Raw genomic sequence first — 126,350 nt, 5'->3', positions numbered from 1 at the left:
ACATCTCCCTTGATGCTGTTCTACGGTTTTGTTCAGCGAAGAAGCAGGGATTAGACTAAGGCTACCAGACATCCCCGTTTCTCGGGGACAGTCCCCGGATTTACAAATCAGTCCCCATACAAAATCCATTGAAGTTGAAAAGTGTCCCCGGATTCATTGGGGGAAAAATCTGGTAACCTTAGATTAGACTTGCTGACAGAACTTATTTTTAGATTGTACCCTTGTGCCTGTTTTAATTTGCCATTGTTAAGGGGCATGAGAAAGCCATAGCAGCTCAACCCCAGACATTCTTACATATTAGCCGCCTTCAGGCATTGCTCACATAAAGAGGGCAAGTGCGGCGAAAAGGGTCGTGTGGGGTCATGCACTTAGCTTAGTTCTTAAGTGCAGCGTTTATATTGTCATGCACTCTTCATGAGGCTGCCCTTGGAGACTGTTTGGAAGCTGCAATTGATACAGGATGTGAAAGCCAGGGTGCGGATGGGCACTATTGACTGGATCCTTAAACCTGCACTGTTTGCCAGCATGCTTCTTAGCCCAATTCAATTCTTAGACTAGTCTTTAAACCTGCACTGGTTGCCAGCATACTTCTTAGCCCAATTCAAGGTTCTTCTGTTTTGAAATCACTGACTTGACTCCCAGATGTCTAAAACACCTCCTTCCACAAACGCCTGGTGTTGATATCTGTCACTATACGTTCTAGAGGTAGATCAATGTACCTTCTAATACAGGCCTCCTTGAGGGGTAGAGCATATTACAAAGTTGGATTGTATTGAGCTGTATGCAACAGGTCCTGGGACTGCATGGTGAAAGGTGTGCTGTAAATGTCTCTAAATAAAACAACAAATGAGTTTTGAAGTGAGGAGCCTGCTCTATTCATGGAGGCTCCTGGCACGATTTAGAACCTTGGGCAGTTACAAAAAGGCACAGCAAGAACTAAGAATTACAATGTTATGCTCTTAAAAGCCAGTGCGGTGTAGTGATTGGAGCACTGGACTAGGAGCTGGAAAACCAAGATTCGAATCCCTGCTTAGCCATGAAACTCTAGGTGGTGACCTTGGGCCAGTCACTGCCTGTCAGCCCAACCTACCTCACAGGGTTATGGAGATTAAATGAGGAGGGGGAGAACTGTATGCTGCTGTGAGCTCCTTGGAGGAAAATGTGGCATGTAAACACAAATAAATCAATACTCCTTGCTTTTTCCTGTTCCGAAAGAATAAAAGTTGACACCTGCATCAACTAAGACTTATGGCAATGTTATTAGTCACACAAAGCAAGTTTGCTGTATGGCACATCGTGATTACTGCTGTAAGGAAAAATAATTCATTTCTCTCCGTTTCTAATTGGTACCTCCGGAGGGCGCGAGGGGTCAGTGCGCAGCCTTTGTGTTGTGGAGACATTCCTGCTGTGGGTGGAGAAGTAATTAGAGAACTTATCTCGTTAAAAATAAGAACCGTGGACACTTAATCTTGGAAACTGTCTAGAGATGAAAAACACCTTCCTAGGAAGTCTTAAAAGGTTACCCTCTTGGCTGTTGACCAGAAATGGAGAATGCACAAGTTTTGGGGTGGGGAATCAAATGGAGCCGTTCTGAATCTGTTTGGAGATGGTGCACCTCTTGAATCAGGGAGAGATGTAGCTGTGCATCCCTGTTGGTTTCTTTTTTCAAAAAAATAAAAATTGGTTTTTCAAATTAAATTTTCAAATTAAAATTTTACAGAGCTTTATCAAATCATAAAAACAAGATTAAAAATCATAAAAACAAGTTTCCAAGGAATCTCTTGGACTTCCACCCCCCGTTATAAATAATTTCCTCTCACATCTTTTATGATGATTAAAATCTTTTACATCTCCATTGTGTCCAGAATTCACCCTTAAACTATAAGTGATATTCCAATCCTAATGATTTTAAGTGTTTACAGTGGTCTAAGATATGTTATAAATTTTCCCCATTCCTTATTAAAATTTTGGTCTTCCTGATTTCTGATGCTTCCTGTCATTTCAGCCATTTCAGCATAGTCCATCTGCCACTTCATCTGCCATTCTTCTCTAGTAGGAACTTTTTCTTCTTACCATCTCTGGGCCAATAACATCCGTGCAGCCGTGGTCGCATACATAAATGGACTTTTCTGCTCCCAAGGTACCTAGAAGCATCTTTTGGTTGGTCACGTTCTGGAATCTGATGCTGAGCCAGCTGGATCCTTGATCTGACCCAGCAGGGCTCTCCTGGTCATTGTGCTCTTGCTGCATGTGCATGGCTCTACGTACAGTGCGGAGGTGGTTGCATTTGTGCTCATGCATGCGCAGTGGAAGCTAATGGTGCATGGGAGGTGAAAGTCAAGCCCACAGACATTGTGCTGCTTGTCATGTGGCACTTTGCTCCTTTATTGAGAGGATCCCAGAGATCATAGCTGTCAACTTACAGATTTGAAAATAAGGGACCAGCAGCCTTGAAAATAAGGGACCTGCAGCCTCACCTGTTCCAGGCACTCCAGTCTCCCTGTCCTCCTACAGACTGGTCAAACACATGCTGGTAGCTTCGAGAACACTGTCCAACCAACTTTGTAACCAGAGGTTCAACTGAATAGAATCTGAATCACATGCACCACAAGGCCTATGCAGCCTCAACTTAAGATGGCTCCCCGGCCTGGCTTTGCACTGCAAAGTTTGCAGCAGCACGTGCAACAAAATGGCGTCCAGCATTCAAAAACCTCCTCAGCTTGCATTAACTAGCCACACACAAGGCATGCAAGCTCCACCCCCCAGTCGTTTAAGAACTTCTTATTGGGTGAGCAACACAGCCAAGCAACACAGTTGGAGCCTCCCTCCTCCCTGGCCGGCAGGGAGGGAGGGAGAGGAGATGCTTCCTTTGAAATTTAAGGGACATCATTTAAGGGACATTTATCAATAAGGGACAGCAGCGGGACATGGTGCTGGAATAAGGGACTGTCCCTTCAAATAAGGGACACTTGACAGCTATGCCAGAGATCCTTGGAGCTCTTCTTTTGCAGGGTACATTTGGCAGAAGCACACCAGAGTTGCCAACTGCCTAGAAAGAGGGAGTGCAGCTGGATGTGAAGCAGCTAGGAGTCAAGCTGCTTCTCACAGCACTTAGTGTATCAGCATGGGTGAGCACAAGTTTCAAGTGGTAGATGGTTTTATTTATGAAATCATAGGATCGTGCAGTTGGCAGGGACACCAAGGGTCATCTTGCAATGCACGAATAATAATAATAATGAAATTATAATAATTTATTATTTATACCCCACCCATCTGGCTGGGTTTCCCCAGCCACTCTGGGCCACTTTCAACAGAGCATTAAAAACAGAATAAAACTTCAAACATGAAAAACTTCCTTAACAGGGCTGCCTTCAGATGTCTTCTAAAAGTGAGATGGCTGTTTATTTTTTTGACATCTGATGGGAGGGTGTTCCACAGGGCGGGTGCCACTACTGAGAAGGCCCTCTGCCTGGTTCCCTGTAACTTGGCTTCTTGCAGTAAGAGAACCGCCAGAAGGACCTCGGTGCTGGACCTCAGTGTCCAGGCAGAAAGATGGAGGTGGAGATACTCCTTCAGCTATACGCGGCTGAGGCCGTTTAGGGCATGGGTAAGCAAACTAAGGCCCAGGGGTCGGATCCGGCCCAATCGCCTTTTAAATCCAGCCCGTGGACGGTCTGGGAATCAGCATGCTTTTACATGAGTAGAATGTGTCCTGTTATTTAAAATGCATCTCTGGGTTATTTGTGGGGCATAGGAATTTGTTCATTTCCCCCAAAAAATTACAGTCCAGCCCCCCCCCCACAAGGTCTGAGGGACAGTGGAACGGCCCCCTGCTGAAAAAGTTTGCTGACCCCTGATTTAGGGCTTTAAAGGTCAGCACCAGCGCTTTGAATTGTGCCCCGAAACGAACTAGGAGCCAATGTAGGTCTTTCAGGAGTGGTGTTACGCGGTCTCACCGTCCACTCCCAAGTCACCAGTCTAGCTGTCGCATACTGGATTAGTTGCAGTTCCCGGGTCACCATCAAAGATAGCCCCATGTAGAGCACATTGCAATAGTCCAAGCGGGAGAGAACCAGAGCATGTACCACTGTGGCGAGACAGTCTGCGGGCAGGTAGGGTCTCAGTGTTAATGGAGAAATCTGAGGGCTCCCTTGGACAAAACAAAGACACCAACCAGGATAACTTGGAGCAAAACAGCAGCCTGTAGGCTTGGCCTTTATTGCATACTGTTGTGACAGGACTTCCACCCGCAACAAGATGAAGCAAAATGGAAGTCCAGAACAAAAGAAGACCCCAACTTTTATTAGTTACTAATCCCCCAAACTACACCCCTAAGACTACATCACAACTACATCACAACTAGTTGTGGAGGTAACCTGAGTATCTTGTCACCTGGCTGGTTCCTCCTTTCCCCCCTCCCCACGAGTACTTTCCAGGTGACAAAGAGGAGTTTGCAGTTTCCTGCCCCCAGAGGGAAGAGCTGATCATTGTCCTTTGTTCCAGTCCGTGCTGAATCCACTCCTATATGCAAGTTCTTTGTGACCTTGATGGTCTTCTGTCTAGGACCATCAGGGTTGGTATAGCAACTGGGCAGGACTCCTGTGTATATGCTGGTATGCTCAAGGGATTACGGCTGCCTTGTATCAAACCTTCCCCATTTTGTAGTCCTTCCTTCATGGAGTAAAATAAAAGTGGAACGGTGCAGATCCGACGTATGGTTGATTTTCTATGAATTTATAACAGAAGCGTATAGTAAAGGTCCGTATAGTAAAAGCTATGGTTTTCCCAGTAGTGATGTATGGAAGTGAGAGCTGGACCATAAAGAAGGCTGATCGCCGAAGAATGTATGCTTTTGAATTATGATGCTGGAGGAGACTCTTAAGAGTCCCATGGACTGCAAGAAGATCAAACCTCTCCATTCTTAAGGAAATCAGCCCTGAGTGCTCACTGGAAGGACAGATTGTGAAGCTGAGGCTCCAATACTTTGGCCACCTCATGAGAAGAGAAGACTCCCTGGAAAAGACCCTGATGTTGGGAAAGATGGAGGGCACAAGGAGAAGGGGATGACAGAGGACGAGATGGTTGGATAGTGTTCTCGAAGCTACCAGCATGAGTTTGCCCAAACTGCGGGAGGCAGTGGAAGACAGGAGTGCCTGGCGTGCTCTGGTCCATGGGGTCGTACACGACTAAACAACTAAACAACAACAACATAACAGAAGCGTAGCGTATGTAGTGTGTGTGTCAAGTTTGTACAAACTGAATGATTGGGGGGGGGGTTCCTGCGACATCAGCCTGCGTACTAGATGGAGATGGTAGACAGCCGCCCTGGACACAGAATCTCAGCTAAACCAGCTAAACCTAGGAAGGAGAGTCCGCAACCTCACAGGCGCCCATGGCCTGGCCAGCAGCAGCTGATAATGGCACATTCTCGCCTTAGGCGCAGCATAAGCAGAGCGGGGAAGCCTGCAGCCAGCTCGCCTCTTTCCCCTGCCATCAATCAGCGTGCGGGGGATTGATTAGTCAGCCTGGGAGCGCGTTGAGGCGCCCCCCCCCCCCGCTCGCTCCCAGGCTCGAAGGTTGCAACAAAGCAAAGACCTTGGCGTCGCTTGCAGGTAGCGGGGGAGGCGCCTGATCAGCGGCAGCAGTTGCAGCAGGGGAGTCGCTGAGCCCGCAGGAGCATCTCTCTGCAGGAGCTGCTGTGGTGTGAGTATCCCTCGGTCCTTGTACTAGCCCGGCCGTGGGAGGGAATAAAACAGCAATATTCCCTGCTGCAGATCAAGGGAAATCCACGCTCGGTTGTCCCTTGAAAAAAAAACCGCAGACAGGCAGGGAATAATAACAATATTCCCAGCAGCCAAAAAAATAAAAAGAGGGAAATCCACTCTCGGTTGACCCTTGAAAAAAAACGCAGGCAGGGCGGGAATAAGAACAATATTCCCTGAAGCCAAAAGAAAGGGGGAAATCTACGCTTGGTTGTCGCTGGAAAAAGCGCAGCCAGAGAAGAAATAATACTCCATGTCGGGGGGCGGGCGGGATCCACTCTGCGGTGTCCCTTGGAAAAGCCTAGCCAGGGCTGCCTGGAAGCCGAGTGGCTTGTCGGTGGAGGGTTTTCTCCCATCTGGCTGAATGAAGCCGCTGGGAGTGCTCCAGAGTAGGGGAGAGGATGCAGGAAATTTACCAAGAAAGGATCGCCTCTTTTAAAGGCACAACTTTTCTCTCTCTTTTTAAATCATTTATAATTGCCTCCGCCCCCCCATCTCGTTGCAGTGTAATTATATGTTAATCTAGTTAGATATAATCTTGTTAAGTGCCCCAATTTGGAAGTTCTGCAGAAATTATTATCAAATGATTGATGATCCTTCATCCTTAACCCAGAGCGGCTTACAGTAGTAAAGCACTATATTAAAAGCAACTTACAACCATAAAAATGAAAAGGTAGGGTCCTAAAAAAATGACACTTTGCTTATGGTGCAGCAGTAAAGCTGCTAGCATATTTGCAAAGCTAAGCGGGGTTCAGTATGGTTTCAAATTGGACGGGGGACTCTGTGTTGAAATTCCTGCATTGCAGGGGGTTGGACTAGATGACCATTGGGTGCCTCCCAACTTTGCGATTCTGTATTTCTAACTGCAAAGTAAGAGGAGCAGTATTTACCATATTGGCTCTAGGAAGTTGTACTAGAATCAACAGACTTTATAGAGCTGGAAGGGGGCAGATAGACCCTCTGATCCTTGCCAGTCTGGGAATCTTGCAACTAAAAGCTTCCCCTAAAACATGACCATCCAGCCATCACTTAAAGATCTCCAGCAAAGCACCCTGATGAACTCTGTTCCACTTCTGAACCTAAAGAAGCTTCTCCAAATGTTTAGGTGAAATCTTGCAGTGGTATTGACTCTTGAGAAAATGAATGTCATGGCTTTCAGATATATTTTTTAAAAAAACATATTCTGAAAGATTATTACTGTCTGTGAAGTCTGAGGAGGCGTTGGTTAGTGTTATAGGTAATTTCTGCACTGGATAGCCTAGAATGTATAAATAGTTTAGGGTTTTTTGTTTGTTTGTTTGTTTTGCAGTTTTATTTGTCATTTGAATATTCCTCAATGAATGTAAATAAATATGTTCCTTATGAGGAGTTAAGTAGAGTTTATCCAAATATTCCATTTTATCGGACTTGTGGCTTGGATTTCAGGCACCATTTCAACCTTTGATTTGTGAGGTTCAATAAAGAAGCAGCCTATTTTAAGAAGGTTGCCAGCTGACCAGAAAATACCTAGCCTGGCTTACTCTCCTGTCTTTCAAAGCAGTTTGATGTACATAAATTGTCAGGTGTCTTCCCCCCACTTCAAAGATAAACATTAGCACACTGATGCCTGCACATTAAGGCAGTATTAAAACTGTTACAGTGGTGGATCGAAAGGTTGGCAGCCCTATTTAAAAGGCAGATATTGCAGCTGAAATGATTAGATAGCTGTGTTGATTTACTCTTGCCTCCCTAGTTTTAAACACACGTTCGCTTGAGTTGGTATGTATTTTGCTTTGAACGTAAGGAGAACAGAGCTGGGAATCGAGTAAATCTTTTGTGACCTGAATCCTGTGGGGAGGCCGTGCAAACCCATTGCGTAACAGATGGCGTATTTAGAAATAACCCTTTACATTAATCAAACACTTGTGCTTTGTTTTGAAATAATCCTCACTTTAAAGTGAGTATTAACTTCGTATCTTGTACATCAAGAACAGCATATTTGGGCTCCTTCCATTTACCTGGGATTAAGACCTGCCAGCATAGCTGAAAGCTTCTGGAAACTGGTTTGCTATTTGTGTAATATTTTTCCTCAGAACAAAATCCACAGGATTGAGGGCATATATATATGTTTAGGGAAGTTTTTAATGTGTGACATTTTAATGTATTTTTAATCTTTGTTGGAAGCCGCCCAGAATGGTTGGGGAAACCCAGCCAGATGGGTGGCGTACGAATAATAAATTATTATATTATTATCATAATATATGCCCGCAGTAAGTGCTGGGCTTTGCTCAGGAAGTCAAATGTGTGGGGGGAACATCCCACAACTGCAGTTTTGAAAGTTTCAGTCTGCCATCTTGATTTAACATGGCAAATTTTCAAAAGTAGGGGGTCCATGGCTTGGTTTTTGAAAAATGAGGTCCACAGTACTTCACTAGTGAGGTTTGTGGGAGGGGGTTATTGGTTTTTGGTTTTGTTCTTATTATGATAGGTATTTTGTGCTTTCATTTGGTAGCGTTATGCTGCAAACTGCCCCGTGATCTTTGGATGAAGGATGGTATTTATTATTATTATTATTATTATTATTATTAAGCACTAGAGGTCTCTCCCATGGCCCTGCTCACCTGTTAAACATGGTCCATGGTTTGTGAGGCAGAGGAGATGAGCATCCAAGCCACAGGTCAGATCAAATATCGCCCCCCCCCCCTTATACTGAGTCACATTACAGATTCATATACAGCCATACCTCGGGTTACAGACACTTCAGGTTGCGCATTTTCGGGTTGCGCACCGCACCAAACCTGGAAGTACCGGAACGGGTTACTTCCGGGTTTCGGTGCTTGCGCATGCGCAGAAGCGCTAAATCGTGCTTTGCGCAGAAGCACCGAATCGCGACCCACGCGTGCGCAGACGCGGCGCTGCGGGTTGCAAACGTGCCTCCCACACGGATCACATTCACAACCCGAGCGTCCACTGTATTCAGTGATGCTGCCTGGCATCTGCTCTTCAAGACCCCAGGTAAAGTCTTTCCCAATCCAGCTGCCTTGCTTCCTCTAATGAGAGACCTGAGGCCTTCTGTATGTTCTGCCCCTCCTTATAGCTCCAGGTTGATTTGCAAACCAGGCAGGGCTTCACTTTATAAGCTATAAATATAACATTTAAATGCCACTGCATTGGTGGGGCTCCCGAAGTGGATTGTTTTGCTGCCAAATGGTGAGTGTGCACAAAAGTGCCTTTGGATTTGCCCTTTGATCGTCAGGGGTTTGCCAGATCTGCTCCTGGCTTTGCAGTTCATAGACGTTGCTGCAGGGAGTGTGGGGGCAACAGACTCTGAGCTGAATGGAGTGGCATATGCCTTTGAATGTATAGCGATCGGGACTGACTCATCCAAGAGAAATGAGATATTAATGATTAAAAGAGCTGCTTAATTGTTCTGGGCAAGGCTGATCAAAGGCAAAAGGAGTGAAAGAGCTTACATCTGCATTCTCTCTTCCTGAGTAATCCACATCTGTTGGGTGCAGTGAATGGTCTGGGAACACCCACCCCTCTACCCTTGTTGGCATCTGTCTTGTCTGAAGAGTCAAAAGAGTGCGCCTCCGGGAGTTAAGTCAAACCGCTTCATTAGGAACATGGAATCGACCTCCCTGGGCGCAAGCCTAGGCAGCATGTATGGAGTTCCTAGGCTGCCCAGATGACAAGACCCCCCTCTTGGCCTCACAGATGTGGTCCAAAGGAAAGCAGAGGAATACGTTTGGCACCAGCTTGGTTGCAGGAGTTGACAGAAGGAGGCGTACAAAGTGGTATCCAACTGTCTTAGGGACTTCACTCCAGATTTATGTAGGGAAGGGGTGTCCAAACGTTTTTCAAAGAGGGCCAGATTTGATGAAGTGAAGGGCCGGCCAAAGTTGTTGACCTTTTTTTTTTTGGATTGAAGTTGTTGAGCTTCTTTTAGGATTGAAGTTGTTGAGGGTTTGTTTGTTTTTTAGGATTTTACCCCAGGAAATAAACTGCCACAGGGGCTGGATTAAACCAACCGGCGGGCCCCCGAAATGGACTTTGGACATGCCTGATGTAGGGTTTACTCCTTAGCCTTTTCTTCTCCCAAAGGTGTCCCGCAAGGGTGTGGAGGTTTAGGATCAGAGTTTTCCTTCTCCTAGATAGGCTACCTTCCCAGGTGGACGAGTCCCATCTGCCCCTCACTTCCCTCCACAGCATGTGCAGAAATGGTCTCATCCATTCAATCCGCCAGAGGCTGTCTCTGCATGCAGAGGAAGTCCCTAACTCCCTGAGGGTTTGAGACCCACCGACCACCCTCCCCTCATTTTGCCAGCCAGTCGAAGCCGTTCCCAGGGTGTGGCCACTGCTGCATGCAGACAGCTTCTAGGGGCCACAGGTGAGAATTGGATGTAGGATGTGGACCAAGGTAGACAAACTACTGCAGAAGGAGTGTGACGTGTCCCTCACCAGAGGTAATACCCCCTTCTCTAACATCCCATACACCCCACCACTGTACCACTGTGGAAGCAAAAGAGGTACAGATCTGGTTAGTGACTGGTTGGGGCTACCATAAGCTCCAAGAGAGCAATCTGTGAAAGCAGTTTGTCTCCCAAGGAGTTCAGAGATTATCACATCACACTCTTCCAGCAACCTTGGGGAGCGGTTTAGCAAAAGAGTGTGGGTGATACTGAGGGGCCCATTGTGATTTTCCCCCTGCCTTGATGTGCATCGCTTTACACTTGTTTACATTGAATTCCATCTGCCATTTTTACTGCCCACTCACCCAGATTGGACAGAACGTTTTGGAGCTCTTGGAAACCCTTTTTGTTTTAACAATTGTTATGTACTGAGTTGAATAGGATCCAAAATGCAGCAGTCCGATTGGTCCTAGAACAATGCAGCAGTATGATTGGTCTGCAGGAGCCACCCAATCCAGCTCCAGATGGAAATGAATCCACAACCTGATTGGCCTACTGGAGAATTCCGGAATTAGCCAATCACGTGCAGCCCATTGTGTAAATAATGTACATAAAGCAGATACTTTGGGGGAACTTTCATTCCTCCTCACCACTATGAGCTGGATAAAGAGCATGAAATCCACTCTCGACTCTGAGTATATTTCAACAATATAACATCCTCAGCAAACTTGGCTACCCCACTGTTCATCCCTAAAACTAAGTAACTCATACACAAGTTAAAAAGTCCAAATACTGATCCTCAAAGGACTCCATTTTCTGCACACCTCTAATGGGAGAATGAGGCATTAATTCCTAGTCTTCCCTTCCTGTTTCTTAACCATTTCCTGATCCACAAGACTACTCCTCTTATCCTATGGCTATTACACTTAGGAGTGTTTAATGAATACCTTTGTCAAAAGGTTTTGGCCTCTTCTGACATCATCTTGCTGACTTGTGCCTGGTGGTGGGGAGAGAAACCAGATCTACCCCCCCTTCTTCCATCCCATGTTTTGTTTGGAAACTTTGGGGGAAACGGGAGAAGGGGGATCGCCTATGAAATACTTGCTTTGTTAGAATGAGTTAAATCCTTTTTAGTACAGGGTTTTACACACCCAGATTGTGTAGTATGCAGATTGTCTTTCATATAAAACTCTATAGGACTTATGAATAGTGTGGACACCCAAATGTAAGATGCATTTCTGCATCTGGGGTTCTATCATTGTCGTGAGAGAAGCATGCTTGTGAATTGCTGCTTCTGCCTTCCTCTGGTTGATGGTGCTTTCCTTTTCAACTCTTACATTTTGCCATCTGAGAAACAGGAAGAAACAAGATAGCATGCCCTTTGGTAGCATGGAGTGCAGTAGTTTGAGGATCTTTCTCTAGCACTGGGTATATTCACAATTTTGCTTGAACAGAACTAAGGCATGAATACATTTGAAACTGCATGCATTTATCTGGGAGCAAAGTCCACTAAACCAAGTACGTCTTGCTTGTGAGTAAAACATGCATGGAATTGCTCTGTCAAATTTCATAAAAATGCAACATAGTACCATTCTGTATGTTAATAATGATGCCTTATATGTTGTAAAAACAGTGAAATAAGTTTAGGTTTGATAAGAAAGTATTGCATATATTTTTATTTTCCTCTCCTGGAAACCCTGGGGGAGGGGAAGTCACCCCACCCCTAGCTTCCAAATTTATGGACATTTTACATCTCTAGCCATGTAAAGGTAAAGGGACCCCTGACCATTAGGTCCAGTCGTGGCCGACTCTGGGGTTGTGGTGCTCATCTCACTTTACTGGCCGAGGGAGCCAGCGTACAGCTTCTGGGTCATGTGGCCAGCATGACTAAGCCGCTTCTGGCGAAAGCAGAGCAGTGCACGGAAACACCATTTACCTTCCCGCTGGAGCGATGCCTATTTATCTACTTGCACTTTGACATGCTTTCGAACTGCTAAGTTGGCAGGAGCTGGGACCGAGCAACTGACCCCGTCGTGGGGATTTGAACCGTCGACCTTCTGATCAGCAAGCCCTAGGCTCAGTGGTTTAGACCACAGCACCACCCGCGTCCGATAGGGCTTTTAAGATAGGCCCTCCTCACTTGTGATGGCAGTCCAAACATCCCTAAAACTGAGACACAGTTGTTTTTATTAAGCAAACAGATGCTATCTGAGTTGAGTACAGAAACAGAAACCTAGGTATTTAATGCATGCAAATGAGTGGTGACCACATTGTCATGCACTATAAAGGGATTGCATAATTACTGCAATATCCCTGGCCTTCAGCTCAGTTGAAACTACCATTAATCAACTCTAGATCAGCATTGCACACCTAGAAAATGTGGGCATTGGAAGTTCCCACAGGTATCTGGTTGGCTACTGCAAGAACAGGATACTGGACTAAGATGGGCCATTGGCCGTTTCCTGAATTCCTTCACCATGTAACCACTGTATAGATTTCAGAATTGTGGGGTGGGTTTGCCTATATTCTTCTGTGCCTGTGCCCATGCACATATCCCCCCCCCCCCCATGTGCTGACATAAACACTGCCAGAGGCAACAGGGTTCTGGTAATTGTTTAGAACGGAGAACTTCAGCAGGAAAGTTTGTGTTGTGCGACAGTGTTAAAAAGATGTGCCCGATAAAATTCCCGCCCCTATGCCACAGCTAAAGCTGTTGCTTTAAATGCTGTGTTCATGCTTGAAATTTAAGGACCTTGCTTAGACAGGTTAAACTTGCTATGGCTTTTTCTTGCCGGATCACATTTTCTGGAGACACAGACACTGCAGGAACTTCGAACGAGGAAAGCAAGTTGCAGCTGAGGAGAGAGCGTTCTATTTTTGCCTCTGTTCTTTATCTCAGCGAAACCTGTCACGATCACTTGCCACATCCCACAGTGGAGAGCTGGACTACACATTCAGATATGTTGTGTGGGGCAGCATTTGCTGGATCCGAGCATTTCATGGGGAAATAGCTTAAGGAGAAGGCTAGTTTTTCCCAGCTGGGAGTGATGACAGGGAGGGGCTACTTAACGTCCGCCCCCCCCGCTATACTTTCTCTCTCTCTCTCTCTCTCTCCTTAAAGGGAAGGGTTGTCGCTCGGTGGTAGAACATCTGCTTTGAGTGCAGAAGGTCCCAGGTTCGATTTCTGCCTGAAATCTTAGAGAACTACTGCTGGTCAACATAGTAGGTAATACTATGCCACCCCAATCTCCACCAAGTAGTGCGCTAGACTCATGCACTCACCCAGGTTCTGTGTTTCCTTTTGGGAATGGGACACAGTGGAGACCGGGGCATCTTTATGATAGATTGTGTGTGTGTGTTTGTGTAGCTCAAGTTGTGTGTTTTTTATATATATATTTATAAACTTGGGAAGTGATGCTCATATCTATGTGTGTGTATGCATACACAGAGAGAGAGAGAGAGAGGGAGGAATCTTGGTTCTCAAATGCTTTGGTACTTGAACATTTCGGCTCCCAAACACCAAAAATCAGGAAGTAAGTGTTCCGGTTTTCGAACGTTTTTTGGAAGCCGAGCATCCGATGCAACTGTCGGCTATTGTTTCCGGGGCGTCTGCCCCAATTGGAAAACCGTGCCTTGGGTTTTGAATGTTTCGGAAGTCGAACGGACTTCTGGAATGGACTACGTTCGAGAACCAAGGTACCACTGTGTGTGTCTGTGTGTGTGTGTGTGTGTGTGTGTGTGTGTGTGTCTAGATGGGGAAGGGTATAAATACTATTGTTGTTGTTGTTGGTAATGGTGGTAGTAGTAGTAGCAGCAGTAGCGGCAGCGGCACCAGGTTCTTCCAAACGTAGCATCATCCTTGTTTTGCAGCTTGCCTTTCCCCAGAAATGGTAAAACCCCTCTTTTTCTACCCATGCTAATCTAAGCCTTGGTCTTTTGTAACACAGAAAGAGGAGCCCCACTCATCTGCATTTTTACACATTGTTTTTTGATGCTCCGATCCACACCCAGGGTATTATTACCTCTGAGGAAATAGCTTTTTACACCTGCCTGCCTAGGATTAAAGGGAGTGTCTGAGATACAATTTAGGATACCTAGGTTCGTTAACACCTCACACATGCTGATTACAGAGGATTCTTTAATACACATGGGATCTTGCATCCCAACCTTAGTTAAATTCTAACACTACTTGAGTCCAGGGTGTCTTTCACTTGCAGATTCATAACAATACTTAATAAGATAGGTCAGCGGTCTGACACTATAAGGTAGGCAGCTTCCTGCTAAAAATCACTCCCCATAGCTGTTTCCCTTGAAGGAAAAGATTTGGATAGCCTGCATTTCCCCACACAGGGAGAAACACAGCTTATGAAAGGTGGGAGGGAAGGGTAAGCAGCCCACCTCTGCTCTTCTTCTGATTAATCTTCCAAGTCTGCATTGTTTTGTTTTGTTTTTAAATGGGCGCCAGGGTAGGAGGGGAGAGACTCTCCCATCGAGTGTGGCTCTTAAGAGGGCTATCCCACAATATATTTCAGAACTCTCAGCTCACAGGAGAGAAGGTAGAAGGAAGTGTGCTCAGTAAGCAAGCTGATTTGAGATAGTGATCGATCAGATATGGACAAAATGCTTTTGTCAGCCAGCGTAAACATTTCCAAGGTGGCGATACTGACCTGGTATCTCTTCAGTGGGTGTCGTTGCACAAGGTTGATCTCAGTATTTCAGAAATACTGTTTTGGCAGAATACCCGATGAGCAGGCAGGGACGGGAAAAGTGTGGACTGCACTGTTGCTCCTATCAGGTCCAGCCCGTACGGCCAGTGGGTCCGTGATGGTGGGAGTTGTGTGAAGTATTTGAAAACAGGGAAGCAAGTAGCTTCATAAGGCTTTTTAGTGCTCTGCGGATACGCACTGAGTGCTATGGCATAGCTCTTTACCCCTCACCACAATTGTGTCAGGGACTGATAGGTCTCTGATGTGTGTGCACCGAGGGGAAAGGTTGGCTGGAGTCTGACTCGGGAGAGGGGAGCAGTGGTAGGGACCTCCATCAGCCAAGAGGCAAGAATCAGAAGCAGGGGAAGATCCACCTCTCAACAACACGCAACCAGGAGAGCATCTCTATGCCCCGCAACAGCAGAGCTCCCTGGAATTGAACCCTGCTTATTACCAGCAAGCTGCTTTTTGTGGAACTGGGCTTTATGAGACTTCTCAGGCGAGCAACTGCCCAGTTCCATATTACGGTGCGGAGATGGTGAGGCAGCCTCCACCATCAGCTGGGAACTTCTTCATGGCATCAAGCAGTTACACTCCCTGGTCTGCAACGGGGAATTATTCAGCTACAAATCCTGTACAAATGCAGAATGTTGATGGAAGTGCTGCGGACTCTCAGATTTTCTCTTTAAGTCAGGTTTCGGAACAAAAGAGCCAGACTGCCAAGGAGAATTGGTTTCAGGGCAAAGATTTACGATGAGAACCTGTAGCATTAAAGTAGCAACCAAACAAGCTGCCCAGGAGTCTTACTCCATCCTATGGTGTAAGATGTTTGCAAATGCTGCTTGAAAAATACCAAAAATAGACATGAAAGAAATCCTTTTCCAGATTAGCATCCCAACTCCTTCCTTGCTATCCTGTACATATTTTACAAGCTCCGTCTTTTAATGCATTTTAATGTATTACTTTGATGTTTTGAATAAAGTTTGTTTTTTAAAAAAAAGAAAGAAGAAGAAGCAGGGGAAGATTCAGAGCTGGAGGGTGGGTTGGAAGAAGGGGACTAAGAGGCAGGTCAGGCAAGTGAAGGGTCAGGTGCTTACCAAACCTCTCCTGCACAACTGTCTCCAAAACCAAGAAGGGATTGAAAAGAGAGGGGCAGAGGCAGTTTCCACACATAGGCATAGTCTCTGGCTACTGGGGGAAGGTGCATCAACTGGTGGAGGGGGAGTGGTCCCTTGTTGCTGCAACTGCTCCATAAAGCGCAGAGATGGGAATAGCTGCTTAGCCGCTAGATTGCTGCGCGTAGCTACCCAGAGCTGTAGAAGCAAACCGTGAGTGTTATTTTTTTGACAATAAATACTTAACTATCTGCTGTATGCATTCCTTCGGCTGGGAAGCACCTTGACAGATGGGCATTACGATGAGCAAAATAAGAAGTACCTTGCTGAAATTCAGCAATAAGAGTTGCCAACTTCTGCCAGCATTTCCTGCAACAGGCACAAGTTCTCTTATGACGTATCTGTGAACTGTTTGTACAATACACTGGTAACTGGTGTGGGAGAGGAGAAAAGGGACTTTTTGGCACCGGCTGTAATGACTGAGGTACCTTTCCGAGGGAAATTCACTTCTCTTCCCTCTCAAAGTGTCCATATATTAATTTTTAGGTAATTCAACTGATATTTAAGGATCTGTTGGCTGACTGGTTCCTGGGAGTTGTCTCAGTTGGTAGAGCAAGATTCTTAATCTCAGGGTCATGGGTTCGTGCCCCATGTTGGGTAAAAGATCCCTGCATTACAGGGGGTTGGACTAGATGACCCTTGTGGTCCCTTCCAACTCTACAATTCTATGATCTCAATACTCTGGGCTCATCTACACTTCTGCTTGTCCTGGGCCTAGAAAGCTGAGTCATTTTCCGCATGTCCCATGCTTTCTAAGCACGGGTTCAAGCAGTTTTGCCCCACCGCTTCCCTCTGGAAAATCCAATTGCCGTTTGTTCCAATTCAGAGCTAAAGATTGGGTTTTCTTGGGGGAAAGGGCAGGCCAAACAGAGGCCTGGATAAGCCCTGACTTGGATCCGTTTCATGGATCTTATTAATATGACTGTGTTAGATTTTGTACTTAAATTTTTCACAAGGCTTGGGATGACCCTGCACCTTTAGCCGGCTTGAGCTCACTTGCCCCAATTTGCCGAACAAAACCTGCAAATCAGTAAATAAGGTTTGTTCTTAGGTTGCCTAAGAATCAGTTCTGGGCAGTGAGGCAGAGAAGCTCCGCGAAAGCGCCTTCTTAATTCTCCTTTCAAGCCACAAACATCTAAAAGAACTGCATGCGGTCAGGCCGGGCTAGTAGTGGTTTCCACTGCCAAGTAATTTCTGTGGGCTTATTGTAATTTGTGTGGCATTTTTCTTTGCCACACCAGGATCACACGATCGAGACCACTTCTTCCAAACAACTTGCAAGGAATCGTATCCCTGGCACAATACTTTGTCATGAGCCAGCCCTAGATTTCGACATGATCTGTCTTGTGTAATGGCTTCTGGAGTGATGTGCTCAGGCTGACGCCAAGGTTTCTCAGGCTGGCAGCGCGCCTAGTCCTGCCCACACTACTGAGGAGGGTGAGTCAAAAGCATCTTGCCCGCAGGAGCCTTTTCACATCATATCTGCCCTTCTGCCAGCCTAGATGGCTCTTGGCTTCCTTTCGCCCGGGTGTCAAGTCTGTGCGTACCTGCCGGCTTACTAACTGTTGCGGGCACTGGTAAGTGCGTTCATTTCTTAACCCTTGCACATTTTCAGAGTCCAAACAGATATAATATCTGCATTCAGATCTGCATTGCTTCATGCTTTGTGCATTCTCTGCAAGGAGGAGTAGATGGTTCTGTTGTGTTTCAAAACTCTCACATCCACTTGTTGTGGGTGCAGATATTATATATGTTTTGTTCCAGGCTTAGTAGGGCATTGGTTTCAGTCACGCTATAATGAATGTGGTGGCCAGGCAAGATGAAAAATTGTGTATCTGTGGTATGAGGAGCCCAAATGGCACCAACATGATAAAAAACACAATATGATTGTATATATTGCAGGGGCCAGTGGTGCTGGGAGTCGTAGTTTAGCAGCGTCCTGAGGGCACTTGGATTATAGGTTTATGGTTGTGTGGTATTTGTGTGGTTGTTCGAGCTGCTCGTGCCCTTTTGTTTACTTCACTCATACCTTATTCATGAGAAGTTTTTAAAAAGAAATAAAATCAATTAGGAGAGCGTGAGACTTTTAACCTGAGGGTTGTGGGTTCAATTCAGGGGGTTAGAGTAGATGAGCCTTCCAAAGCTACAATTCTGTGATTTCTTATCCATCTTTCACCCTGAGGTGAGTTACAACAGTGTAAAAATACAATTGTGAAACAGCTAAAATGGATTAAAAGAAAGGGAATAGGGCGAACACAAAAGCTGCTTTATGTTGATGTAGCAGTTCAGATCTGGAGGTCCCTAACCCTATTTTCATGTTTGAAGTTCTATGACTACCTGCATGCTATGCCCCACAAGCTTGAGGGGCGAGGGTTGGATAAGAGAAATGGCATTGGGAAGGCTTAATCCCCATACCCCAAGGCAACATATTCAAGCGGACTCTGAATCAGGGCATTTCCATGGTTGCATTTGCTTTTTAAAAGTTTTAAAGTGGGAGATGCAATTACAGGACTTCCGCCATCTTGTCTAGTTTGGCCCTTAAAAGTGGGACAAGTTTAAAAGTAGACTCCAGTTGAAGCAAATGTGAATGCAATTGCACTAAAATTTGGGAACATGATGGGAAAGACAGATTTTTAAACAATAATAATGCTATCTTATTTTCAGTATTTGTGTGGCACCCAATCACAGATTTACTGTGTGGCTGCCATATTATACAGGGTCAGACGGTTTATTCAACTGACTGCTCTGACTAAACTCTGCATCAGCGGACATAGTTGTTGTTGGACTACAACTCCCATCATCCCTAACCAGTGTTAGAAACTGAGATAGGAAAGCTAGGAGCTAAATGGCAACTTAAACCTAGGTTATGGGCGCAACAACGGAATGTCTAGGCCCCCTTTTTTATAAGAAGAATACAAAGCTGAAAATGAATGAACCGCAGCTAAAATACTATGTTCATTTTTCACATGGTCTGGTCCTTTCCCTGCCCGCCCCCCTAATATTCTTAACAGGGTCTCTTCTCCAGTCTTCAGAGAGCAGCTAGAAGCGGGGAGGCAGAAAAAGACCCTCCTTTCCTCCCACTCTGCAGTTTCAATCTGAAATCTTAGGCGCAGCACTGTGCCCTGAGCTCAGAAACTGCTCGTTCTAATGAAATTCCCTGCCGCAAAATGCGCCCAGAACAGTGGGAGTTTCGAACACTGTCCCTAACCATTGGTCATGCTGGTTGGGATTTGCAGGAGTTGTACTCCACAACAGCAGGAGGGCACTGCCATCTACTCCTTGGCTAGGGGTTTTTCTTCATAGCCACCTGGCTGAGGTCTGTCTCAGCTCTGCTTCCCAACATCCTTTTAACAGGTTTCCAGGAACTGGCTCCAGGCACAAGCTCTTAAATCCTACATTGCAAAATGTTTTCCAAGTACCAATCCGAGCTACAGATTTTACAGCGGTTAAGCCACTTAAATCCTCCTCCTTTGTCCACAGCATTGGCTGGTGGTGTTTAATAATAGCAGTTAAGTTAGAATCAATACTACTGTCAGAACAGTAGTAAATACGCAGATATACGACATCTGGGTATTGGTCTCCTACCCTCTCACCCCATCGCCACCGCTGATACTCACTGATGTGGGATGAATAGATTACTATGATTTATTTATTTTTTTAGGGAAGAAAACAAAAAACAACCGGTTAACTTGAAATGCTGTTGGGAATATCTGTTCTGGTTGCTAGGATTAAAGTCTTCAGAGAAAACTCTGGGATTGAACAGCGATTTGTATAATCCAAGACAATGCTCTTTAAATATGTTGAACCCCACAGAAACCCCATTATCTGCTCTCCTTTTTTTTTCTCTCTACCATCCTGGTGGGGCAGAGGTACAGGTACAGAGGGAAATGGTGGGCCGTGGGACAAACCTCTTCTCTACCACCATCATCCCACCCACAGGTGTCTTGCCAGCAAAGTACCACTTTTTCTTCTATCTCCATCTCTGGTTCGGTTAGTAAGGGGCCAACTGGAAAGTCTTAAATGGCCTGTTTTGATTCAGAGGTTGTCAGTTGCTGACCCATGTTTCACATCTTGACCTGCCTTGATGTCCACCAATGTCCCAATCACTGTGTTATTGTATGAGTTTTAATTTGCTTTAGTCTATTCCATTGTGGTTCTAACCTTCTGAATGTTTTAAATAACAGTGATAATTTTTTTAGTGATAATTTTATTGTTTTATCTTCTTTCTAAACCTAAACTGCTTCGAGGGTCCGTCCCCCCCTTTACAATCAAGTGGTGTGTACATTTTATGAAATAAAATAAATATTGTTTGATCGCCCTGGGAACCAATGTGGTCAACTTGGTATTTTATTTTTTTATTTTTTTGCTTTCCTTACAGTTCTTTCCTTGGGGGACTTCAGGTCCATGCCACACAAATTAAAACACTAGAATTGGCACATCCCATCGCTCTTGTTCTGTTCCAGAGTGCTGCAGTCCTATATGATGGGAATGGATTTGCTTATATCGTATATCAAATGTCCCCTTAAAAATATATGGCAGTGGTCTCTCCTTTCCATCTGCCATTCCGACTTATGAATGAGCCCTACCACCTTGCCCCTTTTCATTTTTTAACCAAAATCGTAGCATCTCCAGCCATATGCCGGCAGAGCTAACAGATTCGGAGTTCACAGTGGCTAAGTCCAAGTAGAATCCCTGCTTCAAAACATGCCTTTTGCCATATGCTGCGATGGCTTGTTTGGAATATTGTACAAATAAGATCTCCGCAGCCTCCAAGGTCGGATGTGGGGGAGATTCTGACTCAGTTCTGTCTCTTTGAAACTGTGTTCTAGGTTAGAGGGAACGTAGATTGGCACATTCCTGGTTGTATGCAATGTGTGAGTAATGAATCAGTATTTATTGCACAAATGTTTTCCCAAGATGGCACTAATGATATCACTGTGACTGAGGAAAGATCAGTGTGCAGCTAGCCTTTTTATTATGCACATGGTTCGCTCTTCCATGATGCAATGCGCTTGTGTGAACTAAGCAAATAAAACATTTTTGTTTAGGCAAGCCTATCCCAGATATATAGATGTTGACATATTTTAATCTCTTTTTAGATTACCTCTGCTTTTACTTGTTTTTGAAAAGTTTTCACTACAGTATTTGCTTTTAAAAACTGTTTTGATTGGTAATTTTAAAAAAGTCTTGTAAACTGCTTTAGAGGTTTTGTTACAATCAAGTGGTATATAATTTTTTGTAGAACAAAGAAAAAGCCTGTAGATCCTGTGCGGTTTTTTTGTTTTTTGTTTTAAATGTGCCTTTGATTGTGCCATGAGCAAAGTAACCCAGAAATATTTTAAATAAGAAAATAAAATGTTGCCGGGGAAATAGATAGCTTAGTTGGTTAGAGAGTGGTGCTTATAATGCCAGGGTTGCAGGTTTGATTCCCATATGGGACAGCTGTGTGTTGGACTAGATGATCCTCAAGGTCCCTTCCAAGTCTCTGATTCTATAACTGAGAATCTTCCATTTCCCCCAACTGCTCCCTCTGAGTCCCTTGAGAATCCCTCTTCTTTGGAGAAACCCTGCAAAAACCCTGGAAAAGGGAATGTATCTATCTGCTCCCTTTTAGAGCACATCCCTCACAAGGAGTTATATAGCTAAAGGAGATCCACTTAAATGGTATGGAATCTAAAAATCCAGAATGCAGGGGTGAATGTATGCCCTTATATTTGGTTTTTTAAAAAGGGGGGGCACTTAAGTTGGTGTCCAGGCAGTCCAAATTAAGGGCCTATAGCATGACAGGTTGCAAAAGCTAGCTTATCACAGACAGTGGCGAGCATGAGCTATGTAAGGCACGCCGTCAATTAGTGGATATCTTCTTCTGCCTCCCTTCCGAGATTCCAGCGGACATTGCCCACACCCTTTGAAGTATCCTTGGAGCCCGTAAGGATTGGAATTTTACTCTTTGAAAGTGGCAACCACTGCCTACTGAAAAGCAAGATTGCTTGCTGACTCCCCTGTTTCGGTAGAAAAAACAGTTTGCAATTTACACTTGGGGGTTCTTGGCTTATCGATGGACAAACCAGACCGCCCCCCGCAACCTTCTCCTACCGACGTGCCGTTCAATTCTGTGTCTCGCAATTCTGTATCTCTCAGTGATGGTTTCATGGAGAATTCATAATGGTCCAAGTTGGGAACTCTTTGAACATCAAGCCAGTACCTTGTAAACAAAAGAATCCCATCGGGTCTCTAGGTGAAATTGGTTTTGTAGGATTGTTTTGCCTTGAAACCTTGTCAGCTAGTGGAGTAATGGATACCTTTTTCTTCTTTTGTTTGTTTGTTTTGTTTTTCAGACATGTGTTCGGAGCTTGACCTGGGCTTTTTCTCTATGGCGATGTGGACCATTGGCCTCGGAGCCATTGGGGCTGCTGTGACAGGGATAATCCTTGCCAATACAGATTTGTTTCTGACTAAAGCGGAAAAGGCTTCCTTGGATTTTCTCGGGTCGGCAGATCTGAAGACTCTGGGAGGAGGTAAGGCTTATGTGTGGTAGGGTCCTCTGTGGGCTAAGAACCCAACGTTCTGAAAAAGCAGTCGGTTATACTTTGGAAAGCCTGTTGCGGGAAGGAACCTGGATTTCCAGGCATGGGAAAAAGACCCATGAGCGGTATTTTTGTCTTTGTGGAATCTGATCTGCAGCTTTCTCATCTGTGGCATAGAGTTTAACACAATTCCCTTTGTTTCGAGCAGGCACTGAACTGCTTATATCAGAGGTTTTCAACCTTTCTGAGTCTATGGCTCCCTTAACCAACTACATTCTTTCTGTGGCACTCCTGTAAGGCTCAGGAGCCCAGTTGTGTCACCCCGTGCTTGCAGAGCTGGCAACCTCTCACCCATTTTCAAACACCCTCCCTTGTGGAGTGTTCCCTCAGCCCCCTCTCCTCTCCCCTCTCCTTGGGAATCCTCTGGGCAGCAGCTGCTGCCACCCCTGGACAACATTTCCCTATGGAGCTTATAGCCAGGGCTGCTGCAATAAATAGCTGTGCTAGCCTTTGGGAAACAGAACTGAGAGGGCATCAGAGGAGGGAGGGAAGGAAAGAGGGACAGAAGCCAGTGTTGCCTGCAGCACCCCTGACCATCATTCAAGGCACCCCAGGGTGCCACGGCACACTGGTTCGAAACCACTGGTTTATATGATTAAAATGGCACCACATGTGCACAAGTGGGACATAATCAATGGGCTTGTTTGCAGAAGTACAAAAAATATTTTTTTTTGAGCGGGAAGCCCTCTGGGAACTGCAGAAACAACCCAGGGAGGGCTGAATACGATCAGTGCACACAGAATGCTGACTGTCTTGCGGAAATGAGTGTCAGGAGTGTGGGATAGAATATTTGGAATCTTGAACAGAAGCGCTTCACTCTGCAACACTTGGTTACAGATCCCACTTGCTCCCCTGTTTCTGAAAGAAAATGTGTTCACTGAAAGGCCCCAGCCCAACTCAGTGAGGCTGTACTTGCCACGCACAGTTTGTGAGCCTGTGGCATGGTGGCTTCGATTATATCATTCAGTGAAACACTTGAAATTCAAGTGGTCTCCAAAAGCCCCATAAATAATATCGAACAAAGCTGAGAAGATAGTCCATCTCACACGGCTGCCGAAGTGAACAAGAGGCAACAAGGACCATAATGACATGTGCTATTGTTTGTCCCTCAGCAGAGCCAAGAGCATTCAAAGCAGAGGAACTGTGGAGGAAGCATGGTGCCGTCATCATGGCTGTGCGGCGGCCTGGGTGATTCTTGTGCAGAGAGGTAGCGTGTTTTCCTTGTGGTTTCTTTCCAAAGAGCAAATGATGGGGTTTAACCTTGCTATTTCAAGACGCTTGTGGGCTGCACGGATACAGAGATAAGGGTCTAGTATATTTTCCATGTTGCCAATTTTTGGGTACTACGTTAAAGAGTTTCACAGAATCATAGGGACCACGAGGGACATCTAGTCCAACCCCCTGCAATGCAGGAATCTCGTGCCCAAGTGGGGCTTGAACTCACAACCCGGAGATTAAGAGTCTCATGCTGTACCAACTGAGTTATCATATTTGCTTCTTGGGGTTTTTTTTTTTGTCAATCTCCTTTTCCAGATCTTCCATTCGGATGAGCTGCAGTAGGAATATTACAGGTCCAGTCCTGTTTGCATTTTCTTTTTCATACTCAAGTCCTCTTCCTATGTCTACCTTCCTCCTATTGTTCTGTGTTGGACGCCTGGCAGTGTGGAGATGCGGTGGAGAGATCCTTCAGCGGCTAAACTTACCATTAATTTTGAGCTTAGGTTTCCTTAGGTTACAACATGTGTTTTGACCTTTGCGTCTTGCTTGGCTTTAGATTTACACAAGGAAAGCCTGATTTTCCTCCCAGTTATGTTAATTAGATTATTACAATAATAAGATGATTACAATAATAAAGCATATACACAGAGAGAGACAACAATTTAAAACAAGGTATTAATTAAAATGTTCTTTTAATTAATCCTGCAATCCTAACCCTAGGAAGAAGCCCCTTTGAATTCACCAGTACATGGTTAGGATTGCACTGTTACTTATTTTAAATATTTTTAGGTTGCCTACCCGGACTGTGTCCAGCCAGCTAAACCGCAAAACCACAAGAAATTGAAAGAAGGCGACAGTCCTAAAATCTGCAACAAATGATGGAATTAAAATGTGAAAAGCGGTAGCAGAGCACAGTTGAAAGTGTTCTAGCTGTCTAAAGATGGAAAAGAAAGAATCCAGTGGCGTTCCGCTAGGAGGTCCACAGTTGCAACGCCACCATGCAGCAGGCTCTGCCTATTTCTTAGATAGGCCACAGAGCATTAGCACTTCTAAAATCCCCTCCCAATGTGATGCCATCTTAACATACATTCCCACAGGCTTCATTTCAGGGCATGTTTGATAAGAGCAGTATGAGGGTTGTCGCTATATAGGGATGGTTGTAGGCTGCAGCCACATAACTTATCTCTTCTCTCGTTCGTAAGGAAGCTGCTCAGCTGTCCTCTCTGAAGCCCCGGCTTGACCAGCTGGGCGTTCCCCTGTATGCTGTTGTGAAGGAGAACATTGGGACCGAGGTGGAGCAATTTCAGCCGTATTTCAAGGGGGAGATATTTCTGGATGCACAGGTAGATCCAATTGGTGACTTGTACTTGGGTTGTTCATCTGTCTCATAGATTATGTTAGAAGTTTTGAGCCACTCTGTCTGAATGTGTTTTCAGGTGCGAGGCTTAAGGCTATTCTTGCTTAAACTGGTTTGTGAAGCAGTCATTGAAGTTTGCACTGGCCAAAAAGCTTATACAGTGGTACCTCGGGTTACATATGCTTTAGGTTACATACGCTTCAGGTTACAGACTCTGCTAACCCAGAAATATTACCTCGGGTTAAGAACTTTGCTTCAGGATGTGAACAGTAATCGTGCTCCGGTGGTGCAGCAGCAGCAGGAGGCCCCATTAGCTAAAGTGGTTCTTCAGGTTAAGCACAGTTTCAGGTTAAGAACGGACCTCCGGAACGAATTAAGTACTTAACCTGAGATACCACTGTACGGTCCTTTACTGGCAAAAGGTTCACAGGTGGCTCAAAGATATGTGTGGGAAAACTCCACAATTTACCATTGAGCCCCTCCTGTGCTGCTTGGCTGAAGGTGTGATCATTTGCAAATGTGAAACACAAGACTTTTTGTAATGCACATTTGCATTCTGAATACCATTTGCATTGCATAGTGATTTGGGTTTTTTTAAAAAAAATGCCCATAGCTTGGGTAATGGCTCCCCAATGACCTACAAAGGCATGCCTCTCTTGCTGTCTTCTTTGCAGGGGCACACAGTGAGAATACACTCCCACATAAGTTTTTGACCACCTTCAGAAATGAAAGCTGCTCATGTTGGGCCATGATCCCACTTACTAAAATTTCAGAGCACACAGATCCCTCCAGCAGAGCCACTGTGAAAAGAGATGTGGCTATGCCTCTTCTGTTGCAACTAGGGGGTCTGGAGGGAAGTCGGTGACATGAAGATTATCTTAGCAAAGCTGCTACTTAAGAGGCTAATTGGCTTTTGCTTTTCTATTTATATATCATAAATAGACATAGGCAGAAAACAGGTTAGCTCTGAAGCACTGGCCTGTCTTTGCATGATTTCCCCATTAGCATGCATAGATAAATGGAAAGATTAGGATATTTATTTATTTCCCACATAATTGGGCTGTGTGTCTTATTAGGCACCCCATGTTTTAGCAGGTGCCAAAAATAAAAATAAAGTTGGTAACAAATCAGTTGTGTGTGGTTCACCCGTAAGAACAGATACTGTGATGTCATTTCACTATGTTTACTAATGGTAAACCAAGGGGGGAGTAAGCTGTTTTGAAAATGTTCGGGGCAGAATAAAAGCAGATCCTTTTTTAACGGTGAGGCTGCGCTGCAAACAGCGTATGGATCGGTATGCAGATGAGGGGCGAAGGGGGGAGGCAGGCAAGAAAGAAATGAATGAAAAGGTAGAGGGGGGAGCAACTCTTGACTCAGGAGGGGGTGCTAAAAACATTACAATTCCGCAGCTAGGAAATCCAAATTCTATGTCAACCAAGAGAACCTGGTTTCAGCAACTTACCTAAATCATTCAATGCCCTCGCCCCAGGTCTGGCCGACCCATGAGACGAGGTGCAGCAGGATCCACAGAGGGAGCTGATCCTGCCTCCAAGGAATGCATTGCCTGTTGCTTTTGCAGTGGCAGCTCCTCGGAGGCTGGATTTGCCACTTCCTCAGCAGCCACACCCCAATGCTGTCTCTACAATGGCCTCTTGGCCAGTAGGAGGCGCTGCTGGTCTCCTCTCACCCTTGTCCCTGATGTACAGCTTTATTCCCATCTTGTTCCTGATGTAGATCTCCGCTCACCCATTCTCCCATGGTGGTGGGGAGGCGCCATTTTGTGGCTTGCCTCAGGCACCAAAATGTCTTGGGTCAGTCCTGCTCCCCACAGCCATTAGAGACCTTACACAATGACTCTTCCAGCCCCTGAAATTGCAGCAGCCATCACCTAAGTACTTTCAAAGAATCATAGATTTGGAAGGGGCACAAGGGTCATCTAGTCCAACCCTCTGCAACGCAGGAATCTCAGCTAAAGCATTTCAAGCATATATTTGTAGCTAAAGGGCTAGAAGCTTATTTTGGCGTGAAAGCCAAGATTCTGAAGAAGCTTAGTTTTTGCACCCAGTACCACGCTCTGTAGGGACACAGGTGGCTCTGTGGTGTAAACCACTGAGCCTTGGGCTTGCTGGTCGGAAGGTTGGCAGTTCGAATCCCCACGACAGCGTGAGCTCCCGTTGCTCGGTCCCTGCTCCTGCCAACCTAGCAGTTTGAAAGCACGTCAAAGTGCAAGTAGATAAATAAGTACTGCTCCGGCGGGAAGGTAAACAGCGTTTCCGTGCGCTGCTCTAGTTTCGCCAGAAGCGGCTTAGTCATGCTGGCCACATGACCCAGAAAAACTGTCTGCAGACAAACGTCGGCTCCCTCTGCCAGTAAAGCGAGATGAGCGCTGCAACCCCAGAGACGTTCATGACTGGACTTAACTGTCAGGGGTCCTTCGTGACCGACACTTCGTGACCCCATGGACCAGAGCATGCCAGGCACTTTACCTTTACCTTTTTACCACGCTCTGTGGCTATGCACACACCATACATATAAAGTACCTTGCCCCCAAAGAATGCTGGGAACTGTAGTTTACCCCTCAGAGGTACAATCTCCAGCACCCTTAAACTACAGCTCCCAGGTTTCTTTGTAGGGAACAATGTGCTTTAAATGTATATAGCATGCAAGCAGCCTACTTTCCCTGCACTCCTGCAGAATGAGAATGTACACAAAATCCTATCGGTGGTAGTCTGAACCTTGTTTACCTTTTGTTTTGCTCCGGATCAGGAAGCGTTGTGTTTCTCTAGGAAGAACACACTCTCTCTGTTTTGACTCAAGTGTTTCTAATCCCTTTCTATAGAGACGTTTCTATGGGCCTAAGAAAAGAAAGATGACCTTTTTGGGCATGTTTCGCTGCAGCGTCTGGAGGCATTTCTTCAACGCTTGGAAGCATGGCTACACTGGGAACTTGGAAGGAGAAGGCTTTGTCCTGGGAGGAGTTTTCGTTATTGGTCCTGGGGAGCAGGTATCTGTGTGTCTGTGTGTGTGTGTGTGTGTGTGTGTGTGTGTAAATGAGCGAGTGCAAAGCTGTTTCCATCCATCCTGTAGTTCCATGTTCTGCAGTTTTCAACCTCCAGAAGGGTCTTAAAGACCACTGCTCTCTCTTGTCTGGTCTCCTGCATTGAGGGAGAACTATGGCTCCATTGAACATTCAGCATCCTTCCCAGAGGCCCCACTTTTTTGTTTTCATGATCTGGGAAAGATGCAAAGAGGTATTCATCTTGCTGAAAGCCCAGGCCTTGATTCTGGCAGCTGACTCCATTCCCAAAAGGCCAGGGAGCAAAAAAGTTAGTCTTACAAAGGTAACGAAATGCAGAATACTGAAATCCTAACCGGGGGGATCAGGTGTGGTATTGCTTTCTTTTTTTTAAGGACATGGCAGGATTAAGTAAGTAAGGGATGTGGTAAATGAGGCATGGGCGTCGCCAGGATTTATTGGGGAAGTGGGGCAGGACACCACCACCACCACCACCCTGGTCCTGTTCCAGAAGTGGATCTACTCAATTAGGGATTTTCTCAATTTTGCACCCGTGTGGAGGAAGCGCCTGTGCTGCCTAAATCCAGCGCTACTTCACGTGCACAGAAATAGGGAGCTTAGAGGAGTTGCTGAAGTTTAAGAGTCTCAAACATAGTTTTGTACAAAGGAAGTGCGTACCTGACCCACATTTTCCCTTTTATTTTAGGGCATTCTCCTGGAGCATCGTGAGAAGGAATTTGGAGACAAAGTGAGCCTTGATTCTGTCCTTGAAGCCGTTGAGAAGATCCAACCACAACCTTCAGAGCATAAATAGAGATATATATGGCCCTTTCTTACTTGCAAAAAAAGCTACAAAGTCTGGGTGCAAACTCTTAACCATATCTCTAACTTGTTCCTAGAGAGCAAACACAGTGTTCCATTATAGCGGCTGTTTAGTACTACTGTTGGCTCCAGATATTCCTTCTGTGTTTCTCTTACTGGATTAATGACGGGCTTGGTCTGAAATCCAAAGATCTAGCCAAGACAGTTTCCAGTTAGAACAAAACTGCTAGGTGTATCTGGATATCTGAATGCAGGAATGATGACAGAAAGCTAATAAAAACTACATTTGAAACAATTACGGAAGTCCCAATTGGTTTTTGTTTTGTAGCTTTTAAAAGTCACCTTGCTAACCAGCCCTTATTTCATTATGGCTCCCAGTCCTGTAGAACTTTTCCCTCGCTGTGCCAAGTGTCATACTACCTGTGATCTTTGAGATCTGTCATCAGGCTTTCTTGAATGTTTCTTTTTTTGAAAAAATGATTTTAATTAAAGATTTCATTGGAGGTTTTAAAAAAAAATTAATTGCAACCTTGTGGGAGGGAATTGTGTTGGGATAGCCGAGCTGGGAAGGAGGCATTAAAATTCCTAATGTGCTGTTTTTTATTAGTTTTTCTGTGTTACAAAACAAAGATAGAGGGGAAGGTCCACCTAGTACTTTTCACAGTTCATTTACATTTAGTGAGAGGCACTTTTGTTATATAATAAAACAGTCGGTATCCCTGGCTGCTACTACAGCTTTGAAAAAAAACATTTAAAAAACATGCAAAACCCCAGCACCTTCTGAAAATGGATCTCCTGACTCACATCTCGATTAGCCCTCTGGGCAAAGGGCGTTTTCCACAAGAGTAACTTATTTTTAGTTTTCATTATAATAAAGCGTAGAGGGGTGAAGCATTTGCAATGCCCAAATGAGCATGCTGGCAAAGGCAGGCTTTGTAATTGCATATCTCTTTACAAACCTGCTTGAAGCAAGAACTGCTTTTGAAGTCTCAGGGCTCTTCTAGAGAAGTGTGCTCTTGCAGCGTTGTTCTTAAACATGTCATTGGTGCAATAATATCACGATAGTGGTAGATTTACACCACCGTCCATGTATAATTCTGCTTCATTGTTCCGTGATGCTTCCCCCGTGTTGCTGCTTTTATTGCCTTCAGGAGGGCAACCCTTGCAACAAAACCAGGATGCCAACCACACAACCCCCAAATGTTATTTGTGGCATGAACAGTTACTGGATTTTAGCAGGAAGGGAAAAGATACGCACCAATTGGGAACGAAGCAGTACGCACATTCTTGGGCACAAACAGCGTAGAAACGGGTTGTGTATAACTGTGCCGATCGCACCATAAATAGATAATAAAAAGAACATGTCTTGTTTCTTCGCTCCTCATGATCCCAACTGGTTTCCTGTGCAACTCCTTTGGGGCAAAAAGGACTCGTGTGGATTTGGCACATGAGGGCAAGTGTATAAAATTGTGCTGAAATTCTATTTATTTTTTACTCTACACACACAAACGAGTGTCATCCCTCCACCTCCCCCATGTCGGTCCTCATTTGTGTTTACCCTGCCACAGCGCGTAGGTCACTTTCCCCATTGTTATTTTGCAGCGGTCTCAATAACCAGTTGGGAAGTGCATCTTATCCCAAAGATAATTAAATACACTGCCTTCCAACCACAACAAATACAGATTCCAGGGAGAACTTACATTCTCTTTTTGTCAACTGAGGAAAGATGTGTTTGGTTTTTTTGGGGGGGGAGGGGGCACGGCTGTTGCAAGCAGTAACGGGAGAGGCGCATGCTCACAGCATTCTTTCCACATGGGAACAGGCTTCTGGTCCATTTATTTAATGCATATATGTGCAATGGGACTCCAATGGTAGCGGTTTTTTGAAGGTGCAAGCAGTCTTAGGATGGGATGAATTGAACTGCAGAACTGGCAAGGTGGTTGTTAAACGTTCAGAAAAAGTCAGAAGCCCAAGGCAGTATAAGTTCCTCAACTACGTTTATTCAACATTGTCAGTGACAATGGCTCACTCATAGGAAAACCAAACCCGAACTCACAGGACTACTCAATAAAAGCCCCAACATGAACTGTTGACAGTTGAAAGTGCATGCGCTTACTTGCCATTAGAACGTTCGTCTACAAACGCTTATACGATTGGTTAGAACGCGCCTTGTAACATAAAAAGTGTTAAACCCAATACATAACAGTGGTGTTCAACTTCTTACATTCTTGCTGTTCCCTTGGAACTGGGGTTTCTGAAAATTTGATAGCCTCGGGGCCCACGTGAGACGGCTGAAAATTAGTGAGGCCCGCCTGCCACAAAATGGTGGTGCAGGGGCAGAGCTAGTCACAAAATGGCTGCCAATGTAAGACTTCAGCATAATCAGCTGGCAAGCCACAGGCATCCTTTTCTACTGAGCATGCAAGAAGTCCTGTAGCCTTATGAGGCTTTGCCCTCGGGTGGGAAAAATATTGCACCCGGGAAAGGAAGATGGGAGTCAACAGACACTCAAGGAATAGTTTCAGAGAAAAAGCTTTATTTCTACCATCCATGAACTGGTAGAAGGAGCAAGTGTGATAGTTCACAAACAAGCACGGGTTCACAGTCATTTGCACAGAGTATATATTCCCCTTCCAGTTCCCTCCCCTTTCTCCTCCTCCTCCAGAGTCCTGCCTCGAGTTCCTCTGAGCATGAACAGAAAGCTCCTGTGTTTCGACTCTTTTGGGACTCTTGGAGCCCTTCCCAGGAAAGGGGAATGAGCGGTTCAGCATGTCCAAAGATGTTGCAACTGAGTGAGATAAAAGTCAGTTCTCAGGCTTGAGTATTCTTGGCAATGACAGAGCCTATTCATTAGCCTTTTGAAGCCTTCTTGTACTGATAAAGGAATAACATTTTTCCTATGCATCTTGTGAGGAAAGCAGAGAAAAGCTGTTTTGGATTTTTAGAAGACAAAAGGAATTTTGGACAGTTTTGAGGCCTGGTTGGGGGGGGGGTGTGTGACTTCGGGCTTAGGTGGGGTCACCTGTCCTCACCTCCTTCAGTCCCATCTCCAATTCCTGGCATTTCCAGCTAGGGCTTGGGGGTGGGGGGACCCTGCCTAAAATGCTGGAGTGCTGTTGCCAGTCAGTGTAGATATCATCAAGCTGACCTGAGTATAACTTCCTATGTTCCACAACTCAGATTTGCTCAAGCTAAGTAGACAATTTGCCCTGGAAGTGACATGGTTCAGCCTCTACTTTTTGGGCAGAGGTCGCTGATCCAATTGGAAAAGGCCTTGGGGGGAGAGGCTTGAGTTACGCATATGCCCTCCATGAATTTCATGCCCCCTCACTGTTCATCTCCAGGCAGGAAATTGTGGAAAGCAGTGGTGTAGCATGGGGGAGGGGGAGACGACACACAAGGGCATTTGCCCCCGGTGCAAAAGTGTTAGGGGGCTCAAAACGTGAACACCTGGTGCTGCCTCAGTACAGTTTCACGCTTCTGTTGATGGGCTCCATTGAAAACTGCTTCTCCATGCGAACCAGGAAGAGACCTCTCCAGACAACAGAACCACTCTTCTTATCTCTGCGGCAGCAATCTCCTGGGTGACACAGATGCCATTAGATAGTTTAATGTGCGTGTTCCTCCGCAGCCCGCTTCAAGCGGCCCCGGGCACTGGCAACCCACGGTATGCCACTGGAGGAAAGAGAGAGGTGGAGATCGCTAGATTTAGAAAAACTAGACAGCTTCTCAATTCGAATGTGCTACAAGTATGCGGTGCTTACGTTCAACATCACAGGAGCATCCCCACCCCCACTCCAAGCCATGTTGAGATCCTACACCTCTGTTGTAAGTACTCGAGTACCAGAACCCCACACAGGATGTGTTATTGGGAGCAACATAGTTTTAACAGTGTTCAGTTAGGAACCGTATCCCCTGAACAGCCTATTATGCAGCCAGAGACTGCAAACCTCCTTGGCTGTTAGAGACTGTGCATATCAATGCTTGTTCTGGACTTTTCTGGGGGGAAAGGGGGGGATTATAGATTGTCTGGTTTAAGTGATGAACAGAGATTATGCGTTTGGCCACAAAAGCAGAATCCTTAGGATGATTGATACTGCCAGAAGCAGAAGTGAATGGTGGGACGGGAAGGGAAGTTTCCTTCCCTGTCTATAAGGAACCAGTGGCAAAGCTGCATGCTCCGGGGGCGGAGAGCAGGTAGGGGCGTGGCATGCGTGTGTCTCAGGGGGTGTGGCATGCCGCCCGCAGGAGTGTGGCGCATGTCCCGCAGGGGCGTGGCACCCGGTGCGGTGGTGGGGTGCGTGGCGCGTGTCCAGAGCCCCTCCCCGATGGTGCCGGGGGCAATGCGCTCCCCCCCGCCCTCCCTTTCCTTCACTAGTATAAGGAACAACATTGAATGTTGGAGACTTTTGGAAGGAAATAACAGAAGGAAGAAAGCTTAGGAGGAAATGGTACTAAGGCTGCAAGATCACTGCATTCTCAAATGCTGCAATCAGACATCAAGGGAGTCTCTCTTCAAGTTGACCCAGCAGTTGCTATGACATAGTTGGTCCCTACTATAATAGGAAGCACTTACCTGAGGCGCAGACTCCAGATGGGCCATCATCTTCCTATTAGCGTGCTATTTAAAAAAAGAAAAGAGAGAGAAAAAAAGCTCCCATTACAGGTGTATAATTCCCCTTTCCTGCTTCCCTTCTGGTGCAAAAATACCTGTGAAGAGTGTTAAACAGTTTCTGATTCTTATATTGCAAGAATGTGGATTAGCAAGAAGGCAAAATCTGATAAACATTTTTTTCCCCTTGGATAAACACAGTTAAGGGAACATCTTAGCTGTATTGCAGGTTGGAATTTTGGAATATGGTGATTCATAGTGTAATCCTGTGCCTGTTGCTTGGAGGTAAATCCAGGCAACTGCCATAGGAGTGCAGTCTTAGGCTGCAATCCTAACCCTGCTTACCTGGGAGTAAGCCCCGCTTCTCAGTAGTCCTGGTTAGGGCTGTGCTGTGAATCATCTATAGCTGTACTAAGGAAACCAGAAAAAAGGACTGAAAGTCATGAAAGTGGTGACGGGAAATATTAAGCTGAAGAGCATATTTTACCTGAATCATTTATTGGAAGAGTCAAAATATCGATCTGATTAGTAAAATTGTGAAAAGCCCCATTTGGATTTTTTTGTTTCTTCTTTGAACTAATATAACCAACCAGCAACCTAATATTTTATAGTAATAGCAGTTATGTTACAACAGCGACCTCTGCTGGCTACCTACACATGTTTTTATCTGCAATCTTCTGCTACTGCAGGATGAAATTAATGCTGGCTGTTGACATTTTGATTTTGTAGGGCTGCAATTTGTAACTTTGCTGTACAACACTTAATTAAGAAAGTGTGCCATTCCACACGTGCAGAGTGCCAGCGTCTCCTTACTAAAAGACATCAATTATCATGTGCACATTGATGGGCAGGAAAGAGCTTTCATGTAAGAGGGTCCAAAAATGCTTTTCAGACAAGACTGACTCTATTTCTTTTTAGAAATTAAGTCATGCCTCATGACATACATTTCTGAATTCATATACTGTTTATACATAAACAATTGCCAAAAACACACACCCTTAAACACAATCAAGCTCTTAAAATGTGAGGAACACTTGCTTTTAGTTGCATGCGGTTTTCCTCCCCCGAAACACCAATCTAACTTTTCATTATCCAAAAACACCTTCCCCTTCTCAATTAAAAGCACAAAGTATTCCAACCAATAGACAAAAAATGAGGATATATCAGAGCCTAGTAGAACACGCTTGCAATTCAGGGCTCAGTCCTGAAAACGTGATCGTCACTGTTCATGTGTACAGTACATCGTGCCAGTGAATTATCAAAATCGGCCTATGTTATGCCTGGATTTAAGGATTGTATCTTCCAGGCCAGGCTTGGGGAAGGATGGGGAGTCAAATCAGTGTGATATCCAGAGAGGCCTAGATCAAAAACTTTTAGCCTGCAAGATGTACATCTTGTGATGTTCAAACTCCAGAAAGGATGGTTGCATATAGATTTTTCACTCAAAAAATTCAGATACATATTCTCTCTCTCTCTCTCTACTTGGAGATGCCAAGGATTGACTCTGCGTGCAGGACAATGCTCTTTTACTGAGCTACAGCCCTTCCCTCGGAGCACAGCCATGTTTTATCCTTTCCACCCAGCCTTCCCCTGCTGTTTTAACCTCTCAGCGTGGCTTGTGGCATTTGTCTATGCTACAGTACCTGGGTGTATGGGGAGAGCAAAGAGTAAGGTTACTGTAACTTCCGTCATAAAGCTTCAGTATGCTGATGACAACGTAGTGTGTGCACGCTCAGAGGATGACCTCCAAACCATCCTAAATATCTTCATAGAAGCTCATGAAAAGCTTGGCCTATCGCTCAACATCCAAAAAACCAAATTGATGCACCAACAAGTACAAAATAACCCCTCTGCAGCGCCACAAATCCAATTTAATGGTGTAACATTGGAGAATGTTGATCACTTCTCCTACCTGGGCAGTTATCTTTCCACAAGGGTTGACATTGATGCCGAAATCCAGCACCGCTGGAGCTCTGCGAGTGTGGCTTTCTCCCAAATGAAGTACAGAATGTTTGAGGACCGGGACATTCGCAGGGAAAACAAATTGCTTTTTTTACAAAGCTATTGTACTGCCAACCTTACTGTATGCTTGTGAAACATGGACTACTTATAAACGCCATCTCCAACTCCTCGAAAGATTCCATCAACGGTGTCTCCAATAATTTTTACACCTTCTTTCATATGATGGAAGACGCTCACTTGGGAAGACAGGCGAACTAATACCAGTGTACCGGAAGAAGCAAAGATCACCACTGTTGAAGCAATGATTCTTCAACATCAACTTTGTTGGACTGGTCATGTTGTGCCGATGCCTGATTATCGTCTTCCAAAGCAACTACTCTATTCCGAAGGTGTCATGGGCTTTGAAGACACTCGAGGAAGGCACGCTTGGCAAATCCACACCGTGATCAACTCCCGCCTGGAAACCAATGTCCCCACTGTGGAAGGATGTGTGGATCTAGAATTGGCCCCCACAGTAACTTACGGACTCATTGTTAAAACCGTGTTTATGGAAGACAATCTTACTCGGCAACGAGTGATCACCAAAGAAGAAGTATGGGGAGAAGCGAGGAAATAAAGGCACGGACCCCACCCTGCAGCCACAAGCTCTCTGTCACCAGGTCAGCGCAAGGTTCGTGCCCTTGCGCTTCCAGTCTGTGGTCAATGAAATAAGAACCGGGGCAGCACCAGCTGTGTGGGAGCCAAGTGATAAGCAGAAAAGGGTGCAGCAGACAGGAAAAGATTGCCTCATTCTAGTCCAGACATGCCTGCCTCTCTCGTCAGGACCAGCTGCAAGTCACGAAGACAGGAAGGGCCCTGCTGAGTCAGATCGAAGGTACCCACATTCTGCCAGCAACAGCAGCCAGCTATAAATGACTCCAGAAAGCTTTCAAAGACAGGCCAGTGAGATGCCTCAAATTCCAATGGGGCCTCGAATCTAGACTCTTGTTAATTTTTTGGCATTTGATAAGCCTCACAACTTCTTTTTAGGCTTATTCAGATGTAGGGCAGTGCGAATGACTCCCACCCCCCACCCCCGGTGCTGAGCTGAGGGGGAACAAAATAACAGCAGCAACAACAACATTAATAATACAACACCTATATGTCTACAGGTGCCTTCTGATAAAAAAGCAACTGTACCAAAATGAATTATTGCGAAAATAAGAAGTATTTGGGGTGCGGCACCAAAGGTTGTCCTCGCTCAGGGCGCCATATTACCCAAGTCCCCACCTGGGTTATCAGAGCAAAATGTGACATACTCTCAGCTTAGAGCACAAGTTAAAGCAAATGAGGAACTGATTTGGTAAAAGCAGTGCTTTTTTTCTAAAAAAAATATTTAGGGGTACTCTCATTTTGACTCAAGAAAATCACCATTTTACAGTTCAAATCGGGGAAAATAAATACAGTAAATGGACAAAAGTACAAAGATTCACAAAATGTTTAGGGGTATGCAGACGCCAGGAAAAAAGCACTGGGTAAAAGACATGGTTTTTGTTAACCAGTATAGATTTTGTCATATCAGACTTAAAAACTTTAATAATAACTAGAGGCTGCCACCCCTGCTTGTGTTGCTCACTAATCCACCACTTGCCAACCCCCACCCCTCCCCCCACCCCAACCCCTATCCACTCACAGCCCCTTCAAGCTCCCCATATTCTCACACTCTTCTGTGTCCCACCCCCCTGGTTTATCCAAACCCCTGCTCTTGTTTAAAACCACCATTTTGAAACTTGCCTTCTCTTTTGCTTCTCTTGCCCATGCTGACTTCATGAAAACCCAAGATTGCGCTGAGACAAATCTTCCAATGGAGGACTGGATGGTGACAGCCTTAACTTTTTATGTATATAGGAGGAAATATAGCTATTAGACCATGGTGAAGATATGCTCTCAGATCAGCTGATTTTATCATAAACAAACCACTCGCTCTCTTTTCGGCACCTTATTTTGTTTCAGTGTTCTGTCATTTTTAAATTTAAATCATGGCTGGGCATGCAAAAGCTGGAAGTGGCCCCGGCTCTTCTGGACCCTTCAGAAGGGCAAACAGGGAATTAATGTGCCAGCTTTCTCCCCTGTTCTCTGCCCTCAACAGCAGGTATTCAGTGATATGCTGCCTCTGGGCTTGTGAGTTCCCACGGCTCATAGTTATGGATTGAGTTATTCTATAGGAATGTCTTTAATTGCATCCATATGCAATACCCACTTGACATTCCCAGCCTCACCTAAAGTTGCTGGGGATTGAAACTGGGACCTTCCGCATGCAAACCTACCTCGCTGGGTTGTTGTGAGGATAAAAAGAAGGGGAGAATGGTGAGTGGCATCCTGAGCTCTTTGAGGGTGGGACAGAAATGCATTAAGGCAGAGTCCACCACCTTCAAAGGGAGTCTGTTCCACTGCTGAACAGCTCTTACAGTCAGAAAGTTATTCCTGAAGCTCGACTTCCGGGTTGGCGCCATCGCCGAATGGCGGACTCCCTCCGAGCTCCGGAGGGAGTCTGCTCGGCAGGGGCTGGGTCCTACCGCACCGGCGATGCGGGGACCCTTAAAAACCACGGCCACGAGGGTCGTGGACATGGAGACTCGGCTGGCACCGCTAGCGCCCTCCCGACTCGTGAAGGAGCCTTTTTAAAGGCTAAGGATCGGGTGCCGGGGAGAAGCGTGGTGCTTTGAGTCCTCTGCTATCCCTGCCGAGCGCAGCCGCATGCCATCCGGCGGAGAGCGCTGACTTCTTCTATTGAAAATTCGGACTTTTAGACAACAACCCGTGAGTAATTTGGAAACTGGGTTTAAAAGGAGGAAAAAAAGAATTTCTTTTTGAATTGGATACGAGCGGGGGGGGATCCAAAAAGGAAGTCAGTCCCCCCCCCTATTGTAAATCTTTCAAGACAAGGACGGGGCAACCAAGGTCCAAAAAGATTTGTATTGCTGATAAAAACTAAGAATTTCACGATGGGGAATTATAAGAACTGTGCTGGAGGATGAACTGAGGGAGAAGAAACGTAACCCCCCCCCCCCTGGGAACCGGGGTGATTGAAGAGAGAGCCTGGTGAAAAGAGTCGGAGATTTTGACAGCTGTCAAAGTAGCTGTCAAAATCGGAAAGCAGAGAGGATTTTATTATGAGAACTTTGCTGGCTAAATTTGTTACAATTTGCTACAATTTGTTAAAACTTGGATACAAAATGGCGAAAATATGGATAACAATCGGACTTTTGGACTAGAGAAGACAAAGTTATAACAATCCCCCTAGAGGAGTTTCGGGATATTACAAAGATGGTCGTAAGTGAAAAAAACACCATTGGAATTTTACAGGACTGGTTATCTTCTGGGAAAGCTGCGAAACGGAAACAATATTTTGTCTACAGGGTGTTCAGCTAAAGGAGACAATAGAATTTTCTATTGAAGAAAGGAAGGGACTGAACGCAAGTTTTTGTTCCTGAATAATAATAATCCCTGCAGACTTGCTAAGCTTCTGAATTAGAACGTTTCAGCAGCGGAACAAGAGGAAACTGGACTACGATTTGGAAAGAACAATGGGGGGAGTTTTATTATAGATCTGAAGTTAAGTGTTCTAAAAATGTTTATGAAAGGGAAAAAAAAAAAAGAGAAAAGAAAAAACCAGCAAGGAGTTGGGGGAAATAGGTGATTTATGGATTGTAAGAATCCCAGGCGGATAACATGGTTTGGTGGTCAGGGGGAAATTAAACCGGGGACAGGGGGGGAGAACTATAATCCAAAGGCTTGTTAACTTCTTTTTTTTTGAACTAGCTTTGTCTTATCTATTATACTCTTTATTTCTTATTTCTGATACTTTTATTATGTGGGGAGTTTTTATTATTAAAAAAAGGGAAATTGTGGAATGAAAATGGGGTGGGCCTTGGGAAAGAAATTTTTTGTGTTTTATTAAGGGTATTGATGTGGAGTGCAGAAATTTTAAATTCGAATAATGGTTTAACAAATTAAGTTTTTAATTAGAACTGAGAGCTTGTGGAGCCAACAATATGAAAAAGGAATATGGTAGGGGTGGGGGAAGGGGGGAGTCCCAGAAAGCGGATATATGAAAATAAGGATATATGAAAATATGTAAATTCTTGCTTTCTGTATTTTCTTTTTTTTTTGAAAATTTTAATAAATATTATTTAAAAAAAAAAAAAAGAAAGTTATTCCTGAAGCTTAGTCAGAATCTCCTTTCTCGTAACTTGGATCCATTGGTTTGGGTGCTACTCTTCAGAGCAGAAAACAAGGTTGCGCCATCTTCCATGTGACAGGCCTTTAGATATTTGAAGATAGCTGTCATACCTCCACTCAGCCACTCTTTTCCAGGCAAGACTTACCCAGCTCCTTCAACCATTCCTCATGAGGCTTTGTTTCCAGATCCTTGATCATCTTGGTCGCTCCCCTCTGCACACATCCCAACTAGTCAATTTGTTGTTGTTGTTTAGTCGTGTCCGACTCTTCGTGACCCCATGGACCAGAGCACGCCAGGCACTCCTGTCTTCCACTGCCTCCTGCAGTTTGATCAAACTCATGCTGGTAGCTTCGAGAACACTGTCCAACCATCTCGTCCTCTGTCGTCCCCTTCTGCTTGTGCCCTCCATCTTTCCCAACATCAGGGTCTTTTCCAGGGAGTCTTCTCTTCTCATGAGGTGGCCAAAGTATTGGAGCCTCAGCTTCAGGATCTGTCCTTCCAGTGAGCACTCAGGGCTGATTTCCTTAAGAATGGAGAGGTTTGTTCTTCTTGCAGTCCATGGGACTCTCCAGCACCATAATTCAAAAGCATCAGTTCTTCGGCGATCAGCCCAATATCCTTATTAAATTGTGCCACCAGGAACTGAGCACAGAGAGGACTTAGAAATCTCTGACTCTGCCAGGTGGTGATACTCTTAGCTCAACCTTTGTCAACCTTGGCTCCCCAGATGTTATGGGACTACAACTCTCATCAACCCTAGCAAGCAGGGGGACCAGTGGTCAGGAATGAAGGGACTTGTAGTTGAAGGGACAAAACCTGGCCCCCCAAGGTTGAGCTAATAATGCCTGGCCATGCATTTTTATACACCCCCACCATAGAAACTAACTCTTAGGGGTCGAGTGGTCTTTGCCCTCCCATAAAATATTTAACGGGGTTGCCCCCTCCCCAGTTGACGAACACTGCCAATCAAATAGTGTGAATACACAGCATCATGTGATCGATTATGCTGGGCGGGGCTTACCTGCCCCCTCAATATTTTATTCAAATTGCCACCCCTGACCCCCCCCCCCCCGCAAAAAGAGGGACGCGCGACGCCTTGCTCTCAGGGGACTTCTCCGCGCAAGGCTGCGACCAGGCTCCCCAAAACGCAGCGCGGCTCGACGGATGTTATGCCGCGCGCAGGAAGGGAGAGGAAGCTCGCTGTCCCCGGCCTCGCACTTCGGGAGGGAAAGAGAGAGAGAAAGAAAGGAAAGAAACGTCGGTGGGGGAGGGCGCGCCGGGTTGTAAAACAGGCGTGGCCAGGCGAGATTTCCTGGTCCTGCCCAAGAACAGGCAGCGCACAACGAGGGCAGTCCCGACGCCCACCTCGCTCCTCTCCAAGCTTGCTTTCCTTGGGCGGCGTTCAGGCGGACTCATGGAACGCTTAAAGCACGAAAGGAGCTGAATTTGTCTCTTCCTCGAAGGCACTTCGGGGTTCTCCCCCCACAACTTGGTGGAAACTTGCCAGGCTCCCTGCTACTTGGTAAGTTTGGTTTCCTGTGCGCTCCTGAGCTTCGCGCTCGCCTCTGCTGCCCGACCCGGTTGTTGTTGCTAGAACTTTAACTGCTGGTTTTCTCTCTCGACCCTGTTGTCTTTCGCTTTGTTGTTCTCCGCTCCAAGGCTCCTCTTGCGCGAGCCTTGCCCACTGGGATCGAGTTGCTCGCAGAACGTGGACAAATATATATATTTACATATATCCCCCCCCCCTTGGTGAGCTGCAGGGCCTTTCAGGAAACGGGGAGGGCTTTCAGAAGGCCCATAGGCAAATTCAGCTTGGGCAGAGAGTTTTCCGCTTTCGAGTTCCGAAAGCAACCAAAACCAGAATTTTGTGTATTGTTGTATCGGTTTTGGGAGCTGGGTCGTTTCTCTTCCCCACCTTTATTTAACTCGATTTCGGGTGAAAGCATCTAAAAACAATCGGCCCCTTAGTTTCACATGGCTGCTTGGCTGCTCCTGTTTTTAAAAACAAGACTGAAACTCAAGGGTTGATGAACTTAAAGTGCTTTTCCTGTTGAACGTACACATCTTTTCCCTGACATATTAATAAACTATCCTATTTATCAGAGGTTTGTTTCTTTCATTCTCCATTGGGGAAGGCAGATGAGTGTGTGTGTTTTTTAAAGTTTCCCTCCTTTGAAATATTTAAATCGGCAGACTTGGGGAAGAGGAGCTTTAACTTGTATTGAGAGGTATTCCCCCCTCCTCCCATGAAAACTGAATTCAGTTCTGCTGAACATTTTCCTGAGAGCAATTTCCTGGCTTCCCATTGAGTGTTTGCGTAGCTCATTTGACAGGAAAATTATGACTTATTTGCCACACCCTGTCTCATCCCTTTGGCTTTCTGAACTACTTAGTTGCTTGTTTTCAGGTGAAAAGTTTAGATAAGTGACGCTATATTTTTTCCTGATAAAATAGTAGTAAACTAACAGTATACTAGTGGTGAGACATTTTGCATCCGATAAATGGGGGTTCATAGAATCATATAATTGTAGACTTAGAAAGGGACATTTAGTCTAACCCCCTGAAAAGCAGGAATCTCAAAATGTGGTCCTCCACTCAATTTGAAACCGTACTGCTTAGCTTTGCAAATGTGCTAACATTTTTGTTGTCGTTCATAGGATGATGGCAAGTTAGTAGGCTCAAAACTAAACCATCCAGCTGAATAACTCCTACTGCTGAATTTATTATCTGTCTTCAGCTAACTGCATGCCGGCCCTACTGTTAGGCAGGGTGGAGTACATTGGCAGGATGGAAAGAAAAGGTGTGCGTTTCATGTGGCCTGCCCTCCTGTGCAGCAGAGGATGCTGCCCTGTTGTCCGTGGTGAAGAAAGAATTGGCTACTAGGCTGGTTAGCTTCTTGGGCCCTGTCTGAACTTTACATTTAAAGCAGGATCATATCACTTTAACAGACATGGGTTCACCCAAAGAATTGGGGGGGGGGGGAGTGTAGTTTGTTAAAGGTGCTGAGAGTTGCCCCATTCCCTTTAAAGAGCTACAATTTGCAGAGTTCCCTGGGAAGAGGGATTTAGTGTTAAACCACTCTTCGAGTTGGAACTCTTTTGAGGGGATTAGGGACTTACAAAGGGAAACTTGCAGACTTACAGAGAATAACTTCTTGCATGTAGAAAGCTATCTTCTTCCACATTGTGCTCACTCAGTTCGGTTGTTCCTGTGGATACGCTGGGTCCTTGGAAAAGGTACCCTTGCTGGGCAGGGTATCCTTGGGAGGCCGGAAAATGGGACTGTGGGTAACCTGAATTTCTTGGGTGCTCTGTGCAAAGTGAGAAAGGTGGCACTGGCCAGAAAAGTTTTGCCTGGACACAAAATGATAAAACCTTGCAACTCTTGGGAGTGGCCCTGCCTGTGGATTTGCTAGGCAAGGCAAAGTCTCATCTGGTACTGATATGCTGATGCTTCAGACACAACCACTCCCTGCCTTGTACTTCCCATTGAGTCACCAAGCATTCCAGTTACTTCACAGTTAGCAGCTCTGATTTTAAATTCCTCTTGTTAGTTGGCAGACTAAATTTATTTCTGAATAAAAACAGAGCCTGTTTCCTTGAACAGGGGTGAAACATTGTAGGTGTGGAGTGGTACTATCAGAGCCATAGAATCACAGAGTTGGACGAGAGCCTGAGGATCATCTCGTCCAACCTGAATATGCAGCTGTCCCATACAGGGATCACACCTGCAATCTGTGGTGGCTGTTGTAGTTCTAGACCTGGAAGCTAGCCAAGGGCCAAATCCTGTGTTGGTGTAATGACAGGAGCACCACTGAAGATGGGTTCCCTGCCGCAATCCTCATTTTCCTCGCTTACACTGTGAATCTTTACATCCATGCGCCAAGCTCTTAGCAGTTGATGTGGAGAGGACACTGAGACCTGAAGTCAAGCGAATGACTGCACATTTGTGGGGTCCCAGTGCCATAGGATGGTCACACAGTGAACACTGCTTTTTGTTCAGTAACGAATTCCTCACAGATAGTGCCATAGGAGAGAGCCAGAGAGTGGTTTCCATAATGTGTCACTGTTCCGCAAACGGTGGCTTTCAGTTGGGTGACAAAAGTTCAAGGCTATGCCTCTTAGCTCTGTTTCCACAGCACGATGGGATTGTGTGGAAAGTACTTGTAAATTTTGCTATCATGCACAATTTTTAGCCTGCTGGCTATTATGTTTATGGTCTATGTGGTCTGGAACCTGCATACCTTTGGGATTTTCTTATCTCTCGTACGTCTTTCTGCTTCTAAGACAATCAGAGGAGGCCTTGTTGAGAGTGTGTCACATGGAGAACACCCAAGGGGGGGGGCTATTGTGATGAAACGAAATCTAGGAATTCTTAGATTAACCATTGTTTGTTGTTACATCCCAACCAGGAAACTGTGGTTACTAGGATCACAACAAGTCAGGATCTTAAACAAACTCCAAATAGTTAGAGGGTTAGTCAGCCAAGATATGTGCACCTGAACCAAGCTAATGAGTATTGGCTTCCTCTTATTGAGAGTGTGCTTCTTGATGACTTTGGGATCAAAATGTGTGGGTCATTCAAATGTGTGAGACAGAGTGAGCACTTGATACACGGTCTCATTGAAGGGTCAAGAATGTTTCTGCCCCCAGCTTTTGTTTTGTGTTTCTCAGCGCTGCAGAAATGACTGCAGGCAAGTACTTGGTGTCTTGAGCAGGGCTGTAGCTAAGGCGTGGTGAGGTGGGCCCCCACCAGGGGTGCAGGCGATGGGGGTCCCTCCACAAAATCGGCTTAAAAATATGTCCATAAATATAAATGTTGATTATTGCCTCATAAGAAACGGTTTTAAATAGAGGGTGAATCGAATGGATGGGGGTTGGGGTTGGAGGAGAGGTGGAAAGAAGAGCTAATTTGTCCGTGGCTAGGGGGTGCAATCTGGATGGTTCTGCCAGGGGTGCGAGATCACCTAGCTATGGTTCTGGCGTTGATAAAAAGAAGCTACTGGCATTACTGAAGGATATTTTTCTGATAGGCAGTGTATAGCGGGGAAGAGTATGATCTAAAGGCCTGGTACAGAAGCTGCTACCTTGAAAGCATATGATATTAAAATCATAATGATAATTCTTCAGAACTTTTACATATGATCCCACTTAAGATCTCTTAGTGAACTGTTTGCTCATGATTCCTCTCCAAATCCTCACCTTCTCCACCAGTGACTTTTAAATGTGGCTTAGCATTGGATCTGCAATGACACTAACTATGGTTCATGCTAAGCTGAGTTTGCAAACCCAGACGTAACACCAAGCGTTTAAATGGGTTAAGAGGCTAATGCTAACCAATATTCCCCCTGGTTAGTGCAGATGCAGAGTAACACTAAACAGTGGCTTATAGTGGACAAAAAGAGGGAGATCTGTGCCTTGAAAAAGAGGCAAAAAGCGGTGTCTGCTCCCTATTTCATAACCAGTGTTAAGAGGTTGGTAACACCAATTCTTTTCCTGGCCATAGAGATGGTGACCAGTTCTAGTAAGATGCAAAAAAGTTGTCTAAATGGAAACCACCTTTACAAATTGTTTTGTTTCTTCAGGGGAATGAGCAGTAGGCAGTGCAAACTATTGATCAGTTTGCATATGTTTACATTTGCCCACTACCTAGCCTTTGAGGTTCAGTTTCAAACAAATATGGCGGGTTGGGTGGGAGAAGCCTTTTTAAAACCACACCACCACCACCAAAGTTGTTGAATGTCTGCAAGAAGTGTTAACATCTTGATCTCCTGGTGGAGCTTTGCCATTGCTTCCAGAGGAAACAAAAAGGCTAACGGCTTCCTTAAAAGACTGGCACATTTATTACAGCACGAGTTACTTCTGGAAATTGGACTGAAGATGGTGACCCAGAACTGCTCTGTCTCTGTCACGGCAACGTTCTTGTGAAACAGCTTCCTGAAGGGAGTCTGCCAAACATTGTCTTTGGGGATGCTTATGAAAACAACCAGGGTGGGTTTTGTTTTGTTTTGTTATAGTTGTGCATGCAAAACACTTCTTGAAATTCTTTAGCCTTTTTATTGCGGCCAGAGAATTTGGGACGCTGTTACACTGAATTTCATCAGGGAGAAGCAGTTGAATCCAACAGTTCCTCAGCAGTATCAATAGTACAGCTCCTTTTTTCCTTTTTTGGGGGGTGGGTGGGGAGCTGCTGCAGCAGCAAGTTTGGGCAATGGGACCTCCATTTTGCATTCTTCAGCAGTAGCAATGCACGGCATCGTAGAGGAAAAATAGGGGCTGTCACCAAAAATGGTGGAGAATATTCAGCCAAAAAATCTGCAAAGTGGACTTTTTCTGGAGTGAGTGGGATCTCTCTTGTCTTCTGAGAAATTTTTGGCTTGGATCTAGTTCTTTGTAATGGACTGACTCCCCCCCCCCCCGCCCAACTGTTTCATGGATATTTTATTTGATTATACAATGGCTGTTTTTGAGAGCTCTTGTTTGAACAATCTCCCGTATATATATTTTTTCCTTTTTCTTCAGGGTTTTAAGGATCAATAATGAATTTGCAAGCTTAGTTTAAAGAAGGTGGCCAGATGGTCGCCTTATTTATTGGGAGATGCTAGCAAAGGAAGGGACAGAGGAAGCTGGATATACTTCTGCCGGCTATAATGAAAAGATACAAGAATGAGGAAATAGGAGAATAGCTTCCACAAAGAATGTCCTCCTCTTTCCCTCAGCAACCTCAAAAAACTGTGTTTATACTTCATTTCTTTCTGCTATTTATAAGCTTTCCTTTTCTGTCGAGCCTTCAGAGCGTCTGTCACATTTGTATCCTGTCCTTTGCACTGGACAATAGAAAAGGTACTAAAAAGACACAAACAACTAAAATCCTCAAGTAAAATCCCACACAAAGACACTGCTAAATAGAAATGTGGGTTTTCTGGAAGAGTTTGGATCGCTTAATGAATCTGGAAGAATTCTCAGTGCCCTAAATCACTAGAAATCTGATTTAGCGCATTCAAGTGACATCACATTTAATAAATAAAATGTTTTTTAATTAAAAATTTGTATAAATTTCTGAAATGATTTTCAAGAAGACAAAAGTAGCTGAAATGAATTCTATGATTGCAGGGGAGGAAAGTCAATAAAGTGCATACAGGCAGTGTTAGAAATTAGCCAGGCGCATTTTGCAACTAATGTGGGTCCAGTTGCGACCACATGGAGATCTCTGGATGCCAGGTTAGCGCCTGGGGAAAACAAAATGAGAAGGATAGGACATATTTTCCTGAAGCTTGCTTCTGTTTTATTCTGGATTGGCTTGCTTGATGTTTTGATATGTTGTAAACCACTTTGAGATTTGTACTTTAAAATATAAAGCAGTATGTAAATGAAAATAATGATGATGATGATGATGATGGTGATAATAAACTCAATTACGAAAAAAGGCCACACAAACGGCACCTAGACATCCCATTGTGGCGATCACAACCTAGGTTTAAGGTGCCATTTAGCAATTATATTATATACAGTGGTACCTCAGGTTATATATGCTTCAGATTACATACGCCTCAGGTTATGGACTCCACTAACCCAGAAATAGTGCTTCAGGTTAAGAACTTTGCTTCAGTTTGAGAACAGAAATCGTGCTCCAGCGGCAGCAGGAGGCCCCATTAGCTAAAGTGGTCTTCAGGTTAAGAACAGTTTCTGGTTAAGAATGGACCTCCGGAACGAATTAAGTACTTAACCTGAGATACCACTGTATATGAGTTTCTAACTCTGGCTGCAGTCCTAAAGCTGGCTTAAGGGCAGGTGGAAAGCCATAGAATGCAGGTATAGGGACCACCAGGCAGGAAAGTCCATCAGTCAGAGAGCACTTACGCCACCAGAGGCCACCTGAAAACTCAGTTGGCATAGGTAGGCTGCCACCAGTACATTTTGCCAGTAGCATGTGGGGTGGGGAGGCAGCCAAGGATCTACAGGACCTTAAAGGTAAAGGGACCCCTGACCATTAGGTCCAGTTGTGGCTGACTCTGGGGTTGCGGCGCTCATCTCGCTCTATAGGCCGAGGGAGCCGGCGTACAGCTTCCGGGTCATGTGGCCAGCATGACTAAGCTGCTTCTGGCGAACCAGAGCAGCACACGGAAACACCGTTTACCTTCCCGCCAGAGCGGTACCTATTTATCTATTTGCACTTCGATGTGCTTTCGAATTGCTAGGTTGGCAGGAGCTGGGACCGAGCAACGGGAGCTCACCCCGTCGCAGGGATTCGAACCGCTGACCTTCTGATCAGCAAGTCCTAGGCTCTGTGGTTTAACCCACAGCGCCACACAGGACCTTAACTCGCTCCATTTCCCCAGACATCCCCAAAAGGAGTCCTCAAGCTACACCACCCCCAGAGGTGATATAGTGGATCTCCTGTTTGCTGCAGTGGAAGGAGAAAGAAATGCGGAAGGCAGAAAGAGAGGAGCATCCAGCCTCCACTGTGGTTGCAGTGAGTGGGAAGGACATTGATAGCTCGGCCATGGCTTTCACCTCCCCACCCACCAAACAACAAAAAAGAATTGCTGTGGCTGTGGTGTTTAAATCCTTAAACACATTCAAACTTTACTTGAAAATATTTTTATTGGAATACTTGTAAATATTTCAAATGACATATAATAGTAATAGTAGTAGTAGTAGTAGTACAGTAATAATAATAATAGTAATAATAATAAAAAATTGTAGTAGTAGTAGCATTACCCCACCCTTTTCTTTAACATGACTTTTTATATAATTTACATATAAAGTAGAGAATTGCTAAAAACACAGTAACACACATTTCTCTTACATTGTTTAGATTTTAAGACAAAAGAAGAAGAAAAGCTCTTAAAGCTATCAGTGTATTCATTTTCACATGCATGAAGAACTGTACATGTAAATATCTATCTGCTTCCTGGGGATGGTTAAGTACAGCTTGGCTTTCAGCTTTGACTAGTCACCATTCCAGTTGCCCAGTTTATTTGTACTGTGTTCATCCACCATGTTACTAATTAATTTTATGAAACAACGCATTTCTAAAAGTGGAAAAATTAACACCAGCCGCCGCTGGTTGCAAGCAGCACTTTCCAGATTTCTGGCAGAAGAAATGTGCTTTTACTGGTTTCTGTAACTATAGTGCCATTGTCCACCTCTCTTTAGCTCACAAAAGGACCACTTGTGCTCATTTTTTGCATCAGGACAGACAAGAGGCCGAAGATGGTTGGTAGCAGACTTGGAGTCAGCTGCTGTTCAGGTTTCTGTGTCTGGAGCATGAGACTGGAATCTTCTCCCCTTCCTTGAGTAGAGCCCGTTGCCTGACTCTTCCTTGCTTTTCTGTAAAATCAGCCCTCCACCCTTCCTTTGCTCCCAGTTGATCGTGAGCAGAAATGTTGCGCCTGTCAAGTCAGAACTAGAATGAGAAAATTTCTTCTGTCGTCATCGGCTGCATCAAGTTTAACTAAAGTAAAGTCCTTTGGCTCTAACGAACTGCTTAAGGTTGCTTCGTGGTGGAACTGGTCCTGTCTTCCCATCTGCCATTTGAAAAACGCCTTAGCTGGGCAAACGTAAATAAGAAAGCGTCTTGGTTTATGTGCTTGGTGCTAGGGGATCCTGAACTTTAGCCTTCTCTGTGGTAGCATCAATGACTGATTGCCTTGCCGCAACAATGCTCCTAGCTATAATCCCAAGCATTCTCTGGGCATTCTACTCAGTACAATAGAGTTCAGACAGGTCACGGCTGAGACATAGGCGAATGAAAGGAACCTCTGGAGGGAAAATGCACAATGGGAAAAAAGGTTCCCAGCTAGCCTGACTTTCAACTGCTGCGCCTGCTGGTCACATGATGGACAACCTGATGTAATGGGTGGAGGGTTGGATTTGGAACAGGCAGACCTGGGTTCAAGCCGTTGTTTTGACCTTGAAGCTCTCTGGGAGGTCCAGGGGCAATTCACTATTCTTCAGCCTAATCTCTCTCACAGGTAATTGTGAGAAAAAAATAGCACAGTCTGCAACCTCCTTGGAGAAAGTATGTAAAAGTGATGGATAATTTAGAGTACAGTGGTACCTCGAGTTAAGTACTTAATTCGTTCCAGAGGTCCGTTCTTAACCTGAAACTGTTCTTAACCTGAAGCACCACTTTAGCTAATGGGACCTCCTGCTGCTGCCGCGCCACCGGAACATGATTTCTGTTCTCATCCTGAAGCAAAGTTCTTAACCTGAAGCACTATTTCTGGGTTAGCAGAGTCTGTAACCTGAAGCGTATGTAACCTGAAGCATACGGTATGTAACCTGAGGTAGCACTGTAGTAGTGTGTGCATCTGTTTTTGGTTTTCATTACTGGAAACTGCCCCCAGGGTATAGGTTTTTTAAATGAAGAATTTCAGAATTGGAAGGGACTCTGAGGGTCATCTAGCCAACCCTCTGCAATGCAGGAATCTTGACACATGGTCCCCCGTCCAATTTGAAACCATCCCAGACCCTGCTTAGCTTTGCAAACGTGACAGCAGCTTTTGAGTGCTGCACCACTAGAAGCCATTCAGGATCAGAAACACACAGACTGTTTGTTGTAGTGGAATCTCTTATGGGTTGCTGTTGCATGAGCATAGAATTGTAGAGTTGGAAGGGAACCTAAGGGTCATCTAGTCCAACCCCCTGTTGGGGAAGACTGGTTTAAGAGTCAGGACTGGGCTGACTATGCAGAAAGCTGAACTGCTTCAGGCAGCAGATTTGGGGCATCTTTCAGAACTGGAAGATTATTTTTTTACTCGTACAAAAACCAAACGAAAGTGAGCTTGCTGATGCCCCACCACAGTATCGCAGCTGTTCTGCTTCGTTCCTCTTTTTCTTCTTCCTTCTCTCTAACTCAAAACTAAATATGAGGTGTGGACTTCTCTGGACTGTCTCTCCTTCCACTTCAGTTGGAGGGGACCCAAGGTGTGCGCTCGTGGCTATTGGGCATGGAAGGGTGATGGTGCAGGATGTCTCACCTGCAAGACTGTGTGGCTGATGAGGAACAGCTGTCATAGCAACAACACAAGGAGGAGGTAGGGCTCAGGGGACCAATTCTGGTTTTGCAAGGTAGGGGTGGGGACACAGGAAAAAAGTGTGTGTTGTGGGGATATGTGGTGTGGTTATATGCAGAAAGTAAGTACCACTGAGTTCAGCAGGACTTACTAGCAGGTAAGCATGCATAGGACTGTGGCTTTATGAAGTAGAAGGAAGGAAGGGTTAGATGAAGATGCAAATATGTGTTTTGGTCTTTCCAGTGTGTGGGGTGTGTGTGTGTGTGTGTGTGTGTGTGTGCTTTTGAGCAGCAAAATGTCTTGCCACAGCCACAGCATTAAACCCTATGATATGTTACGGTGTGAAGTGGGTGCTAAAACTCATAATGAGATTTTTGCAGGTCTGCATAGTAACATCTAGGCCCTTAGCAAAGTAGGCAGTATCATTCTAGGCCACTGAAACGTGTCAGAATCAAACCTCCTTTTCCGCCACATCTGTTATCCCAGGCTTAGTTTCGCTTCCTCTCTCAACAGGTGTGGCATCTCCTGGTTAAGCCAGAGGCTGCTTTATTTATGCCTCAGATGAGTGGCTGCATCTTTGAAGTTTTGAAGGTTTTTTTTTTTTTGTTTTGTTTTGTTCTGAGCACATTCTTGCCGTGTCATTTCGGGGGTAACTTTTGTAAGGTCTTTCAAAGGGCTCCCAAGAGCTGCCAAACAATTCATTATTATTTTTTAGATGAGGCCTGCGACATAAAAGCGTTTTGAGAGAAGTTGTCTACATTCTCAGTGAAGGAGTCATCTCACAATGGGTGAAACTTTCTCATGACCCCCATCCTAGTTGAGAGAAAAAGAGAGAGAGAGAGTGTGTGTTTGTTGGAAAGCCTTTTTTTTCTAAATAACACAGTGAAGAACAGTAACTTTTCATACATCTTGAATTCTTTTCTGCATTTTTGGCCGAAAATTGCAGTATGCACGTCGTCACTGCTCTTCAGTTCCGATGTAGGTTCCTACACACTATTGAAGTTTCTCTAAAGTGTGTCTTGTTTTCTGAGACTAGCTCAGATGTAAGTTGGAATAAAGGCATCTAGAAACCCTAAGCTGCCTCGCTGGCCAGTAAATTACTTCCAATCTTTGTCAGTCATATGCAAAGCAGGGTCTTTTCATAGGCATTTTTATTATTATTAATGAAGCTTTAGAGGTGGCTGGGGAGTGAATTCTTGAGAAACATAGTGTGATCCATCCAGAGGGGAAGGGAGAAACTGCCACACTGAAAAAATATGGGCTTGGTAAGAAAGAAGTGTCCCTTTTATGAATGTCACCCACCCACGCAACTAGACCAGCGTGCGAGTTGGAATTGGCATTTGGAATGTACATTCATGGAACAAATAGACGAAACAAATGGTTGCTTTTGAAACGCTACTAAACGCCACCAGCATGCATGGTAATATGCAAACAATAATGAGTTATGTGCATGCAAAGTAAGTCTTTATTTGAAAGGACGCTGAGTAGTCTGTTGGTTTCTGGAAATCTGGAATGTAGCTGGGGAAGCACGACACAAACAAGCTAAAGGTTGGAGGGTGATTACAGATCTCCCCCCTTTTTTCTTTTTTACCAAATTGCCAAACTTCAGTGTGCATTCCACCACATGGTAAGTTGTTCACCCGCATTACCCTGCCAAGTGGTGATGGTGGTTGTTTTTAAAAAAACAGTGAGATGCTAATGTCCTGACAATCGGGAAGATTTGCTCTTTTCCTGCCTAAATGAATACGGTTCATCCACTCCCCAGCCCCTAGCCAAAATGCTTAGAACAAATTTCCAACAACTTATTTTTCTTTTTTGGGGGTAAACTCTAGCTTATGGGTAGGCAAACTAAGGCCCGGGGGCCGGATCCGGCCCATTTGCCTGCTAAATCCAGCCCACGGACAGTCCGGGAATCAGCATGTTTTTACATGAGTAGAATGTGTGCTTTTATTTAAAATGTATCTCTGGGTTATTTGTGGGGCATAGGAATTCATTCATCCCCCCCCATTAATAGTCCGCCCCCCCAAGGTCTGAGGGACAGTGGACCGGCCCCCTGCTGAAAAAGTTTGCTGACCCCTGCAAGTCAAGCTGCTTTTGAAAAGGGGCGAATGTGAACAGAGAAGTGGTTTAGAGGGGTTGCTTAAGCATTTCCTGGCAAGCTTAGTTTTCAACTTCAAATGGTGCCCCACCCCTCCAACTATTTGTCCTCCTTCCAGGATCTAAACTCTTGTAGTCTCCCAAACATGTGTCTGAAGCCTCTTGGGCTGTGTTAGGAATCAGCTTGGGGAGCAAAATTTGGGTAGGCCAAACAGCAACCAGGAAATGGATTTTAAGCACACACACCCCATCACTTCTCCCCTCAAATCTGCCATGTCCAAAACTGCTTTTGTTTGCAAAAAGTTGTAGGTAGTGCTTTGTAAGTTAGCACATGTGTGTGCAATTTTTTGTGCAAACAAATATATCTCTTAGTTCAGGAAGGCAGGAGTGGGGGATGGTGAGAAACAACACTGATTTCCGAAGTCCTCCTGTTAGGAATACAGATTCACCCTAGTGTAAATGTTTTAACTGTTTGGGATCCAACAAGGAAGTTTGGGTCGGTTCAGGATATGAAAACCCCTAAGGGGGTGTGTCAGGAAAAAGGCCATACCAGGCAAGCAAGACAAAGCTTATTAAAAGGGTCTGATAGTAGGAAGAAGACACATCAAGTAGAATAAGAAAGTTAACAGGCATACACAAGGTAAGGCTAAGCTAGAGTGGCCTGGACGTTAGCTGCTATAACCTACTAAGCAGCCTCTTCCATATACTGGGGCCTCACAAGAATACTCAAATAATCACAGCTCCACTTGCTTTTCAATGCATTGAAACGGGGCAAAGGAGCCTAAATGGCTCGCCAACTCCCAGAAAAGCTTATCTTAACTCAGTAATCCTTTGGAGCAGGGTTCATGGCATCCATGAAAGCTTTGCAGCAAGGCCAGTGGGCAGATGCCCCAGACTCTGAGATTTCAGTTGTGGTTTTTTGTTTTGTTTTTAAAGTAAGTTTCTGGCCCTCCTAGGGGAAAAAAAAACACTATGGGGCAAAATGTGCTGTTAACTTCTAATCTAAACAAATTATGTGAAATGAGGGTGGTGTGGCTGCCTTGTACATTTTTACTGGTAATAAGAATTGTTCCTTGTTACTAGACAGTAACAGCACCAGTGTCTGTCTGTGTGAAATCTCCATAACTAGGACCAGCAAGACCCAACTGATTTCCCATGGTAATCATAAGGTCGTCGGGGGTGGTTGTCTCTCTAATGTTGTGTTATGCCACTCTCCCCATGGCAGCCATTTTGGTTATGCCACATACCCTGAACTCAGCCAGCTTGGGACTGACGCTTCCGACACTCCCTAAATATTAAAATTGTGCCCACTGGTCCAAAAAAGGTTGGCAACCCCTGCCTTGGAGTGCACTTTCCACACTTGGCATCTGATTCCTTCTGACGTTGTGCTTTTGTAAAGCAGTTCCTCAGTAGGGGAGGCACTGTAGTGTCTGAGTTACAGGAAGACCGTATTCTTCAACTGTGTCCTGCAAATCTCTCGGAAAAAGGAACTGCCTTGGGGCAAGAAGAGTTGCACTTTACATTTTACACAAGCCTACATAGGGTATAGATTTGGATTCTTTTAAAAGCAGGATTTAGAGCCCATAATTATTGTTGTTATTGTTTTGGCTGACATGCAGCTTGCCCAGTTTCCCTGTTTTTAATGTTAGCTTCCTTTTCTGCCTTTGTGGGTTGGGTGCTGGGTGGAGAATGTTGGAACACGACATAGGTCCTGTTTGAAATATGGGTTTGGTAAACATAGTGTACGTGTCGGGTACAGCGGACAAGTCATGTGTCACATTTTCAGCAATTTTGCTAAAGTGTGCATTTTTTGTTCTTCAGAATAAATCCATTAAACCGTTCAAGATACCAAAAAAAGAAATGGGGGGGGGGGACGGGACATAAATTATGTCCCTGTAAAGCCCTAGCAGCTGAACATTATGATGTGATGTTCCTCAGATCTAGTTCTTGTCCCACCTTCTCCAATTCTTTTTCCTCCTTTCACACACCCACATCTTACCTTCCAAAGGTCTGTCAACACATCTCCTACCTTAGAGATTGTGAAAAAGTAGCCCATTCATGGCCAGATAGCTAATCTGCTAGAAGAATCCTTCACTGCTTTTACTCCGTAACTTTTGAATTCCCTTCTATAGGATGGGAATTAAGACGGAAAGAAAAGGATTTGTCCAAGGCTAGATATTGAGTCTATGGCTGACCAGTGCTATGTCCAGAAGGACTCTTGTGCCATAGATAGTTGTGTGGAAGGGAGCGTTTTGGCAGGTGCCAAACAGTATGAAAGGCAGTATTGCTTAAGGGTTCTGCTTTTAAAATATGAATACAGTGGTACCTCAGGTTAAGTACTTAATTTGTTCCGGAGGTCCGTTCTTAGCATGAAACTGTTCTTAACCTGAAGCACCACTTTAGCTAATGGGGCCTCCTGCTGCCGCTGCGCCGCCCAAGCACAATTTGAGGCGAGTGGCTGATAGCACAGATGCCTTCAGAGAACATAGCAATCCATCACTCGAGTGTTGTTTCCACTTGGCAGCCAAGGGCATTTCTAGAATATGTAAAAGGTTTGTTCTGATTTTGGCCTGGCTTTTGTTGCTTCAGCAGTTGAGAAACTAAGGGCAGGGGATAATTTCTGTTTATTAACCCCGGTGCAGAAATTCTTGGTCACCTAATGAGCTAGGATTCATTCCATTTACATTTAAACTAGGCTGATGGAGAAAACTTTGTTTATGGTCCTCCAGTGTCCATCACTGGACACAAGACACTGGAAAAGAACACAGGAGTAGGAGAAATTGCAGTTGTTTGAATTTATTGCAGAAACCAAATTTCTTGCAGAAACCTTTGTTGGCGGAACGGTTGCTGACAATGTGAATGGGTCAGCAGGGAAACTTGGTAGCACCTGATGGATAAGTAGAAAGGGGCTGTGTGTGTGTCCTCTGAATGGAAGATGGATTCTAGAAGGAATGGGAGGAATTAATTGATGTGGATCTGATAGAAAGAAAGCACATAAAGCCTGAATTTTTGAAGATGAGAGCTAGTGTGAAACCATAACACTAGAGTCGGACAAGGACTAGGGTTGAAGCCCCACTTAGATGAAAAGCTCACTGGGTGAAGGGACAATTCATTATCTCTTGGCCCAACCTACCTTGCTGTGAGGATAAAATGCAGGAGCGGAGGAACCACATATGCCACCTTTGGTGGTAACTTTTAAAATGCTGGTAGAATACCAGGTTCCACACCAAGGATGTCGATCAATTCAGGGCTGTTCAAATGATTAGTTTCGTGCTGATGTTCAGAGAATCTGTAATGAGCAGAGAATATCGGAACAGATTTTCGCACTGTCTTAATACTATTCCTCTTGTCTTTTGCCATTATCCTTCTCAGCTGTGGCTGAAAGTGTCAACTCTGCCTACCTCATTCAGGGCAGAGGAAAGGAAGACTTCTGTCTCTGGTTTTGAGGCTCTCACTGCTGATCTGTTCAGCGTTACAGTTGCAGTAGTGTAAACAAATCTGAGTCTGGAGTGGGTTGGAGAGGCTGTGCTAGCCGTTTGTCTTTTTACATGATGAAAGTACTATGAGGCAATTGGCTGACTAATCTGCAAACTTTGAAGAGAGTTGAAAGTCTTTTCCTTGACTATTTTTACAGCCTGGAAGCTACAGCATTTTGAGTTTAGTGAAAAAAGTAAGTTAAGCTGTGTTATTTGAGACAGAGCCAAGGCCATGCAGGATACCGTATTTTTTGCTCCATAACACTCACTTTTTTCCTCCTAGAAAGTAAGGGGAAATGTCTGTGCGTGTTACGGAGCGAATGCCTACGGATGGTGGGGGGATCTGCTGCAGTCGTGAGCAGTGGATCCATGGTTCCCCTTCCTTCCCTCCTCTGTGGCTCGCTTTGCTCGCTTTGAAACAGTGGGGAGAAGAGAGGGACAGAGAGCCTGGTTACAAAGCACGGATCCACATGGATCCTCAGGATTTTTGCACTGGGTCACCCCAAATTCACCATCAGATCACATAGCATGTCCATGGCTACAGCTTGCACCAAAAAAATCACGCACCCACTGTTGCCTGGGGCCACAGTGGTGCAAAAACATGGTTACAAAGCATGGATCCACATGGATGCTCAGGAGTTTTGCATTGGGCTACCCCAAACTCACCGTCAGATCACATGTCTGTGGCCACAGCATGAACCACAAAAATCATACATCTACTGTTTCATTTAGAATATTTTTTGTTTTGTTTTCCTCCTCTAAAAACTATGTGCGTGTTATGGTCGGGTGCGTGTTATAGAGCGAAAAATACGGTAGTTATTCGCAGGCGTGGAAAGGAGAACATGATTCTCAGGGCTGGTTCACAAATGCATGCTCATCATTTGTTGAATACAGTATTGGGTTGTTTTTACATGTCTTTGTCTATAGGTGTATTGTGATACTTGTTTATACCTGAATAAAACCTTTTGGGGATCATTGCGCTGAAGTCAAGGTTCATTGCAGTATTTTTATTTTTTATTTTTTTGCAGAGATGGGAAATAAGCAGTGAGACAGAAAGCCAGAGCTGAAAGCAGTAGTGAAGGAATCTCTGATCTATGGGCTTACTTAGCCCCACTCCCAGTCCATATTGTGATATTGGTTTCATAATTTTTGACCTGGCAATATATCACGAATCATGGTGTGTGTGTGTGTGTGTGTGTGTGCGCGCGCGCCATGCAAAAATCACAATATGGGGGAAACCGTGAAGCCAGCCAATACTCTCTTGATTCCTGCAGCCCCTGTTCATTCTGCTGGCTCAGCTCTCTCCTGCTTCATGCAGGGGGCAGTGAATCACAAGAGCAGGTGCCGACAAAAACCACGCAGTGCCTCTACATCGTTCCATCCTTATTCCACACATGGTTATATATCAGCATATCACAATGTTTAGCTGGTGATATATCACAATGTTGAAAACCAGATATCACCCAGCATGGGAGGTTGATAGGTACTAGGCGGACTTACAGAGAACTGATCGTAGATAGTGTTGAGTCAGTGGTCGTGGTGCATGTTGGCACCAGTAATAAGGGGAAATGTAGTTGTGAGGTCCTGGAAGCCAAATTTTGGTTGCTTGGCAAGATGCTGAAAGCCAGGAACTCAAAGGTAGTGTTCTCTGAAAAGCTACCAGTTGCACTTTCAGGGGTGGCTAGGCAGCCTCATCTTTGTGGTCTCAGTGCATGGATGAGATGTTGGTTTGGATTTGTTGAAAAGAAACAACGTACTAAAATGTTGCCACAGTCAATTTCTTTTGGGCTTTACAACTTATCGCATGGACTTCCTGCTGAACTGAAATTTGTGAATGCACAATAAAGTGTTATGTAAACATAATTGTTGCTTTGGAAGCCTTTATTTGTGTATGCCAATGAACTGCTATGTTGCTCACACATACTTTGCAGCAAACTTTCCCCCCAGTTTCTAATAAACGTTAGCTCAGGTTTGGCACTTGCCTGTAAAACATTAGCTGCTTATGCGTATTATTACAGATGGGGGAGTAGAATTGTCCAAGTTGCAGATAAATTCTTGAGGTTGACAAACTGTTATGTTGGCCACACCTTTTAAAACACAATTAAAAGGAAGCATATAAACTATCTGTGGCCTACTTCTTGATTATTTATGTAGGGAAGATCCCAAATAACACCCAAATTAAAAAAAAGGTAAAGGACCCCTGACATTTAAGTCCAGTTGCAGACAACTTTGGGGTTGCGGCACTCATCTTGCTTTACAGGCCGAGGGAGCCGGCGTTTGTCCACAGTTTTTCCGGGTCATGTAGCCAGCAGGACTAAGCCGCTTCTGGGAAAACCAGAGCAGCGCACGGAAATGCCAGTTACCTTCCTGCCGGAGCAGTACCTTTTAATCTACTTGCACTTTTTGACGTGCTTTCGAACTGCTAGGTGGGCAGGAGCTGGGACCGAACAACGGGAGCTCACCCTGTCGTGGGGATTCGAACTGCCGACCTTCTGATCAGCAAGCCCAAGAGGCTCAGTGGTTATACTAGCTAACAAAAAAAGATTACATGCCCAAATGCCATGTGAGTCAATATGGAACTACGCTACTTAACCAATGATTATGGACTATTGGCGTGGCTTGGGTATGTTGAATGCCACTGCGTTTCTCCTTCTTACTGATCTTTCTTTTCTTTTTTTCTGGTTCTACGTAGTCACAGCTCTATAAAAGATGCACTATTACCGGTATTCTTCTGCTGAAGTCAGCTGTTGGTACAAATACCTGCTTTTCAGCTACAACATAATCTTCTGGGTAAGTATCCAGTCTTCTTTCTTTTCTATTTTTGTAGAGAAGGGTCATCTTGCCAAATCTGCCATGTTTTGAATGCTCAGGTGCTGTGTACCTCAGATTGGATAGATTTCATGTTGACATCAAATGCATTAACCATGGGATGGAGCAAGGTATGACAAACTGAGAAATAGCATATGGGTGACTTCAGCTGTCTTCTCCCTACAAGCCTTAGTTTTTTGGATTTTTAGAACCTGATAGCTGGTGTTGCAACTTTGTTGAAGTCTTACAAATCCAAACGAGGTTTTCCCCACCATTTAATCTCCAGATTTGGAAACATTTCACTTGCTTGGTTTTTATATTGAGCTGTTGTTTTCAAAACACAGGGGAAGAGACAAAACAGCAGCAAAATAGCAACCTGGAGTAACCAGAAAGAGAGACCCCCTCTTGCTCACACATGCTGTATAGAGCAGCACTGTGATGCCATTTGAACAGTGCCTCTCTTAACAATGTATACATGTGGGTAACTTGGAATCTTTCAGTTTCTTGGTTCCTCCTTCGAAAAAGGTCACCCCGTAAACCTTCATTCGTTATGAACATCTTGCTGTCTGCCAGGAACATCATCTTGTCTGCACTGATATATTTCTGTTCCCTTGAAGCTTGAACCCTAACAGAGTTTGGTTGGGAGCTTCTAACCCACTTGGTAGACGTTGACCAGCTACTAACACATTGCCTAGACAGATTCTGGCATGTTGATCCTAAAGAAATGAGGGCTGGAAGCTCCTATCCAGCCTCTGGGCACAAGGAAATGTTGTTTGAAAGCTTCTCAATGCAGTTAAGGTGATTCTACCACAACAACATAACCACTGTCTTCCTAGAGGTTGGCATGATGTGGTTAAATTGGCCTCCAAACTTACCTTTTGGAGTGGCACGGTCTTCTTTTTCTCCCTCCCTCCACCACCAAAGGGATTTGATTTAATTTTTTATTTCATTTCACTTACGAAATGCTCCCCAATGAAAGTGGGTAACTATAAAAGCAGCAGCAATTCAAACACAGTTTTTAGCCATGTACGGGGCTTGCCATGAGCTTGAAAACCGCTCTGATTTTGCAGTCCCAAACAGGCAGCAAAGCCAGGGAATTTTAGCAACTAATGGCCAGTCACAAGCTGCACAGATCTGACTTAAGAAGTCCAGCTTTCTACTCTCTGCAAATATCACTTTGAGCAAAGCCCAGCCAAGTACAACTTCGTGAACGTATTCTGGGGTTTTTTTACCATTTCATTTTCTGAGCACAGCAAGACTTGGTCCTGTGGACATTAACTTGATTCCCATAACAGTTCAACTATTTATGGCATTGTAACCAGTTCTTTGATCCATTAAAGGATATCTTTTCTGTTGCCCTTTAACCGTACAATAATGGAATCCGGAAGCCCAGCTTCCTAGTAACTACCTTTTGCTTACCAACAGAAACAAGTAACACTGCAACAAATCTTCTGAACAAAGGCTGTTTAAGCCTCTGCAAGTATGTGCGTGTAATATAAATGTGGAAAAGTCCACTGCCGAGAGTAGAGTTTTTATTCTGTTTGAGGGATTTGTGGCGAGGTGGGTTGAAGGAGGGGGGTTGGGGTGGAGATTCCAATTTGGGGGGAAAGATGCAGTTTTCTCGCCCCCAACCCTCTTTCAGTTTCAGAGTGAACAATGCACCTGTTCATATGATACTTCAAGGGCCCAATCCTGCTCTTTAAATGAAGCCTGATGCTGCCTCCACCATCCATGCAGTTGTATCTATGCCTGTACAGCCCCTATATGTAGCCAAAATCACATGGTTGATTCCCAGATTTTGATATGGGGAATTAGCCCCATAATGTCGGCCTCCATGGTATGGTTCCATGTACGTAGGCCACATTGGGACATATCCATTTGCCTGGGTGGTGGAGGTGAGGCTGGCAAACCAACTCCACACTTGGATAGTAGTAGTAGTAATACTAATAATTAATTAATTAATTAATTATACCCCACCTATCTGGCTGGGTTTCTCCAGCCACTCTGGGCGACTTCCAACAAAATATTAAAAACACAATAAAACATCAAACATTAAAAACTTCAAACCTCTGGAGTATTGACCAAACCAGTGCTGATTAGTGTTATTATTAACCTGACAACTGTATACACCCTGGGGTGTATATGCTAGAGTGTCGCCACCCACAGTCTCTCTCACACACACACCCATACATGTGTTTATACACAAACTTCCCTCACTGCCCAGCTCTGTGTCTATGGTCCCCCTCCCATTTTTCTGCCACCATCAAAATTGGAGAAGATTTACAGAGGGAGAGGGGGGCAGAAGAATGGCTTGATGGGCTGGATCAGGCGGCTGGGGTTTAGCCACTACTGTTTGAGAAATAAGAATGAGAACAAAAAGCTTCTGTGAATTGCACACCCACACCAAAAGCTCGGCCCTCTGGCTAGTCTTTTTATATCAGATTTGAAAATCTGTGAGCTGAGCTGTTTGTGTGAGTTAAAAGAGTTTCCTCTCTGTGTGAGTTCCCCTCACCTTCTTTTGCTACTTACTCATCAGCCTTTGTGAAGTTCTAATGCATGCATTCACCAAGAGATGGGGTCTCCTGGCTTAATGCAAACAGATGTGTTTTGTGTTTACTTTTCCCTTTTCCCTTTCATCCTTATCAAAGATACCACACTTGTCAGCCATTTCCTGCTGTGCTTCTGGTTTTTAGCTTGCGATAAAGCAAGGTAGCATTGTATGCAGAGACCATGGATATAGTTCTGGCTTTCAGAAAGGTTTAGGACACAGTTGTGTCAATTGTCCTTTGTAAAAAATAATAATAATCAAAGATCTGGAAAGGAAAATACAAAATCCTAAAGCATGCTAGGAAATTAACTTCTGCTTTAAAAAGTTCATGTCACAATGCATGTGGTGTTTTTTTGAGGTGTTGAATTTTCCAGCTTTCAGATTCCCAAAATGAGGAGTGCTAAAAGGGGTTGTAACATAACTTGGAAATTGAAGATATATTTGGGTTAAATCAATATAATTTAGTATTGCCTGGGAAGTAAAATGTTTGTAAACTTGCGTAGAAAAAATGATTTTCAAGTACTTGTGTTTATATTTTATAGTATTACTAATTTTATTTAGCATTACCTGACATTTTCAGAAGGTAAAAATAAAAATTCCCCGAAAGCAGTTTATGCGCTTCTTCATTAAAAACAGACTTAGCAAGCTAAATGTTGTCCAGTCACAAAAGTAATAGCAGATTTGAATTACATGCCAAAATTAAAGACCCCCTCATTGAAAAAATTGAGTCCAGGGGTCAGCAAACTTTTTCAGCAGGGGGCCGTTCCACTGTCCCTCAGACCTTGGGGGGGGGGCGACGAACTATGTTTTTTTGGGGGGGGGGAATGAAAGAATTCCTATGCCCCACAAATAACCCAGAGATGCATTTTAAATAAACTCACATATTCTACTCAAGTAAAAACACCAGGCAGGCCCCACAAATAACCCAGAGATGCATTTTAAATAAAAGGACACATTCTACTCATGTAAAAACACACTGATTCCCGGATCGTCCGCGGGCCGGATTTAGAAAGCGATTGGGCCGGATCCGGCCCCCGGGCCTTAGTTTGCCTACCCATGGTTTAACCCCTAAAATGACACGCCCCACAGGATAGTTGGCTGGTTTAATCTAAAGAGAACTGACAGAATACCCCTGGAAAATGTAACTAGATTGGATACAGAGGCTTGCATATACTCTTTGTCAAGCTTGGAAGGTTGAAGGGGTTGGTGTTCAGCTGAACTCTCACAAAAGGCCTGTTGGTTATCTGTGGACAGAGGAGATCTGAAGATGCTGCAATGGTGGGGTCTGGGGGCTGCACTCCTTTTTTTTGGTGTGTGTTTTGGGTGTGCATATTGTGCTTGGTGCAGGATCCGTATCAGCGAGGGCCAGGCAGTGTTAGAAGTTTGCCACAAAATTATAGAAAAGTAATCAGCTTTTAGAAGTTTTGGGTAGCTGTTTGGGCTTCCTCCTTGCAACACCAAGCCATTGGATTCCAACATGAACGTGGAACCAACCCCGGGTGATGTTCTAAGAAGGTGGAGGGTGCAGAGAGAATTCTCAAGAATTCAGAAGCTGCAACAGGAATCCCTGAGAATTCTCTCTGCTTGTTTGTCAGTGCTCACCTTGGCTTCCAGGGTCAGTTTTAAAATCCAGCAGCGGGTCTGTATTCCCATAGAGAGCGGAAGTTGAAACAGCTGTCTAAATCTTAGTAAGCTTCCCTCTGTTTTTACAGGTGCTGTTGAAGCTAGATCGTAGATGCACATTCTGCTGTGTAAATGGAGATGACTGTTGTGCTTCTGCCCATGAGAAATATTTTTTCATAATAAAAAGTACCCGCATCAGTTTTGTAGCTATTTTTCACCCTTTTTCTGGCCTTGAGGTCTTGCGAAGTGTACTGGGGTGAGGTTAAGGCCTGCAATCTCCACGCATCAATGTGGTGATGGTTTATGGCAGCAGAGAGGACAATGTGTCCATGGCTCGTAGTTCTAATGCAGTAGTTCTCTCTTTTTTCCCTCCAGGCCACACTTTCAGAATAAAAATCTGCTCACGTCACACCATTTTTTTTAATTAATAAGAAATACATTGGGGGAAAACAAGCAAACAAACAAACAAACCACCTCACCGTGCTTGATTTATAAAATGGAGCACAAATACTTTATATTATGATCACGGGACACCCAGAAAGTATAAAACAAGGCAGCTACATAGGAATGTGAATCGTTCCCAAAATAGAATTATAAACTAGCCGCTTACATATGTACTGATATAAGTAAAAAAACCTGCCCCTTTTCCCTTTTGGGGTATCCAAGAGCCCATATAGATTCCTTTTGTAGGTTCTCTATTGGTAGGGGAAAATAAGAGACCAATCAGAGAATATTGAGAAGCAAAGCAGCTAGTAAGCTTTATTAACTGTTGCAACAGGGTGCTCACCCCTCCCCCGCCACGCAGGAGGGAGGAGGAACCCAGAAGAATGGTGTGCAAGCCCTTATATAGACTTTTGAACTTGCCACCCTATAGCTCAAGACCACCCCCCAATACATCATACATACATCAAACAAGGGATGTAGCCCAAGACCACCCCACAGATAACATCATACCTACATCACAGAAAAGGTGGTCTACAACAGAAATCTGAGTGCCTTGTTTTTACCCTGTCTGCCAGGTTACCTGTTAATGGTCACTTGACTGGATTACCTGGGGAGCCTGGCCATTCTTTTGTAATGATAATACTTAATTCCTGAGCCAGGTCACAGGCTCACCCTATTCACACCTTAAATGTGCCCTTAAGGCAGGATTTGTGAGGACAGAGACAATGGGGAGGTTTCTGCATTTCCTTCGACCTTGTGGAGAAATATTTGAGGTAACTGAGAGACAAAATGGCTTTAGGACTTTTCCTGTGGGTTTTGGATGTGGTTTATATATTTATATATGTGTTTGCTTGGTACATTTATGAAGATTTTTTTTATATATATAAGACCTAAAAATTCTTCTAACAGTACCTTACGTATGTATATAACCTCAATGAGAGGTGTGAGCTTGCTTTGGCTGGGTAATCTCATTTATATGGTGAGATTGTCCTCAGTATCTAATTTTGAAAAGGTATCTATCCATATTCAGCAAACAAAAAAATTGGACTTGTTACTATAGTATACTGTCTAATACGACAGCAAAGTGTTCAAATGCTCAGTTGCCCTTGAATCTTCCCACCACCCTTGCCATCCGCTCCTGCCACACCAGTATGGTGCGCCACAACCTTTGAGAACCACTGCTCTAATGGGTGAGCTCCATGCATTCGTGCATGGGTTTCTTTAAGGGTGTCGTAATAATAATAATAATAATAATAATAGTAATAATAAATAATAATAAAAAATGTATTTATACCCCGCCCTTCCCGGTTCCAAAACCGGGTTCAGAGCAGCTAACAACAAATTTAAAACACTTAATTATAAAAGCAGCATAAAATACAGTATAAAAACATGAATAACAATAAAATTCAAAATTCAAAAATCAATTTAGGGGAAATAAGCATTAGATAATCCCCAGGGCTAGCTGGCTAAATTGGTCCTACTTGGGCCAGCGAGGAGGCCAGGGGAGAATTAGCTGTGGGGTCTCAGAGCGGGTGATCTTCATAAAAGGGGAGGGGGAGGGAAGAGAAGGGAAGGGAAATAAAAGATCAGGCTGAATTCAAATTTAAGGCCAGGCGGAATAGCTCTGTCTTACAGGCCCGATGGAAGGAGGTTCAATCCTGAAGGGCCCTAGTCTCATGGGACAGAGCATTCCACCAGGTAGGAGCCATTACTGAAAATGCCCTGGCCCTGGTGTGGGATAGTCTGACTTCCTTAGGGCCCGGGACCTCTAAACTATGGTTATTCATGGACCTTAAGGTCCTCCGTGGGGCATACCAGGAGAGGCGGTCCCGTAGATACGAGGGCCCTAAGCCACAAAGGGCTTTAAAGGTCAAGACCAGCACCTTGAAGCTGACCCTATACTCCAACGGGAGCCAGTGCAACTGGTAAAGCACTGGGTGAATATGCTCCCAGGGCAGGGATCCCGTGAGGAGCCTCGCTGCAGCATTCTGCACCTGCTGGAGTTTGTGAGACAGTTTCAAGTATCTTCTGTGACCCGAATAATGTTACAGTGGACCATCCGGATACGAATTTAATTCGTTCCGGGTGTCCGTCCGCGACCCGAAAAGGCCTCAACAAGAGGTGCCGCTTCTGCACATGCACGTGGGGCGAAACCCAGAAGTATACAGAGCCAGTGTGGTGTAGTGGTTAAAAGCAATAGCCACGTAATCTGGGGAACCGGGTTCGCGTCTCCGCTCCTCCACATGCAGCTGCTGGGTGACCTTGGGCCAGTCACACTTCTTTGAAGTCTCTCAGCCCCACTCACCTCACAGAGTGTTTGTTGTGGGGGAGGAAGGGAAAGGAGAATGTTAGCCGCTTTGAGACTCCTGAAGGGGAGTAAAAGGCAGGATATCAAATCCAAACTCCTCCTCCTCCTCCTCCTCCTCCTCCTCCTCCTCCTCTTCTTCTTCTTCTTCTTCTTCTTCTTCTTCTTCTTCTTCTTCTTCTTCTTCTTCTGCGTTCACAACCCAAAAGTTACGTTACCCGAAGGTAGCGTAACCCAAGGTAGCACTGTACTTCAGAATGAAAGAAGAGCCCTGCAGGATCAGACCAAAGGACCATCTATTCTGGCATCCTGTTTCCCACCAGATTGTCTATTAATGGGAAGAGCACAAGCAGGACATGAAGACAATAGCCCTCTCCTCCTGTTATTCCCCAGAGGCTGGTATTCAGAGACATGCAGACTGTGATCCTGGAGGTAGCTTTTAACTTTCCTGACTAGTAGCCATTGACAGCCTTGTTTTCTTATGGCCCAGTCTTGGGGCCCAGTCATACATTTCAGTTCCACAATGGGACTTCAGTTGCACTGGAATATTGCACCCTGTTTTCTACCTCGAGCTTTTGAGATCACTAGAGCATTTTTTCCTCTGAAAAAACGTTTGAATGGCTCTCACTTTGGCCTCATGCTGTGCAGCAGTAAATAAGCTGAACTGGCACCCAGCTGGTTTGCTTGTTGGGAGCTCAAAAATAAACAACCTTTGCTTGGGGGCAGGGGGGTAAAACGCATACTTGTGTGGCGGAAATTGCGATGAAATCTATAGCTGCTTTTGCCGGAGGGGAAGCAAAACTGATCAGACCTAGCACACTGTGTAAACGAGTTCGGAAATTCATTACAAAGATAACAGTTGCCTCTCGCTCACTCATGACTTCCTTCCTGTTTCATCACCTTCTCAGCTTCATCTTCTCTGTAGAAATGCTCCTGTTTAGGCTGTTGACCGATTCGGCATATCGGTTCCAGAGACCACTCTCTTGTGTGTTGCGGTTTTAATATCACTACAGATGGGTGATTTATTTCCCCCCTACCTTCTCTAGACTGGAAAGTGGGGCAGGGCAATTAGCACAATTCCATCTTTGTGCATCTGGAGATTCAGCGTATCATATATGTGTAGGGGGGAAACTGGGCTCAGATTATGCTAATTCCCTCCTCTATGGGGGTCTTTCTGTTCAGGCTTACAGCCTCTGCTATGTTGTCAGCTGACATACAGAGTCCTCGTTCCACATGGATTTTGAGTTTGTTTGGTAGTGGTAGTTTTTAAAGCCACAGTTTCCCCCTCATAATCTCATTACGTGGTAATTTTGGCTCTGTCTGGCTTCCTCATTTTTCCACCCCCCAGGCAGGGGACTCATTTTGAAAAGAGGGAGACTGCTAACATCAACACTGGTCAGGAATGAAGGTGCTGTAGCCCCTCTGATAATTTTCATAGTTTTCCTCTCTTTTTTGGCACCTTCTATTTTGGGGGAGACTCAATGCAAAACATATGCCACATTCAGCTGTACCATAGATTTATATCAACTGTCTACCTCACCATGTCTTCCCCAGATAGTCGCAGCCAATTCAGACCTCATTATGTGGTTAGGGTTCCTTGGGCAATATCCCAGACTCTACGCTTGCCTTGAGGCTTTCCACACCTGAAAAACAGCAGCAGTTATAAAACTCACCCGAAGTGAAATTTCAACGCACCTGTGTGGCAGATGTCCTGTACCTGGTGTTTCATGATGTTGTCCCTTACTCCATCCCATTGGGGGGGAAATGTGATGTACATATTACCTCATAATGATTGTTTCTAGTTGGGAGTGCGTGACCAAACAGTGCTTTCCAGCATATAATAAGCATGTTGTTTTTTCCTCCCTAGCTAGCCGGAGTTGCCTTTCTTGGGGCTGGTCTTTGGGCCTGGAGCGAAAAGGTAAGAAAAATGTGACTCTTTGCTATAGAGAATTGAGCCGCTTCTCATTGAGGAGGTGCAAGGGGTCTCACACAGCACATACACTCATCCTTTACTCGTTGCCCTTTCTGTTGAAGGACAGAAATCCCAACTAGCACTGCTTTTCTGCCTCCAGGCTTATTTTCATGAGTGTTCTGCAAAATCAGCTACTTATCTGGGGGGATGCAAAGAGCCTTGCAGCAGAATCCTGCATATATCTACTCAGAAAGTCCAACAGGGTTCCCTGGGGCTTGGTTCTAGGGAAGAAGCCTTAGGTTGGAACCTTCTATGCAATTCCTGGGAGCAAGTTCATTTTGGCTTACTTCTGAATACGCTGTCAGCTAGGCTTTTAAGTGGGGAAGCCATGGCATCTCATCACTTCCACACCCAACCTGGGCTGCTGATTTTGGTGGAGGTAATATCTATCTCCTGCCTCCCTCTTGGGTGACTTTGGCCATATGGCTGTTACTGGGGCAGATCTCCCGTGTTGCTTTGAATCAAAGCTTGGGAGGGTAGATACCTAGCTTCCTAAATTTATTGTTAGCTGGCATGTCTTGCCTAATTCTGCACCGGTTTCTCTTCCACCCCACCCCACCTGTATGCGACGAGGTGCTGCAGAAGAGATTTTGACACCAGGAAGTCTGATACGGCAAAATTAAGCAGCAAGGTTGGAAATGTAATCTTGTGTCTGAATACCAGCTGAATACCTTCAGCTTCTAGGGCAGTGGTTCTCAACCTTTTTTTCTCTCTCTGAGCCACACTTTCAGAAAAAGAGCTGCTCGTGTCACACTGAATTTTTTTATTGATAAGAAATTCATTGGGAAGCAAAAAGAAAGAACTCCTAGCTGTGCTTGATTTGTAAAATGGAACACAACTACTTTATAATATGATCATGGGACGTCCAGAAAGTATAAAACAATGCAGCTACATAAGAACATGAATCATTAAAAAACCCCAACACTAATTATAAAAGAGCCTCTAACATATGTATACCTTAAGTATGTTTGAGAGGTGTGAACTTTCTTTTGCCGGGTAATCTCATTTATATTAGGCCTAATTTGAAGCAAACACACAGAAGCCTTTCTCTTTTCTGCTCTTTCATATTTGTCAGGGTTGTAAATCCCTGCTCACAACAGTATGTCGTGGACAACTGTATAAGAGTAGCCCATGCTCTTGCAGAGAGGCGTGGATACTGTTTCTGGTTGTATATCCGAGAAAAAATTATTTGGATTCTACACTGTCCTATAGTACATTGTTATGTTTCTTTGTTTGTCCTTGAATTTTCCTGCCACACTTGCCATCCTCGCCTGCTGCAACCTTTGAGCACCACTGCTTTAGTCCAGTGGCGGAGCTTCATGCTCTGGCACCGGGGGGGGTAGAGAGCAGGCGGGGGTGTGGTGCACCGCCTGTAGGGGCGGGGCGTGTATCCTGGGGGTGTAGCGTGCCACCTGTAGGGGCGTGCTGCCCAGCATGGGCAGGCTGGGCAGCCGCGATGGCACCCCACCGGGATCACGCTGCCGGGGGCGGTGCGCTCCCCCACACTCCTCTTCCTCTGCCAGTGCTTTAGTCTATATGAAAATTTAGTTTCAGCAAGGGAAAACCACAAGTTCTGTGTCTGAATGAAAAAGCAGAGATTCCTGCTCCCCCTTCTGCACTCCTGCTGCCTCTGTGGGGCTTGGTTTGACGATGATAAAGCACAGCCCTTTTGCCCAACATCCTTTCTGAATTCCTTGTGCTAAGGTAACCCCTTTTAAAATGGGGCCCTCTTTTACATGATTGTAGGTTCTGAATTTGTTAGACATGCTGGCTGTTCTGCAGTTTACCATAGGGTGATGATGAGATTTGCAGGTCAGGGGGGGAAAGAAGGAGGCAAGGGGATATTTGGCGCATTTACATTTAACTTCTAAATGATAGGCTATTTCTGAAGCTTCACACAAAATGGGCAGAGTTCCAGAAAAAAAATAGTTGCTATGGTACCCTTTCTCCTCCAAGGACTGACTTAACACACACACACACACACACACACACACACACACACAAACACACACAAGTTCTGTAGGAGGGAAGCATCATATGGCTATTACTCACACCAAAAATCAGCAGCCCAGATTTGGCCATTTTAATTGGGCAGGCTGTTGATCTTCAGGGCCCTGGAACCTGAAATTGTTTTCTTCCGCTTAGTAATGACAATGTTTTATCGCATTTAATGAGAGTGTTAATGTTTTGGGCTTTGAGTTTTCTGGTTTTGCTATTTGTATTCAGCTGCTGAGTTTTATTAGTTAGCCTGCTTTATGCTACCCCTCCCAACCCCTCACCCACAAACTGTTCCCAGGTAAATAGTCTCATGGAGAAAATACAACCCGTGAACTGCTGATCTTTGGATACTTTGCTGCGATTTGTTGCCACTCCAAAGGCACCTTCTGAACCATTGCAACCATAGAAATTCCAGTGGAGTATATTCAGGCAGTGGGTTTATCAGTGTATCATTAGGAGAGTGAGGCAGGGATGAAGACAGGAAGAGAAGCAATTCTGAATGAGAAAAGGGGGTGTTCCATATCCAAACTGTGGGCATTTTTACCTGTGATATTGTGATAGGTAGTATTCAATGATTCTTCAACACCAACTTCATTGGACTGGTTGTGTTGTGCGGATGCCTGATTATCGTCTTCCAATTCAGCTACTCTATTCCGAACTTAAAAATGGAAAGCGTAATACTGGTGGTCATCGAAAGAGGTTTAAAGACTGTCTCAAGGCAAATTTTAAAAATGTAATATAAACACCGACAACTGGGAAACACTTGCCTGCGAGCGCTCCAATTGGAGAACAGCCTTTACCAAAGGTGGGCTTTGAAGACACTCGAACTCAGGACGCAAGGGAGAAACATGCTAAGAGGAAGGCACGCTTGGCAAATCAACACTGTGATCAACTCCCGCCCGGAAACCAGTGTCCCCACTGTGGAAGGACATGCGGATCCGGAATTGGCCTCCACAGTCACATATGGACTCATTGTTAAAACCGCTGCCAGCCCTCTGATCCAACAGGGCTCTCCGTATGCTCTCATTCATTCCAAAGAACTCTGTGGGCTGGATCAAAAAGTGCCTTTCCGCTTGGGGGTGGTCCCTTTTGCTCACCGAAGGACTCCTGGATATTGCAAAGAGTTCTGCGTGGTAAAGGCGAACCCCAACCCAAGGTTGCTTTTCCACTTGTGCAAGGAGAAGAATCACAAAAACCGCTATGGAGCAGCCACCCTGGTAGTAAAGGTTGCGCAAGGCTTTCCAGGGTGTTTTTTTTTTATTGCCACTTCCTGTTATTTGGATCTCTGTGTGTGTTTTAAAAAACCAAAGCTCTTCGTGCCGCACAAAGGAAACATTTGTCCTGTCTGCCCACCCAATCTATTCGATGGTACCAGCTTCACCTTGCAACTGCCCCCCTTCTAATGTTTTGGTAGCTGGTGACGTTGGTTTTAAAAGGAAACGCAATGCTAATTCCAACGGGAATTCCTGCGAAGCAGCTCTTATTTGAATGATGCTACGAATCACTGTTTGAGAAAACTATCTGCTCACATTTCTTCTTAAATTATTTCTGAAACTCCTAGTCATTGTGATGTGTCGTCCCCCTCAAAGTTTCAAATTTTTTTACTGAGGGCATGTATCTGATGGGAACACCTCAAACGCCTATAAATAAAGGCTTATTTGAAATACAAATATCCAGATGTCAGAAAGAGGATAATAATAATTAATAATAATAATTAATACCCCAGTGTTGCAGTAAACAGTTATTACTTTGATAGTTATTTAATCCATCCAGAAATGATGCAGTTTTGTCTCTGGTGCAGCGAAATGACTGCATGGGGGTCTTAGGCTGGCAGCTGTGTCCAAATCAGAAAGAAAAATCATTTTGCAACTCGTCATTCTATTAGTGCCACCTAGTGGAAGCCTGCTTGGCTGCAAGGTCCTTAGATTGGTTGGCAGAACCTGATATTTAGGGACGTTTCCTGATGACAAAGTGGGACGTGGGTGGCGCTGTGGGTAAAACCTCAGCGCCTAGGACTTGCTGATCGCATGGTCAGCGGTTCGAATCCCCGCAGCGGGGTGAGCTCCCGTCGTTCGGTCCCAGCTCCTGCCCACCTAGCAGTTCATAAGCACTCTTAAGTGCAAGTAGATAAACAGGGACCGCTTACCAGTGGGAAGGTAAACAGCGTTCCGTGTGCTGCGCTGGCTCGCCAGATGCAGCTTGTCACGCTGGCCACGTGACCCGGAAGTGTCTGCGGACAGTGCTGGCTCCCGGCCTATAGAGTGAGATGAGCGCACAACCCTAGAGTCTGGCAAGACTGGCCCGTACGGGCAGGGGTACCTTTACCTTTACCTTTACCTGATGACAAATTCTGGAGTGTGTACCTGACAAAAGAGCTGAGGCCAGCCCAGGCTCCCTTCATGCACATAGCCATTTGAAGCTATTTAAAACATAGTAATTAAAATGATAGTAATTGAAATATAGTAGGTAATTAAAAATATAGTAAGTGAAATGACCTTAAGTCTTATTCAAATATTTTTCCTCGCGGTATGCGGGGTTACTGCAATTAAATACCCTGTGAGGAGATTGACGTAACCCCCACCCCTAACATTTAATGGAAATTAAATTGCACTGAGCCTTTTATGCATGCAATGCATATCCTTCTATGATGCAGGCCTGCTTTTGAATTGTGTTTTGAGGTATATGGTATCCTTGCAGTACAATGTTAGGAAGCTTTAATTCATTAACGTCGTAACTGATTAGTACAAGGAGCAGGTTCTCACTCTCGTTTTTGCTCTGTTTTAGGGGGTGCTCTCTGACATATCCAAAATGACCCGCCTCCATGGCTTTGACCCCGTGGTCCTTATCCTGTTTGTTGGCGGAGTAATGTTCATTCTGGGATTTGCTGGCTGTGTAGGAGCCCTGCGGGAGAACATCTGCCTCCTGAAATTCGTAAGTAACTGGATTGTTGGGTGTGTGTTTTGCTAGCCAGGAAGTGTCCCCATCAGTCAGGGTTTGGGGTTCGTTTATTTCTCTGTGCAATTCTGGTAGAACTAGGTTAAGTGAAAGCATCCTAATTACAGCCAGTAGGTTAATCAACACATTTTAGAGAATTTGTCAGTGAAGGACAGCATTACTTGGTGGGCGGTGAATTAAGGGATGTTTTGTTTTGGTGGGGGTTTTTTTGCTTCTGGGGTCTTAGTGTAGCGTAGTGAAAAACATTTCCTAACATTGAGTGTTAGAAGTCTTTAAAAGGCTGTCTCCTATAATCTCAAGGATTGTATAAGATTAGATACAATCATATTGTAATAAACAAAAATCTGCCCTTATTCCCTTATGGGGGACACAAGAGCCCTTATAGAGTCCTTTGTAGGTTCTCCATCGGTCAGAGAAAATAACAGAGGCCAACCAGAGAATATTGAGAAGCAAAGTAGCTTGTAAGCCTGATCTTTATTGAACTGTTGCAACAGGGTGCTCCCGTCACACGCAGGAAAGGAGGAGAACCCATAACAAAGGCGTGCCTGCCCTTATATAGAAATTTTAAATTCCCTGCCCTGGAGCTCAAGACCATTCCCCACAAACATCATACCTACATCACAGAAAAGGCGGTCTACAACAGAAATTTGAATGTTGTTTTTCCTGTCTGCCAGGTTATCTGATAATGCCTTATCTGATAGCCTTTCCTGGTAGTCTGCCCATTCCTTTGAGATGGTGATTACCCACTTTCTGAGACAACGGGGAGGCTCCCCCCACCCCCTCCCTCCTTGCAGAGAAAACATTTGGTCAGTTTGGGAGTCAAAATGGTTTCAGGGTGGTCTTGCTGTGCTGCTCCAGACATGTGGTCCACATATCCATGTATGCGCCTGGCCGGCACATTGATGAACATTTATTATATATATAAAACCTTAAATTTTTAATTTCAGTATTTTTTAAAAAAACACATTGAACCACCATTTGTTTATTTTATTTACACCCCATCCTTGCTCCTGGATGATCCCAGAGTGGCAGACACAGCAGTCATAAAACTTTTTAAAAAGAACCTTAAAAACATTGTCAGCAGGTGATCTCAGGGTTGCTAGGAACACTGTCTTTTAGCCATCAAATGCCTGGGCAAACAGGATTGTTTCTCTTGAAAGTTAGCAACGAGGGAGACAGACTCTAATTCTGTCAGACTTGCCAGTATTTGTTATTGAGGTGTTAGCAAAAAGAAAGAAAAAGAAAAAGAGAACTTCTGGGTGTATTTGCTGGGATACATTAACACTGCATGACCTCAAACCTAGAGGAGAGTACTAGCATCTCTTAGCTTCCGTGAATGAGCATTCCATTCTCAAAATTCTGTAACTGTCACTTTCAGCATCATTTTTATCAGAGCAGCTTAAGAAGCCAGTAAGTTTTTGCTGTAAGAGTTTAAAATTTCTGCTTTGCTAGCCACTGTTACCTATATTCAGATTCTCTGCTAGCTCATATAAGCCCGGTATATGGGTTATCAAAAAGGGTTACCTCTATTTTCAAATGCATCTATTTTGGACAGTCCAGTTTTCCCTGTCTTGTTTTTTCCTTATTTCTTTGTCAAGTATTGTGAATTGCATCACAGTGTTATATGATTGTGTGTGTGTGTGTGTGTGTGTGTATATATATACTAAATCGTGTGTGTGTTTATATAAATTTATATGATTTAGATGATGATGATGATGATGATGATTATATCTATACCACTTTATATTTTAAGGGGGGAAATCCCAAAGCAGTTTACAATACATTAAAACATCAAATAAAACAACCCAGAGCAAAACATTATTGAAGAAAATCAAATATAATGTATGTAATACATTCAAAGCCACACAATAACCAGGAAACTAAAATATTACCGTATTTTTCGCCCTATAGGACGCACCGGCCCATAGGACGCACCTAGTTTTCAGGGGGGGAAATCAAGGAAAAAATATGATCCCCCCCCCCCGGCAGCTCTGGGAGCAGTGGACAGGCTGCACACAGCCTGTGCGCTACTCCAAGACCTTCTCCCTGCTTTTGCGGGAGGTGGCGGAATTCCCCCACCTCCCGCAAAAGCCCACAGGAGCCGTGGGGAAAAGCCCCCAAGAGCGACACGCTCTTTAAAGGCTGCGCGGCTCTTGTGGGCTTTTCTATGAGGTGGGGGAATTCCCTCACCTCATAGAAAAGCCTGCAGAAGCCACACACCCTTTAAAGAGCGTGCGGCTCCTGCGGGCTTTTCGACCCAGCTTGTGGGGCTGGAGATGGGGGGAAGCATTGCTTTCCCCCACCGCCAGCCTCAAAGACAGGTCGGAGAGTAGCGGGAAGGCGTCGCGCGCTTGGGGGGAGCTGGCGATGGGGGGAGCGCTGCTTTCCCCCACCGCCAGCCTCAAAGAGCAGACTCTCCTGGCTTCAGCGAAAGCAACGCGAAGCCTCCGGAGCGCAGGCTTCGGAGGCTTCACGTTGCTATCGCTGAAGCCAAGGAGCCTGCATTCGCTCCATAGGACGCACACACATTTCCCCTTCATTTTTGGAGGGGAAAAAGTGCGTCCTATAGGGCAAAAAATACGGTACCTTAAAAGATTTCAAAATAAAAGAAGTTGTAGATAAATTGTCATTTTAAAACAGCATAATTAACAAAAGAATAAAATACTGCCATAAGCATATAATATGTCTTCTGCGGTTGCTGCCCCTGGCAGTTCATGGCAGATGATGACTGTGGAAGCTCAGGCTCAGTGTCCTGGGTCTGCACTAAGAGACATCCAAGATGGTTTCTGGCCACTTCAGCAGCCTTGACTTTTGTAGCTGCAGTCAGTCAGAGCCCCACCCTCTCAGGCCAGGTGGGAAATGGCCTGCAAGGTAGGGAGCAGGTCTTCCAGGACTCAGCCAATATGGTCTTGCGAGCAGATTTTTCAATACATTAGATTAAGGCTGTCTAAATGTTGAAAACAACCCCACCCCAAGTCCTGTGTATTAGAGAGGAAGATCAGTAGTGGTCTTTTGGTCATGATCACCGATTGACTTCTTGAGGGATTTCAAGGTCCCCTGGAACATTGTTGGAGAACTACTGGCTTGCTTCTGTTTTGAGCAGAAACTCATTCTCTCTCCAACCCCCCTTCTTTGTTTTGCAGTTCTGTGGCACGATTGTGCTAATATTTGTTCTGGAGTTGGCAGCAGCTGTCCTGGCTTTCTTGTTCCAAGACTGGGTGAGGGACCGGGTGGAGACGTTTTTCAAGAACAACATTAAGTCTTACCGAGATGACATTGACCTGCAGAACCTCATTGATTCGTTGCAGAAAATGGTAAGTTGCTTTGAGAAATCTGCTTGGACTTTTACTTGGGAAAACAGTAGTGAGTTAGGGTCTTTAAAAAGTTCTTGAGAAAGAAAATGAACTGCTTGTTGACCTGAACCATGTACAGTGGTACCTTGGGTTACAGACGCTTCAGGTTACAGACTCCGCTAACTCAGAAATATTACCTCGGGTTAAGAACTTTGCTTCAGGATGAGAACAGAAATCGTGCAGCGGCGGCAGCAGGAGGCCCCATTAGCTAAAGTGGTGCTTCAGGTTAAGAACAGTTTCAGGTTAAGAACAGACCTTCCAGAACGAATTAAGTTCTTAACCCGAGGTACCACTGTATTGGATTCCCTAAAGAATTTTACCATGAAGGGTGAATGGAAGTTGTGATCTTCTAGAACAGGCTTCCTCAACCTCGGCCCTCCAGATGTTTTTGGCCTACAACTCCCATGGTTCCTAGCTAGCAGGACCAGTGGTCAGGGATGGTGGGAATTGTAGTCTCAAAACATCTGGAAGGCCGAGGTTGAGGAAGCCTGTTTTAGAAGATTTGCCCTAATGTGTTGAATATGCAGGAACCAGTTTACATGGAAGGGGTATTCAGATATCTGACCACTTCTCTCTGCAGTCTTGAATTCAGCAACACATATCTCACGTGAACATACTGATTGTACGCTTTATCTCTTGACGTAAGACCTCTCTGTCCAGCAGCTGCGCCAGCCCAATCAAATAAACAGAAACATAAAATGTGCTCATAGTTTAGTGACAATGGGAATCCTACATAATCCCCCCCCCCAAAAAAAATGCTTCTGTGTATGTTGTTCATAAAACAGGTGTGATAGTTGGGTTTGCCACCCTAGGGAGTGGCTGTACTAAATCTTTCAGAAAAACAAAAAACAGTCTTTTTGATTTCCAGGATATAAAAATTACAAAAGAGAGAGAAAAGAATACCAAAAACAAAGTCCCAAACTGCCCCCCTCTGGGACGGATCGATCTAGTTAAGTTTGCCAAAGTCCAATCCGTGATTTCGGTAGTTGCCGTTCTTCATGATTATCAGTAAATTATTTTATAACAGGATGCCCTGTTTCAACAAAATCATCTACATCACCCATATGATTCAATGCATGCAATCTCTTTGTTGATTTTTCTGATACAGGTACTAAATCCTTTGGTACATCCCTAGTCTAACAGAGTGATTTATCTATTGCAGAATAACTGTTGTGGTGCTCAGGAGCCAAACGACTGGAACCTTAACATATACTTCAACTGCAGTAGCACAAGCAAGAGCCGTGAGAGATGTGGCGTTCCTTTTTCCTGCTGCATCCAAGATCCTGCTGTGAGATATTTCCTGCCGTCTTAGTTCTGTATTAATACTGGCGCTCGGAAAAAGGAAGTGTTTCCTGAACTGAGCGCGTAAAATGTCCTCTAAAGTCTCGTATGTGTGCTGCTTCGCAAAGGCCCCTTCATACTGATTTAAAATAAGAAATTCATCCAAATATTTGCATGGTTGATAAGCTATATTGACACCCCTATTTTTCCTCTCTCTTCAGCAAAAGGTTGTGAACACACAGTGTGGCTATGATGTAAGAAATCTGGTGAGTATTTTTGATGTTACTGTTTGTCTCATATATCACCGCCCTACCTCCCACCCCCAGTTTTGCTTTCCCACAAGGGATTAGGAGCTAGGGCCACTGTGAAAGGAAGCATCAGGCAATTAAACTTGGTAAATTCTTGATGCAAGAAAGTAGAATAGCAGGCAAGAAGGGTCATGCCATATCAGTAGCCTTTTCAGAAGTATGTTGGAAACGATAGTTGGCCAAGGCTAGTGTTTTCCCAATACAGTCATACCTTGGTTCTCAAACGGAATCTGTTCCGGAAGTCGGTTCGACTTCCAAAAACCAAGGCACGGCTTTCTATTGGCTGCAGGAGCTTCCTGCACTCAACTGGAAGCTGTGGAAGCCGCGTCGGATGTTTGACTTCCAAAAAAATGTTCGCAAACCAGAACACTCACTTCTGGGTTTGCGACGTTTGAGTCGCAAGGCGCTCGAGAACCAAGTTACGACTGTATTTCTTTGTTATATGCCCTTGGCATGTACTTGCAATTTGGAGGAGTTTCTGGTCTCCCAAGTCTCCATCCCAGTGTGCTGTTAGCAAACTGGAAATGACAATAAAATAACAGAACATGGGTTTTTTTGGTGCACTAAGATGTTCAGTTCTTTCTTGCAATGTATGAGAGAGCAGGGGCTGTCTGCTTCTCCAAATTCCTTTCACTCCTATTAGGACTGGACAATAGAACCATATGTCATCCAAAACCAGTTTAAAGTCCATATCGTGATACTGGTTTTATAGTTTTTGACCTGGCAATATATCGTGAATCGTGTGTGTGTGTGTGTGTGTGTGTGCACGCGCTTTGTAGAAACTGCAATGTGGAAAAAACTGAAGCCAGCTTATGCCTCTACAAAGCTCCATCCTTATTTCAGACATTGTGGTGTATCTGTATATCACAGTGTTTGGGAGCTATACAAAGTAGCCTTGGACAAATTACACCCTTACCTGTAAGATATCAGGTCAAATCAGCCTGGTGAGTCAAGATTGGCCCACAGGCCAGAGGTTGCTCACCCCTGGTCTAGAGATGAAGGTTTCTTCTCTTGCCTCAGCGAACAGCACGACCCTGTCAAAGGTTGAAGGGGGTCTGGAAGTGTAAGTGGATTTTTAGTGTAATTTACAACGGACACTACAAACACAGGGAATCATTTCCCAGTGGAAAATGTGATTATCCTGTAAAAAAAGAAGTGCAGAAGCAGAAACAACTATTGAAGTACTGGTGTCTGTTGGAAATTTTGTTATGGTTGAGTTTGAATAGCAAATTGATTAGCCAGACAATACAGTATGATCTTTATTAGTATGAAATCCTTTTATTAAAAAGTGTGTGTGTCGGGGGGGATGGGACTTATTTGACGTTTGTCTTCCCTGCAAATGATGATAAATGTTGTGTTGAAAAGAAACAATTAGGATGTTGCCACAGCTAAGTGTAAATTTCTGTGGGCATTACAACTTTCCTCACAGACTTGAAGTGGGCTGCAACTTATGAATGCATAGTCAACTGTCATATGCACAAGGTCTTGTTTGGAGGCATTTATTTGTGGGTGTCTTAGCAATTAATTTTCACATGTTACATTGGTCACGTTACATTAGTCACAGGTCATATGTCAGAAAACATTTTTTCCACAGTTCCCAATAAACATTACCAAAAGTTTGACACATCCCCATATTAGCTCTTTATGAATATTGTAGCAGGTGGATTATATTCATTGATACTTTTAGAGAAACCAGTTCTCCAAGTTACAGACAAATTCCTGAGGTTACATCAGTCATATCTTTTAAAACACAATCAAAAGAAAGCCTTTTTAAACTACCTGTGACATACTTCTTTATTCTTTCTGTAGCCACAAAGCTAAAGAGGTGGCAGAATAAGGTTTTCATTGGTTATCTTTCACTGTTACAGTGAAGACAGCAAGAGAGCAAAAATAGCAGAATAGATTACGCAAAGTAAGAGATTTTGCCATTTGTTACCGGTTGTAGAACCTAGCTTTTCTAGGTGCAAAATTTTAATTGGTTTTAGTTCAGCCCTGCCCATAGCAAGGAGATTCTAGTTTTGTTGTCCTTGCTTTTCTTAAAAATGGAGGTAGTAACAAAAAGAAAATACACGTGAAATTCTCTCTCTCTCTCTCTCCCTCTCCTGACTCTTTTCTATTTTCTCTTTCTAGCCTGTATCCGCTTGGGGAGAACGAATTTACACCAGGGGCTGCATCCCTGCTCTGGAAGCTTGGTTGCCCCGGAATATTTACATCGTGGCAGGAATTTTTGTGGCAATTTCATTATTGCAGGTGAGCTCCTGTTGGCCTGTTGAAGCAGCAAATAATATTTCTTACCCAGTGATTAGATCTGTCTACTATTACAGTGTTTGGGTGATGAAGAATTGTTAGAGACAAATATTTGTGCAAAAGATACCATTTGGTGATCTCATGAATAGAGTTGCTAGCTTCAGATTTTAAAAATAGCAGCTCAAGGAGTGGAACCTGAGTAGAATTTGGCAAGTCGGGGACCAGACCATAGCAGCACCTAGATTTTCATTGGCTTTCCAGATGCCTGATTGTTGCCACCCTAACAGAAAAAGTTTTACTGGTTGGACCAGTAAAATCCAGACTAGTTAGTAGCCTGAGTGTGTTATTCTGTTCCTCACCCCCACCTGCCCGCCCCCTTAGATCAAGAAAATTGCTGTATGTTTTGGTTTGAGTGTTGTTCTGTTCCCAACCCCATATCCTTGTGCAGCTGATAATGGTCTTCTAAAGGAAAATAGAGGAATGAACGTGTTGTGTTGACTGAGCAGTTATGCTCACAAATCTCAGTCTTGCAAAGCAATTGTAATAGTTTTCCACCTTGAAATGTGGGCAGTGCTTTTCAATGGAAGAAAGCAGCACAAACCTCATTGGTTCCAAACCAGTTAAAGGCCTAACCTATTTTTCCAGGGCTAAATAGTTCTGGAGTATCCCAGCACTATTGACGAGGACTTGTTATTTCCAGGCTAGTTTGAAACAGGCTAGCAAAAGAGCCTGAATTTGCACTGTTTTGTTATTTTCATAAAGAGCAGCAGACCGCTAAAACATTTTCTTTCTTATAAATAGTGCTTGTTTTGTCTGTCTTTTCTTCTTTGTTAGATATTTGGGATTTTCCTGGCCAGGACACTGATTTGTGACATTGAAGCTGTGAAGGCAGGTTACCATTTCTGAAGACAAGAGAAGAGATCATCTGTAAAGACAAATCAGTTCTCTCCCCACCCCCTGCTATTGCTGTGAGCACAAGGAGAAAAAAACAAAACCGGAGATCTAGAAAAGTCTTGATACAACTAGAGCGCAAAGCCATAATATATCACTTAAAAAACAACAACAAAAAACATAGTTGGATGCTATCCTACTTCAGGCTGGAGCTGAAGAACCGGCTCCTCTTCTCACCTGGCTAATGAATAGTTTTACAATGCTGATCTCTCGGAAAGAAGATTTATCTTCATCCTTCTGTACACAGATGTGAAATTGCAGCAGGCACCAGTGGACTGTTCTAGATGCTCCTACCCGAAAGCTGCTACTGTCTAAGGACTGTTGCCTTAGTTTTCCTTTTACAGTAGTTCCTTAGAGGTTAGAATTGTTACATTCCAAAAGTTGGTCAGTGCCTAGAATAAAGCCCCATGATGCCAAATGATCACATTTTTGGGTGGGGTTGGGGAAGATACATGAAATGCCTTTAAATATGGAAAACTTGTTCAGGGAATGTTGTGCCTGTCAAGATATTGAAGCATGCACTGTGTGAGTGTTTTAAATGAGAGCCATGTTTGTACAGTGTTGCCTGGTTGTTGTATTTTTTAAAAAGGGGGCGTGTCGCGTGCCGGGATCAACTGTACAGAAGGGAGGGATTTCCTCTTATTCAGGCCAGATCGAATGTGTCCTTTTTTGATGCTAGAGATCTGAAGAGAACACTGGAGATACTTCAAAAGGACTTGCCTTACCTACCAGGATTTGTAAAGTAAAAGTTGTACGTTCAACAGCATCGGACCACGGGCCTCCTTTGGAAAGGTCAAGGCTGACTTCTCGCGACACATCTCCTTCTTAATATGGCGTTATTTATAGACATTTGAACAAGGAAATGTGTCCACATACAGTTTTGCTAACGTTACTTCATATAGTAGTAGTTCGTAAAGCCATTTATCCATTGGACCTAAGTTTCTCGTTTTGTTAGATACCTGGAGCCATACCTCTTTGGACCACATTTCTATCTTTTTTTGTGGCAGTGAAAAATGCATATGCTAAAGTCTCCTAGGTATGTGTAAATAATTGGATGTATTGGATGTTCAGGGGTATTTGAATCATGCAAAGCTCTTTAAAAGTGTGCACTGGTCATTTCCACTTTTTGTATGGCAAATAGATGTTCTTACGCTTGTCAGGTTGCGGCCCGTATCAGAGCAAGGTCCCACGGCCAGCCTGCACACAGCTTGTGACTCACCAAACTGAAAAGAGCCCACCAGCCAGATAGGGATGCTGACCTGATAACACAATGCTTTGATTTAAACAGGTGAGTTGCTAGAGAAGCTGCTGTAAGTTGCTTTATACAGCTGGTGGGCTGCATTCTGCTTGGTGGAGCATAAGCCAGCTAAACCTACCCTAGAGCCTGCCATAAAGAGGTGGTTTGTCACCGAGAATGAAAAAGTGTTAATTTCTCTTTTCAGGATTTTGGCCTCATGGGCTTTCTTTTATGCAAGCTGTTTTAATATGACCCTCGTTGAAATGGATGGCATATGCCTTTAGAGTTTTCAACCATCCTTCACAGCCATTCCACATAAATGCCTGTGTAGAACGCAGTTCCGAACAGTGAAGTCAGCGATGTGTTTTTTGGGGATGCCCTAGAAAACTCTTCTTTGGATTCTTCCTGACAAAGGACTGAACTTTGGCTGAACTGCTTCTGAGGTTGCCTGATTATTTTTCTTCAGGGACTGCAGACTTGTCTACACTGCCTAACACACTTTTATAAAGTCTGTATTTGTGTAATTTTTGTAAGATTCTCTTTTTTTACTGCATGTAGAATAAGCAGCAGCAACAAAAAGCAAACTGTGTGTGTGTGTCTCCTTCATTTAAAGTGGAACATTCCTCTGGCAGAAACATCAGGCGGCACCTGGTTTGTGCAGGGGTTGCGTTCTGGATCATCTTTTACAATGGTGGAGCCTGCCCTACCCCCTTTGCACCCCGTTATACCTGCTATTCCTGCTACTTCTGGGTTTACAACAATGCTCATGTGCATAATTGCACACAAAGTGGTCGTGGCCTGTATTTTTTTTTTAAAAAAGACCTGAATTTTAAACAACCATTATCTTGAAAATATATGAGCCCATTTTCATGGACTAACCAAGCTAATGTGCAGAGATCTAAAACTGCCCTTAGTACCGTGGTACTTGGTTCTCAAACTTAATCCATTCTGGCACTCCGTTCCAAAACCAAAGCATTCCAAAACCAAGGTGCTTTTTCCCATAGAAAGTAATGCAAAACGGATTAATCTGTTCCAGACTTTTAAAAACAACCCCTGAAACAGCACTTTAACATGAATTTTACTATCTAACGAGACCATTGATCCATAAAATAAAAGCAATAATCAATGTACTGTACTATAAAATAAACAAGACAGTATTGTAGATGATAAAAATTAAAATGATTTTTTTTTTTCTTAGCTGCACTGATGGTATTCACTGTTTGGATGAGGGCTTTTATCCATTTCCGCAGTCACACAATCAATCAATCAGTAGCTGAGCTGGGTTCCACACAGTCACAAAAACAAATTAACCGAAAAAGGCTCAAAAACAAAAATGCAAAATAAATAGCAAAAACAAAAGCACTAAATTTAATCCGTCCCAGAAGCCCGTTTGACTTCCAAAATGTTCAAAAACCAAGGCGCAGCTTCTGATTGATGCAGGTGCCCCGGAAACAATAGCCGGCAGCCGCATCGGACGTTCGGCTTCCGAAAATCGTTTGAAAACCGGAACACACACTTCTGCGTTTTCGGCGTTTGAGAACCAAGGTACCACTGTAACTTGCTAACACGGAGAAAAGCTGTTTTTACAAGATGATGGGATGCAAAACCATCTTACAAGTTGTGCTTCCTGGATATTTTTGGTTCTCCCAAAGAGAGATGGTGACTGGAGGTGTTTCTACCTTTGTGATCCAGTAGTAGGACCTCCTCAGGCATGTGTAAAGTCTTTTCTGTGACAGCTCAGATAACAAACTCCTTCCAGAGAGTGCCGATGAGCCTCTCTGCTTTATGTTTACTATACTCTCTTCCTGTAGTTGGGAAAAATGACTACGTGCTGATTTTGTTTTTAGGAAACAGTAGGATCCCTGCTTTCTGATTTATGTTCTTATGCTGGACTCTTTTTCAGTTTGCCCCAGGTAATAAACTCATACCGGCGAACTCTGCATAACTTAAACCCCCACAGCAATCCATTTGGTGGCATGAAGTTTGAACAAAGGATGCAGGAGATTTGCAAATGATAATGCTTATAAGTCATATAGAGGAAAACTTCCATGTCTCCAGCTAGCAAAGAAGCAGCCATAATAGCCTGTGAGAGTTAAAGAGCCAGCAGGCAAATTCCTTGACTGATGAATATCAAGTAGCGCTGTGGATTTAGCAGCCAAAAAGACCTCCCCCTGGCACGTTTTTTGCTTGCTGGAAGGCATATCGGGACACAATCCCTAGGAAGCTTTTCCTGAACAAATTGCATTGTGCTGAATGAGAGTTGCACAGGAAAGATATTTAATGGGTTGTGCGTGTGCACACAAATGGCCCGCTTTCTCTCTTCAAGCTTGTCATCTCAAAGGTGCAATAGTAGTGATTATACAAATTTCTGATTAGGAGAACACCTCCCCCCAGTTTAGAGGCAAACCTCAAAAAAAAGGAATGTTTTTAAAAGTATCCTGCAGTTACATCTGCTCAGAGAAGCCAAGTATAGTGGTACCTTGGTTCTCAAATTTAATCCATTTGACTCACGAAACGTTCAAAAACCAAGGCGCACGGCTTCTGATTGGCTGCAGGGGCTTCCTGCACTCAAATCGGAAGCCACGGTGGATGTTCGGCTTCTGAAAAACGTTTGCAAACCTGAACACTCACTTCCGGTGTTCGGGAGCTAAGCCATTCAACTGCCAAGGTACCACTGTACTCTTCCAGAGTCATTTGTCTGCACATACCCCCTGGTGGGAAGACGATGGGGTGGCCATGTGCCCTACTTTATGAAGGACCCTTCTCTAGCTGAAGTCTAGTTTAAAGTTGAAGAATCACGAGATGGGAGATCGGGGCATTGATGTTGCCCATCAGCATCATGTAGAATAAGCAGCAACAACAAAATGCAAACACTGTGTGTGCGTGTGTGACTCATTCATTTAAAGTGGAATATTCCTCTGGCAGAAACATCTGGCAACCCCCAATGTGTCCAGGGGTGGCATTCTGGGTCATCTTGCACGACGGCAGAGTGCATATACACCTGCCTGCCCTTCCCCCTTTGAACCCTGTTATTTTCTGCCACTTCTGGGTTTACAGCAATGCTCATGTGCATGATTGTGCACAAAGTGGCTCTTCCTAGGTCTTATCAAACATAGTTCTGCCCCTGCCCATAAGGCTATTAGTTTTGACAAAGTTAGCAACCCTAGACAGCTTACAGGAAGGAAAACAGAATCTGATCAAATGCTGTAGGGAGATGATAGGGCTGATACATTATGATAGCTAACTGTTTGTTTTCATCATATTTTTCGGCTTTATTTTACTGATGAAGGCAAGGTTTGCATGTTTGCTTCCTAAACACGCACAAAACCGGAATGGCTTATATGTTACAAATTAGCATGTCTGGGAAAAGAGTAGGCAGGAACCAAACTTCCAAATGCTCAAAGATGCAATTCCTCCATTAATATATTCTGAAGTTCTGTAGTTTTTGCCAGGGGTCTGTACATGTGCTTCCCCCATGATGGATGGATATTGTATTCGCACATGATGAGAGGGCAATCTGTGATAACCATTCCACAGTTAAACAAGTAAGTTTAATGGAGTCATTTCTGCTGGAATGCAAGGGAGAATAGGATTTAATCAGGATTTAGTGTTTTGGGGTGATGATGTTGTGGACTTGGAAAGAGGCTTGTGTGAATATCATTTGCCTTAACATCCTATTCGAAAAACCCCATCACCCAAAGCCCTTCAATATAATTTTTTTAAAAACAACAACACACCAGCTCTAGCAATATTTTGCTTGGATGCTTGGACACAACAGATCAAACCTGATGTACTGCTTGTTAGCCAAGGCAGTACTTAAACCGCAGTAGCTCGTTTTGTGCACTAAGTAGATATCCTCATTTATGGTTCAAAGAGGCGGTGCTCCTCATTCAGTATCTGAACAGCCATTAGCGCCTGTTTGGCTACATTACCATTGATGTGGCCACAGAGCTTCTCAAGGGTTTCTTTCATCTTGTCCTCTTCAGCCTCTTTCCGAAGGTCACCTGAAGGAGATCAAACATTTTAGCGGAATAGCTTGCAAAAGTAAAGGCTGAGCGAGCAAGCAAGCAGTGTAGTATATAATAGCTTCACCTTGCAATTTGGCTTCCTTGATTATGAAACAACAGCGACTCTAATGCACTGGATGCAATCTTGACAGTGGCTCACCCCCCCCCCCCGTGTTTCTTTGTGTGGGGTGAGGCAATATTTAAAGTAATATTTTGAGAGAATGTAGGTAACTGCTTCTAGTGGGGAACAACCAATTTTTGCCAGTTCTTTGTTTTTCCTTTATTTTGGGAGGGAGTTTCAGGCATACCTACATTATTGCATGGCTAGTGTAAAGCATTCCCCCAACTAAGACTTTGTCTCAGTTGTCTGTTAGTTTTAAACGGAGGTGAGGGGAATTACTCTGTCTTTCCAACATAGTCCTACTTTAGCTCCCCCCCTCCTTTCTTCATTTCAGATCACGGGCAGTTTCCATTTTTGCTTGTTAATATCAATGTTACTCCAACGTCCTTTCCCCACTTGTAAGTATAATTTTATCTTATATTCCGGAAAGGGTTGCCGAATCATAAACAAACCCTGGGCTTCTCTCTCCCCAACCGACTCTCACGCCGAAGAAAATCTTATCTCAATTCAAAACTTTGATTCATGTAGCTGGTATATTCCAAAGTATGTTGTTGCAACCCTTTTCCACCACACGCCGGTACTTTAAAGCCAATTAAAGATCCAAGTAAACGGAGAACCTCTGCTTCTTAATGGCGACGTAGGAGGGTTTCCAGCAGGGGAAGTGCTGTTGCACTCACGCCTCCCTGCCTCCCACATGCCATGCTGGAGCAAGAGCCAGGTACCGAGACAAACTGCAAGTGAAGCCCATTGCCCCGTCCCTGGGGGGAATTTGCAAGGATGATTTACCCTCTGTCATCTTTATTTGCCAATAATAATAATAATAATAATAATAATAATAATAATAATAATTTATTATTTATACCCTGCCCATCTGGCTGGGCTTTCCCAGCCACTCTGGCAAGCTTCCAACCAAATATTAAAATACAGTAATACATCAAACATTACTAGCTTCCCTAAACAGGGCTGCCTTCAGATGTCTTCTAAAAGTTTGGCAGTTGTTGTTCTCTTTGACATCTGGTGGGAGGGCGTTCCACAGGGCAGGCGCCACTACCGAGAAGGAACTCTGCTTGGTTCCCTGTAATTTGGCTTCTCGCAGTGAGGGAACCGCCAGAAGGCCCTCGGCGCTGGACCTCAGTGTCCGGGTAGAACGATGGGGGTGGAGACACTCCTTCAGATATACTGGACCCAGGCCATTTAGGGCTTTAAAGGTCAGCACCAACACTTTGAATTGTGTTCGGAAACGTACTGGGAGCCAATGTAGGTCTTTCAAGACCGGTGTTATGCGGTCTCGGCGGCCGCTCCCAGGCACCAGTCTAGCTGCCGCATTCTGGATTAGTTGTAGTTTCCGGGTCACCTTCAAAGGTAGCCCCCACGTAGAGCGCATTGCAGTAGTCCAAGCGGGAGATAACTAGAGCATGCAGTACTCTGGCGAGGCCGTCTGCGGGCAGATAGGGTCTCAGCCTGTGTACCAGATGGAGCTGGTAAACAGCTGCCTGGGACACAGAATTTACCTGCGCCTCCATGGACAGCTGTGAGTCCAAAATGACTCCCAGGCTGCACACCTGGTCCTTCAGGGGCACAGTTACCCCATCCAGAACCAGGGAGTCCTCCACACCCACCCACCTCCTGCCGATGATCCCCCGCTGTCATGGGGGCTGCCTCCATTAAGGCAGGTGAGACCGGAAGCCATATTTAGCTGAATCATTACACATTTTACGATCTTAATTTACTTTGTGTTGATTTTGAGCATATTGAAAACCAACTGGGCGCAGAGAGATAATTGTTACCCCACACATCCATGCTGTGCTGTGGCTGCAAATTTCCCAGTATAAAATGCTCTTGCGTCATGCAGTGACAAATTCTGATTCATACTTATTGGGCTGAAATTACCTGAATTCAGGAGGCTACACAACAGACCTATTGAATTATATTTCACCTCTGGGCCTGTGCTTTCATCTTGGAGAAGTTTATGTATGTTCTGAACAAGCTTGGCCTCTTTAAATGTGTCTTTGATGATTTCTGCAAAGGAGATAAATGTTTAACTTAATAATTGAAATTATTTCCCCCCTCAAACAATTGCTACAAATAAAGATCCCTAGCTGCTTTTAGACATGATTCCCTCACCCCCCCCCCCAAAAAAAACCCCTAATATACAAATAGGCTAGTCTTGAATTTCCTGTATTTGTTAAAACAGACTGCTCCTTTTCAAAGTTTTCACATCAGAAACATCCATGGGTGTTTATGACTAATGCTTGTTGGAGCTTTGTTCCTCGAGCCCTGGGAAACCAAGAATCACTTGAGCTCCACAGGGACCAGCTCCCTTTTCTATAGGATTCATTTCTGCATTTCTCTGTCGTCATATAAATTTCCTCTTCCTCCCATTACACCTTGACGATGAAGCTAAGCACATCCTGTAAACAGCTCAGGCCACAGTAAATAGCTCACCTCACTAACTTGAATCTTGCTCAGCCTTTCTCTGCTCTTTGGCCTCGCTTGCCAGATCAGCTTCCTAGTGTCCTCTGCTTGCTCGGATTTCCACCCAGAAATTCTGGGCGGCACCAGCTCCTCTGAGAAGTGTCAAAAGGAAGTGGATAAAGTATCCAACAGCTTTATCTATTAATGCCTGGGTAAGTGAATCAGGCTCTTTTGAATGGCCCACGTTTTGTTGAATGAATGCCCACTTAAAGAACAACATCTAGGAAATAAATGCTTGAATACCTAAATTGACCGCAGAAGCTATCGCCAAGGCAATCAGGGCTTCATTCTGCATTATGGCATGTTCACTGGTTGCCATAGAAACCAGGTGCTTCATTGCCTGGGCCTCTTGAATGGCTTTGACAACTTCCTGCTTACAAAACAACAAGAGATTGCTGAAGTCTGTGGTGATCCAGGATTTTGTTTTGGGGGAGGCGGGTAATTAGGAACAGAAGTGGTTATGGATAACACTTGAATAATAGACTCCATGGCAGCTCGCAAATTGATGAGAATTTTGTCTTTGTACATGAAAGAAGCTCAGAGTTGCCCCTCCCCACCAAATGTTTGGAGATGAAAGTCTCTTCTGAAGTAGCTATATTCAACTGAACATCATGTAAGTTCACTTGCCGTGACTGGAGAGCACTGTTCTGATTTCTTCTTAAGAACTGCTGTGATTCCTGTGTAGAATATATAAATCTATTTCATTGCCTGAGAACAGTGGGTGTGAAAATAGCATTGGCCAGTGGTTCCCAATTAGCTAATTATTGAGGACACCCTTTTTTTCAAAAGCCAAGCTACGTACCCCCTACTTTTGAAGATTTTGATAACTCTATGGTAGTTAACTCTGCAAAGCAATTTTTTAATTTGTCTTCTTATAAAATAGGGGGGGGGGGAGTGTCAAAAGCAGTTATTCCAGATGAGTTTCTGGGGGGCACTGCCAATTGTTGAGAATATGTTGTGTGAACATGCTCCCAGAACCTGTTTCATCAAAGGCAGCATAGAACCTGTGCTGCAACTCTCACTTTCAAAGCGGGACACAAAACACAAATTGATGAGACTTGAAAATGGATCAAACCCAACGCCTTTTGTACCTGAGAACAACTGTGACGCAAAAGTGATGCAAGCAGTCGGTTTGCTTCTCCGCAGACTCCAGCGTGGTCGTTTGAATCGCACCATTGCACCAGTCTGTTGAGCAGCACCGGATCCTGGCCCAGTTCCTCTGCTGCATCAGCTGAAAGACAAAGATTGGAGCAATATTGTGCGAAGTCTACAGTGAAGCAGCCAGCAATTCTCCCCTCTGTCCCTTTTACTTTAATTGTCAGCTGCAGGTGGAGTACGCCTGGGTGAATAAAGCCTTTATTTGTTTCTGAGTTATACGTATTTACCACTTGGTGCCAGCATCATCAAATGTGATAGTTTTGAGTTTGTGGATGGGCCATCACAGTTCAAGCACAACAGGCAGAACTTGCATATAATCTCAAATAAAACATTTTTTAATGGGGGAAATGTGCATTCAGGAAAGGAAGATGTGGCAGGTGGCATAGCATTTTTTGTTAGGACTCTAACAAGCCAATCACAGTTATACAACAGAGGTTAATTTGATCACTTGAATTGTCTCTTGTCTTTCTCAAGGTATTGTGCTGGAGTTTGACAAAGATCTATCTCTGGACTGTGATATTCACAAATGGAAATAAATTGTTTGACATTGCAGTCATTAAGGGATAAACTTACACGCGTGACCCAAACCCTGAAGACTCAGCTGAATGCAGGAACAATAATACTCTACTGGATAAAGTATTCTGTGTGAGACAAAATGCAACTTCTGTCTGTGGAATTGTATCTGACAGCCCATTCGCATCCCCCCAACCTAATAAATCTGCATGCGTAAATTGGCACTAGTTTTAGGAAATATACGGTAACAATTGTCTCAAAAGAAATTTCATGTGCACATGTAATGGGTGGCTCAATTGTGGAGAGGTGCGGATATGAGAACTGCTGTTGGTAAACAACCCCTTTTCTGTGTTGGTGCTGCTGAAAAACGATTAACACTGAGGGTTCAGATATCTATAATTAAAAATGGGAACCTGCCATTCTAAATTCTGCAGGCATCAACACACCCGGTGATTGTCACGGTAATGAATTTACACTAGATAATGCAATCAACTAATTTAGCAGGGACTGGTTAGAAGACACATGTTCAAGGTAGTGTATTGTGCTGAGTTAATTAAGGTCAATGTTGGCTCATGGGTAAATAGAACAGACGGCAATTAAGGTGGGAGGCTTCTGAGCTCACTGCCATGGAAGGGTACATCTTAGCAGGAAGTTGGGGTTTTCTTGTATTTGCTAGGTACAGTAACGTATGAGCTTGAGGGTCTGTGTGCCAAAATTCTCTCATCCCAGGAGCCAGCAAGTGTTAAAAGCTAATCAAGCCACCTAATTCTAATAGCCAAGATAGCTTCCTGGTGAGGTGATGGGGGATTAAGGGGCTCAGTGAAGACAGCAAATGGGTGGGGGCCCTTCCTCAACAGAAAGCCAGAGAGCAAATTGGCAGTGATGTGACCTGGAAGTAAAGCAGCAAGCCGGGGAGTCAGAGCAATGTTTGAGTTCAGTTTGAATCCAAGGAAGAAACAAGACCCTTTTGGGGTGTTAGTGCTGGGAACCCCTCCTTCATAGGCTCAGGTTGTGTTGCAATGGGACAGCCCAGTCAGCAGAGCATGAGACTCTTAATCTCAGGGTTGTGGGTTCGAGCCCCATGTTGGGCAAAAGATTTCTGCATTGGTTTGTCTATCCTTTCCGTTTCCAGAATAGCACTATCCTTTCAGGAATCCCATTGGTTCTGCCTGGCCTGAGCACACCAATACTTCTGGGTCAGGGTGAGCCTCTGCCTGGACAAGAGCCAAATACTGCCACTGTTGGTTGTTCTAGATGTCTTCAAAGCACTTCCATAACCCAGCATTCTTGCTTGTTCTTGGCCTCAATTTTGATGGAGGTTGAAGGCAGCTCTTCATGGGAGTTAAGCAACAGCTGTGAGTGGGCTATTTGTGGGATCCGGGGAGAACATAGGCTCTTGGGTTCTCCTATGTGAGGTGTAGGAGGGCATCTGCTTAAGGGAAATGGCCTGCTCATAATGGAACACACAGACACAATGTAGTGTCGGAATCTGTGTTACGACCGAGCTGATAAAGCTCATCTTCCGGAATCGCCCTCTGACGTGATTAACGACCTGAGCCTTTGATGAGGCTCCAGGCACATTCCCATTCAGCAGAGAATCAAAGCACACAGGGAAGTGATGAGGTTTATGGCTACATCGCTATTAGTTTTATTTAATCTACGCAGACAGAAAACACATCCTCTCTCTGAAAGGCAGAGAGCAACTGAAACAAACACAGGAACAGGAAACCAATAATGTCACATCCGTCTCCCATCTCCTGTGAGACTTCCAACAGTATGGAATGTGTGGAATGCAAAACAGAGTCTTGTGACTCCAAAGCACTGCACAGTGGCAAACAGAAACTAACATGTAGATGTGAGCCTTTATGGAGCCACTCCCTTGCAGCCTACTTCCAAACACTTGTCCTTGGAATGTAGCCCTCAAGCTGCACTTTCCTTTGCATTGAATTGGTTGTGTATCATATAGCTTAGTACCTTGACAGATATCACATCCATTGACTATTTTAAAATCTGCATTCAAAAAGGCCCTTCTGTCATTGGTCTGATGCTCTGAACTCGATCTAACCACACCGATAAGAACACTTTCCTGATTATCGCATAACAATGGTTCCCTTGTTTGCTATGCAGTCCTAAAGAGGGACTAGCTTGAAAGCCCTTTATATTCTCCTACCTTGACCGTCCACCAACATTCGTAGTGTCCCAAGAAGCTTAAACTGAACAGGAGGCATCTCCGACCTCAAAAGCATCTGGATACGTTGGCCAACACCTTCGTCCAGCATCTGAACTTTGTTAGCCACTGGGAAATGGGTCAAAATGATCAGAATTACAATTGGTGATCTGGATCTCAATATCTGAATGACAAGTTGCTGCTAAGCTACTAAAGGCCACAGAATGTATAGTCAGTGCATGACAAAAATCAAGGTGTACAGCAGCTCTTTGAACAAAATGTTTTGGATTGCCTGCTAAAAAATCCTATTTAGATCTAGATTTCATTAGCACCAATATTTCAAAATATTTGCATCAACAAGGTAGTTTGGACTTCATTTAGAAAACACGTGACTTCAAAAACAGAAAACATTCTAAACAGTTGTTCAGCAACCCATTGTGTTTCATTTGATCCGCACACTGACTTTTTATTAGCCCAAATTAAAGGGGAATAGGAATTCAGTATTCTAATACCAAATGAACAAATCCAGCATGAATCCAGCATTTTAGAGGAGCTGCAGTGACAGCTCTGCCATTATGGACAAGTCCAGAGACCTCCCTAATCAAGAGGGGGCGAGGACAGAAAAATACAATTAATTATAATTAAACTGATTAATTCTCTGAATAAAGCTCCAAATGACAGACCTGTACCACAAATTACAGCTTCAAGTGGGCCCAATTCAGATCAAGACCATGACACAGAAGGAGGGGAGGTTGACTGTTTTTCCAATGTCATTTTCCTGATGAAAACCCTCCACCCAGCAGCTATTTGTCTCTTTTGGGAAATCAGATATATCTGCTGATACATATTTCCATTTTAGGAGGAAACTTGTTTTTTGTTTTGGATAGATTAAGTGACTTTGAATAAAAAACAACCCCCCCACAATAAATGCTCTCCGTGCAACCTGAAGCAAAACAAAAACAAAAACAAAACGCAAACCCAATATTTTAAACCTTTGCATTCATTATTTTGGTTTGCATGTGTTTCCCAACACTTGTGCAAGAGTGCCATGCACATGTTGATATGTTTAGGGAAGGGTTTCAAAAAGTCACCAGCTGCCACTGCAGATATGGAGACAATGATGTCTAGTCAAAAGTTTAACTTCCGCTCTTAACGATACAGAACCTATAGGTGGTTTGACAACTTGTACCTAAAGACTACTGAGAAAGATAGATTGGGAAATATCCCAGTGGTCATAATCTCTCCTTCAAGATCAAAATACACTTCACCTGATAGGATATTTACATATCCTCCATTTTTGAACATGTTTTTCTGCCCCCCAACTCCCCACACCAGGCTCCTTGAGTGAAGCAATTCCAGGTAATCATTAAGAGCAAACCTCCCTGGGAAGAGAAGTACTGTATCCAACCTACCAAGCAATTTCCGGACAGTCTGTGTGCTTTCTTTCTTCCTAGCCTAGGGCAAGTGCAGCGGGCAGGCATCCCTTGCTGGCAACTTTAGAGTGCTGGGAATCTGACGGCTAATTAACTTGTTTGTAATTTCCTTGGGCTTCGCTAGCAGAAAGTTCAGACTGTAGGCCCTCGAGTGTGGAATGATTTTCAAAGAGAGCTCCCTGGGCAGGACTCTGAGGGTTTAATCAATTAATGAGGCCCCTTGCGCCTGCCCATACATTTTTAAAAATACTGTTTCTAATTGATTTCATTTCATGTTCAACTTGACTTTTTCATCTGTGGCTGTGTTTTTGCGTATTTCTTTTTTTTAAAAAAATAATGATATTCTAGCAAATCAACAGGGAATACGGTTTCAGTGAAAGACCCAGATGATGTGCGTTGTATTAACAGAGACTGCTTTGGTATTGGAATGGCTCAAATGCTTAATCTCTAGGGTTCAAGCCCCACATTAGGCAAAAGATTCCTGCATTGCAAGGTGTTGGACTTGATGACACTGATGGTCCCTTCCAACTCTACAATTCTATTATTTTAAGGAAGGATGGGGTTGAAACCAACTGGGTGGAAAAAGGGTTGCTTTTTCTTACATGTTTTTCTCATCAAAGGAAACCACTTCTGGTATGTTGGGGTTTCTTCTCAGCTGTCACTATTTTATGGGAGGGATTCAATTGTATACTAGCATATTTGGGTTTGCACAACTAAAGTGGATAAAAGCTCTCTGCTGCAACAAACCTTTTTTAAATAAAAGGATGTTGCAGTAAGGAAACTGGTGGGGAAAGGGACTAAAAGTTGTGGGTTAACGATTGATGGGAAGCTGTATAACCTCTGTACAAAAAATATATATGGAATTAATGCTTAACAAACAATGGTGAGCATAGAAACTCTGTGCAAACTCAGGATGAATGCTCAATAAATAGGTTGTTTAGAAGTGACCACCTCCACCTCCAGACAGTGATGAAAACCAAATGTAACTAAAGAAAAATGGATGGGCACTGTGCCAAATAGGTTTGTCACCACAAAAAGCCTATTTTTAGACCAATATTTTCTTGAGCGAAATAACACCCTCCAACATTTTAAAGATAAAAGGGGACATTTGTATGTATTCTAGCGATCACCACCTTTGCTCCTTTTGCTGCTACTGAACATTGTTGAGGGTTCTTCTCTGCCCAGTTTGCCTTCATTACAGGAATCACATCCCATTGAAAAGTAAAGGATTCTCAGGTTCTCATTGTGTATATTACAGAATAGCTGCAATTCATGCACCCTATCTAAGCTAAAGAAACACAGGAAGCTGCCTGTTCATCCATCTAACCTGGTATTGTCTATTCTCAGTTGGCTATGTTTCTTTAGGGTTCCAGGCAAACATTTTTCCCCCCATCACCACCTCATACCTGATTCTTTTACCTGGAAATGCCCATATTTTTATTGAGGACTTTCTGCATCCAAAGTATGTGATAGAATATGGGACTACAGTCTTTCTCCTTTGCAGGTTATGAGTTCTCAATGGAAAGAAAGTATTGTATTTGCATTTGTGTCCATTGATGTGCATTTAGACGTACAGTATGTGTGCTGATGTCAATATGCCACCCTTCCAACCCCTGAGATTTATCATCTACATGCCAATGAGGTGGTGGTGGGTGGCTGAATCTGAAGAACTCCAGTGCACATATGTTTACAGAGAAAACTCCTTTCAAGGCATTCTCAACATCTCTCATCAAAGATAACAGATGGACAGAGTTTTACAAGGAACAGAGTCCAGGAAATGGAGAGTCCCACTCTCACACATTCCACTTCTGCCCTACCGCATAACTTTAATTTTAATTTTGTAGTTGTTCAGTTAGATAATTTGTGGTGCAACTTTTGTTGTACCTGGTATAGCAAGGTTTCGGAGAGCACTCAGGGCAGCATGTTGAACAGAGACATCTCCACTTTCCACATGTTGCTCCAAAAGGTCCAGAAGTTGATGTACGATTCCCAGCTGCACCATCCGCACACAGTTGCTGTCTTGAAGAAGCAGAGGAGAAGAAAGCTGATAATATAAACTTCCAGCTTAATTCTTATTATTATTATTAAGTTTGGTGGCGCTGTGGGTTAAACCACAGAGCCTAGGACTTGCTGATCAGAAGGTCAGCGGTTCGAATCCCTGTGACAGGGTGAGCTCCCGTTGCTCCGTCCCTGCTCCTGCCAACCTAGCAGTTCGAAAGCACGTCAAAGTGCAAGTAGATAAATAGGTACCGCTCCGGCGGGAAGGTAAATGGCGTTTCCGTGCGCTGCTCTGGTTTGCCAGAAGCAGCTTAGTCATGCTGGCCACATGACCTGGAAGCTGTACGCCGGCTCCCTCGGCCAATAAAGCGAGATGAGCGCTGCAACCCCAGAGTCGGCCACAACTGGACCTAATGGTCAGGGGTCCCTTTACCTTTACCTTACCACCCTATACCCGTGGATCTTAGGGCAGTTCACAACATGAAATTACTACACACACACACACACACACACACACACACTAAAAACAAAAACATCAAAATAAGATTTTAATGACAATACTTCATATAGGACAACAGTAAAGCTGTAGATCAGTTCTGGTACCCTTTCTCCTTTTTAAACCTTCCAGAGATACCTGGAACTTTTGCCAAAAGCATGATTTGTGGCAACATTTCAACAGCAAAGGGGAATATATTATTATTGCGCACTCTCTCTCTGTGTGTGTGTTTTAAACCTGCATTTTGACCAATAGATTTTAAATTCAGTAATGTTCATGCAAGAAGCTGGAGAGCTGATGTGGTTGCGGAAGCGGTAGCTTAAATGCCGACAGCATATAATAATAAGAGAAGTTGCATGCCATCATTTGCAAGCACAAAACACCCAATGGATTTGTCTGTTGCGCTATGCTAAAAACGGAAGCTTCTGCTAGCAGAATGTTGTGCGAGCAGGCTGCCACGAGTGGATATCGCTGAATGAATTATTGCTTTTATTGATCTTAAGAAAAGCATCCTGGGAACTTTTTTGGGCTGAGCAGCAGGATAAAATGCATCCAGTAAATAAAGTATATAGGTATGTTTACCATTCCTGGCAAAGTTAGCAATGGCCAGAGCCCCCGTCAGCTGTAACTGGGTGTGCTTGGATGCAAGCCATGTTCCAACACTCTGGTAGATAATACCATTCCCTTCTGCAAACAGCTGCTGCATGGATTCATCTGTAGTACAACAAGCAGAGAGTTACTGATTGGATTATTATAGCTTTGTTTATTGCTGTGAAGAGAAGCACCTCTCTATGGGCTTTTCTGTATAGCCTAGTAGCTGATGTCTCTTGTGAATAGCTACTGGAGGTCAGGTGATGTTAGGGTGGCGGCTAACACATCACCACAAACAAGGAAATGCATAATAAAAACAGAACAAATATTTGCATACGTTGTTTTCTATGTACGGATTCAAATAATGATAAACATAATTTAAATAGAAATACAGTGCTTCTCAACATAGCAGGGAAGACAGCAGGGGTGGGAAAGTTGACACCTAAGAGCTGCAGGTGACGGTTGCCCTAATTTCATGTGTGATGGGGAACCCAGAGGAAGAGAATGGGAGCTGAGAAATGAGGAGAAACAAAACAGATGGAAGGAGAAGGAAAACCCTCTGCAGGTGATCCCTTCACTGTCCTTTGGCAGATCACTGGGGGAAGAGGAAGAGGAGGGAGGAAAAAAGAGAGAAGAGGTGGACTGCCCACTTTGGTCTCTGGCCATGCTCACTGCTAGGCCCAGCTACCACTACCACCCAACCCCTGAGAGATTATTCTCAAGAAAAGGCAGACCTCAAGAGAAAAACAGGTCCGCCACCCCTGTGGGAGGAGGTATCTTCATGCTGCCACCAAAATATTCAGCATGATATCTGACGTTTTCCTTCATCACATGGAAATGTGTTTGTTAGCACTAGTTGCTGCAGCAAAGATAGTCCATAATCTCTCCAGGTGGACTACTAACACGATGTTGTGCACGTTACAAAAGCGGACTGTGGCTCTTCCAGTTTTGGTCTGAGCTGTGGCGGAGGTTCAGGTTTAAGCCATGGCCAAGACACCACATACAACCAGTCTTGCAAGTGGCACAGAAATGGCATTAAGACACCCAGAAAAGAGAGAGATGAATCTCTGAAGAAGGTTGATCCCAAGTTCCTGTGGAATATGAGTTTTGCAAAGCAACACAAGGGCTGAAGAAAATGCAGGCCAATAATGTTAAGAATGCGAAATCACCAGCTTGCCTCCAGATGGCAAAAGGGACTGGGCTTGCAGTTGTTTTCTTCTCTTTTCACTCAAGGCATTTTGTAGAAATAAAACTGAATATAACATGTGGTAGGAAAACAACAACTACAGTGGACTGTGGAGAAGCCAGAATTGGTTTCAACTTCCTCCATATGTTGAAGGTAAGACACAGCTCACTCCCGAGTCAATTGAGTGACCAAAAATCAACAATAAGAAAAACTAAAACAACCCCAACCTGCCTAATTCATTAACATAAGTGACTTGTTGTCCTCACTATCCCCACCAGTAAATATTAAGTGAACAACTGGATAATTAATTGGATGCTTATTTTACACAGATTGCTTTCTGTCTGTAGTAATTACTACAATTTTGTAACCATAAAAAGAATTAACTGTAATTCCCAAGTGTTTATATTTGAAACAGATGCCAAGGCTCCTCTCTTTATCTAGTTAGATGAAACAATAAGAAGCAGAAATGAATTTCTTCTTCTGATAAAATTACCCTTGTCAGATTAGCTAAGTTTAACCTACTGCAGATAAGCTAAAAGCAAACTTATATAGACTTGAGGTCAGGTATTACAAAAGTTCCCAGTAATTTCATCTCACTCACCTGGAGGGATGGGAAACCTGCAGCTTCCAAGATACTACTGTACTCTGAATCCCATTAGCCCTAGCCAGCAAGGCCAATGGTCGAGGTTGATGGGAGTTGTGGTCCAACAGCATCTTGAGGGCCACAGGTTCTACACCCACCCACAATGTCGGAGATGCTGACTCAATCATCCTCCTGCAACCTTTGGCCAACAGCTAGCTGACTAGCCCTTAAATGCCCTAGGCGAACTTGTATATACGCAGGGGCTAACACTAGCATTACAATCATACTACAAGGGTATGATTCCTTTTTGTTTCTGTTTTTTAAAAAGCCATCTGTGGTGGAAAATTCCCCCTAGGAATCTGGAAATGGCAGACCGCAGCTGCGTCTGTAGCAAGAAAAAGGAAGCACTGAAGCAGATGGCCCTCCTGCAGCTGTTCTTCTTTTGTGCATCTGGACTCGCTCTCCCTGGGCTCGCTCATTCTTACCTCCAAGTAGCAATGACACAATCAGATCCGACGCAGCCTTCAAGCTGCACACATCTTCTGGCTTGGAACTGTCTTGCAGCCTCTGCAGGATCTCAACTATGGCTTCCTGAATACCAGCTTCAACCAACTGAGATTTTAGGGCATCTGCGGAAGTCATGATAAACAAACATGTTTAAAGCTTCTTGCCGAGTGTTGCTAACCGCAGACAAATGAGGGCTCATTCTCACACTATGATTTACATCTCATCCTAATAACATGCTGGTGCAGGAGCTTACCCAGGGTTTGTGTTTCCTTTTGGAAATGAGGCACAGCAGAGACTGTGGTGTCTTTATGACATATGGTTTATTTACAAATGTATACAACTTGAACAATGGAGGGGTTCGTAGCATTAACACCCCAAAAGGGTTTTGTTTCTCGCAAAGACATCCTTGAATTCAAACAGAAATCAAACACTCCAACTCTTTCCAGTTTGCTGCTTTACTTCTAGGTCACTTCCCTGCAAACTCTGCTCTAAACTCTGGCTTTTGTCCTTCTCACTAACCATAGGCCAGAAGAATTATAGAATCATAAAATTGCAGAAGCCCCCCCCCCCCCACTTGCTGTCTCACACAGAGCTCCTTTCCTTTCTTTCCCTAAATGGCTCACCCCCACCCCCAGGTGATCACCTCAAGAGGAAGCTAGCCTGATTTATATTATAACACTTTCAAAATCCAGGGGTTCAGGAAGCTGGCCTGGCTTGATTAGCTTTAAACATTTGTTGGATCCAGGGATTAGCAGGACCTGGCACTCACAAACTCATAACAATGTGAAGTAAGATTGTGTGAGAAGGACAAGGTCATGCTATGTGGAGGAGACCCCGATACAGGAACTTCCCATGCGATCTCTTATGACATACCTACATGTATCAATTTTATAGAACTGCCACAAATGTCCTCAAGTTTGGTGAGGATGCTGAACGCTCTCTATCAGAGATGCCTAGTGACGTCTGCCCCAAACTACAATATCCAGGGTTCCCTGGCAAGAGGGAATGACTATTAAACTAATATAATTCTGTAGCATAGATATATTCTTTAACTGGTATAGTAAGGAAAAAAGTCATAGAGAAGTTGCACCCATGCTGCTGGGATAACTTCTGTAGTGTGTCTGTTACTCAACAAAAAAAGATTCATAGGTTGGAAGGGTCAATATAACACATCTTAAAAACCTGTCTCCACACTAATTTTGCCTCTACTTTGCTGACAAAGGTCTATTAAGAAAGGAGTACATTTGTAGTTCCCAGGAACACCTACTGAAATGGAAAAGAGAGCATCCGTTTGCAAACTAGTCTAGAAGCTCTTCGGGTGCTTGAAAGCCAAATTCTCTGCTAATTCAATCAAGACTTCACATCGCTTAGCACTTGTTTGCTGAAGAGAGCCCAGGACTCTTATGCCATCTTTCCAATTAGCATCAAAATGCTGCCATCTTGAGTCAAGCACCCCTTATTCAGAAAAGCTTGGCTTAATTTTGATTCCCTCGTGTTGTAAGCTCTTGCGTCCCCTCTCTTTGAAGAGTTCTCAGAGATCATAAGGAAGTGCTGGTATACAATTACAGTCCCCTTGATTTCTTCCCTCTCCGACTCTCCAGCTTATCAGCGCCTGCCACTTCAACACCCCTCCTTTGCCTTCTGAAAACTGAAACATCAGGATGCCTTGCTCTTGGCTCAATGCCCACCTCTTCTCTCTCTCCATCCTTCCCTCTTCCATATCTCTCATCCTCCCCCTTCCTTCTGGGACAAGCCTCCAGTAATTTACCTTGAAATTGCCTTTTGTTTTACTTTCTCAGTACAAACACATTTTCCTGGAAAAGCCCAGACCTCATCTCTCTTGCTCCCTCCCTTTGGCAGTCACTCCACTGTTTAATGCTGTGCTCTGGTGAATTTTGGTAGAAAGTGCTATTTTGGGGTCGGTTGTACTCGAGTGACAGCAGCTTGTCCTCCAATGTAACAGAGCCAGAGCCACGGAGGGAAGAGATCCCACCAACAGTGCATCTGAATTCCCCATAGCATTCATGTTCCAGGAAGGCTTATTCCCTGAACGTGACTTTCAGAAGACCAGAGATGCATGTGCCAAGCAAGTGTGGAAACAAGGGAGAGGGAACCCTAGAAGAGCAGTAAAGGTAAAGGTAAAGGGAACCCTGACCACTAGGTCCAGTCGTGACCGACTCTGGGGTTGCGGTGCTCATCTCGCTTTATTGGCTGAGGGAGCCAGCGTACAACTTCCGGTCATGTGGCCAGCATGACTAAGCTGCTTCTGGCGAACCAGAGTAGTGCACGGAAACACCGTTTACCTTCCCGCCGGAGCGGTACCTATTTATCTACTTGCACTTTGAAGTGCTTTCGAACTGCTAGGTTGGCAGGAGCAGGGACCGAGCAATGGGAGCTCACCCCGTTGCGGGGATTCGAACCGCTGACCTTCTGATCGGCAAGTCCTAGGCTCTGTGGTTTAACCCACAGCACCACCTGCGTAGCAGTAGGTGCTCTCAAAGGCCTGTTCAGACAAGTGTGATTTGTGTAATAAAAACTTTGAATCTCTGTGTTCTCTTGTCAAATAACATTGGGTAGACACTGTGCAATAAAGCAGCCAGATAAGCATTGTGAAGTCATGCACTTAGCCCATAGGCAGTCAATATGGTGCTCTCCTGATGTTGGAATCCCATCATCCCTGACCACTGGCAAATGCGAATTGAAGCTCAACAATATATGGAGGATTGTCTCCATATATTGTCACCATGTTGTCTACCCCTGGCTTAGACATGGTCATATTGAATTTTATTGTGCGTCCTGTTGTCACTCCACCATCAAACAACTTATAAGGGCAGATCCATACCATACATTTAAAGCACATTCAACACACTTTTAAAGCACTTGAATGACTTCCTCCAAAGAATCCTGGGAAGTTTAGTTCCCTCCTCACAGAACTACACTTCCCAGCACTCTTAACAAGCCACGACCCCAGGATCCTTTGTGGGGAAGCTATGTGCTTTAGCTGTGCATTGGGTGTATTTTAAATGTACGACACTAAGGACACTGAGGTCCAGCTCCAAGGGCCTTCTGGTGGTTCCCTCCCTGTGAAAACTGAGGTTGCAGGGAACCAGGCAGAGGGCCTTCTCGGTGGTGGTGCCCACCCTGTGGAACGCTCTCCCATCAGATGTCAAGGAAATAAACAACTATCTGATTTTTAGCAGACACCTGAATGCAGCCCTGTTTAGGGAGGTTTTTAATGTTTGATGTTTTATTGTGCTTTTAATTCTTTTGGGAGCCACCCAGAGTGGCTGGGGAAACCCAGCCCAATGGGCAGGGTACAAATAAATAATTATTATTAAGCATGGATTTCCCACAGTGCAATATCCTTCAGATCTATCTACAGTGCTGTGATGCAGTGCATAGGTCCATACTGGAACTACGTGGGCAGGACCAATTGCATGAGTCTTTCCCAGCCATTCCTTCCACTGGGTGACAATTAAATGACGAATTTGTAACTGACTCTGCCCACATGGTTTTGGCACCGCCTGGCCCTGCTCCTACTCAAATGGAGGTGAAGCAAAGGTAGGTGAAGACAAGCAAAGGCAATCTGTCATCAGCAGGAGCAGATTCTCTTAGTTGCTCAGACCAATAAGTGACCTTGACCCAAAACCTTCAGGGAGTATCACCTGGGTCACTATGACCTATTCAGAAAGCTTCCTTGCTGGTGCAGCTGGTCTGCTTGCGATTCCCTCCTTTGGCTAGAAGCTTGGTGGTTCAAGGATGCCAGTTCTTGTGGGATCAATGTCTGAACAGGTATATATATATATATATATATATATATATATATATATATAAAATCACAGAACTGTAGAGTGGGAAGGGACCACGAGGATCATCTAGTCCAACCCCCTGCAAGAATATTTTGCCCAACATGGGGCTCAAACCCACAACCCTGAGATTTGAGACTACAACATGCTAAAGTGCCCTTTTGGTCCTCTGCATAATCTTGTGTGTGAGTTAAAGGCGATGACTGTGTTGACAACTGTCAACCTTATTATTGTAGCTGGGTTTTTTGTTTTTGTTTTTAAACACCCCAAAATATCTTGATTGTTTTGAATACTGAGACACACTTAAAAGCAGACTGTTGGTTGAAATCAGGACAGAGTTTCCATTTAATTATGAATGAACAAACGGAGGGAGTTGATGGGCAGGTTAACATTTGGAATTACAGATATGAATAACTGTGACATTTCCCTTAAGTTATTTCATTAATCTAAATTTGGTTAATTGAAGTTGACCATGCTGCATTAATCAATGGCTAATGTCTACTGTGATCTCATCAAAACAAAGGCTTTGGGAGCTTTTAAAATATAATGCGAGTAACTGAGGACCTGCACTGGGTTATGCATCCAAAGATACAGGACCGCTGCGGTTTGGGTACCTGTTTCTTTTGCATCCCTCCATTATCTTCACTGTCATTGCTGCTTCACCTCACATTACGTTTTTAGTATGGCATCACATTGTACATGACAAATATGTAACACATGTGTTCAGGCATGTATGCAACACAGATAAATGTCACAGGGAAAATCCATCTTGGCAGTCATTCCTTACAATCATTTTATTTATTATCTGCACCTATATCCTGCTCCCAGGTCAGGTTACAAAAATATCACAAAATAAATACCATGTACATTAAATAAAAAGATCATTTAAAATCAACATATCATGTTTTCCAGATACAATGTGTGAACCAGCCCTAAAAATACATAGTTAAATGTACATTTTGGGCTGCCTGGTGGTTGGTTTTCAAGTTTTTGCACTCACACCCAGTCCCCAGATTTCTAGAATGAGAATTTCAGGAGCTGGCTTTTCTACTTAAAATGCTCTTAGAGGTTATTAAGTTTCTGGATAGTGGGTCAAATGCTTCTGTCAACAGCTGAATTAAAAACAAAGGAAGAAAAAACAATTTTGTTCTCAAAGAAGTTGACAGGGTTCTGAACAGTTCTGTTTGAAACATGCCTTTGAATCAAAGTGCTTTCCCTCTCTCTCTGATTCAATAAACAAACAGTTAGCTTAGATAACTGCTTAAATGCATGTGAAACCATCCCAGGGTATCTCATCAAGATAGCTTACCATTCTCTGCTAGTGTGTGAAGAACCTCAAGGATGATTTCTACCTTCTCATGGTGGTTTGCTGCCCGTAGCTGATGTACCAAATGTTCTGCAACTCTGGTCTTGCTAAGGGCCTGTTTAGCAGTGTCTGCATAAAAGATCAAATGTCTGTGAATCACTTCATCTCTGTATGAAACATAAAGTTCTATCTGATTAGAAATGAGAAATCACTGTGTTGATTCTGCAAGGTGCCTTCTTGAAATGTTACCTGTTGTGTGGACTCCAGGTCAACAAGAGAAAATAGGTCAACCCCTCATTTAAAGCTTCAGAGATGAAGGGGAGAAGGGTTATTTTACGGAGGCTATAGGTACTGTTAAAACATTTTGTATAGAGTGCAGTGGGTGACTGACAACATCACATTGTGTGCTGCCATGTTGAGAAAAGACTCCCTTCTTTGGCTCCACAAATGTTTTTGTTTGTTATGCCCTTGTGCTTCTGAGTACATATGCAATAGAGCTGGGTGAGACTTAAAGCCAAGGCTCTTTCAGGTGAGACAAAAGCATAATACAACCATAAGCAAATTGCAAGATTCACCTATATCTGCAAGGTTGGATAAGGCCAGCAGGTTGACACGGACAAGAGGTTCATTATCGGGATAGTCTGACATTATCCTGACCAGTGACGTGATCACCTCTGCCCCCACCAGCTGCTCCTGAAGGTCATCTGGAAAAGACAAGTGCAAAAATTAGGAACTAGGAGCAACCTCTTTGAGGGGTTTAATACCTTCTGAGCACTCTCTTTATGACCTGTTCTCGTTATTACTGAGTGTACATGATGCTGTTTGAGCTGATGTTGTGAGTTGCCTTGAGGACCTTTGGACTAAAAGGTAAGAGACAGATATTTTAAATAAATCAAGGGTCAAAACAGGCAACACTTAAGAGGAAAAAATATTTCCATTGAATGCAGCTAGTTTGAAAGACACAATCAGGAACATAGGTGGCTCCAACAGGTAGAGTTGCTGGACTATGTGTCATGGTCTGGTTGGATGCAAAGGAGTGGTGGGAGGCACCAGCAGAGGAAGCCCCAAGCAAATGGTCATGGGAAAAAGGCACAGAGTCAGGGGAGTTGTGGTAGTATGAAGATGAGTGGTCAGAGGGAGAAGAGGAGGTGTCGGAAGCTGAAGAGGCAACAGGGTTGAGTGAGCAGGAAGAGGCTGGGGCAGAGAGCAGTCCAGACTCGGAGGCAGAAGAGGAGGCTGGCGAGGAGGTCCAAGAGGCAGAGATGAGTCAGGCTGCTGAAGAAGCCGGAGGGTTTCCCTCTCCTGCTGTGACCAGCTCCTCTCTGGACATGGAGAGGAATGAAGAGGGCAGAGCAAAGAGAAACAAGACAAAGTAGCTCAGATTTCTGGGACCTTCAGTCCTCACAGCTGCCTCATTGGGAAGAGTTGCTGTGATCACCAGGCCTGAGCTACTTTGGTTTCTTTGAATAAAGAGCTTAAATCTCACAGCACCCCACCATCTTTTCTATTGATAAATGTCTTCAACACCTTTTTACTTACTGTTATCATAGCAGATACGACCAATGGCCCTGCCAACATGAAGCAACATCTCTTGGTCTGTGCTGTCCAATAATGGGATCAGGACTGGCACCAAGCCAGCATCTATACAGTGCGTCTTCATCTCCTCTGCACAAACAGAAGACAGAGGCTATGTTCACCTAGTGTTCTGATATTGTAAGCAAGCATTGTAAAATTGAAAGAAGTGAGGTTTCAGTTAGGACTATAATGACAGTAAAGCCATTAAAACTGGGACAAATGTTCTAATTTTGGTCTCATTAACATGGCAATTCTGGAGAAAGATAAATGCAAACCTACTAACACATCAGCATATTATGTATTAAGGGGGGAAGCAGTCCATACTTTTGAATTTGATTAATTTGGTGAAACTCGTGTTATGCTCATTAATAGAAGCTAAGAAGTGACAAGTGTCCCTCTGAATGCAATTTTTAATTAATCTGAGAGAATTGGATTAACTACCCAGACATTTCTTGGACATCTTAACATTAATCTCCTTTTTCTTGTCTCACTTAAAAAGCAGACAGGCCCCTAAGCATACTCAATTACTACCGAAAGAGGCATAAACGTACATGTGCCCCTGATGTAAAACTGGGCTTTTCTTTTTTTAATCTGCCCCCCTCTTCAAATAGTGTGAACTGATAAGTTGGTTGAGAGAACCCAATGCATTGGTGGGACGGGACGCAGAGTGTCCAGAAGACTCTATGACGCTTTGAGTGTCCACTGATATTCTTAAGCTTGTGAAGAGAGCCGAACTATTTCATGTCTTTGGGGGCTCTTCTGAAGGATTGGCTGTTTTGCCTGCAATTCAAAATGGGTTCCTCTCCTCCTCTCAAAAAATGGGCATCATCTTCCAAATCCAGCAACCTACTAATTGTGGAATATGGTCCACTCTCTACATGCAGGAAGTGTGGCCTTACCCAGAGCTTCAGTCTGATCCTGCAACTTGGTATTTTCAGGAAATCTCTAAGAAGAAACCAACATGGTTGCAACTTTTTACGTGACACAGTTCAAATCCCTATATGGACCCCATATTAGCAGGCACCATTCACAGGCAGGCTCTGGAGTTATAGTGCCTTGCTAGGGCATTCCACACTGATACCTGCCCATCCATGTGCCTCTTCTAGAGAGGACTGAAGTCCAAGGCTAGTGTAAGGCTACCAGACATCTCCATTTCCTGGGGACAGTCCCCGGATTTGCGAATAAGTCCCTGGACAAATTCCATCCCTGGAATGTCCCCGGATTTAATCTAATGTCCCCGGGAAATGCAGCAGTGGCAGTCTCAGCAGCCCAGAGCAGTTGGCTCTGGCTAGCTTCAGGAGCTGCTCAGAAGTCCCCATATGATGGTGGTGCAGGGGCTCTAAGATGCAGCTTCCGGGGTGCCTCCACCTTCCCTGACCCCAGCAACTAAGCTGTGAAGGGAGGCTTCATGCTGCCTGTCGGAGCAGTCTCCCAACTCCTTCTTGCATGCAAGCAGGAGTGGGGCGGGGATCTCTCAGCTGTGAAGGGAGGCTTCACGCTGCCTATCAGAGCTTGCGTGCAAGCAGGAGGGGGCAAGGATCTCTCAGTTAGGCAACAGGAAGCCTCCCTTCCCAGATGAGGGATCCCCGCCCCCTCCTGCTTGCACACAAGCAGGAGTGGGATTGGGGCTGCTCCGATGGGAAGGGAGACATTGCGCTGCCTGACAGATCCCTGCCCCCTCCTGCTTGCACGCAAGTAGGAGTTGGGATGGGGCTGCTCCGAAAGGCAGTGTGAAGCCTCCCTTCCCAGCTGAGGGATCCCCACCCCCTCCTGCTTGCACGCAAGTAGGAATGGGATTGGGGCTGCTCCGATGGGAAGGGAGGCATTGCGCTGCCCGAGCCTCGCCACTGCCACCACTCTTGGCCCTCCTTCTCTGCCTTCCATGCCTGACCCACCACTCACTGCTTCCCCACCACCACCACCGAAGAACCAACAACTCAGGGGCTGCCCAGGCTCATGGAGAAAGGAGATAGAAGCCTCAGAGGAAGGGGAAACGTGGCGGTTGAGGTCAAGGCGGTGGCCGCCCCTCGGCCACCGCCATCGCTGCAGCATCGTCCAGAACGTGAATTAATTAATTAATTAATTAATGTGTCCCTGGATTCATTGAAAAAATCTGGTAACCTTAGGCTAGTGGTTAGTGGCCTTCAATTTGATTTCTCACAATGCTGCAGCTGCTGTGTCAGTTCAGAGCATTGTACAGGTGCAATAGTGCCTGCTGTGTTTTTGTACACAGACACCCATGTCTCAGGTTGACACAACATCTAGGGCACTTTGGGGGAAAGCAGCTTCTTCTTCTGCTGCTGCTGCTTCTGCTTCCAGTTAAAGAAGAAAAAACAGAGAACAGCCTGTTCTTCTTCTTCTGTGCTACAGAATAAGCCCCTTCCCTGCAGTGAACTCTGGAGAGGGTTATGCACATAGCAGGGGTCCCACTGGAAGGCACTTTGCCAGGAGCATGCTCAAATTGGGAGCTGCTGTTGGCCAGAAGCAAATGGCAAATAAATAGCTACACTTTTAAAGGAAAAACAACAATGCCAGAAGCAGTTTGATTCCCTTTAATGGCAGTCTGTCATCTATGAGGGAGTGCAAGCAGTTCTGAAAGGCATCTGTAAGTTTCACTGTTGTGGTGCTAATGAACAGACTGTGACATTGTAGGTGTCCAGGAATCCCGAGCAGATAAATCTATCTGAAATATCATGCAATGTACCGTTTTTAGCTATCTCTGCCAGCACCTCAGCTGCCTTTACTGCACAAAGAGGGTTGCTCTGCAGAAGTCTGGCGAAAGCTGGCAAAACATCACTTTCAGCAATCAGGCTGGAGGTCTTGTGCTCTGTTGTGATAAAAAAAACATGACCGGGTTAAAGGGCAGGGGAAATGGGATTCTCGACGATATGAAACTTGGGCTGCCAGGTCATAACCGGGAGGAACGATGACCACCTTATGACCCAACAAGTCTAATTCTAGATTATGGATTGAAACAAGTTGGCTAAGGGAGGTCTGTGCTAATGAACTCTTTCTCCCTGTCTGGTCCTGGTCATTTAGTCTTGCCACCTGAGTCTGTTCAGGTTAAGCTGTAGCTGGTGCTGCTCCCACCACCCACTGAAAATGCTTCCTGACTTATATTATAAGGATTATAAGGAAAGAATTTTGCACAACCAGTGCAGTAAGTACGGGGTGTGTGTGTATCTGTTGCTAATACTGTTGGTTTTGTGGCCTCTTCATCTCCTGTGGATAGATCAACAATGGCTTTGGAAAGCTTGGGTTCAAAAGCCCACTCAGCTAGGAGTGATCTTGGGCCTACCTCACAGGATTGTTGAGAGAATAAAAATGGAGGAAGGAACCACACACACTTCCTTAATTTTTTTACAGGAAAGGCTTGCACCCTTTTTACAATCTTTGTGAGCTTATCAGGTTTCATGTGAGTGTTAGCAGTATTTAGCGGTCCAAATTTATTAGGCATTAAAAAATAGCAGACTGACCGGCAACTTATCAAACCAGACCATTATAACTGAGCAGCCCATTTCAATGTCAGATATGTTGTGCTGCTGAAATGTGTATTTCCTTGAACGTATCTTGAATTGAGGTGATGACAGTAGCCAATAATATTCATTGTTTTGTTTGTACTCCTGTCTCCTACGATTGTGTGGATGACAGTATGTCGGTAAGGTAGTAGTGCTTAATGGTACTAATTGGTGAATTTGGGGAAATTGTTTTTGGTAAAAGTTGTACACACACACAGTTTGTTACGTAGCATAAAATGCCATTGCCAAAGCAGTGCCACTCCTTTCACTAACAACTGATAATAAAAACAATACCATTTATGTACCTTACCATTTGTAATCATTCCTACTCAGAGTAAGATCCACTGAAATCATTGTTGCATCCTCTGAGGCAAGTCAGGTTAGGAGTCTATCCTGATTGCATTTTAAAATTATTTCTAAGTATCACAGAAAAATTCTGCCACCCCTGCTCTCCAGTCCTCTTTACAATTTTATTGCTTGTGTCAAGACCAAATTAGGAACTATATTTTTGCAGGGGTGATTTAAAACAGGACCATCACTTGACATGTGGAGAGAGTTGCACATACAGTACGTTGTTTCAAAGATACGGTACATTCTGTGAAGGCCATTAGGCCTTAAATTGTTATAATGTTACAAATATGTTTAGCGGTGGTTGCTAGGTGGCAGCTTCTAGCAGATAGGCTGATTTAAGATTCAGTAGGTGGGGCTTAGAACAAGGTAAACTGAAGTCGGATTGGCTGGAGGTTCCTGTCAGTTGGACAGTTAACTGTAAGGGGGAGACAGTTGTAGATCAACAGAGGGAGACAGGAGTTACTAGGCAATTGTGAAGCTTTAAGGCAGTGGTGGCCAAACTTGGCCCTCCGGCTGTTTTTGGACTACAACTCCCATCATCCCTAGCTAATAGGACCAGCGGCCAGGGATGATGGAAACTGTAGTCCCAAAACAGCTGGAGGGCCAAGTTTGGCCACCACTGCTTTAAGGAATTGGTGACAGCAAAGTAATTCTGTAACCTAGAGAAGTACTGTCACAAATACATTAGGTGCCACATTATTGGTTCTGGCAGAGTCCCTGCATACTGATGGAGACAACTGTCAGTGGTCTCTTCTTACCTATGGACCCAATCGTCCTCCAGGACCTTGGACAGCCTAGTCAAATATGCCTTCCTGTAATTAGTTGCCTTTTATTTTGGGGTTTTCCAAGAGCTCTTGGAGAAACCTAGACAGTATCTTAAAAAGCAGAGACATCACTTTGCCAACAAAGGTCCGTATAGTTCAAGCTATGGTTTTCCCAGTTGTGATGTATGGAAGTGAGAGCTGGACCATAAAGAAGGCTGATCGCCGAAGAATTGACGCTTTTGAATTATGGTGCTGGAGGAGACTCTTGAGAGTCCCATGGACTGCAAGAAGATCAAACCTCTTCATTCTAAAGGAAATCAGCCCTGAGTGCTCACTGGAAGGACAGATCCTGAAGCTGAGGCTCCAATACTTTGACCACCTCATGAGAAGAGAAGACTCCCTGGAAAAGACCCTGATGTTGGGAAAGATGGAGGGCACAAGGAGAAGGGGACGACAGAGGACGAGATGGTTGGACAGTGTTCTCGAAGCTACCAGCATGAGTTTGACCAAACTGCGGGAAGCAGTGGAAGACAGGAGTGCCTGGTGTGCTCTGGTCCATGGGGTCACGAAGAGTCGGACACGACTAAATGACTAAACAACAACAACAAGCCCTCTTAGTTTAACCATAGAAAAATCATCTCTTAGAAAGTGCCTCTCCACATAAATTTCTGACTTATCCTGAAGAAAATAACAAACATGGCTCAAAGAAGGAATCTAGAGAAGCCAGCTCCTGAAAAAGAGCAGTGGAGAACAGCCTTCTGGAATGGTTCCAAGAAGCAGAAGAAATTGAGGAAAATGTACACCCAGTTATAGGAAACACCTATCATACAATCTAAGTCTGAATCTGAAAGGACCTTTCCACAAAAAAACCTGGTTTGGTCATGAGTATCATATATCAAACATATAGATGGTGAGTTTTTGAGCCATGCCAATCTGGTCTGGGACCATAATAAATTTCATTCAGTCATGCCAATTTAGTTTTATGACACAGGGCTAAAGTCAAGTCGCAGGGGCATGTTGCTTGCATTCGATATACCAGTGGGTTCCAGGGGATCAATTAGGCAATCACAACTTGCTGCTTGCAGATGTGTAGAAATTCATGCTGGTTAACCCCACAGGGACTTTCCCTGGTTACCAAATTCCACATAGTTCCAGCTGAAGCAAACATCTTGGTAACAATGCAGTTGTATATGTGTTGGCTGTATCCAGACCTTCAAATGAATAAATTTGGGTTAGGAATCTTCATATTAATGCATGACCATCAGGGAGCCAGCTGTTGGAATTCTACTTTCTTCCCCATCATCATCTGAAAAGCTCTATAATTTTTCTGTAATAGGTTATCAATCATCCCAACTGCAGCTCTGTTGCTGAAACATGTCAAATGACAAGCAGTGCACAACATTCGTTCATGTGTGTATATTTACATGCACAAGCACTAGAGACAAGAAATGCCTTCTTCCATCAAGGGATGCAAACTTAAAGAACAGCAACCCACCATAGCAGAATATTTTAAAGGCATTTTTAAACCTCAGAATAGGGACAGTGATTCACCATGGACAAGAAAATAGGGTTTGTCCTTGGTAAACAGGGACAGCTGGAGTGTATGCTGTTAGCAACAAGAGTTTGTAATATACCCAATTAGGACTTGGTTCCTGCTGCGTCATCAAATCTAATTGGCATTCAGTTATGGTAGAAATCCCCAGAGAATTTGGACGCTCACCTGGATAGGCTGACTTAGAAGGGAAGGCTTGTCTTGTTTTCCCTTAAAAACAAAGCAAAACTCCCCTCTCCTTTGTCTCTTAGGGCTACTCTCATCATCTGCTTCCTTCAATCAGTTTCAGCTGGTTAAGCAGTAAACAGCTTCTACCAGATATGAGCTTGCTCAGCTAGAAATGAGGACTCAGTCGGATTATATGTAAGTTAAGCATATGTGTACTTAGTTGATGAACTGGGTGGCAACCGCAGCCACTGTATCCCACAGAAAAATCCATCCCCAGAAATGCCACCTAAAGTGGTAACTGCTCTGTAACCATCACATCATGATTGAGCGAGGCCATCAACATGATGGATACTGGTTGTCTTTTCTTTCCATTTCACTGCAGCTCTGCGCCTCAAAAGGAACTGTAAATTGAGATGACTAGGGCGCTGGTGGTGTTCAGCTAAAACCAAAACACTGTGACATACGTGTCTCAGCCCTTCTAATAGTGAACTCAGCTGCTTAGGCTTGTAGTCAAAGTGGGGCTGCAAAAGAAAAGGTTGACATCAGCAGCCTTGGTGGGGGAACCCCAAGGTTTGCAGACATATAAATAATATTTGGCAAAGCCCTCCCCCAAGCAGCCCAAGGAGGACTGAGTATGATCAGTGGCCACAGAATGTTGTGGTCATTTCAGACAACCTGTTTATTAGATTGAATGCTCAATTCACACAAAAATGGAGGGGAGAATAATAAATAATAATAATTTTATTATTTATACCCTGCCCATTTCGCTGGGTTTCCCTAGTCACTCTGTGTGGCTTTCAGCATATCTAAAACCATAATACAGTGGTACCTTGGGTTAAGTACTTAATTCCTTCCGGAGGTCTGTTCTTAACCTGAAACTGTTCTTAACCTGAAGCACCACTTTAGCTAATGGGACCTCCTGCTGCCGCCGCGCCAATGGAGCACGATTTCTGTTCTCATTCTGAAGCAAAGTTCTTAACCTGAAGCACTATTTCTGGGTTAGCGGAGTCTGTAACCTGAAGCATCTGTAACCTGAAGCGTTTGTAACCCGAGGTACCACTGTAATAGGTTATACAATGCTAGCTATGTAGTGAGTATTCATTTTGATTCATTTACTGGGTGGTTAATACAAGATAATGTCAAGCAGTTATTGCCACACACTTTTCAGTGTATTTTCCCATCACTTTGCATGATTTTTTTGGGGGGAGGGGGGGGAAAGCAGGTTTGTTGAGAAAGGGCACCAAATCCACTTTAATTGGGAAATCTTAATTTGCTGGTATGCTTTTGAGTCTCCTGCAAAGCAGTCCAGAAGCAGCCTGAGTGTCTGTCTGTTGTTGAGGTGGGGTGTGTGACCATAGCTGTCAACTTTTTCCTTTTTTTAAGGGACATTCCCTCATTCCGAATAGGATTCCTCACAAGAAAAGGGAAAAGTTGACAGCTCTGTGTGTGATGAATGGAAAACCAAGGGGAGCTGGAATGGAATGGAGTATCCTTTAAGGAGGCACACCTGGCTGGCTGGAACACAGAACACTCCTCGCGGTAATATTCTGATGCAGGTGCTATTTGTATGAATACATTAGAAATACCTTATAGTGGCAATTATATTCTTCAACCATTACATCATAGTTCATTTCTGGTCACTGTTGGGCACTGGATTTAGGTAAGGTTTTGAACCTGAGGCCATAAGCATAACATAATCTGGAACAGGCTTCCTCAACCTTGGCCCTCCAGATGTTTTTGGCCTACAACTCCCATGATCCCTAGCTAGCAGGACCAGTGGTCAGGGATGATGGGAATTGTAGTCTCAAAACATCTGGAGGGCCGAGATTGAGGAAACCTGATCTAGAGTGATGATGTCACCACTTTGTACTAACTTTGAACGGTCCTAAATGCCCGAAATTCAGCACTGCCAGCAGCCTCCAGCTGGTAGTACGGGTGCATACGAATGACATCATCAACATGTGCCAACCACAGGAGGGGCAGGAAAACATTGAGGAATTTTTAGACATTAGGAAGAGACAGTGTCCCCCTGCTTTGGCTCCACTGCAAGAAGGAATGGTGTGTCCACCACATTTGCAATGGTAGCGGTACAGCTAACACTGTGGCCTGCTATGAGTGGCACTTTCTGCCATGAAAGTTGTCAAAGCTCTCGTGCTGCACACACTTTGTCACCCTTAAGTCCAGGTTATGTCGTTATGGCAACCACACAAAACACTTCCCTCCTCTGATGAGCAGGTGACAGCTGCTTAGCAAAGGCTGACAAGTAAAATAAGCTGCTGCCACCTCAGTGAAGCATAAGTTAAGAAGCAGTTAACAATAAGTAATTGAACTGCCTCAGCTAAGCCTCCCTAACTACCAAGAAGTATTCAATACAATACAATAGTATTCCATTTTCCAGGGAACAAATACAAAATACCAAAAGATAGCTGAAATTCTCAGTTATTGTGTCTTTCAGATTAGTTGACATGATTAAGGGCTTTATTTGAGGCTAATGTGTGCTGAAAGTAGAGTTGAGAGTCTGTGTATCGCCTCTTTTTCTTCTTGAGTTAAGTAACTGAGCTAAGGCCCAACACTTCCACAAGCCAGTGCTTTTCAAACTTTTTACTTTCAGGAGATTTTCCTCACACCTGTTTGCCTGCAGAATTTCTGCATTTCAGAAAAGATTCTGGATGAGATGTTCAAGACCTTTCCCAATCTGGTACCTTCCAGGTATTGTTGGACTACAATGCCCATCATCCCTGACCATTGGCCATGCTACCTGGGGCTTATGAGAGTTGGAGTCCATTGCATCTGGAAGGGGGAGGGCAGGTCAGAGAAGATTGTTCTAGGAATATAAAAATGGTAATATATTTATTTTTAATTTAATTTTAGTTTCCCATTGCTCTCAGTGGTAACAGTTGCAACTTTTCTTAAGTTGGTTCTGTAATGCTTTCTCATCCTCCAGTGAGGACTGCTAGCTCTTTAGTGACTCCCACTCAGAGAAATGCCTGGCAGGTAGAAAAGTGATGCAGATAGCAGTCATCACAAAGTCACAATGGCCAGTTCCTCTCCTGCAGGCAGGTGACATCAGCTCAATGTCACAATGACCAGTCTCTCTCTCACTGTCTCAAGCAGGCAACAGCATTTGGGCACCTCTCACACCAAGGCAAGCAGAAACCCATGGGCACAGCCTTTATTTCTCTTCATTGTGGTGGATAGCAGCCATATGTGGGCACAGTGGCCACCAGGATCGCTCTTATTCAATAAGAGAAGCAGCAGGCATGGGGAGCTGGCAGGTAGGCATCCGAGGTAGGCATCCGAGGTTATTATTCCATGACTTCTACATAAAGGATATACCCCAGAGTGGCTTGGCACAACAACTTAAAGATTGGTACAGGAATGGGGGTGAGTGGATGAATGTTGGCAGCAACCCAGATACAATAGCAAGACTACTTGCAGAGTCAGAGCTTGGCATAGTTTGATAGAGATGATGGTGGCCAGAAGAATAGCAGGCCCTGGCCTGAAACCCATATATGATGGAAGAGCTCAAATTTTCAGCATGTGCCCAACAGTGGGAAAATTGGAAGGAGGCAGACAACAGTGCACATGGAAGCAGGTGCAGCCAACAGTAGCAAACAGAGGAAGACATTGTCTGACACATCTGATACTGCAGGACTTCAGCTTTTAGCATGTGTCTCAGGGGGCAAATAGCAGGTGGAGGAGAATGGTAGCTGCTAGGCACAGATGCAACAGAATATGAGATGGGGAGAAATGAGAGAGAACACTGGCAGAGAAGAGACGGTATGGAGCAGAAATGCCAATGATTATCCTAAACTTGGCAGTGTGCTGCTGACATCAAATCACAGGGCAGCTCAGGGAACCCCAGCAATATCTAGTTGGCCTTCAGGAACACTAGTTGCTCCCACCCACCCATCCGCCATCTATGAATGGTGCAAGCTCGTAGGTTTTTTAATTATACATGCTTTCGAAACCTACATTAGAAGAGTCCAATGATAAATTTGAATATAGTACACTTTATGTTAGTGCCTTAATGCAAAAGAACCAAAGGGGATTGTGTGGACAAACAGATTGAAAAGAAAAAGCTTATATCAATAACATTGTCATTAAATATTACTGTGTTGAGCATAGTCTGCCCAATTTCAGGGGCACTAAGGCTTGGGCTCAGGGACGCGGGTGGCGCTGTGGGTTAAACCACAGAGCCTAGGGCTTGCCGATCAGAAGGTCAGCGGTTCGAATCCCTGCGACGGGGTGAGTTCCTGTTGCTCGGTCCCTACTCCTGCCAACCTAGCAGTTCGGAAGCACGTCAAAGTGCAAGTAGATAAATAGGTACCGCTCTAGCGGGAAGGTAAACGGCGTTTCTGTGCTCTGCTCTGGTTCGCCAGAAGCAGCTTCGTCATGCTGGCCACATGACCTGGAAGCTATACGCCGGCTCCCTCGGCCAATAAAGCGAGATGAGCGCCGCAACCCCAGAGTCGGTCACAACTGGACCTAATGGTCAGGGGTCCCTTTACCTTTACCTTAAGGCTTGGGTTCAACCAGCATAAAACATATTTCAATTATACTTAACTATCTTCAGCCAAAGCTTGAAGAACTCCATCTAGACTTTTGAAAATCTGTTCTTCACCTTCGGAGTCCCCTCCATCAAATCTGAGATGCTGCAGGTGTAGATTCAGGGACTCTGTTCAGAAGGTAAAAATAAATGATGATTGTTTGTTTATGATGTCATGCATATATTAAAGAAGCATGAGAGGTTACTGTGTGTAGGTTTTTTTTGAGGGGAGGGGTGTCATTTAAAGACCAATCACAAATTTTACTCATATGTTTGCTCTGCTTCCCAGAAACATCTGCATCACCATAAACTAAATAATGTAAAGATGTATGGAATATATGAATATATACACACATGTTGAGCATTTTTTTTTAAAAAAGTCTAAATTTTCTGCTAAACTAAATCCAGATTCTCTGCAAATGATAACTTTATACAAATATAGCAAACATGCATAATTTTTGCTCCTTCTGTGATCCAAACCTGGTTCAGACACCATTTCTTCTTTATGAAAATACAAGACAACCATCCTCTTGATTCAAATGTAGTTTTACAAATAGCAAGAACCTTGGGTTAATCATTCAGTTTATACACCATTTACTTAAGAAAAAAATTCCAGGTGTTGTTATTTCCCTAGTGATTGGTTCAGTGGAATAACACCATATGCACAATGACTTTCGAAGTCCTTGAAAGACGTTGGCCAGATGTAAGATCATCTTGCTTTGATTTAAAACCAAGATACAGGAGAGAAAAGAATAATTGTTGGTGGGAAGGCTGATTGATGAAGGATATCTCCAAATGTAAAGATTTTAAACTTTTCTCCCTCAGAGCTCACATTTATGAGTAGGAAATTTGAAGTAGGATTTCCAATAATAAAATAGGAAACTATTTGTCTCCTACATGAGATGTAGGGTTTAATCTTTCATTTCAAGCCAATGCTATATAGATGCATCTTCAAAACATTGTTAAGAATCCTATATTTAGCAGGATGCTCAAGTTAAGAATACCCTCATTTGCTGAGCATCCATGGGTTAACTTCAAACAATATATGCTTCTTGTTTACATATATCAGAGTTCTCAACTTGAAGGTCCAATACATGTGTTGAGTGCTTTCAGATGCTATAGAGGGGAGGCTACCCAGTCAGATGGGCAGAGGTACAAAAAATAAAATTATTATTATTCAGGCACCACATTGAAACTATCCTTATGAAAAAGAATCAGTGTGTGCCTGGCTGAAGAGAAGGGCATCATGTAGAATGCAAAAGTAATGCTTTCAGACTAGCACAGGTGGGTTTTGGGCCAGTACGTATCCACTTGGAGGCAAGAGAGAGGGTAAAGAGGATGACCATTAACCCAAAATGAGGATTAAGAGAAGTGCTGGGGCAAGCGTTGGAGCCGAGGAATGCCTTTCATTAGTCAGGTCTTCAGAGCAATGCAAACCAAACAGCTCATGAGAGACAACTGGAATGTGGATTCTCCTAGGATGATCACACTGCAGACCCTCCTTTAAAACTATGACTGAACAGGGAGAATATAATGAGAAGATGTCGCCTATGGGACTTTGAAGTAGTTTGCAGTACTGTGAAAGCGGAAGGCTGTAGATAGGCAGACAGAGGAATAAGGGGGAAAAGACTCTCATATCTGGTATAATGAGGCTAAAAATATATTTCTATAGCAATAATGACTTTGCAGTGACCCTTGTGAAAGGGAATCCCGCTTAAGCAGTTCTTACAAATACAGTATCATTAAGCAGTGCAAGGCCAGCTTCATATGAAAATTGCATCCTTTTCAACTCTTTCAGATCTTTCTTAACAGGAATCAATAGCTATTCAGAGGTAGCTATTATTAGCGCATCTGTGGAGTTTATTTTATTACTGCTCATTGATAGTTAAGGCCTGGATCTTCACAACAACCATATGAGGTACTCTAAGCTGGGAAATAGTGCAGCCAATGAACTTCATGACTGTCTGAGGATTTGAAGCCTGCAATGTCAGATTTAGGTTCAGCCCTCGAACCACTGCACCATATTGGCTCTCTGCATCTCCACTACATGCCATACCGCTCTGTCATTCAGCAGTATAGCATCACACTTCTCATCTGATAGAAGAGGATGAAGCATTTTGGAATGTGCAAAAATAGTAGCTTGAAAATATGCACAATGTAGGACATCAGCTTGGAGATTCTTCAGAAGAAAGCCTTGTGAAGTATTGAGCTCAATCCTTCACAGGGTATTTTAAGTCAAGGTTAGGTAACCTTCCTCACCCCCAAGGACCACATCTACTCCTGGCCACCAACCTCAAACATATTCCTCTTACATACTTACCCAGCATATTGAAATCTCCTACACACTTGCAGCAAATGTAACTGAGGTTGGCAACCAAGGCTGGGGTTCAGTGTCCAGGGGATATTCCTTCATCACAGGGGCCTAGATGACCCTCAGGATGGCTTCCAACTCTACAATTCTGTTTCTTTTTACCATAACTGACTTACAAAGCAGAGGGAAACTTGTAATTACTGGAAATGAATGTTTTCACATATCTTTTTCAGCGGCACAGTTGGATTTTGAAATAAGGAGCCAATTTTAAGACTTGGCGATGGAGAGAATTCTGTTATGTAAATGAAACAGTGCTGAAGACAGAACAAAAAATAAAGTTACTTTCCATGCCAAAGCAATGAGTATTGGGGCAAGCTCTCTCTCTCTCTCTCTCTCTCTCTCTCTCTCTGTTTTGCATCTAGTGTTCTAGAGTTGGCTTTCGTTAGGTTTCCAAGTCTGGAATACTGTGATCATCTGTATTTACATATCTTGCAACAGATCAGTCAAGCTTTTTCATTGTGATTGTTGATGTGACCCTCCTCCAAATGGATATAAAAGGCTGTAGCTCAGTAGCAAAAGGTTCCATATTTGATTCCTGGCATCTCCAGGCAGACATAAGAGAAACCCACTGTCTGAAATCCTGGAGACCTGTTGCCAGTGTAGCCAACATGGTGCTTGACTCCAACTCCCATTAGCCACAGCCAGCATGGTCAAAGGTGAAGGATGATGGAATTTGTAGTCCAACAACATCTGGGAGACATCATGTTTGCTACTCATGGTATAGACAATAACTGAGCTAGACGAACCAATAGTTTGGCTTGGTATAAGACAGCTTCCTATGTTTAATTTCCCCAACATACTGCATGTAACATCTAGGTTGCTTGCCTTCTATAAACAGCACAATCTATTACATTTGCCGGACTTGCAGGCAATTTTCTGTAAAATGCAATGGGTTTAACCAGGCATTCTGCTTTTTGAAGGTGACAGTTTTTCAGAGATAAGTACAGGTGCACGCTTTAATCAGTAGATTAATCGGCTACAGCTTTAATTGATTCATTGGTGGGGCTGAAAGTTAAGGACATACGTGCTTGAAACTATTTTGGTTCCACTGTGCTACTATAGATAGAAATGAACAAGAAAATGTTACAGATTGCGTTTCCTTCCAGCAATTTTTGTTGAAAGGTATCTTGCATTTTGTTCAATTTCTCAAAAAGAAAACTGCAAAGCAGATCCAGTAAAAGCTAACTTTTAAAAGTTAAAGCAATTAAAAGATGGATGATTAATCACCTAGTTACAATTTACTATGTGGCAGTCCTTGTATATAATAGGAGGATATGTATAAGAAATGGTTCTCTTCAAAATACATGCACACACTTAATAATCATTTGTTGCAGTTCCTACATTATATCTATATATGTCTCCCATATATGAAATACGAATTTGCTTTCTCAATTTAGCATGAGTTTTACTTACCCATGGATGCTGCAGTTTTCCAGACTGGAGATAATAAAGAGCACACGGTCTGTGAAGCTCTCCCTTTAACAGCTACCAAGCTGTGAGCAAGGAGAATATTTTATAACTCTCCAGCAGACATGCAGTCCACAGCTTCCCTCTTCGCTCACCCTTCCCTCTCCCTTATGACCCTGTACTTCAAATGCTTCTAATACGTCTTAATTACTTAATCTCCAGCACTGCCTGTTTCCTCTTTAGATGTCATTAAGAGAAAGAGAAACATCGTAGTAATTATCATACAAAAAGCCACAATGTGTGGCTTCATGGCAATTTTGATTCCATTTTGTCAAATTCTCATCTCTGGGATTGTCAAGGTTTTCTAGGCATCTAAGAGTGTCGCTACAGATTCAATTCTGTGTGGCTCAAGTTCGGCTCAGAATCACCTTGGCTTCAACTTAATACATGGCTTAGCACAGGGGAGCCATTTGGAGTGGAGCAGCCTGATTCGAGCTTGGCCATTAAAAACACCACACTGCTGTATGTCCTTCAGAATTGTTCTCTAGCATTTGATATGTCAGGTAGGAATCTATATCAGCTGAACTCAGTCATGAAAAAATGATTGCATAAGGGAGTGATGTAACTGTTGAATTCAGTAAACCTCCTTCATTGCAAAATACTGGAATAGGTACAGGCAGTGCTTTTTTCTGGGAGTACGCAGGGGTACGCATAACCCTAAACATTTTGTGACTCTAATGGGAGAAGAAACTAATTTTTCAAAAATTTTTAAGTTTCTTCTCTAGCACAGTGAATCGTCAGCTCCGTTGAATAGCACGGTAAATCATCAGTTCCGTTGCTACCCCTGATGGCGACCTCACTTCCTGTCATGGTGTTTCCTGAGTCTCAGATGGAAGCGAGCGTTTAATGTGTGAAGTAGGAGTTGGACTCTAGCACGGTATTTGGTCAGTTTCACTGTTACCACCTTCAATGGCGGCTTCATTTCCTTTCCCGGTATAATGCATGTTCTTTGTACTTTTGTCCATTTACTGCAATTATTTCCCCCTATTTGAACTATAAAATGGTGATTTTCTTGAGTCAAAATGAGAGCACCCCTAAACATTTTTTTTAAAGAAAATAGCACTGGGTACAGGTCAGTGGGAATGGAAAATTCAAGCCACTTACAGACTTTTGACACCCAGTAATGATTAGCATTTATGATGATCTACATGGTTTGTTTGTGTCCATGAATGAAAGGGGGCCAGAGTCTTGATCTGAGGACTTTAGTAGTGAGTTTGGCCATTTTGCCCCATGTGCTACTATGATGGCTTGCAGGTGAACTACTGACTCAAAGCTCTACCATTTGGCAGCAGGGCACTGCAGATAGCCAGAAGGTGGTACTGCTACTACCAGTACAACACAATTCAGATGAAACAAGGAAACAGAAGGATCCCATATGATCTTAAAAGCTGCTGGTTCTGACTGGGCTGTTCAGTCAGACTGAGCAGCCCATCACCGAGGTGCTGTACACCTGCTGATTGAAGAACTAATTTCCAGGCCACTACTCACTATGTTACTCAAAGAATGTTTTTCAGACAGTGTTGGAGACATGGTTTATCATTATGTGGGAGATGGCCTCTCTGGCCATGCTGAAGCAGTTTAACTCTATGCTAAAGGAGATCTGCTTGATCATCTCTTCTGAAGACAATCCCAAGGGCCATTTTTGGCATCTCCAGATTAGAAAAAAGGAGTGGGCAGCTGGAGGTGGGAGATCTCTCTCTGCTTGAAAGCCTTGGGTGCTGCTGTCAGACAGACAATAGTAGGTTACTTGGACAAATAATCTGACCTGGTATAATGTGACTTACTGTTTATTAGGGCTGTCCACCAGATTTGGCCAAATCCCAAATGGAATCAGGCTGATTTGGGCCAAATTGGGCCCTGTCCAGATCAGATGGGAGCTGCTACAAAGAACTAGAGAGGAGATTGGATTGTCCTAAATCGATTTGTAGGTAATTGTACTGATCTGTATCTCAAAACAGAAAGCCAGACAGACAAGTCTTCAAACTCTTGAAATTATTAATTATAACACCATATAAAGAAAACAGGAGGGGTGATTGCTTGAAAAAATATTTTCAAAAAGGTGGCTAATGTAAAAACCCCATGGAGCTGCGCATTCTTCTGAGTGGTGCCTTTACATCCATCTAAGGTCCTGCACTAATGACATCAATAACCAAATGTCTATGTAATGTAGTATTTTGTTTCCAATAGATGCCAGCCTGATGATTCTTGGAAAGCTAATCATAATGACATGAAACTACCATGATTACTAGCTCTTGAAAAAAATAATCTACATGTTAGTTTGCTGATTTCTCTGCCCTTCAAAACTTTGCCCAGATCAAAATAATCCATCACTATGCCTTGCCCTAGAAAAACCTTCCCAAATGAAAGCACTTCTAGGCACAATAAAGTGTAAACACCAACAGGCATAATAAAACTATATGATCAGTTTATAAGATTATAAGAAAACAATATAAAGAAGTCTAAGTACTCATAAACAAGTTATAGTTGTATAAGTTACTAAGTACTCATAAAACAAGTAATAGTTGGTGTTAAGAGGCACACCACTTACATATGGGGGGGGGGGACGCAATATAACAGTCCCTTGACTATGGTGAATTGACAACACAGAGGACTGGATTAGGTACAAAGCAATTTGTATAAACAGAACAATTTGCTCTTTGCAAAAGACTGCAGAAGCAACCGAATGAAATACAGAGTTTATGAGTAAAGACAGAGTAAAGTGCATGCGATAAACTCATCTTCCGTACCATACATCATTGGACAAGTGTTGTGAATACCAATGGGAAACTCAAGATGCTTTGCGAAGCCGTGGTAGGCAAACAATCTCCATAAAAATATTACACACTGTCAAAAATCAGTTGTGAAGATCATTGCCACAGCTGCTCAGAGACTAGCAGCCCTCCTGTGAGGGCTGGCTTATACATGCAGGTACTGAGCAATGACTGTGGCATCAGATGATGAGCCACATGAGCAAGTGGTTCACTTCTGGTAGAAATTTTATATGGACTCATATCACATCAAATGCAATGCATTTTAGGAGGCATGTGCCCATACCTTCATATGACAGTCCTATTAATGTCTTGCTCATATCTAAGTTGAGGAGGGGGGCTGCATTCTTCACCCCGTCCCCAAGCCTTTTCCTTTCAGTAGCGGCATGTTGAGCTTTCTTCTCACACAACTATTTGCTACATGTGTTACTGAAAGGAAAAGATGTCACATCAGGTGTGGGGCTAAAACTGAATCCCCATTCCTCATGGTACACACTTGCACTTTGCGTGGACAGGCGGAGTCTCCCAAACCCCGTGTGGAATAACGACTCAAGACAACGTGCTATGGGATTAAAATTGGCCACAACTTTATTATGTTTCAGATGTGGGTAGACCTTGGCTCAGGCATTGGGCGTTTATTCCTCCCAGTCCTCCACCGGGGATCTGGGGAACATCAGGGTTATCCAGTGTGTGTGTGGGATAGGCTGGCTCTGGAGAACATATGTTCAAGCAGAGATAGCCGCCCCCGTTACACCGCCACCGCAGGGGAGAGCAATGACGACCTCTAGGCGTATGGCCAAAGCCTCCCCTTAAACAACCCCTTTAATGCGGAACCTTGGTATTGCTGCCACAAAGAGGATGGGGGCGTGGGTCACCGCTGCACGCCCCCCCCCCCATTTAGGGAAGATAGACTAAAGGATTCTGCCCAAGGCCTGATACCGCCAAAGTTGTGACATTTTGCTACGGGAAAGGCAAACCTGCCAATGCAGGAGAATTCTTTTCCAGCCCTTCAACAGCGACCTTGACGTAGCAGCGCCCGCATACCTGTGGAGAAGAGATTAACCTGCAAAAGAAGACTTAACTGAGGGAGGGCAGGGTGGGAGAAGCTCTGGAGCCAACTGACGATTCCCAGGTAAGATCCTCCCCCTATTGTGTGGGCAGGTAGTCCCTCCCCCTACCTGGCCTGATCACCTTGGCAACACCTCCCTATGCGAGATTGGGCAACTGGCTGAGGTAGGCAGAGACCTCCAGGTATCCCACCTGGGGAAGGCAAAGCCAAGCCTGTGCTAGTGGTGCTGCATAGGGTCCAGGGGGCTGCATGCGACCACGCAAAGGGCGCCCCCCATTTAATGTGGGGAGTGGTCATTATGTCACAACAGCACCACAACGCCATATTCTGGGTCATTGTGCCCGGTCTCATTTCTTAGCTATGTCCTGCTGAGCTACCCCAAGTTTCACAGAATGGAAAGGGACATACCGTCATCTTGGAAGGAAATTGGGGAAGGGAAAATGAGACAGGGAGATGTCACCATTAATGGCTTGGACAACCAGCTTTTTCCCAATGACTTCTGGGCTAGTTCACACTTGCATTTTCACCACATGGTGGCAGTAACATGCTGCAAATCACCTGTATCAATAGGTCTTCACAGGTAAAGCATCCCATGTAGACCTTTCATACCATCTCACGCCACCTCCAACATGTTTTTTTTTTTGGGGGGGGGGGAGAAACCATTCACTCTAGTTTTTTAGATTTTTAAAGGGAAAGGGGTCACTGCTTCTTTATCTCAGTATGCTTTGACAAAGCTTGAGATCTTTTCCTTTCTGAATCTTTAGATGGTGCTTATATCATGCCCTTTACCTATACCCAGCCTGAGGAAGAGTTCTGTGAAACTCAAAAACTAGCTCAACACATTGTGACTTTTAGATAGTTCTTCTCAATGTATTGTGGGGGGTAAGGGTGTTTGGATCCCCCCCGATGGATCAGCACTTCTGCCTGTACTTTTGTTTGTGCACATGCATCTTCCATACCTTCTGCTGCTATTCATGAAGGTTAGGGAAATCAAGTCATCTATTGTCCTGAACCCCTGGCCTACCTGGCAGCAAGACAGTATGTCAAGTCCCCAGTCCAGGGTCAATCCACATCTCCAAAGTCCAACCCATAGCACAGTCCCACAGAGATCCTGGTGCAGCCAAACTGAGGTCCATCAACATGGGTAGCTGTGCAGACACAACATCTCAGCTCTGCTTCCCTTTTATACTTTGCATGCTGATTGCAGCATCTGGGCTCGATAAGGCATATGATCCTCACCTGTTCCAAGCCTACTCCAGTAGAGAAATCACACACTTCCTCCCAGAGCTAGTGAGCTGGCTGTGGACTCTTGCTTGCCTCAGAGTTCTGGAGCATCCTGCCTGCTGTTCCCTATGCCTCGGAGCCCGCTGTGTTCATGGGTCCTGCTGCTCTGGTTCC

The 126,350-nt window shown here is 44.2% G+C and overlaps 3 protein-coding genes and 2 long non-coding RNA genes across 15 annotated transcripts; 3 read left to right on the top strand and 2 right to left on the bottom strand.

Annotated features, from left to right (window-relative positions):
- Window positions 1-5,591: 5,591 nt before the first annotated feature.
- On the top strand, window positions 5,592-29,329 carry PRXL2A (peroxiredoxin like 2A). Of its 6 annotated transcripts, none has more exons than XM_081005109.1 (6): window positions 5,592-5,701; window positions 22,373-22,552; window positions 23,734-23,828; window positions 25,042-25,182; window positions 28,036-28,200; window positions 28,919-29,329. In XM_081005109.1, exons 2-6 carry the CDS (start codon window positions 22,375-22,377, stop codon window positions 29,024-29,026), a joined length of 687 nt encoding a protein of 228 aa, XP_080861235.1. In that variant the 5' UTR covers window positions 5,592-5,701; window positions 22,373-22,374; the 3' UTR covers window positions 29,027-29,329. The 6 variants fall into 6 exon arrangements, with proteins under 6 accessions (XP_080861235.1, XP_080861232.1, XP_080861234.1 ...); XM_081005106.1 differs by lacking the exon at window positions 5,592-5,701 and adding an exon at window positions 8,271-8,295; XM_081005108.1 differs by lacking the exon at window positions 5,592-5,701 and adding an exon at window positions 17,467-17,611.
- Window positions 29,330-31,550: 2,221 nt separating this feature from the next.
- LOC308476973 lies at window positions 31,551-35,283 on the bottom strand. Its single transcript, XR_013986299.1, has 2 exons — window positions 33,611-35,283; window positions 31,551-32,709 (listed from the first exon to the last, which is right to left on the bottom strand). It is a non-coding gene; the product is annotated as an uncharacterized lncRNA (long non-coding RNA).
- Window positions 35,284-41,134: 5,851 nt separating this feature from the next.
- On the top strand, window positions 41,135-83,037 carry TSPAN14 (tetraspanin 14). 2 transcript variants are annotated; one of them, XM_081005086.1, is made up of 9 exons: window positions 41,135-41,352; window positions 59,116-59,213; window positions 68,019-68,069; window positions 72,906-73,052; window positions 76,220-76,390; window positions 77,592-77,717; window positions 77,932-77,976; window positions 80,149-80,268; window positions 81,100-83,037. In XM_081005086.1, exons 2-9 carry the CDS (start codon window positions 59,133-59,135, stop codon window positions 81,169-81,171), a joined length of 813 nt encoding a protein of 270 aa, XP_080861212.1. In that variant the 5' UTR covers window positions 41,135-41,352; window positions 59,116-59,132; the 3' UTR covers window positions 81,172-83,037. The 2 variants fall into 2 exon arrangements, with proteins under 2 accessions (XP_080861212.1, XP_080861213.1); XM_081005087.1 differs by lacking the exon at window positions 41,135-41,352 and adding an exon at window positions 53,464-53,587.
- A 2,663-nt stretch (window positions 83,038-85,700) lies between these two features.
- Window positions 85,701-121,190, bottom strand: LOC308476886 (rap1 GTPase-GDP dissociation stimulator 1-like). 3 transcript variants are annotated; one of them, XM_081005002.1, is made up of 14 exons: window positions 121,062-121,190; window positions 117,296-117,406; window positions 109,080-109,202; window positions 106,340-106,465; window positions 105,376-105,504; window positions 104,804-104,929; window positions 99,667-99,810; window positions 97,404-97,535; window positions 96,212-96,346; window positions 92,898-93,023; window positions 90,148-90,287; window positions 89,300-89,426; window positions 88,472-88,600; window positions 85,701-86,457 (listed from the first exon to the last, which is right to left on the bottom strand). In XM_081005002.1, exons 1-14 carry the CDS (start codon window positions 121,063-121,065, stop codon window positions 86,315-86,317), a joined length of 1,695 nt encoding a protein of 564 aa, XP_080861128.1. In that variant the 5' UTR covers window positions 121,066-121,190; the 3' UTR covers window positions 85,701-86,314. The 3 variants fall into 3 exon arrangements, with proteins under 3 accessions (XP_080861128.1, XP_080861129.1, XP_080861130.1); XM_081005003.1 differs by lacking the exons at window positions 117,296-117,406; window positions 121,062-121,190 and adding an exon at window positions 110,204-110,609; XM_081005004.1 differs by lacking the exons at window positions 117,296-117,406; window positions 121,062-121,190 and adding an exon at window positions 110,199-110,608.
- LOC308476950 lies at window positions 114,408-119,943 on the top strand. 3 transcript variants are annotated; one of them, XR_013986262.1, is made up of 4 exons: window positions 114,408-115,437; window positions 115,843-116,003; window positions 117,305-117,417; window positions 119,822-119,943. It is a non-coding gene; the product is annotated as an uncharacterized lncRNA (long non-coding RNA). The 3 variants fall into 3 exon arrangements; XR_013986263.1 differs by lacking the exon at window positions 114,408-115,437 and adding an exon at window positions 115,480-115,569 and having other exon boundaries at window positions 115,840-116,003; XR_013986264.1 differs by lacking the exon at window positions 114,408-115,437 and having other exon boundaries at window positions 115,611-116,003.
- Window positions 121,191-126,350: the final 5,160 nt, after the last annotated feature.

Source organism: Podarcis pityusensis, assembly GCF_964106645.2.
Source record: "Podarcis pityusensis genome assembly, chromosome: 5".
Taxonomy (NCBI): domain Eukaryota; kingdom Metazoa; phylum Chordata; class Lepidosauria; order Squamata; family Lacertidae; genus Podarcis; species Podarcis pityusensis.
Note: the sequence above shows the minus strand (reverse complement) of the source record. Positions and strands in the feature narration are given on the sequence as shown.

Excerpts from the sequence above, each read along its gene's own strand:
- TSPAN14 (XM_081005086.1), top strand. The coding sequence starts at position 59,133 with ATGCACTATTACCGGTATTCTTCTGCTGAAGTCAGCTGTTGGTACAAA. Across the intron at positions 68,070-72,905 it reads TTTGGGCCTGGAGCGAAAAG|GGGGTGCTCTCTGACATATC; the intron begins GTAAGAAAAATG and ends GCTCTGTTTTAG. Across the intron at positions 77,977-80,148 it reads GCTATGATGTAAGAAATCTG|CCTGTATCCGCTTGGGGAGA; the intron begins GTGAGTATTTTT and ends TTCTCTTTCTAG.
- LOC308476886 (XM_081005002.1), bottom strand. Across the intron at positions 109,203-117,295 it reads TCAAGCTTTGGCTGAAGATA|AGCACAAGACCTCCAGCCTG; the intron begins GTTAAGTATAAT and ends TTATCACAACAG. Across the intron at positions 97,536-99,666 it reads TGTGTCATTGCTACTTGGAG|ATGAATCCATGCAGCAGCTG; the intron begins GTAAGAATGAGC and ends GTTGTACTACAG.